The sequence below is a fragment of the Gobius niger genome, assembly GCF_951799975.1.
Source record: "Gobius niger genome assembly, chromosome: 12".
Classification (NCBI taxonomy): Eukaryota; Metazoa; Chordata; class Actinopteri; order Gobiiformes; family Gobiidae; genus Gobius; species Gobius niger.
In genome coordinates this window covers 20,263,318-20,390,481 of record NC_136863.1, presented here as the reverse complement: position 1 = coordinate 20,390,481, position 127,164 = coordinate 20,263,318, and the positions used below count along the sequence as shown (strand labels likewise).

General features: G+C 41.3%; 3 protein-coding genes across 6 annotated transcripts; 1 reads left to right on the top strand and 2 right to left on the bottom strand.

Annotated features, from left to right (window-relative positions):
• Nucleotides 1-42,745: 42,745 nt before the first annotated feature.
• On the bottom strand, nt 42,746-111,136 carry LOC306971241 (A disintegrin and metalloproteinase with thrombospondin motifs 20). 4 transcript variants are annotated; one of them, XM_079567444.1, is made up of 39 exons: nt 110,680-111,136; nt 110,210-110,580; nt 106,440-106,608; nt 99,006-99,235; nt 97,695-97,778; nt 96,920-97,044; nt 96,786-96,826; nt 96,402-96,507; nt 91,852-91,998; nt 88,513-88,654; nt 88,145-88,249; nt 80,242-80,387; nt 79,747-79,928; nt 78,943-79,079; nt 78,567-78,684; nt 75,799-75,894; nt 74,163-74,329; nt 73,925-74,054; nt 73,226-73,352; nt 72,746-72,956; nt 72,498-72,662; nt 72,012-72,182; nt 70,756-70,875; nt 70,291-70,398; nt 67,689-67,853; nt 66,855-67,121; nt 65,801-65,962; nt 65,541-65,717; nt 55,202-55,369; nt 50,484-50,657; nt 49,556-49,726; nt 48,540-48,746; nt 48,247-48,376; nt 47,476-47,570; nt 47,298-47,392; nt 46,686-46,819; nt 45,320-45,411; nt 45,116-45,220; nt 42,746-44,582 (listed from the first exon to the last, which is right to left on the bottom strand). In XM_079567444.1, the coding sequence occupies exons 1-39, from the start codon at nt 110,768-110,770 to the stop codon at nt 44,493-44,495; spliced, it is 5,721 nt and encodes a 1,906-aa protein (XP_079423570.1). In that variant the 5' UTR covers nt 110,771-111,136; the 3' UTR covers nt 42,746-44,492. The 4 variants fall into 4 exon arrangements, with proteins under 4 accessions (XP_079423570.1, XP_079423571.1, XP_079423572.1 ...); XM_079567445.1 differs by lacking the exons at nt 106,440-106,608; nt 110,210-110,580; nt 110,680-111,136 and having other exon boundaries at nt 99,013-99,134; XM_079567446.1 differs by lacking the exons at nt 106,440-106,608; nt 110,210-110,580; nt 110,680-111,136 and having other exon boundaries at nt 96,786-96,821; nt 99,006-99,059.
• Nucleotides 111,137-119,656: 8,520 nt separating this feature from the next.
• LOC306972040 (uncharacterized protein) lies at nt 119,657-120,440 on the top strand (the record flags this gene model as incomplete). Its single annotated transcript, XM_079568483.1, has 4 exons — nt 119,657-119,879; nt 119,945-120,122; nt 120,196-120,272; nt 120,363-120,440. The coding sequence occupies exons 1-4, from the start codon at nt 119,796-119,798 to the stop codon at nt 120,438-120,440; spliced, it is 417 nt and encodes a 138-aa protein (XP_079424609.1). The 5' UTR covers nt 119,657-119,795.
• A 5,260-nt stretch (nt 120,441-125,700) lies between these two features.
• On the bottom strand, nt 125,701-126,351 carry LOC306972039 (uncharacterized protein; the record flags this gene model as incomplete). Its single annotated transcript, XM_079568482.1, has 3 exons — nt 125,701-125,876; nt 125,945-126,093; nt 126,161-126,351. 3 exons carry the CDS (start codon nt 126,349-126,351, stop codon nt 125,701-125,703), a joined length of 516 nt encoding a protein of 171 aa, XP_079424608.1.
• Between the last annotated feature and the right edge of the window lie 813 nt (nt 126,352-127,164).

The following is a 127,164-nucleotide window of genomic DNA, read 5'->3' as shown; positions in this document are numbered from 1 at the left end:
TCTACATGAGTTTTGCAGCATTTCTCTGTGCGAATACCTCAATAGTTCAGTCACTAAAGTTTTTGTTTCTTCCAGAAAAGTAATTTGTTTGCCAGAGATCCCATTTAGTTGTGTGGCTGCTGCTGTTGCCAGGTTTGGTGAGGTTACTGGCCGCTCTGTTCGCTCCTAATGACGTTGTTTTCTCATTCTGACAGCCTGCTTGAGTGAACGTGTAAAACTGAAATGCGTGAAGTTCTCATGGCAATTTCGAATCCGTACGAAATGTTTTCAAACTGAAACCGATGTGTGCTATAAACTCTTTGAAGCTAAAACACACACCGAATTATGAGGATATTAAACACTTTTTTTCCTGCGTGACGAGGGGTGAAAAACTCTTAACACCACTGTCAAACCCACTGTCAAATCTCCGCAAAAGCGCTAAAAGAACTATATCACTGGGAAAGAATGAAATATGCTGCCGTAGATGTTGCTATCTGAAATTCGAGATTCTTTCCATTTCCATCTCTAGATTACTAAGGGGATCTGTTGTCCAAACGTCCACAAAAAACAAACAGGCACAAGCTGGGGTGAGTTGGAGGAGGGACCCTGAGCAGCTGGAGCTCTTGACCAGTCGCCTGGCTCCTGCATATTCTCAAACACTAGTGACCAATTAGTGAGCACTGGTCAGTCCGCTCCGCTCACCCCCGAAGCACCGGAGCAATCAGCGCCGACTTGAGTTGTTGGTGGACGCAGTGACAAATGGCATTGCATTTCCAAAACAAACATGCCACAGATAGGAGATAGTGAGTAATCCGACTCCAAGGTTTAAGAGAAATCCGTTTGAATAGATCAGTGTTTCTGTGGTGTTGGCCTTCTTCTAGTACTACTCGTCAGTCTTTAGGAAAGATTCAAGTACTTATTGGGTATACTGTAGGTTAATTTATAGTTTTGTTGAGGAGTGGAATGGAAACCTCTGCTCACGTTTTGTCCTCCTGATCTAGTGTTTGGTTTTGCCAGAAGTCCTTTTGTTTAAGCATTTTCATGAGTGGATTGCTTATTTTTGATTTGTTTGAAAGCCAAATATGTGCAGTGAAAAGTAAAAATCACTTAAATAAGCATTATATATGTATCTGATAAGGTCCAGCTTCTGTATGGTCCCATTAGCACTTGCTCAAGCTCAACCCAAAATATCCATAAGCCATCCATAAACCTGAGGTGAAACAAGAGGAGCCTTGTTTGCTTACAGCCTGCTAATTATGGAATTGTTACAGGGCAGAAGTGCTCCCTGCGGCATGTCGGGGCGTCTGGGCACTGCTCATGTCTGGGGTCTGCTGTAACCATTGTTAGGTAAGACCTATTAGACTGATTAGGGACAGAAATAGCTTCCACAGTTGTACTTCTCCACACAAAAACAGGGTATTCTGTGTCCTTCTGATTTAAATAGTCAATTGAAGTAATGCAGGTTCTTTATTTTTGACATTTAGTGAATACTGTTGTGCAACTTTTCACAAAAAAACAACAACATGTGGCTGCTTTTATTGGCAGATTACTTTTCTTTGACGACGTATGAAACGGATGTCATTGTTGTGAAAGAATTGAAGATAGTACGCTAAGAGCAGCAAACTTTGAGAGAATTGTCCACTCACAGGCATCACCCTGCTGCAGAAGGTTTGGGGAAAATTCTGAGAAAACCTTTTTTTCCTCTGATGAGCTTCGCATCTTTGTTCACATGGGCAGAGTTCCCGGCTGAATTTGTCACACTGCCTGAATGTCAGGCCCGTACTACATAAATCCACACAGGACCAGACCATGACGTTGGCTGGTTTCCGCTGGGGTTTCCTAAACTTTCATTTCAGTCCTGTACACTGTTCATCCAACAGCCAAAGCACCTTTGGGCAAACTGCATTCCCTGGGCCCATGTCCTGTCACTGTGAGATAGCACAGAGCTTACAACCTGCAACATTACCAGGAACCCGTACGATAATGGGATCAGACACACAATACCATATTGCATCTGTGGAGAAACTGCTGCACTTGCCTTGCATAATAATCTATGAAACGTCTTTGCAAATCAGACTTTCTGCACCGAATATCCATTGAAATCAAAGGTGGAATTGTGACAACTGTACTCATTACTCTTATGCTTTTGTCTGGCGCCTATTTGGGGAACTCTAACCCTAACTTATTAGCACTTCCACTCCATTGCAAGCTCCTGGGATTTCTATGTTTTTTCCCATATCTGGTTTGTTTCTCTTGCTCAAGCGCTTTTAGTCACACCTCTAAACTTACAACACAAATCTCAAGCATAAACCCCAGCACTATATGATGGCCAATTGTTATTGCACAAGCCTCCTCTAATGTAAATACAAAGGTTAAGTGTTTTCAGTCCTTTTCGAACTTTTACCAGCTGATCCTTTTCAGCTCATTTCAACTATCTTAATGAAATCATAGTGGAAGTAGGTTCTAAAAGTGGTGCACAAACCTCACCTGTTATTGCAAATAAAGTGTAATGTTCCCCAGTGGATGAAAACGCATCCTGGAAGCTGCTTTTCCTATAGCCTTTATAATCCATCTTCAGTTTGATCCTGGTTTAAATGGGAAACCATATTTGCAGAGAATGGATAGTGTCTGTTCTCCTCATAACAGAGCAGCACATCTTCCCTTCCCTCCACACTGCAATTTAATGTGTGCGTGTGGAATTTGGTCCTGGGTCATAGAAATACCATCATCAGCTTTGTTCCGCCACCAAAATACTTATGCAAAATGAGGTCAGCCAGCGCCTAACATTTGCCACATACTGTATAGAGCGATAGATTTCTTGCTTTCACCATCGGTGCGAGAATTTGTCTTGGTGAAGGGGTTACTTTTTGATGTTGTTGTGCAGAGGATTCAGGGGACTGCTATTCCGGAGGAGGGCCAGGCCAGCTCTGTCAGCACCTCCTGAAGATGGGACGGTGATGGCAGGGGGAATTATGCTGGGATGCTTGGCTAAAGGTACAAGCCTGTAAAGGAATCCCGCCTCATTCCTGCGGGTTTTTTTTTTTAGGAGTAGCATGTTCAATTGAGCCAGAACAGAAATTCAATAAAGCAGAAATCTGTTTGTAACTAGAAAAAAGAACTCCTGAGTTCTTTTTTAGAAAAAAGAACTCCTGAGTTCTTTTTTCTTGAGTCACTTCCTGTTGTCCCACCTGGCATCACCTGTTTAAAAGGAGATGATGGGAAATTATTATTTTTCTAACAAATTAACTCAACGGTTAGCTCTGTTAAATGCAAATCAGTAGTAACACAACACATAAACAGGAATTATAAGAGCATACATTAACCCAACATGCTCTTAGTCAACCATTCCTTCTTTCCCACCTCTTTTGCCGCCACTGACCAATCCTTATCAGCATCATCTCTCTCTCCCCGTAGGACGCTTTCTCCAACAACAGAATCCTGAGTTTGTTGGAGGATGTTTGCATTTCCTTGTATGTGTCTTAATCTGAAATAGGTTTACTGCGGCCTCCACCGTCCGTGTTGTTGAGAATAACAAAGACCGGGGCCTGGGGGACAGCTCATGATGTGGTGAGGATCAAGCGCAGATGGTGGAGCCTGTGGAGGACATAAACAATGGAGATGTCAAAACAACCCAAACACAAGTCCTAGGAAGAGCAGATAGTGGGAAAGTTAGAAGAGAATGGTGTAGACTTACAGAAATTCTATAAAAAACAACAGCAAAGTTTTGGGATTGCAGATCTATATGCAATTTTAAGCTCAATCTATGTATACTTTTGTTTGTAAGTATTTGTATTTTATTCTATATATTGTAATGTTTAACCTCTTACCTTAACAGACCGCATTGTCTCCAGTTCAGCTTTACCCATTAAAAGGTTCTTGACCGGAGTTTAACGCCTCATTTGAAAGAGCCACAAAACGGATCGTCTCTTTTTTTGGTTGCTTTTACATTGCTTTCTTTCCTTGCTTTTTTGTCACTTTTTTGTCGCTCTTTTGCCGCTTTTTTGTGGCTTTTTACATTTTTCCATAACACCTTTTAGTTGTTATTGTTGCTTTTCTGCCAAGTTTTTGTCTCTTCATCCACTATTTTTACGCTAAATTGAAGAAGCTTTTAGATTATAGATTTCTGATGATGCCAAACTGGAGAAAATAAGCTAGGTTCAGGTGTGGGTTAAGAGGTTAAAATATATACATATACACAGCCCATCTCCGAGACCATTTCCATTGGCTTGGGTTGAATTAATCTGGTGGCTCTGTCAATGTAAATTTCATTCAGTTACAGTAATCATCCATAGTATTATCCCGCCACCTCACTGTTCCATCTGCACGACTTCCATTGTGAATTGTGCTTATTAAAACGGTCCCATTGACAACTGTGGCCTCTGAGTGACGGCCCTGTCTAATTAGCCAAAGAGTCGACTTTCCCCTTGAGGACTCCTCTTAAAAAACACACTTAACCTTTTCAAATGTGTCGCCACCAGTCCAGCACCTGTGCCGGAGACTTAGCCGAATTTGATATCCAAGAGCACATTTGATCCCCATCATCACACATGTGGCTTTGTTTTGAGCACGCTTTTCCACGCACAAACGTGCACTTGTTAACCGCCAGGTCTTTGTCTTTGTTCGTAGCTAAACTCTGTATTATTTATAGATTGTTTCGAAATGTGATTGAAATGTTTTTTATGTGCAAGGAAATTGAATGAATTATGTCACGAAAGAAACAAGGACGAATTATGTTTTTTTTTGTTTTTTTTATGGCGATTGCTTGGATATTCACCAGCAAAGGAAACCATGAACATCTATAAATATTTAGAGTGGTGCTCAGTTTGGACAACTGTTATGCCATGATTACCATCAGCAAATGATATACAGTTTAGTTGCCAAAGTGCTGCTCTTAGTGAAATATAATCCAGTGACTAAAATTGTTGCATAATCGTTATAAGCTTTACAACATAGCAGAATACTGTAGCCTATTAGTTGGCTATAGCGGTAATCCTTGGATATCATTCCAATCTATAAGGACAGTACTGCACTTAATATGGGGAAGTTGCAAGCACTCATTGACCTCTGTGGGTTTTTCAAACAATAGAGGGGGCCACGGCCACTTGAGATCAGTTGCGGCACCCTCTGAAAAGCTGCCAGAGGAACAAAAGGTGTCGGTGCTGCGGTGGGAGCATAACTTGTGTGCGTACATAAATCCCTGTCAGCTGCTCTCATCGTCAAGTGCTTGTCCATCAATTGAAGCCATTGACTGTCTCCTTTGTTGTGGATGGATCTGGACAGCACACATTGTCATCACCTCTAAATGCATGTAGTAGGCATGCATTTAGAGGTGGGCTGCCAAGTTTGGTGCACCGTGATTACTCCTATACTACAAACAAAGAGCTACTATTACGCTGAATACTACTGATCCAGTATCTCCAGTATTTTACAGCAAGACCCAAGTGTAAGTGGGGAGAGGCATTGAGCTAATTGAGGAGAATCAATCAATCATACAACATATCATCAGAGATCAGCATATCAAATCTTAAGCACATAAGAACTAGGGATGCACCGATCCGATTCTGGCATCGGATATCGGAGCCGATGCTGAAAAAAAAGATACGATATCGGGTATCGGCTACAAATATCCAATACGGATCTGATACCATTTTTAAAGACACAACTTTTACCAACTAAATCTATGTGACTATGGGCATGCTGCATATCACTGGAAAGCTAAGAACCAGGTAAATTCAATCGCTGAGTTGGTTTCAACCTCCACAAACACATTTTTGATCGCCGCGGTTAGCATCAGTATGCTAAAGCTAACTAATTAAGGCTGGGCCAGAAACTAACATAGAAATGCCTAAAGTAGCTTAATAAAAATATTCGACCACTACTGAAGCCAGGTGTTTGTATTTTAGTTTAAGAAATAACAGATCTAACATATACTGTAATGATCAGATCACTTTATGTGAGTTAAACCTAAAGCCTGTCATATGTCCAAAGGATATTTAGGGCAGAAAAGTCCAGGGATCCTTGTTAAATGTTTATCCAAGAGTTTATCAATAGATAAAATTTATTGTTGATCCGCAACATCATGACAATGAAATAATACTTTATTGATCTTAAAATGGAGAAAAGAGTCAATCCAATTTTTTACTCAGAGAACTTTAAGAAAGTGGTATTGGTTAATATCAGGTATTGGCAAATACTCAAAACCCAGGATCGGTGGCAAAACAGCTCTTCAACCCATTCTACTCCCCAAAAACGTTTCTCCGTCTGCATATATGAGTAAAAGTGTCTATTCCACCAGTGCATTAAAGACAATGGACCAGTCATAAAGAGGAGCAGCTTAGAGCTGGGGGCACAGAGGTGACGCACCGCCTGTCTGAGCTGCGTCTATCATTGCGGATATAGGCTGTCAGCGTCACAATGGAATGAGGTTTCAGACTGAGAAAAATAAGAACACTCAAACGCTCGGAGGAGGAGGAAGCGTGGCAAAGTGGTTGTGTGATGAAGACAAACGGCCCACCTAAAAGCTGGGGCAGAAACGGCAATTCAGGTGCACAAGCTGAGAAGACAAAATGATGATATAATGACAATAAATGGGCAGCATATTTCAATGTCAGTAGGTTTTTACGATCCATTGTTCTGGGAAAGGCTGTGTAAGGTTGTGCCCATATTTAGAGATCCAGGTCATTAGAAACAAATAGCCGTTCATTCATCTCCTTCTTTTGGAGGTCAAGGTTAGCTGAAGAAGCATGGCCCAAAAACTATGGCCACTGTTAACATTCTCATGTATTTGTGGCCATTTCAGATTCAACATCCACATACACTGTACATCTTTACATAGTGTAAACCGACACTGGAGTTTATTAATATTGCCAATTAAAAGCACAAATCAAATGAATAATCTCTGATAGGCTTTATACACCTTCACATTAGTACAACTGGTAAATGTGTATCATCTCATTTGAAACATTTATTGAATGTATGGATCATAATTCTTTTATCAAATTATAGCAACATAACCATAAACGCAACAGTTTTCCGAGATGGCTTCTGGCAAAATAACTACAACCGATAAACAACAAAAACCCACCTCTAAACAAGGCCTTTTCTTGTCTGACTCCTCATAAAAGTGAGAGTATCTTTAAATGTTTATACACAGTTCCCTCTGGGCATGACCGCGCTAAAACAAGACTACACTTGTCTCACAGTGTACAATGCCAGGCGATTGCGGTGGATTTCTAGTTTCTCATGTTCTTCTTTTCTGTCATGTTTTAATCATTTGTTTTTTTGGGATCGACTGCATGAGAAAGAGCACTGAGGGGACTCATGCTTGTAAACACGCCTGGCCAGATTTTAGCCATGGGTTAAATTGCATGTTCTTGTCCTACTGTTGTGTTTTTAGCTGTAGGGGAAAGCAGGGCACCCAGAAGACAAGCAAACTCCACACTGTAAGGCCCCGCCCAGGCCAGGAATCAAACCCGGGACCTTCCTGCTGTGAGGCGAGATCACTAACCGTTGAGCCTTTCAGTAAACCCAAGAATGCACACAGAATAATGTTTGTTTCCTGCTCCAGCTTTCACAAATTGTTATGTCTTCGTACAGTCTATGCTTCAGACTCAACACATTAAGAGCTAATTTGAAAATAAGACCAAATAGCGCCACTTGGGCCCCTGTGATCCTATAAATCATCTAAACATTGCAGTGCATCAGCCCATAAAGCCGGCTGCATTTATCCAGTCATGAAATCTCACATTAAGGATATGGAAATTCAAAACACAAGTGCTCGCTGTAATAAAGTCACATTGGAAACTAAAAACCTTTGACAGTTTGCAGAGATTTATGGTGGGCTCGCGCTCCAAGGATTTACACCATTTTGCTTGAGCACAAACCGCAGCTGAAACAACCCGAACTGGTCCAAACCCTCAAGCCGTCTGTACCACTTCAAGTGCTGCAAGTAGCATGAATTATGTTGAACATGTGTGCTGTAACGCTACAAAGCCCGACAGAGTGCCAGAGCTGCCCTGTTATCGGGACGTCCCAGTATCAGGCTGAATAAGACATGATGGGGCCATGATGTCTCCTCCGCTGCCCAGTCCAACAGCTGTGCTCACCCCACCCCCTCAGTCTGGGTCCTCGGGCTGGTCTGGGGGTGGCCGGGGTCAGATGAGGGTGGACCTGAGTGTCTCTGTGCTACAGTAACTTCTGCTGTTGAGGCGCTGAGCCCATTCATCCTCCCACAGACAACGCATGGTTCACAGAGACAACAGAAGACGGTCAGCTCAAGAAATCTGACTTTGAAATGCTGGAAATCGAGGACTGTTTTCGGACTATTTTTAAACTTCTCTATCAACATAAAAGACATTGTAGTAAAAGTGAATCCATCGTCACTGTTTTAGCACATATTAATAACCAATAAAACACTTCAGTTCCTTCGAAGTCCGAAACAGCCACAGTTACTTTTTTTTTCTTGAAAGGATTAACGTTGGTTTGAGCAAAAGTAACAGACGCTCAGTCAGTCTGTCCTTTCACCTCGGCTTGGCTGGTTTTTAATATTAGATCCCTCCAAAAGCACAGCGGGGAGTAATAGCGGAGCAATGGTAGTGAGCAGTCACGTGAATCCATGCACACCAAGAGCTGGGTTTGTATGCAGACTTTAATAGACGACGGGATCCATGACAAATTGAATGCCACAGATGAATAATGACATGAGGCTGTTGCCAAAGAAACCTAAATGTAGGCCTATAAGCCATATATGGAATTGTTCCCAAATGCAGTGATGCATGTGCACAATAAATTAAATGAACTGTCTATGGCACACTTCTAAACAACAGTGCTGCATTTCCCTTAGGCACTACAGTCTCTTCAATGGCTGAGCAGATTTCAAGAAAATGAATGCTTTGCTTGCAGTTTACATAATGAAGCAAAATGAATGTCAAACTATTTGATCGATACCTTAAGTGTTAACTGCTGCCCCCGCGACCCAGCCCCGGATAAAGCGGAAGAAAATGGATGGATGGATGGATGGATGAAGTGTTTGTAAGCACTGGTTTCCTTCATAATGAGCACTCTTTGCTATTTCTTCAAAGAAAGATTCAGCAATAGCAGCATTTTGCCTGTGAAACCTCTTAGTGTCCTCTGCTATTTTAAAATATGTAAACACTGGACCTCTGGGGTGTGAATGGGGTAAAAGTATTGAATGTTGAACCCCTTTTCACAACAACATGGGGCAAAATACAAAATTTCCTGCACGAAAACAGAAATAGCATGATAAACTGAAACACGCTTTTTGCTTTTTGGACCGGGCCGGTGCAGTATGAGCACGGAGCAGTCATATGGTTTCACTTTGAGGAATATACTATTGTACATGCATTTGGGTACAGCTCATGTTTCCATCTTGGTAGGAGTGGTCTTGTATTTGGGTCACAACAGACTCAGAGGAGAGGAATTCCCTGAGTATCTGTGCGAGCAGCTCCTAATGAACTGAGCACTGATTGAAATGGGACAAGCAAGATTACTTTTACGTCTCGGCACGAGTATATAGGCTTTAGAGGGTGTTTTATTGAAAGAAGTGCATTCATATTTATATGGCTATAATGCAAACCTGTGCTTTATTGTGCAGTTGATAAAATAATTATTCACTAGGGGTGAAAACTAGCTATACAATGTCAACAAATAAGTATATTCTACCAAATATCCTACATATACATATACATATACATATACATATACATATACTAATACTGTGGTACTTCTACTATGGCTGCTTATTTACCTTTTCATGCCTACACCCCATACTGCACAGGATGCAGTCTGCTAAATGTTTTTTTCATCTGCATGTGAAGAGCATATGGGAAATCTAGATGTGTGAAGACCAATCTCCGAGGCCAGATGAATAAGAGTTGCTTTATGGCCCCTGGTACAGCAATGGTTTTGGACCCTGGCTCTCGGACAGTGCAGCCCCACAATGCTATGGCTTTCCCAGACACAGACTGCTATTATCACAATGAGTCCAGCATTAGAGTGGCCCACAGAGAAAGGTGGGCTCATTAAAGGGAAAGATGGTTTGTAACATACCACATAGGGACTTATTTCGAGGATGAAGTTACGGTAGCGGATGTATTTAGGTCCAAAATAAATGGGTAGGAATGTTATCAATGTCATGGCGCTGTTCAGTGTGTTTCATCATCCGACTATTACTTTCCAGAGGCACTTCCAAATCACTAACACTATTAGCAGATGTTCACTGTATTGTAAACAGAGAAGGAATATCGCGGTGTTGTAATCTGTAGAAATGGAGTTGGAATGGGCGGAAGTACTCGGTATTTGGAGACAGTAAACATCTACTATAACTCTGTATCCTATATTACTATCGTCACCAAACGTGGTTAATAGGTGTTCAAAGAAAAACATCTTCCAGGTGATGCCCCCCAAAGTATATTATCATCCACGGACTTTAGTAAACTTGAGGAAAAAAGTACCAGTAGTTTACTTTCTGTGACTGTTTACTTGTTTAGTGCTCTCTTGAAGTTAATTTACTTTGACAAATTCACGGTAGCAGTGGTTCTGTGTGTGTTGAGCCGAATCCCTTGTTCCCGTGTGCACATGTGTTTGAGCGTGCATGCGTGCGTGGATCAGGTCTGGACTCTGGCTCTCGTCAGCACAAGCCGGACGCAGCGCTCTGAGGGGCCGACATTCATCCATGTTGTTTTCATTCCCCCACCTTCACTGGGTGCACACAAATGCCTTCTCAAGCGCTGGCACCAAAGGAGAAAAACTCTCTTGCTGGACTGGGGTTGGGCAACTGATATTGAATAAATAAATACATTTTTACCCTCAAGAGAATGCTTTTAGTTGTAGAACAAGAAACTGTATTACTCAAAAAAAATAAAAAAATAAAAAATCATTAGTTGTGTCCCATTAAAAGTGTATGTCCAAGGCTTTTCCACTTGCAGAGGGCCCCTATGTTCACACTAAAGACTCAAGCAGGAAATATCCAGCCTGTAATTACAGTCAGATACAGAAGGTAAGGAAGTCCACTAACATTCCTGATCAGAGTGCAGCCTGGATCTGAGGATACACAAGACTTTGCTGAGTACACATCCATTTATTAGCTTTTTATTAGCCAACTGGGCCCGGGTTTGATCCCTTCCCAAATAAAGTAACACAATCTATCTAGGTTTAGTATACAGACCTGTGTGAACCAAACAGTTCTTCATAAGCCCAGAACATCTGGACTCGCTATGTTGTTCCTTTCCTTTGATCGGGATGACACTCACTGACTTTGGGACACGGGCAGCTAACAGGAGGCAGTTGGCATGCCGTGGCACATCCCCGGGCAGGACAGCCTAGAGTGGTGCAGATGGAGAAGTGAATGTGTTGTGTCATCTAACTGCCTGCTTACCGGAATCAGGTCCAGCTGAAACACCTGCAGGGTCTGCCCCTATAGAGACCGTATACAAGTGCAGTTACAGGCTGCGGTTGTACAATTTTATAGGCTTGTATCGTACTACACACACTATGTTCAGCATGTACTTGTGCTCCACCTCTGATCAAATCTGCTTAGCTTATGATGAGGTCACACACAGAGATGCATCATGCAGACAAGATCCTTGCAAAACATTTTTTTCTGTGTTTCAAATGCATTTTTGTTTGGTTTTTGTCCACATACATTATCAGGGTGACAGTAGCTCAGTTGTCAGTTGTTTAATCCCAGCTCCCGCAGTGCATGCCGTTGTTGTGTCTTTGGGCAAGACACTTAACCTGCCTTGACTTCAGTGACTGTGAACCTTGATCTGAGAATGGTTGATTGTTTCCTCGATGTAATGGGCTTTTGGTGCTCAGTGGAGAAAGAAAAGCGACACATGTGAAAAGCTTCTTTATCAAAGCACATTCACAATGTTCAGTAAATGATGTAATGGTTTGGCGTATGTTTGACAGTTTCACAAAAACCTGCCCCTCTCCAAATGAGTCTGCAACATGATGTAACAACAGACGCCAGGTAATCCCGAGCAAGCTTCTGGCTCAAGATATGGAGAGGGCCCCAATCGATCTGCACTGTTGCCTCAGGAATTTCTACATCCTTACCATATCTTTACCATGACATCCACAGCCACGCCTGATGACATCTCCCAGACCAGCGCGGCCATTTGTTTGTTTGAATTTCCACTGAATCATTGGTTTGATTGCAGGTGGGATAGAGGCTGAAATGCCCTGACATCTCATTGCCAGGAGCACGCATGACTGTGTGTCTCGCCGCGGCCCCCATCACACTGCTGATCACAGCGATGAGCTCATCCCAGAGAGATGTGCTGCACGGACACAAGCAGCTATTGAAACCCTGAGCCCTGAGCACGCTCTCCAAACAACACCTCAAAATCCGCTTCCTGGCTCGGATTGTGCCCCTGTGAAAGAGAGTCAGGCGAGGGGACCGCATTGTAGTTTAGGTTGTTACATTTAACTGTAATAAATTAAACTTAAAACAGCCCAAGATGGCACAAGATGTACACCCAGGTATATTTGACAGAGAATAACTATATCTTTAAACTTCCTTGTTGACTATGCATTACTTGCACATGAATATGTCTGATACAAGATCTTCCCACAGGATCTTGGTCTGTTTGACAGCTCTTTTATTGCTGTACAATTTTTCTTGGATTATTGCTCTCTAAAGCACAGCTGCATTGTGGTGGTGGGGAGTTATCTCACTATCCTTACTCAGATCTCAGTCACATGGATTTAGAGGGAAAGTCAACAAGTGGAGCGTTTACTTGAAATCCCCCGAACTTACCCACTCACTCCCCAAAGATGAGACCTGGGAGAAACGGATCTTATCTGTCCAAATCAAACACTTCATTTAAGATGCATTCACGTCAGAACACGATTTCTTAAAAAGGTAACAGTGACTCCCGTTGCATTGTCTAGTTTCAGGCCTGTCATAAATAACAATGCTGGACAAATGCAAAATATAATTGTCTTGTAATAAAGATAAGCTAGACAGGCATGCACACTTGGCCAACACACTTGGACTAGCCCATATGTTAAAACTTGAACTGCCAGCATTGGATAAAAGGGAAAATGATCTTGACCACACTGATTTTGAGCTTTATTCTTCTGCCAAAAAAAGCAATTGAGCCGAGGAAACAAAATCATTCTGACACTATGGAATTCAAGCCTACTGTACAGACTTTTACACAAGAATTTTGACTCATAGAAATCCCATGGTATTTTGAGGAATACATTGCACACATGCAGGCTACATACGATACATTTCCTCAACCACTTGTGATGAGTCTTCTCTTTATCTTCAAGCTCTAGTAAAGCTAGTCATTGTTTCCAATAAGGGGTTTTCTCTGCTATTATATGGTCTTAGTCACAAATGTGAGCTGCTTTCTCACTTTTGCAGCCTGAGGAGCCTGACTAGTTTCTGCCCAGTCTGTCGTGGAGGGTCCAGCCCAAGAGCTGCTGAATTCACCAGTCAATGACCCCCAGGGCCCACGGGTCAGGGGTCAAAAGCCCAGGGCCAGCAGCTGACAGTTATGCCTACAGATCATAGTGCGAGAGCTGATTTGTGAGGTTTACACAGAGCATGGGAGGGATTGTCAAACAAAGCTCTTTACGGTCCAATTGTTTACCTGTTTAATATTATTCACAGATAACAAGATGCTGCAGAATGACGCAATATGTAGAATCATTACACCAGAACAATTAGCTAAGCAAGATAACATCAACATTTTCTTTTTTTGCATCCAAATAACTTTTTAAGAGTCCACACAACTACACCTCATGCAAGATATTTGTAGGTGACAAGCTGTGTAGCCCAACGAGCCAATGAGTGAGTCCACTTTAGCTCCAATGAGGAGGCAGTAAAAGCCTCAAACGAGTTATCTTTTAAAAGAGGACAAGAAATTGGCTCACTCAGATTTTGTCTTGACTTTCTGAAGCACACGATCATAATGGAGGCTGACCCCAGGGTAGAGTAAACATTCCATTTGGCCTTCATGACTTGCCAGCAATTACCCAGCATGCCCCAGGGGCCCTACTCTCTGCCCTGGTGGCTAGTAGCAGCCTGGCCGCTCATTTCACTCAGACAAAGTTGCTTTTCGAGCACATTAGTAAATTCGTATGTCAAACAAACTTTACAAGCTTGTGTTGAAAACGCTCTAAGCATCAAAGGAGAAGACTTTGACATCATGCAACTACTACTGTCACAGCTACTAAACAAGCTTCAAGTAGTAAGATGACCATATTGCAGGGGTGTCCACACTTGGATGGTAAGGGGACTTGTTCTGGATGATCATAATCAAGAGACTCTGGCCGATCTCTTCTATTTAGAAAGTTGGTAATTAAAGCAGAACTTAGTAACTCATGCCCCTACACATTGTGCACAATGGATTTTTTTTTTTTCACTTAAACTTGGCTGTAAACACTGCTAAAGTGGCGCTAGCCTGCAGTTAGCTTTGCCCATCAGCCTGTTAGCTTCTTCTTCGTGATTCTATTTGTGTGTATTGCGCCTTCGACCCGGAGGCAGGGAAGTTGAGAGACACCAGGGGGAGATGAAAGACCCCCCCAATCACTTGTATTACCCCAAGAGGGACTACAAAACTGATCTATTAAGGTAAACAAGTTACTTAGTTCTTCTTTCATTTAAAATGTTGCAACTAACACCACACAATTATGATTATGATGTGTTTTTTTACTGCAGTATAAGTGCGGCAGACTGGCTCCACAATATGAATCCCAAGCAGCACATTTCAACATCTCTCCACAGCATTCTTATTATAGGCTACCTTGAGCAGGTCTTGACGTTGTACTGACGCAGCCCTAACCGCTCTGGCCCATAGGCTGTCCCACACATACACAGCTCTGATTGTGTGTCTTACGGCTCCACTCTCTCATTATCTATGTAACTGCGAGTCTGGGACCTTTAGCCGAGCGCACCGGCCAAGTCTTCCCTGCAGACAAACATCCCAGCCATGCTAATTCATCCTGAGACACCGATATGTTTGTCTGCATTTTGGTGATTGGGTTAACTTGCTGCTGAACCCTCCTTGCAATTTGGTGAACAGCGCACAATAGAAATTGCAGCAGGTCAAAACATGTTGCTTGATAGTAGGGATGCACTGATCTGAATCTGGGATCTGATATCGGAGCTGATACTGAAAAAATGCGATATCGGGTACAAATATCCGATACTGAACCGATACCAGTTTTGGCTCTCCATAAAAACATAACTTTTACCACCTACGTGAATATGGGCATGCTTCACATCATTGGAAAGCTAAGTGCTGAGTTGGTTTCAACCTCCTCAAAAGGTTGAAACCAAAAAAGCTAACTAATCAAGGCTGGGACAGAAACTAAGTAGCCTAATAAAATATAATCGATCACTGCTGAAGCCAAGTGTTTGTATTTTAGTATGTCCAAAGGATATTTAGTGTAGAAAAGTCCAGGGATCCTTTATCCAAGAGTTTGTCAGTAAATATAATTGATAATTGATCCGTAATATCATAAAATGGAGAAAAGAGTCAATTACATTTTTCACTCAGAGAGACACTTTTAAGAAAGTGGTATTGGTAGATATCGGGTATCGGCAGGTACTCAAAACTCAGCATTGGTATTGGTATCGGTAGCAAAAAAGCTGGATCGGTGCATCTCTACTTGATAGTAAATATCTTAAGGTGACGTTATTGAGGCCCTGGTGGAGGTCTGTGCTTCTGACAACTATTATAAAAGTCGTCCTGCATCAAAATAGAAACTTTTTCCATGAAATGAATTGAAACTGATCTGACTTCTTAAAACAAAATGAAACCCACCCAATAATAAGTTCTGTTTGTGTCTGAACCAGGCAGGTCCATGAGCTAGTCGACAGGCTACACACACTAAATGAATGTGTTGTTAGGTTGATGGATGGGGGTTTCCTGCGAACCAGCACTTAACTTCACATAAAACCATACATCATTTTTAATTGGCTGGGCCTTGACTGGAACCTGGGATAATTAAAAAGTAAAAGCTTGGCAAATGACTCAATCAGCATTCCCACAATCCCGCTAACTTTGACTTCCATTAGCGGTTTTCCCAATAAACTCCATCCACATGTAAAGCCTTTAAAGCCTGACGACTGCCAAAGATGGGGAATTGTGTGATGACGAATAGGGAAAAAAGATTGGAATGTGAAAGATTATTTTAAGAAATCGTAACGGTGCGCTGCCAAGGTGTTGCAGGAGGGACTTGGGGAGACTGCAGCTTCTGAATGTGGGCACTGTTCATACAAGGTTCTCTCTGAAATCGTGTTTACTCAACAAGTCACATGAGGAACTAGAAAAAAACACACTATTTTTGCGTTTTCCAGACAGATTAACCCTAAAATTCAGGTTAACAACCCTCCAGTGCAGGAAACTCTCAGTTCACATGCTATAAGAGGCACCATCGCTCCTGCTACAGCCGCACAGTGTTGAGGTCTCTGGCATAATAAGCCAGAATTTAGAGGATATAAGATTAGATTGGTCACCGAGATTGAAGTGAAGTGGAAATCTTACCATTTTCTTTGGCCACTTGTCAGACTTTTTATTACTTTATGTGTTGTTATAGTCTCAAATCCCACATACTATACATTTATGACTGCTTTTAATGGCAAAGAAAACACATTCAGGTAAACGCTACTTGACACACTTCTACGCGAAAGTCCTAAAGAAAGTGTCTGAACAAAAAAACGTAAATCACTGGACAAAAATAGACACATTGAAAACATAGACCTCTGCCACTGAGAGAAATACTGTGTCCACAGCTATACACTGTCCCCCCCCCCCCCCCCGTATAATTAAAGCCACACTGTACTACATTAGGTAATATGTTGCTACATTACACAAGTAAATGTACACAAAACATGCTGAAAACTTAATGTATTGAAAGCTGTATAATATAGACAATTTCTCAAGGTGAATTTGGTGGAACAAATACATTCTATTTTACGATGATGTGTGCACTGCAGTGTCTATTTTCCTCCAATCTTTCTTTCCTTCTTTCTTTTGTTGATTTTCTGAGATGTTCTTCGAAATAATATGTGCGAGTGCACATTGAGTTGCCTTGTGTGTGAAATACACTGTAAAAAGTTGCCTTGCAAGCTGGAAACACATTTAGGCAACATCTGAGAGTTTACTCAACTACATATGACTTTCATGGCTTGATAACAGAGCAACAGGTAGCGCAGCTTCAAAGCTAATGTGACAGCCAGACAGTTCTTAAGACAAAGCTTTCCATAGAGACGAGCTGGTGATGTCAATATACAGTATGTGTGCATGAGACAAGAACAAAAGAAGCTTCATAGATGTATTTCTAGCCATTTGCACAACGTGTTAAGCCTCCTATATAAAATGTATGAATAAAATACAGGCATTTATTTCATTATGGGTGCTTTTGTTTGGTGGTGAATATAAAAATGTGTCTCCTTTTCTCAGACCTGATTCATAACTTCGCTGGGAGCAGGAGAAAATTAATCTACATTCACATTCAAATAAATCATTTAGTCTTTGGCCCTGTCTTATATTTAAAATCTCTCCATATTTACAAAACAACTTACAACAACTTTCTTCAGCGTACTTTTGCACAGTCCTGTAAATCTAATATGGCATTAAAAGTGGTGATAAAGATATTGCTGATGGCCAAGTGTGATAGGCCTGACTTTCCATGCTGGCCTATGTAAATAAAAGGAATGAGCCAGTAGAGCTTTCTCAAGGCTCTTGGCTAAGACCTTATATGGAGGCTCAACAAGGACATTTGATCCACAGAGACAAATGGAGAGCAAAGCAACTATAGGAAACATTGGTCATGGGGCAGGCGAGCTATCATGGTTAACCATCATTCAGATATCACTAACATGTCTTAAGGCTCTTTCCAGTCATTTCAATAAGGCATTTGGACACATACAGTCTTCCTAATAGAATGATAATATACATGTCAAATTAGCATGACAAGGAAGTGCGCAAAATCAGCTTACACAGGCCCTAAAGGCAGCAGTTGCTCTTTCATTGACGCTTGGCCACAGATCTATCAAAAAACTCAACATAAGACGTCGCCATGGTAATCCATCAAAACTATAATGTTCAGCTCTGGCATCCATACACATGTAAACTAATTAGAGTTTTATGTCCTAGCAAATGCAGATGGACGTCTATGTGTTATTCGGACTCCAACATTATAACTATATCTGCTTTTTTACTTTCATTGAATGGAATATATCCCCCTCTTTTAACATTACTTTCAATTAAAATTTGGTTAATCAGACAATTGAGTGCGGTCACGTTTGCCACGGCAACGGTTGCTATTTCCCATCTACAGTTTTATTATAGATCCGTGTGCACAACAATCGCGCAGAGGTGTTGACAGTCAATCTGACTTCCAGGTCAGGACGAGTCAGGATCATCGGCAGAGTTTTACAGTAACCACAAGACAAAAAACAGCTGGTCTCGCTTGGCTGTTCCTCCCTTTTTCTGTCACTCACGAAGCCTTCGCACGAGCTGAGTCAACTACATCAGACCAGACTTGCATCACTGTGGTCATCATCCCACACAGACTACACTGTTATCTTGAGCCTTCACTGTCACAGGATCTGTGATGGTCAGTGATGATTGCAGTGTGGCTGGGAACACTGGTGTCTGTAGGGATTTGTTAGACATATTATTGGAGAAATTCCCGTGTTTTGAACAAGGCTGTGTACAATAGTATATCGTATGGACACTTGGAAACCGCTATGATAGGAAACATTAAAATTATAGAAATACATTCATTTAGTATGCTGGTTTAATCCTCACCATATGCTCACCACTTCATTATCACATACATTTGCGCCAATCACAAACCACTCAAATATTTCTCGTCTCTCATCCAGGTGCCAAACAGGCTCGACCCAGGTGTTCGGTCTGTATATGCATTTCTCTTAAGTTTTGCACACAAAGAGGAGATGTGGAAGCAGGTGACTGAGCATTCTTATCAGCCCATTTGGTCAGGTATCACTCAGTGAAGCCCCCTACAGGTTCCACATCATGTAGCACCAAAAGATACGAGCCTCTGATGTGGAGGTGCTGTTTGGACATGGCCTTTAGTGAGTGACGTCGCAGAGGTGCGGCTAAAAGGATCAGGATTCAGAGACAGGTGAGCCGAAGACCACCTACAGTTAAGAAACAAGAGGTGAGTACGAAGACCACATACCAGTCTAATCTCTATCTTATTTTGTATTTCTGTCATATCGGGAATAGGAGAAAACACCAATATATGTACCTCTGCCCGTCACGACTAAATGGCCCGAGTGCTGTGTTTTCTTATTTTTACTGGCTTTTAAAACAGAAGCGATTGCCCCATATAAACAAACAGTAAATTATTCTGACTTGAGAGCCTAAAAGCTCTTGATATATTGCAAAGCTTTTTTTTTAATGCATAGCGCCAAGGGCTATATGCTCCGCTCCAGTCATGATTTAAACAGAGGGGGCTCTCGGTAAACACAGACAGAGCCACTCTTCAGGGCTCCTCATTCATCGCCCATCCCGAGGACCCTGACAGCTGGTCCCTGTCCCGGTACAATGGGACCAGATATCCAGCAGAGAGCCACTGGCCCACTGCCCTCTCTTCTTTCTCTAAGGGTTAAAAGTCCTAATCCTGCCCTATTCTCTGTGGCATAAGGATTAGCCAGGCACAGTTAATACGTCCTTCAGGTTAGGGACTGGAGACTGCTGTTTGCAAACACCGCTCTGCTGCCTTTATTAGCCACGGCTAGTACAAAAGGATCACCGCGGACACGTCTTAATTTCAAAGCCGTTTATGCACGGAATACATTGTTCTTCTCACCCTTCTGCCGATGCATCTGTGTCACCACTTAACCTCTGGCACAGGTTGCAAATGAGAGCGACTTTGCATTCATTTGTGAAATTGTTGTCCAATTTATGGAAACAAGATGTACATAATGAGATTTTGCAGCTGACTTTGAAAAGGGGGGGTTTGTTTGCTCTTGTTCAGCAATTAATATTCAGTTAGCCTCGGATTGGATTGGATTAGCCTTGGCTGCTGCTAATCCCTTTGCTGAAGTTTTATTCTGACATGAACGTGGCATATCTAGGGGAAGGCAGACAATTAATAACAATGTGTTGCTATATCACGGAAATAGCTGATTCCACCTTTTTGCGTAAGGGGAGGATATACAACTCACGAAAGCACTGATGCAGCAAAAAAGGAGCAAACATAACAATTTGATCAAGTACGGCAAGAACAATAAATGACACATAATGACCGCCCGAAGTAGTCTTATCAAAATAATGTGTCCTTTTCGAGGTCAGAAAGTACGATATAGATTGCACACTTCACAACCAGGTTAAGGACGATGCGTTTTTTATATACGGATGCTAGGAAAAACAAGACATCCCCACACAGGAGCATTTGCTGGTCAATTGCTTTCACTTTCCAGACCACTATAATTCACTCAGTGTTTATTGGTTCAAGCAAGTGGATACTGGTATGTTGTGTAAGTGGAAGCAGGTGTCCAGTGGCTGCAAGGAGATATACATTGTCTACTGTACGTCTCTGTCTATGCCCCGTGTGTCCGCGTACCATAAACACCTCCAAGTTATACTTCGTTTATTCATTCTTTCAGCTGGTGCCCGCCTCTTCTTTACAGCGTGTTTACAATAATGGCCACTGGTTTACGGTTCAAAGACATGCGAGCACTTCTTGCACTGCACAGGGGGGGGCTGTGGCGACAGGCAGAGAAACTGTTGCATATTTGAGACGTGCCTTGGCGCCTGTGTTCACACCACTGCTGTCAATCACATATCGGCCTGTCCCTGAGGTCGCAGCACGGGGGTCTCTGCAATGCTTCCCATCCTCCATTAGCAATGTTGAATACTTTACAGAGCAGTCGAACTGTTTTGCAGACAATGTATATGCAAAGGTTGTATCGTTTTGGTCGTGTTATTGCGCTGTAATATACATTTCTTAAGAATATAACTCAAAGATCTCTAACCCACAATGAAACCAGAGTAGCCACATCACACAGCCATGTTTGTAACTGCTAGGCTATTAATAAAGTAATGCTCTGCTAGAAACAACTTTGATCACTCCTGCAAAGTAGGATAACTTAAAAGAAGCCACTGAAACAATTACCTCCTTCTGGCCACATTCTAGACAAGCCCCAAAGCCCCCAAACTCTAACCAACCAGGACCCGCGATAACATCAGACCAGGATACCCCCCCCCCCCCCCCCAAGCTCTGGTTCCATCATGCCAGTCCACAGCACCGCCAGACTCCTCAGAGATCCAGCATTCCCCACCTCTAACAGAGAGGAGTGGCCCGGCAGGAAGTGACCAGGGTGGGCCAGGCGGGGCACCAAAAGTGAGCCTCAGGGTGGTGAGGCCCAGAGAGAGCAGGGTTAAATGTGATGTTATCTTAATGCAGCATATTATCCTTTAACTCGAGGGATGGTCATTCGAAAGTAAAAAAAAAAAAAAAAGTGTTTATAAAGAGTATGTTTTATTACGATGCACAATAGCACAAGTGCCAGGAGGTTGTGGGTGCAATAGCTGTCCATGCGATTGCAATCTCTTAGTGGAATCTGTATGTTTTCCGTGTTCCTGTGGGCTCTCATCAAATATTCAAACACTATAAACAACGACAAAAGCCCGATTCAGTACATGAGTAGCACTACTGCAGTGCAGGGCCCTGAGAGGTGAATTTAATCCAAAAAAGCCAGAGACACACCAGAAGTAGTTTTCGGTTTACTGTAGCATTGCTTCATCCTTGCAGTGCCTCAACCTAAAAATCATTCTCAACATTGCCCCCCTCTTTCAGATTAAAAAAGTGCAGTTAAAAGATGGATTACATTTTACTTAATAATAAAACATTGGTTGCACTTATGTTGATACAGAACCCACCGTCCTGGGCCTGAAGAATTGAAACATGCTCCTCCATTGTCTCAAAGCGAACCACACCAGCCTGACCTGAGAGAGTCTGCGCCTCAGAACCATTGTTTGTGGGTTTGTACAAGGCCAAGTGAAAGTGGTCACTGCACAGATTTCTAGTTCTTTTGTTCTCGTTAGCCAAGCAGCCTTTTGATATGTCAATGATTGTATGTTAAACAAACCAAGCCACCGTGACTCCGTCGTCTCACCTAAATTGCAGCGCGAAATCAAGAGTCTGACTTTTGACCCCACCGGTCCCCAAGTCCTCCCGACCCCAGAGCTGAGGTAAACTGGGGTCACTCACAAATTTGTGCAAGGTTAGCAGCGGGTCACAGTGTTTCCCCCATCGCTGCTATTCTGATAACATTTGGCTTGAGTTAGTGCTGAGAGGGTCAGGTCACTGTCACACTGGATTGAAGTCTTAATTCACTGCATAAGGACGAGGACAGTGCAAAATAGTTGTGGTTCAAGCAAAGAGGTGTAAAAGTTGGATTTTTTTTTTTTTTTTAATTGCCACCAGATGTGTGCAAGCCTTCAGATTTCACTTGCTAATCACTCAGCTTACAGTGCAGTTTGCTAAATGTGCTGGTGTAGAATATGCAACTGCTGACAAATCTGAATGAAAAATCAAGTCAGCAGCGTCTGTCCTTGAAAAGGCCGTGATGATAAGCAACAACACGGGCTTAGAATTGTTCAAATTACAATGTGTTTCATATTAGCTAGACCGAACAGGGTTTAGTGATTATGAACAAAAGATACTTATAGAGCAGATCCTGCAGTAGGAAGAGAAGATAGGTGTTGTGTCTTGGTCTAGCGCAGTAGACATTTGCATCACAGTAGGTTTGGAGTGGTTAAGCGGGGTTTGTAAAGAAACGTGTAAAGAAATATTAAACCCATTGAACTCGTTGACTTTATTGGATTTCAGTATATTGTGAGCCTACACTGTCTGAAGCAAAACACACATGTATTTTGTGAAGCTTGGGGCTGATGTTCTAACCAAGGGCCATATTTTTCCAGGATTTTTCACACTGTTGACCCAAACATCACCGAGTTATCCCCAGATTATCAGTGAACTCTGTGTTACCTGAGCATAAGCGCTGCACTTGGCAGACATGGTCAGAGCAGACATGGATCATATGACAAACATGGCTGCACTTTATTTCATTATTATTGTAGATTAGGACAGGATTTCACTCATTTTCTGTAATTTATTAGTTTTGCCTATAAATGGCAGGCAAAGTTTCCATCTTTGAGTTCTCATGAGCTGCCTGGATGTACTTCAGGATTTCCAAAGAAAACTACACCAAATGTACAGTGTATTTTTGGCAACAAAGTAAAACAACAGTGCTGTTCGTAAAGTATGAAACAAAGAAATGTATTTAGAAAAAATGCATAAAAATAACAGATAATACTTGAAGAGCACAACCGTGTCAAGAATCTAACCCTATCTTGCAATGTTAAAAAGAGCTACTTCAGTGGAGCGAAATTTCCATCCCCTTTGTACTGTGCAACAAAAGCCTTTAATCTCATAATAGTAAAGAATCTTTGAAATATTGATTATCAGTATCTATGTCCTGTTTCTCCAAACGGTCTGGATGTTGTCTGAGTCTAAGCAGCACCACACTTCCCTGTGTTCTCTGTCAGTGGTTCTGAGTTGGACGGTGTACAAAGTGAAAGGGCAGTGCCAGTATATCATTAGATCAGAAGTGGTTCCAGCTCCAGTGGCATGTTCAGGCTGCACAGAGACTCGCTCTTATCACAGACAACTGTGCATTCCACTGAGGGCTCCGCGGAGCCACTTTTCAAGTTTCTACAAAATTTACATCAGCAGCCACAATCTCACAGATTTCTTACATTAAGACTTTGAGCTTCGTTAACATATGTTGCTGGCCTGCCTTTTCTATGCAGAGTTCAAACTTATTTTGAAGCACAGCCACAGTAAGAGCAGCAACAGTGTTTTGATGAAGAATCCGCCACTGTGTTGGTGACTACATTTATCTGGATATGACATTTTGCAAAACTCAACCCTCACCACTGCTCTGATTGTTTCAGAAATAATTAAAAATGAAAAAGATGCATCTCTCGATAAAGGGGCAGCACAATGCAGTCACATTAACATAGGTTTGATCCTTCAAAAATATAGTCAGTCCACATAAAACTTCACTAAATATAGGCTTTTCTGCCTCTCTGGTAAATAAATACAAATAAAGATAATTATTCATGTTAAGATGATTATTAACTGTGTCAAGGTTGAAGAAAACCTGAGAGCTACAGGTTTCATAATCTTGGTTATTTCTGGGGTATTCTGAGCCAGAAATGACATCTCATTTAGCAATGCGATTAACTAAGTAGATTGTGTAACTATGCTTTTGAAGTGTGATTCCTATCTTTTTCTAGAAAGATACAAATCTCTGCTTATCCAATAAAAAACAGACAGCAATGTATTTGATAATCAATGCATGCTATGCGGAGTCTCATTTCGAATTCCTGATCTTAACACAGACAAGGTCTTCTTATTTTTTTGTCATGAAATGGAAAATTGTCCCAAATATGTTTTTACAGGCCTACACAGCTTATTTTTTTTTCTTATTTTTTTCCGATTGGCCCATATAGAATAACCTTTCCTGGGTATTTTTCTGTCCTCAGAAGTATTTGTGGAATGTCTGGCAGAGTTGAACCCATGTCCTGATTACATGAGTCAGGAGCAGCAGCCTCACAGAGCAGCCTTCTTCAGCTTTAATTCAATCCCCTGCTGCTTCCCTCTGCCCTCTGTCCCGCTCTGGTAAACAGTGCCATCTCAGGACACAGGGGGAGCTCTTTCACCCTGAACTTACTTAGCATTTAGCCTCTCCTCCTCTCCTCTATGGGGCCAAACAGGCGTGAAGTTAGAAGCAACCAAGCTCTTCCACATTTCCCCTATATAATATGGTTATGTGAGCAGTTACACGATCCAAGTATAGTTACACAAAACTAAACATGTCAATTTTCTAAGCAGATAAGAAGGGGTACTATAGTGTAAGGCGTAATAAAATAACTATTGGATTGTCTAACTTACTCACATAAACGTAAGTGCCTATAAAACATAGTTGACACAATTATATTTAAGATTTTGCAAAAGATTGTACCCAGCTTTCTTTAGTGTTTTTGTGATGTTTATAGTTTCACTTCCTTATTGGACACCGCTAGGAAGTGACATAGAAGAAGGTAAACAATTTTAAAGTCAACTGGAAATGAGGAATGTTACCTTCTTCTATGTCATTTCCTGTCAATAGCTTAAAAATTCAAATAAAAATAACTTTTCAGCCCAACTTTTCGGCCCCCCCCCCCTTAAAACTGCAGCTTCACTAAAATAAAAATGATAATTATGCAACTGATGCCATCCTTCTAAATAAAACCTGTCATATGCACTTTAAATAGGGAAACCAAAGAAGAGCTTGGTCATTTCCAACTTCAACCCTATTTGGTCCCATGGAGGAGAGGAGGAGAGGCTAATTGTTAACAATATCTTTGGTCTTTTTGAGTGTTCCTTTAAGGCAGTTTAGTAGCATATGACCGAGAATGTTCCACAGTGTGGCTTTAAGAATAGCCATGTCTTGAAAAAACAGAGTAAATCTTCAGTTCACCAGCATTCTGCTATCTCTGTGTGGTTTTGTGTATCTTCCATGCTGCACTTTTAACGTCCCAAATGCTAAGAATAGAAATCGAATCAAAACTAAAAGCAGCCTCGTCTCTTTCGCTCATCTATCAGACACCTTGAGCATGTGATCCTGCTGTTCACCAGGCAGTTCATTGCACTTAGTTGAGCTGTTACATCTCACCTCGGCTGCTATAGCACTGCGTCATGCGTGATTCCTATCTGTGAGATGCGCCGTTATTGTGGTTTATTAGATTTGAGTGAAAACCTCTGATGTATCGTCTGAACTTGAACTCCAGCTCAGAAACGGGAGGTGGACTGCGGGGTCACTGGACAAGGAGGACCCTCCCCTCGTGAGCACATCAAAGATCTATAGCATCAGTGGAGCGGCCCGGGAGGCGGCGCAGCAGCTGGGACCGAGCAAAACAAAGATGATAGAAGCACAGACAGACACCACTGAGGTCAACAATGACACAAGACAGAATGTACAAATCTGTAATCTGTGCAGTATTTCAAATAATGTGTTAGATACTTGTGTAATGACTAACTTCATTTCTGTAGCTATTACCTCTTTAACAATGATTTGTATTTTTAATAATGTGTAAGCAAAAACTGAACAGAATGTACATACCTTTTACTTGTCATTTAATGTGCTACAAATGAAGCATAAGGTCTGTTGTACAAGCTGCTGCACAAAACTTTTTAATTTATGGGGTTCTGTAATACAAACGGAAATATAAATGTTGATCTCTTGAACCCTGTCACGAGAGCGATCTGGCTTTTGTCTCCGCAGCCATTTGGGGAAGTCGTGGGAGTGACTTCCAAAGACTGTGATCTGTAAAAGTAGTCAAATTGACTGTAGGTGATGTACTGTGGGTCTGTACAGGAAATGTAGGACATAAAAAGTACTTACGTATGTAGCCCCGTGACAAAATGGGTCTTTTTGCCTGTCACTGTAAAACTGACTTTATCTCTACACACTCAAACTTACAAAACTGTTCAGCTGCATCAGTTTATTGGCCTTTGTTTCTGTATCATCCTGGATGTCTGAGAATGCCTGTTTGTTTGAAAGCTTACTCCACTTTTTAATTATTTTGCCAATCAACGTTTTTGGGTGCAGAATTGAGTATATGGTGGAATATGTTTAATTTACCTTGTGTGCAAAGTACATTCACTTCACAAAGAATAAAGCCAAGTCATGAGAAACATTCACATTCTACCAATATGGGACGATTCAAAATCAGGAAAAACAATTTTTTCCTGGACGGTGCCCAAGTCGGAGGTAAACATTTAAAAAGGCTTTGGCGGCATTACTTCAGATGACATGGAGAATAGAGTGCACCAGGGTTTCAGCTCATGTGCTGCATAATGACCGTCAAAATCAAGACTCATTATAAAGAAATCAAACTTTATTGCCTTCAGCTCCTCCCAGTGTTATTACTTACACATGTTGTCTTGTAAGTGAATGATCACATGACACTGGTGATTTACTCATTATGATTAAGTGTTCATCTTGTGTTTAAATCATAAGTTGAGTCCCTTAAGAACCTACTGTACTTTGCTCCATTTGGATGATGAGCACTATTGCCAAAAGCAGTGGGACCCCCTTCGCCACACCCCACGGTGTGACCCACAGCCCGTTAGCCACACTCCAGTCTGGTTGTAGGAGGCTTCTCTGTTCCACCTCCATCTGTGTCTTTGAATTAAACATTAGCCAAGCAGACGGACTCCCTGCCGGTCTCCCTGAAGGACCAACTGCAGCCAATTAACCCGATGTATGTGAGGCTCCTCTGTCTGAGCCAGCGACGAGCGGATCAAACTGTTCAATTAGACTTGGCGTCAGACAAGACAGAGCTATTAGCATAAACTCATGATTCAAAACGGCCACTTTTGTCCATGGCAGGGATTTAGAGTTTTGAGAGAGCTGAAATTGTACACTGGCACCAGACACATTTTGCAATAACTGTTAAGAGTCAGGACACTTCTGAAACATGGGGCCCACTTCCTGTTTGTCACTACTCTACAGTAACACAATGTAATAGACTATATAGGTGCATAGCTACTAGATTTTACATGCTAATAAAATTAACACGTTTTTTAATAACATGAAGGGATTCACCAAAAAGTACTTACGGCTTAATGGATATTTTATAACATAAGCACAACCAGCCAAAAACCTACAGGCCAGATTTGCATTTGAATAACTGCAAGTTTTCAAAATGTTGAATTGTTTTCATTCCCAACTATCTAACACAAGCCTGGTGACTGAAGGATTACACAGCAAAGTTATGACCAGATATTAAGGATTTGAATGAATTTGGAAAAAGCACTAGTAATTCATGTGCATCGGAATTTAATAATAAACTCACCTGATGATAGTGAAAACAAACAACGGCAACTGCCACCATATGTGATACGAAGTGCAACAATAATACTCAACCGCTTCACTTTCTGTAAGCATAACTTTTACCAGCGCATGCACACACACACACGCACACACACACACACACACACACACACACACACACACACACACACACACACACACACACACACACACACACACACACACACGCACACACACAACAGCCCCCACAGCTATTCCTGAAAACTGTTCACATTGCAACCGGGAATTCATGGCACAGATGTTAAAGCTTCTCTGAACAGTGAACATTTTATATCGATGATCCACCTCTAGGTGTGGAATTAATGAAATGGATCTGTTAACAGTAAATGAAGCAGGTGTGCATGTGTTTTAGTGTGTTATTGGAAGTGTGTGATTCAATGGTGATTGTAAACTGGAGAGTTCCATCACCTGCTATTGTTTGTGAAAGGTTATTGTGATTATCACCATTATATCAAGAACAAGTACTAAATACCTTCTTTTTTTGACTGTGCCGCAGTTTGTAGAGCGGGTCGTCTCGTGATTGGAAGGTCGTGGGTTCGAAATCCCAGCTCCCGCAAATGCACACTGTCATTGTGTCCTTGGGCAAGAAACTTCACCCTCCTTGCCTCCAGTGTCTACGTACATTGGTGTATGAATGAGAGAGTGATTGGGTGACAGGTTCCTTACTGTAAAGTGCTTTGGGCCTGACAAAGGTAGAAAAGCGCTATATAAGTTGAGTCCATTTACCATTTTTTTTTTAAGATAGATTTTGTTTCTCTTTCTGAACAAATCATGTATTAAAGTGAACTTTAAGGTAACAATTTATTCTACACTATCTTGGTAAATAATGTAATAAGACATAAGACCCAAACTCTAACCCTAACCTTAAGGGTCTTATGTCTATTACATGATACATAGTACTAATACACATTATTCCATTGTTTATGTAAGCTCTAGGTACAAGTTATTACACAGTCCTACACAGCCCATTACATTGTACTTAATGTGTCAGGTACAATGTATCAAGGGTAGTGTAAAATAAAGTGTTACCAACTTGGACTTTAGCCTCTGCTCTAGCCCCATATGTACAGCATAAATAAGTTCATCCAGCAGATTGGCTATACATTATTACATCACTGTCAATGTGGATTGATTCAAATTCAACCCTCAGCCTAAATGATTTGTATTCATGTCTAGTTGTTCTTATGACTCCATCATGTGAGTCTAAATTGGTAATGTTATTTTGCAAGACTTCTGCACAATGAGAAGTGAAACACTAATGTTGACAAATTGCATTTCCTGCCTGATGTAAACTCACTTCCCTTCAAAAACGGTCTCATTTTTACTCAATCAATTCTCGCAGTAAGCCAAGCAACAGCTACTTCTGACTTTCTGATTTGGATTTATAATTTGCATCGAGGACAAATCATGGCTCATGTGGTCATCGTGTTTCTTTTTATCTCTTCTTTTGGCATCTCAGCAACTGCAAAAACCACTTGCGACCTGCACGCAGCCATAGGAATCCGCCTGACTCTACCATTCGTCTTTGAAAAACTTGGCAACACTGAAAAACTGGTTTGGCTGCACAACTACACCGTTATTTACCAACGGGACAAAGGTAAGGTGTCTGTGGGCAAGCCGGACGACATCACCTCCAGTGGGTCTCTGGTGCTGAAAAATCCTAAACTCACCAGCGCAGGAGTGTACCAAGCTCAAGCCTCTAATGCGAGCGGTGCACTGACGAAGACATGGAGTAACTTCGTTTGTGTCATGGAAAAAGTACCCAAGCCCACACTGAGCTACAAGTGCGACCAGAAATCTGTCAACTTCAATTGTTTCACAGTTAAAAGTCAAGATTTGCGCTACTCCTGGGCAATGGATGAGAAGGTCTTAACCGGAGAGACGAGGTCAGCCCTGACGATACCTTTAAACAAACTGAAATCCAAGAACAGCTTCACTTGTGGTGTGTCCAACCAAGTCAGCAATGAGAAAAGTGACACTGTGTCCCCCATGTGTGCAAGTCAAGAACCTTCTACTCAAAATCTGCTGTGTTTTCCTCGAAAGATTGTCATGGCAGTGCTCGCTGGAGCTGTGGGAACTGTTGTTGTTTTGGTCATTGTCATCATTGTCTTATGCTGCTGCCGAAGACGCAACAAAGTGCCCAAGCGCAGGGAGAAAGTGGAACCTAGGATGCTGTCTTTAACCAGCAGAGAACCTGAAACGGATTATGAAACAATGCATCATGTGCCGGAAATGTCTCAAAACCCAAGCCCGAAGCCGTCTCCAAGAGCTGACCACAGTGCGACCAGAAGTGGTTCTGAAACCGCAGGTGATTCTCTGCAACCGCCCGGGCCCGCAGAGGGACAGGACCCCTCCCCAGTGCCCAAACCAAGAACCAAGAGACCCAACACGCCAGACCCCTGAAAGAAACACAGACATTTCAAGAGCATGTTTAATGTGTTTTTTTTTCTTCATTTCTTTATCGAAACTGTGAATGTTTGTGTTTAGAGTTTACTTCACTATGAGCTTATTCTGCAAAAGTCAAATGTGATGCCATTTTGCATGAAAGAAATTGTGAAATCAACAATAAACAGCCTACCAGAGAATTGTTGCAGAATTAAAAGTCATTGTGCATTATGTGTAAAGTGTATGTTTCTAACACCTGAATAATTCACACTTTACTCTGTGAAAATAAAAATCATTTTGACAGAATACTGAAAAGTTTATTATGAAACCTACTGTTCAAGACTTTTTTTTTGTTGAACTTTTTATTTACATTTTTACCGAAAAAACAGAACATTATCTGAGACGAGTGATAAATAATAATAATGTTGAAAGAAAGAGAAAAACAATAATTAAGTATTATCCACAAACATGGTACAATATACAGCAATAATATAAAAACAAAAACAAAACAAAACAAGAAAAAAAAGAAAAAATGCGCAACCAAGTTGCCTCATGCTAGAGCAGGTTTTTTTCTTTTTTTTTTTCTTTAATTATTCATTTATAGATTTAAATATTCTTTAACCATGTGCCATCTCTGATTAAAAAGGTCAGTTTTCAATTGTAATGATGCAGTCATTTTTTCCATCACATAAATCTGTTTTAGTCTCTGTTTCCATTCAGTTACAGTTGGTGATTTCACAGTCTTCCAATTACAGGTAATGTTTTTTTTGGCAATTAGTAGTAATACACGTAAAATATATCTTTGGTCAGCATTGAAAACATCAACTGATATTACACCCAGTAAGTAGAACTTTACATTTGAGGGGACTTCTCTTTTTACAATTTTCTGTTCAAGACTTTTATCTTGATAAACTGTTAATAAAACCTATAAACAGCACCATACATGTGTCACATTCCTTTGCTGGTCAAAATACTTGTCTACAATCCTCTGCTAAAATGTGCATGCTTGCAAGAAGTTTAAATGGGGAGAATGAATGGAAGGCTAGATTAGCCAGGACAAATATCTATTATCTATGATGGTGAGTGGTAATCCACACATGAAAGTGTTTGCCGTTTGGCCTAATACTCTGTGACAGCCACACAATGAGGTTCCTCTCAGTGCCATCCACTAAAACTTACAAACCAATGTCATCCTTTGTCTGGCCAGTTCTTCCACACAGCTCAGATCGGCTTCGGCCGACAGGGATTTAAAAAGGAGCTGCCCTCTGCTACAGCTGCTATACTTGCCCTCTCTCCAGCGTCTTGGCTGGCAACACGCCACGTCACATCCTCAGAGCAGAGGCAAAAGCAGCACAAAGTATCTTCATTACTGCACAACACAAACAGCTTTTTTAACCACAGCTTGGACATTTCCGCCTGATTAACCGGGGAGAGGAAATTGTTGAGAAATCTGTTTAATAAGCGCCCCTTGTAGCCTTAATAATTCTTTCTTTTGATGTGGTGTGCGCTTGAAAACAGAGTCAATTACTTGTGGAAACGACTTCAACCTATGTCATGCCAAATAGTACACAGGGAAATTAAAATGAATTTTTCATCTGATTTGTTTAAACCGCAGACATGTTAATGGCCTGCTTAGGTTTTTGTTCTTTCTAGGCATAAAACCCTTAAAGTCACGAGCTGCTCGGCTTTGGCGCCACTGAGTGAAATAATTTCAGCATGGCTTTATTTTTTGTAGAGCCTTTAAATAGTCTTATAGTAGTATAATAGTCTTAGCAAAGTATTTAGCAAAGGTCAGGCGGCTGCTCACTGGATCTCAATGCAAGTGAGGCGTCCTAACAAAGAAAATACATATTCTATTAATTGTATACTAAAATAAGATACCATAGCAGGTTCAAGCCAAAGAAGACAAGGTTATAAGTTAAAAATTAGGGATGCTGGAAAAAATACGATATCGGGTATCGGCTAAAAATATGCGATACTGAACCGATACCAGTTTTGGCTCTCAACGCCTTAAAAACACAACTTTTACCACCTAAATCTTATGGGCATGCTGTATATCATTTTAAAGGGGAGAACCAGGGGAATGACGCTGAAAAATTCCGTGGTTAGCATCTGTATGCTAAAGCTAGCGGGAACATACTAATGCTAACGAAAGCTAGCTAAGGCTAGGTCAGAAACTATGATAGAAATACTCCAAGTAGCCTAATAAAGAAATATCTGATCTAACATATTTGTAAGGATCAGATCACTTTATGTGAGGTTTTTATATTTATGTAACCTAAAGCCTGTCATATACCCAAGAGTTTAGCAATAGATATAATTGATCTGTAATATCATGACAATAACATATGACTTTAATTATCTTAAAATGGAGAAAAGAGTCAATAAAAGTGTCTTAGAGAAAGACACTTTTAAGAAAGTCTGATGGTATCAATAAATATCGGCAGACACTCAAACTCCAATATCGGTATTGGCAGCAAAGCTGGATCGGTGCATCTCTATTAAAACAACCTAAAAATTGTTAAAAAGACAAGGCTTTCAGTCGCTTCTGATCCAACAATTATGTTCTCATGTAATTTCAACACAACATCCACCACAGTATTTGAGCCCCTTTCTCTCCATGACACGCTCCGGAAGATAGGGATGAGTCTAAACAAACATTCTTGCTGAATCAGCTGTAGACAGAGCAGATAAACTTTGGTCAACAATCCTAAAAACCTGCAGAAGGCCTATCATTTCCACTACACACTCATCTCTATAATGATACTTCTTCTGCGCGGCAAATTCCCCATGTATAGCCCTGCACCTGTTATAAATCAGTGGGGGTGAATTCCACATTGCACAGTAATAAGCATCTTGTATGTGCCACTTCAAACATGCCTGTAATATTTGTGTGTATTGCTGCCAACACTAAATTACAACCCGGTTTATGATTTTACACAATAAGAGCTTTTGGCTTTCAAATCTATAGGGCAAAATCATTTCAGATGGACTGTAATAACGATAACGCCTTTTGAAGATGAGCCAGATGAGATGATGCGGATAGTTTGAAGCTTTTATTTTGCATATACCTGTACGTGTCTCTAAAGAGTTTTTTTTTTTCCCAGAGTTTATCCAAATGCTGTAACGTGTGAAGCCTGCTCTACTTTTTTGACTGGCACCTTGGACTCCAGGCATTCATGAGAGTCCTTTGTCACTAAAATAGATCAATACGTGCGCTGGAATCAAAGTGCACAGTGACAGTGTGTTTGATTGAGGTTCGTGGGAATATTTAGATTCAAACATTTATAAATGCTCTCTGAGAGTATTTTTAGCCATCCGCGCAGTCACGAGCGTCTAAAAATAAAACAACTGAGTCAGTGATAAGGAATGAAAGAAGGACATTAATATTGGTCTGTCATTGTGCATGTGGAAATAAATGCACGGACCAGTTGACGACAGCTATGGTTATCTAATTAGTATCTCTTTAACTGCACGTCTGTCAGGTTTTCAGGGCTGATTTATCAAAGTCACGCCTCGTCCATATGTCGACTTGCACAAAATCTGGTGGCAGTGGATCACGCTGGGTTCACCATATGGAGTGCTAAAGATGAATCGCGAAATCCACAATGGCTGAATTCTTAACCAATCAGTGAAAAATGGTATAGCTAGCAACCAAAGCCATCAGTTACTTAGCCATAGCAATAAAATTAGGCATGTCTCAAGAGCTAGTGCTGTCACATTTTCTTGTGGAGCAGCCCATCAAGAAGATGTAAATGTCTCACGATTGAAAACAGCCTAATAAAGAACATTGTTGGGGAATAATAAATCTTTCCACAATAGCAGGCTGTCCAACCTGTGCATTCTTCCTGGAGATAGTATCAGTCTAATGTCTGGTCGTTACAAGCACTTATTTAGCCCTGAGATATCGCTGTGATTCAGAGTGATTGATGGGACTTAACCCTGTCTGTGGGCCAGTGCAAAACAAGACATGCATCATGCTCAGCTCACCAAACTGAGATATGCTCTGTCATGGGCTGCTCTCTTGATGATGATGTCATGCCAATTCAAATCATGATTTATCTTTTACTTTGGCACATATTTTGGAATCAGAGTTACAGTTTATTTCTAGAATTGGCCTAAAGATTTTTTAAGTTGAGTGAAATATCAACTTTGCCTCCCATTTGTTTCGGGTACAGACCGGGTTCTTCCAGTCCAAAACAAAGCCCTCAAAAAAATGCATCACATGCTAAACATGCCCCTCCTTAAACCGCCACCTTAACGTGGTGGAGGGGTTTGAGCTCCCGAATGATCCTGGGAGCCCTGTTGTCGTCTTCCAAGGTAAACGGGTTCTAGTTGACTGGTGAGACAAAGAGTGGTTCAGAAACCGCTTTTGAGAGGCCAAAAATGCCCGGTTTGACTTGTGAGACCATCCTTCTGTGGACCCACCACCTGCAGGAGGAGCCATAGGGGCTGGTGCAATGTTATTTGGGCTGGAAAATGGATGGATGCTAAACATGATTCCTTACCAGCAGCAATGTGTTTTTATTATATGCTACAGTGCCTCTCGTTAGTATTCATACACCTTGACCTTTTGCACATTTTGTCATGTTTACAACCCTAAACATAAAGATTTTATTTTGATTTTTTTACTGAACGTTCACACACAAGTAACAGACAACTGTGAAGTGAAAGCAAAATGATACATGATTCTGTTATTTTTCAAAAAATAGAAAAGCGAAAAGTGGGGCGTGCATAAGTATTCATACAGCATGAATGAATACTTTGTGGAACCCCCTTTTGCTGCAATAACAGCAGAAAGTCTTGGGGTTTGACTCTAAGAGATTTGCACATGTAGAGACTGACATTTTAGCCCATTCCTCTTTACAAAACAACTCAAGCTCTGTCAAATTAGAAGGAGAACGTTTGTGAACAGCAGTTTTCAGATTATTCCACAGATTTTCAATAGGATTTAGGTCAGGACTTTGACTGGGCCATTCTAACACATTAATATGTTTTGATTGAACCATTCCATTGTAGATTTATCTTTGTGCTCCGGGTCATTGTCCTGCTGGAAGGTGAATCTCCGCCCCAGCCTCAGTTCTCTTTCTGACTCCAGCAGGTTTTCCTCCAAAATGTCCCTGTATTTGGCTCCATCCATGTTCCCAACTATTCTTACAATCTCCCCAGTCCCCACTGAGGAAAAGCAGCCCCACAGCATGATGCTCCCCCCGTATATTTGACACTGGGGATGGTGCACTCAGGACGATGAGCAGTGTTAGGTTTGCTCCATACAAAACGTTTTGCATTTGGGCCAAAAAGTTCAATTTTTGTCTCATCTGACCAAAGCTCCTTCTTCCACATGGAGCTGTGTCCTCCATATGACTTCTAGCAAACCAAACGGGATTTCTTATGGCCTCCTTTCAATAATGGCTTTCTTCTTCCACTTGTCCATGAAGGCCAGATTTGTGTAGATACGACTTATAGTTGTCCCATGCACAGATTCCCCCAGCTCAGCGGCAGGACTTCAGCTCCTCCAGTGTTATCTTGGGGCACTTGGTTGTATATCTTACCAGTGTCCTCCTTGTTTGATCTAATATTTTAGATGGGCGACCGTGTCTTGGTAAGTCTGCAGTGGTGCTTTACTCTTTCCATTTCTGAATGATGGATTGAACAGTGCTCCCGGGAGATGTTTAAATCTTGGGAAATCTTTGTGTAACTTAACACTGCTTTAAACTTCTCCACAGCTTTATCCCTGACCTCTCTGGTGCTCCTTGGCCTTCATGATGTTGTTTAGTGACCAATACACTCCGACCATAGCTCTGAGGGCCTAAAAGAACAGCTGAAATTATACTGAGAGTAGATTACACACAGGTGGCCTCTATTTAACCGTTAGGCCAAGGTGTGAACATTCTGGAGTCATTAGGAATGTTATAAAGGCAATTTAATGCACCCAGAAAATGCTGTATGAATACTTATGCACGCCCCACTTTTCACTTTTCTATTTTTTGAAAAATAACGGAATCATGTATCATTTTGCTTTCACTTCACAGTTGTCTGTTACTTGTGTGTGAACGTTCAGTAAAAAAATCTAAATAAAATCTTTATGGTTATGGTTGTAAACATGACAAAATGTGCAAAAGTTCAAGGTGTATGAATAATTTCGAGATACATACATATTACATACATATTATAGTATAGTATATCTGCATATTTTCTCCCACACTTCCGAACTTGAAAAACAGTGAACTTTAGGATATTAACAACAATATTTTGTTACGTCAGAAAATATCAGACTTTTACTTTACAGTGACCTTTGATCTTAAACAGGGAAAATGTATCATTTGAGGGGTGGGTTGGTTTCTCAAAAATGGGAGACGACTGTATAGTGGATCATGTGGAGAATGTTTTTTGGACATTACATGATATTTTATGAACGTTAAAATTGTTATTACATATATATTTTGCTACAATATTTCCCCGGGGGTAAACTAATTCTGCAAAGTCTTTTAAGCGATGCACAATAGACGAGCAAATCTTGATGAATCCTCGCTCAAAATTTGGAAATTCATCCCCGGGAGCTCCACCCTGGTTGCTCATTGCTCTTGACAGTTTACCCCTGCTCCACTGAAGGATGGATCAAATGCAGACAGGACAGTTTTCCCTACAATGGCAATAAATTACACTGTAACCGCTTTTGTTATTGTTCCTGTTTAGAAATCGTACTGATTTAAATGCATCATTCATTCATTCACTCATTTTTGGATATATGACAATTATGTATAGTAAGTGTAGGACATAACATAAGTAGCCCTTTACAACTCCAATTTACAGAAAATGATCACTGCTTGAGTTTGAATTCTTGAGAAACAATGTGCTGTGGAAATAAACATGACATCATCTTTTAAACTTCATGACCAATGCCATCAGCTTTTCCACTCCTCGCAGTCACCCCAGTCATCCCCAGCCTCTCTCACACGCCTTCTTATTGGGCCCAGTGTTGTCTGTGCTATCACACCACTGCCGTGCAACTGTTTTTGTATAGCTGGTGTAAAACAGCGCAGAACAAAGGCGGCTTTCTGTATAGGGCTTTAAAATGCCCTGTGACGTGGGCTACAGTGTGTAAAAATCTTTTCCAACTCATATGATTGGAGTCTTGAACTGTTAAAAATAATTAGCGCTCACCACCCTCTCAGCTGATAGTCAGCGACGAACAAAAGTCTGCCCTATGAGTCCTGCCCCAAAGCAGTCTGGCCTTTTTTTCATACGCTGACTTGGTGCAACACTTTCCAAGCCACTAAACTGTCTCCATTTTAACTATTTTCCACAACAAACCTCTGGACATGATTACAGCTTAATAGCTTGTGGCCACGGTTTTATGGCTGCTTGCTCTATTTGCAATGATAACTTTTCGGCACTGAAAGAGTGACTATAAAATACGCAAAGCATTAATATAATGCGCAGAGTCTGATATCTGATAGAGACTCAGACATGTAAGTGACAATTTCCACAGTCACTGATGGTATTGCATTCAAAAGTAGTGTGTGTAGCTGCACATTGAAGTCGTGCCAAAAATGAATTTGGGAAGTGTCTTGAATTTTGCCCCCAAAAAATATCGCATTTCAACACCTTACTTAAAAAAAAATCAAGTTGTGTCAAGACAAGACAAACTGACTAAATAAAAATATCATGACTAAAACTGAACTGGTATTCTCGTATTAAAAAGTTATTATAAAGTTGCATTTTTGTTTAAGGCTGTTTTACCCCAAACATTCTTTATCGTAGTCAGATGGAGGACCTTGTTGCGGGTGCTTGCGATATATTGCCTTTGTTCTATTATTTGGCAATATGCTTTAGTACAACCCGGAAGCAGTGCACTATTTTCTCTTTAGATCCAAGAACATTTTAAAGCAGTACCTGGCAACTTAATAAATATTTTCATAGTCCCTCTGGGGGTAATGCAAGTGTTAATGGGATGATTGGAGGGGCTTTCATCTCCCCTGGTGTCTCTGGCCAGAAAACCACACTCGCAGCTTTCCTTGCTCCGACCCGGAGGCGCCAATACACACTAATGGAATCACAAAAAAGAAGCTAACAGGCTAACGGGCAAAGCTAACTGTGGGCTAGCACCACTTAAACAGTAAATTTACAGCCAGTGAGTGAAAAAAAAAACTCCATTGTGTAATTGGATGTACAATATCCCTCTCTCCTTTTGTCTTTTTTGTCAGCGTAGTATTTACCCTCACGGACAATTAATGAGGAAAAAACTGTAACATGCTACGCTTTTGGCCTCTAGGGGCTTGAGTTACTTAGTTCTGCTTTAAGGAAGATCTTAGCATTCTGAGTAAGTGGAAGACGCATAAACTTTTGGGTTGATTCCTGACAATAGAGTGAAATAAATTGTGGGCTCAGAAAGAACATAAACTAAATACTTTTCTAGTCTAGACTCTAGGGTTAGGGTCGGGACATGTCTAGACAAAATCAAGATCTGTGCCTTTGTAAGGGTCTGAACTAGCATCTCGTGCTTTGAATTTTGTATATTGATTCACTGCACATATTTTTTTACACTTTCATTTGTTGGATCAAAAAATAAAAAGTCTAAAGTTCAACAAGGCTCTTCAAAAGTAAGCATTGGCACATTCTCAACAGTACACCCTTGAGGCCCCACACTTTCGAAACCCCCCTCCACTACTCGCACATCTCTAACAAGCACCGCATTTCCAGCTGTTACAACGAGAACGATTCAGATGTGAAAACGGCAAAAAAGTCCTACTTCAGTTGGAGCCAATAAAAGTCAAACCTGAGATTACTTCCTATAAATTGCTGTCAGAGTGGTTGACAGCGAACCGTGTAATGCTGCCTGTTGACATGCCGAACGTGCAGAGTCCAGTTGGCTGTCGGAGATTTGGGTGTAATGGTGTGAGGGTGACTTGGATTTACAGCCAGATATGTTCCTACAAACGATGAAACTGATACGCTTTGGAGCCAACAGTTTCTCCACAGCTTTCACGTGAGACAGTTATGTGTGAAATATTTAAGATTTCAAGGATTTAACTTTTTACAGTCAGCACTGGCCTTTGAGCCTATGGACAGCTGAAGGGCAAGCACACAATAGTGCATGTATTATGAACAATGGAAAATACGTGTGTCTTTTCAAGGGTGGAGGACGAAGAGTTTAGAGAAGGGCTGGGAGATAAAAATGTGATTTAATCCCTGTAATGACCTGACATATGTCGTTAAAGCGTTATTCAGTGTTTTATTCTATGTCCAAATCGAGACACTTTTCACCAATCGTTGCTTCTGCTGCTTGGTCTCAACCATTGACATATATTTTGAAAATTATTCAAAATATACTGTCAATGGTCTCAACCAGCTCTGGGTGAGTGACAGAGGGATTTAAGCAATCATACTGAAGTGTGAACTTTAAAGCCACACCGTGTAGAATTTTACCCAATAAATAGAATTGAAATCCAAGCATTTATTTTATGACGGATATTTTCATCATTGAAAAATTCCACATAAATGTACAAACAAACATGTACTTTTGCTGTGAGAGGCTTAGCTCTCCAAAGACATGACTGTAACTTTACCAGGAGAGGGTACGTCTCCAGCTCATTTCCATGGAAATATCTGGCTACTGAGTAAAGTCAACAGAGTTTGAGATTTAAACAGGTTGTGTTCTCGTCCAGATCTTTTCTTTGATTACCCACTGCAGTAATGGCATATTCTGGTCATTAGGAGCATGTTTTGTACTGATGGCAACATTATACAACATTATATTATATTATAACACACGCAGTGTGCCTTTTAAGGTGATGAGTCTAAAAGGCAAAATACAGATACTACATGAGTCATGGCAAAATCAAAATTGTGATCTTGGCCAAAGGAACTTGTAATAATATAATAATGTGTTATTTATCCCTAAGAAGGCCCTTCTACAAAACTGACCCTAAAGCTAAGGGGAAAAACTATCAAAGCATATCACATTGCAAAAGTAAAAAAGAAAGGTCCATTGTAGACGATTGTCTTAGGTGATGCTGTTTAGTAAAATAGTTTGACTACTCTGTATCGCCATCTTCTGGATAGAGCAGAGAATGCACAAAATGACATGCTAACAATAACATGTCGTTTTGTCATTATATATTTGTCATATTATATATTTGTCATATTATATAGCTTAGCGGGTTTTTTTAGCCAATGGTAGACACATTCGAGTCCAGAATCAGTAGGGTTAAACTCTCTGCATGGCTGTTCATTTGTTTCAGTGAAAGTCATACACACATTGCGTCGTTTGTAATTTACACAAATTAAAACACTCTCACTTTGCTATACAATTCTTACCTTATTATTGATCCAAAGCAAACGAGAGGTTTCAGATGTAATTTTTCTGAAATTGTACCCGAACCGAAAAATGCTATGCGTTTTGGGTCAATCTTAGAAGATCATGTCCTGCCGAAACGCCTCAACTCATTTGCAGACCATATGTAATTCCAGGTTGAGACGCTTGAGGCCAGTGTTTGTTCATTTTAGGAGGGAATGGTTCCTTCTATGCCCTCAGTCTCAGTCTAATGTGTCACAAAACGAAGACAACTTCATTGTTTGATGTTTATTTTAAATGCCCATTCTATTCTATTCTATTCTTTGTTTATTCAGAGACAATAGCAATCATGTTCTTGTCCCGTTTTGGATCTGTCCTTCTTCAGACATATTTTAGTCATGGAGAGGTCATATTTTAGATTTAATTGCACAAGTTTTGACCTGCTTTAGTCCTGCTTTCGATCTGATGGTATTTTGGAGGTCCTACGCTACTTTGAAAAGTTTGAGAACCATATTGCCAACTGTAGGCCTGCTTATTTACACTTACTACTATTTTAAAGGAACAGGCCACCGTTTTTCCATACTGAGATCTGTTCTTACCTGAGCTTAGAGGAGCTGAGGCCTGAGTGCACACACAAAGACCTGACAGTTACTCATCAACTCGTCTAAGCTCAGGTAAGAACATATCTCAGTATGGGAAAACGGTGGCCTATTCCTTTAAGCAACAGTACCGGACTGTGGGGAGTGTAGATACCCAAAAGCTTTATTATATTGTTTTCCCTGTTTGTTTCCTCAGCTTCTTGATGTATTACTGCTGTTGCTTTGATCGGTCACAAATTTACACTGTCGTAAGTAGCCGATCTGACATGCTTTTGATTTTGACAGATTTTTCAGTTTGGTCAGCTATTTGGGTTATTTTGGTATTGTTTGATCTGTTGATGTGAAATGTTGATTGAAGGAATGCCTGTGTTAGCTCAGAGTAGATTGTCTTCGTGGTAAACATCAGTCATTAGTGCCTTTTATGAGCCTCTTCTCCTCTGCAGGTTTGCAGGGTTTTGTTTTCCGTCTTATTCATTATAAGGGTCTGCTTTTCTTTACCTTGTCTGCTCTTTCTGGCACTACTCCTGGAAGGCTGCTTTATTAAGGAGAGTTGTTGTCATGCATTAAGTCTCTCTGAAATCTGTAGATTAGATTTTAGGAACTGACTGAGGCAGGCTTTTGGCAAACAATCAAGGGAGTTCTTTTGCACCAAAATATGTTTTCACTTAACATGCTAAACAATGAACCATGTGGACGTGACTTGAACATATACCCTGTTTTATACTGACTGTACCTGGAGTTTAATTGCCTATAATGCCTTCAAATGGGTACTTTCCACCTTTTTGAAAATCCTTTGGCGCGCTTACATCATTCTTTGATTTGACATAACACTGTGATGACTCATGGGGCAGTTGACAGCTGTTTCCAGACCTTTGAGATATGGTGAGAAATACATTTAAGGTATTTGATTTGTTTATGTGTCCCTTAAGTGGAACTGAGCACCAGAGACTTATGTTGTGGAAATGCAACCTGCCCCGACTAAGTGAATCCACATGGGCCAGGATTTAGAGAGAAGCAGGACCCAGCCTTCCTTGACCTTCCACCTTCTGTGTTGTCCAAGTGTGTGTGCAGGAAAACTCTGCAATGGTGATAACAGACTTTGGTATAAACACAGATTCCGGGAACTAAGAATATCATCTTATATTTTATTGGCGTGGAGTTATATTAGTGTATTAAGACAGCAGGTGTGTGCTACTGACCGTGCACAATGCAGAGAGTACAACATCATCACACATTTTCAGGAGAAAATTACTTGATAGTATATAGAAAAACAGTGTCTTCAGCTATTTTTGAAAAGAAACGGCAGAGTCAGCTACACCGAAGGGTATTCTCCACCGTTGAAAGGACATGTCCCCTCAAGTTTTGATAATAGCTTCATTAATAGTAGGCCTAATGTTTTGTTATATGAACAATGGTTTGTATTTAGTAATCTAACAATCTGGTTTGTGTTGCTTTGAAAATTCATTTTTAAATAGCCGAACACAAAATCACTGTTTTGTATTATTTATTGTCCTTAAAGTGTTAGTACAGTAACATGAAATACAGTATTGATTAGGGCAATAGCACCAGGCTGGATCATTCGTACTTGTCCACAGGATACATACAGTTTATAAAAACATCTTTGGATAAAGCATGGCAAACAAACACACTACAAATGCCCATTCAACATTTAGCACTCTCTTTACAGTTCAAGTATTAACTTTAAAACCACATATATCATAAGTTACAATCCTTAACTGTTAGGAAAAAAAATGGATTACAAAAATCATGGCACATAGTGCATCAAGGAATACATTTCTGATACAGATGTCATAGCAAAATTGGCCATCATCAAACTAAGGATAGCCAAATGATTTCTAGCTGCTCATAAACTTTCATTTGTAATCAGCCATTCGCAAATCAACGAAAGCTGCATTGTCTCATGAGAATAAAATACAATGAACAATCTGCATCTAACTTTGGTTAAAGCTTGACATTTCCAATATGTTACATCATATACTCAAAATGCAGCGATTTTTTTTCTTTTACAAGAACAGGAAACATTCTACATTATGAAAACACTAAGCTAAACCCTGTCCATTAGAAGCCAGGAGCCTCTGAATCCAGTGTTTTATAAAGAGGTAATTCCAGTTAATTGTAAGCACCAATAGCACTTATTAGTGGTTGCACATTCGCAGTAGTACCATGAGCGACAAACACTCTTAGCGGTTTTCTTGGTAGTAGTCAATGTAATAATTACAGTCCAACATAAATATATTAGAACACAATTGTTGGTAAAACAGGGTGTGTGAGAGGTAGGGGTTACAGGACCCAATGTCAGGCCCTTTGGCGTTAGACGGAAGTCACAGCGTTTAGTGTGGGACGGTAAGAAGAAAATACAAAGTATGAAAGGTTTAGATTTCTTATTGAAGTGAGTTCACTTGTCTTATCCAGCCATTACTGGTTTTAGGCCTTGTTCTCTCCCCGGCCTGAACAAATGGATCAGTTTTAGACATTCAGAAGAAAATCACATAAGCAAACAGACTAGAGTGATGTCCAGTGACAAAGACCTTAAGGACATTTTGTTGTTGTTTCACTAACGCACTCTCTAACTTTTGACTTCAGACAGAACGGAGGGATATCAGAAGTTTAATCGCAACGTTTAAAGCCATCCTCTGAAGAGTAAGTCAGTAGCAGAAATACTGCTTGTAACACATACTGTATATGGTCTTAACACATAAAAATAAAAATGTTTAGTTGCCACAAGTCTCACCATGACAATGGCATGCAAAATACTTCAGTAGGCTATACAACAATATATGTTGTTGTGTTTTAATTTTTTATCAATCTTGTGTAAAATATTGTGCTCACTAATGAACAAGTCCCATGCTATGACTTTATAAATGAAGAGGACTATGTCAGAAAAAGACGCTTGCATGCCAAATTAATGCGCCCAGCTTTACAAACTGGGGGCCAGATAATTAACTCTGTCAATTCCATTACTTTCAATCCCTTTGTCTGTTGCTAAAATGCACAACTCCAAACTTAAAAAACAAACAAAAATAAAACAACGCAACAACCCAGCAAAGTCAGCTAATTGAACATGGAGCTTCCAGGATCAGAGCCCTTTTAAACTGCACGGACAAACTGAGTGCGTTTTAGCTGCCATACGGGATCCAGTTTGGGACAACAGAAACGAGATGTTTCTCCATCAACCTCTTTGCAGCAAATCACTGCAGTCAGGAGCGACTCGAACTTAGGGCTTTGCTCCAAGCGCAGCCCTTCACTGGACTTGAAGGAGTAGGCCATTGTGTGCCTGGGGAATGCACTTCCCACAGAATCCACCACAGCGACCGTAGATTCTTGTCCCGTCCTACACAGAGACAGAGAGGGGGAAAGAGTGGGCAAAGGCCAAGCTTTTTACACGCAGAATATGGGCTAGTAAATGTCAGAGGAGATTCCTCAGAGAATCAGACAAGCATGACTACCCCAAAGACACTTTTATATTGATAATATTCAACTCTGTTTTGCCAGTGTATAAAGTTAGGAAGACGAGCAAAATATGTCTGAAAACTGAAATTTGGTCTGTATTATTATTGTTTTTGTTGTATCATTTTTCTTTATCTATTTTCTTTGTTTTATCAGGCAAAACATTGAGAACAAATTCCTATTTACAATCTTGGCATGAATGTGATTAGGGTGCACTTAAGGGACAGGGACACAAAACAAAAACAAAAATACCACTGAATTTGAATTATTTGTTTATTTTTACTCTAAATTGTCCATATTCTAGGAGCTTCAAATGATCATATAGTCAGAATAGGGATACGAAAGCGAATGAATAGTGGGGGGGGGGGGGGGGGGGGGCAGGAGACTTCACAAAGAGAAACCGTGTGAGCATCTTACCTCTGAACGGTGAACTTTGACAGAAACATAGTTGCCCTGTGACGTCCACTTTGTCGCATCAGACACTTTGAGACCAGTTCCAATCAGATTAATACTGAACTGGCCCTGTAAACGCACACAAGAGTTTCTTAGTCTGCGCTAAAGGTAATTATGGGAAGGCATTTGTTTCCGAATTTTCTAATTGACTCTTCGTTTGTCACCCACCTGTGGACATTTGGCCGCGCTGTAACAGTCTCCTGCTGTAGCGAAAGGAACAGGTCGGCCGAGAAGAGTCTGGGAAAACTTCAGATCTGTGACTGGTAAACAAGCAGACACAAACCCACTGTCAGTGTGTGCTCCAGCAGAAGGAAATACAGAGCACAGACAGCTGCTGTAGTGTAAACATGAGAGAGAGTGCTCCAAGGGGGATCTGCAGACATTTAGAAGAGCAAAAAGGACAGCAAGGATGGCCTACATTCATTAGTAAAAAAAAACAAAAGGTAGTTGACAGTATGGACATGGCATCAGTGTTGCTGTGAATGTGCTATTTTCAAGTGTATCTTTTTCAAGCACATACATTATTCAATGCATTGTTCAGATAAAAGTCTTAAACTGCAATTATTCCGAGCATTTTCGAATAGACCCTGCTGTATTTGATGTGCAGACAGTGACAGGTAGTTTTCTGAGTCTGGGCCACTAGAGGGTGTGATGAGTTTAATAAATAGTCCATTTTGTCAGATCATGTATAATAATAAATCACCTTTTTAGCATTGCACTTATTCTGGTGGGATTACATCTTTAGGGATAAACACCACTCCAAATGACTGGTTTAGCTTTAAGGATTACAAAATACCAATCTAAAACATCCCAATTCTCCGCTGAGGTATGATGCGGCTCCAGAGGCACACACACAGACAAACTTCTTCATAATCTTCAGCTCATCTTGAACGCATTATCCCTTCTTAAGCTCTCTTAAAGTTGCCTGAAAGCCAAATGAGTACCATGCAGAGGGTGGGAACTTGGACCATGCACGATGAGTGTGTATGGGCTAATCCTGACTTCCCATCCATCCAAACACACAAATACACACAGTCTAATCAAAGCCACACTTTGACACAACGGGAAGGCGGAGCATTGCCATAATGAGCACAACTGTGTGCGTTTATGTATATAACGCTTCATGATTGTATCTTCTCATGTATCTCTCTCTCTGTCTGTCTGCAAAAGTGTTTAATGCACATATTTTTTAACCTAATTGTACTATTGGCCTCACTTTTGCATCTATTTAGTCGACTACTGTATAAGTCTACCTGAGTTATACAAGCCAATACTTGAGCTCCAAGTAACAATTAAAAATTAAAACAAAACTACTACTTTTGGATATTCTGCCCACTATGGAGCCTGATGTAAACCCTTATACACCCATTCCCCTGTAGCAGCTTATAATTTGGAGTGAGGAAAGATATGAAATAATAGACTGTGTAAAATAGATTTATGCGCATAGGGACCCGGCGTCAGAAAGTTAAAACAATAGTGGTGTGTGGTCTTGTTACAGTAGACATTGAAAGGCAATCACAGAGTAGTGACTCACTTATTATCCGCAGGGAGCTCAGATCCAGACGCACTTTGTTGAACACCGTGTAGCCCGCTGCTGAGTAGTCATTTCTGCACTCACAGTCCTGTCTGCGGCTGCCATTGTACGGGCACTCAAACGGGTTCAGTAACCTGATTGAAACAGAACAGGTATGGCAAAAGTTAGATACATTTCCCTTTAGTTTCTTACCCCCATGTTTAGAAGCAGGTCCTAAACTAAGATAATACACTGATACCAGGACAATTATGCATTTAAATCCAATACAGTTCAGGTTCACTCACTGATTCAAAGGCCAGTGATTTGATTCCAGCTCGCACAAGTGCATGCTGTCTTTCAGTCTTTGGGGAAGATAGTTTACCCATTATGTATAAGTTTCTGTGTACACTGTGTAAATGTGAGTGAAGGGGGAAAACGCTGTATAAATGAAGACCGTTTATCGCCCATAGACTCATAAAAAATTCAAAATTTTCAGGACTTCACAGGAACAGATACAGCCGAGACCATAAACTCTTTCGAATTTACAACCCAGCAGAGTCCAGGCTATAATACGTAATCCTATTTGAGAGCGGCGCTGTCAGTGAACATCCGTCACGAGTGAATCACACACACCTGTGTCCGTACACCTCGGAGTAGTTATCAGTTTGACCGCTGCGCAGGGTCACGTACTCCTTCGGGATGTCGGTCTGCATCTCGGCACAGTAAATCTGCACATAAAACACACGGGACAACAATTGCTGCTGGGAGCTATGGCAGGAGGTATAATGTGCGCGCGGGACACTTGACGCACCTGTAGGATCCGCGCTTTGACTTTGAGGTAGTATTCTCCATCCATCCTCACGCCCCGTCGAATCTGGACTTCTCTGCAGGAGCTGAACAGCTGGCCTGGGACAACACAAGCAGAGATTTTTTTTCTGTTACATCAATCAAGCATCACCCTCCTGGATGTAATATTGATGCGAAATCTGTACATTAGTTCTTTAACTTGACCAAGAAACAACAAAGAAAAAGAGCTGTGACTTGGACACGTTCCCTTAATGGTAGCTGCCGGTGTAAACGGCTGATTAGTTTCTCACTCCCTCTGCTGCAGAAGGTTGATTATCTGATCAACATAAGGACTTGGGCTGTCACCGGAGCAAATAATTTTAACGTTCTCGTGCCTGACTTGGCAGAAACTAGGTCAGAAATTAGTCGCCGAGTGCGTCAGCGCTGAGACAAAAGTATGGGGAAAACCTGCAAAGTCTGGCCAGCTGACAACCTCTTTTTTCTTCACTTTGCAAGGCCACAATAAAAATTCAACAAAACTCATAGGCGCTACATCACACATGTGTTGAAAACTGCCGAGTATTTATTATTTCAGTGAACTCTCTCCCAGACGTTTTGAATAAAGGTTTTGTCTAATGTGTTGAAACAAAGCAAAAAGCTGAGTTAGCGTAAACACAATCAGATACGGTCTTGGCGGCAACACACAGCACAGTCAATTTAATACCATTACTTTATACAAATTCCTTCTTGGCAGCATGTTTGGCGTAATTAAGAGAAAAGAAAGAAAGAAACCTACATTCTCGCTCTTTACATGCAGCCTGAGAGTCGGGTTTTTCTGCAGGACGGCACTGTTTGGACGGTTGACCTTTGGAAGTTAGACAGTCCACTCTGCGCTCCATCACTCCTGCCCCACAAGTCTGGGAGCACTGGAGATTAAACAAATATAGTCACAATTCATTATAAAGCACTGTGCCACAAATGATTCCTCCACCATGTGTTGTAATCTCCAAAATTGTATCACTTAACATGTTTTATTAACTAAATCAACACAATTTTGCGCAATCGTTTGAGATCATCTTGTTTCTTCACCTTGCTCCAGGGGCTTGCTTTCCAAAAGGCGGGGTGTGGGCAGTCCTTGAGGAGACACGAGCGGGTGCCAGGGGGGCGGGGCTCGGTGCAGAGGGTGCCAGTGCTGTCTGACAAGGTTGACCCATACGATCGACGGGACTGAGAGGAGGGCACCACAGAGCAGGAGACAAACCGCTGCTGATAACCCGTCCCACAACTGCTGGAGCACTGCAAAAACGGCCATCATTAAACTGATTATTACAGTATATAATAACCAGATTACATTTTTTACTGAGGAACAAACATTACGGACTTATAGGCTCTCTCTATTAACCTCTTAATTAACCAAGCACATTTTCTCCAGTTCAGCTTTACCCAAATCTAAAAGCTTCTCGGCCTGTGACGACTCATTTGAAAGCTAAGACCGATGAAACTGATTTAAGAGTTTCTCTTGTCATCACTTTTTCGTTGTATTTTTTTGCGCTTTTGTCACGTCTTTGTTGTTTATTTGTCGCCTGATTTGTTGCTTTTTCATCACTTTTCCAGCAGTTTTTTTGTTGCTTTTTCATCACTTTTTTGTTGCCTGTTTTGTTGATTTTTCATCACTTTTTGTCGCCTGTTTTGTTACTTTTCCATCACTTTTTTGTCGATTTTTTGTCGATTTTTCAACACTTTTTGTCACCTGTTTTGTTACTTTTTCATCACTTTTTGGTCACCTGTTTTGTCCATGATTTTTGTCGCTCATTTGATGCGTTTTTTTTTGCTGCCTTCTCATCCTCATTAGCGTCTAATTTTTTAAGCTTTTTTCAAGAAGCTTTGAGATTTGGGTAAAGTCGAACGGGGGAAAACGTGCTTGGTTAAGGCCGGGGTTAAGAGGTTAAGGTGACCCCTTGCAACTAATGGAAGTAATTGCATTTACTGTGATCTTAGGTACAAAAACAAAACATAGATACAGTCAAGCTATACCAACATTCAACATCCTTTTGTTTTCGAATGATTGATTGCTGTCGTATCTTGTTAGTCTATTGTCTGGTTACCTGGGACCACTCCCCAGTCGACCACACATACTGGCACGGAGCGCTTGTGCATTGCTCCTGTGTCGACGGCTGCGAGGCTCGTTCACAGTAATCATCACTGACTTCTGCACTTCCTGGACCCAAGCAGCGCACCTTCCTGCTCCTGACCCCATCGCCGCAGGTTGCGTTGCACTATAAAAGCAAAAGACAAAACAACTCATGACTGATGAGGTCTAAAACATCGAACTTTGAGTCACACTATGATGCCAGATGTCCACAAATGGGACTATCCTTATTTTGCTGCATAAACATGACCTCAAAAGCTTTCATACAACTGACACATGTGGTTTATTTGTGAGTTAGTGCCATCTATCTTGGGTCTTGTAAAAGTTTATAGTAGCATTTACAATGGTAACCCCTAAGATTAGCTCATGTGATCCTGCTAACTTGCATGTGTCCTTTTACAGGAACGGAAGGGATTAAAGAGCACAGAGGAAAAAAAAAAAAGGATATGTAAAAATGGTTTGGAGGCTTTCAAGGCAACGAGGAAGGGAATCTATGCCCAACAAACATTCCTGCTGCTGGACGAAACAGCGCCTGTGCCCCTCTCTTGAGAGCAAAGAGTTGATGCATCAAGAAGAAATAGCATGGGCAATGGGAGGGAATGCAAAAGATAAAGTGGAAGTCACATAACCAACTCATATGCTTTGAAGTTTAATATGATTTAGCAGCTGATACTCATCACTCAGCTCAGACCAGTGCAACAGGACGGGTTTGCCTGCAGGTCATCTGTTTAATGGCATATACTGAAAAGGCTGGAGGAGATCTTAGCCAATAAAAGCCTTAATAGGATGCTTGAACATCTGTAGTTCAGTGGCTTGCTGGGAAATGGGAGTTGAGGACAGAGAGGGTTGTTGGAGGAGGAATCATGAAAAAAAAAGAGCCTTACTTGTTCCCATTCACCTGTGACCCAAGTGTACGGAGTGCATTCTGGGGCTTGGCACGGCTGAAGCACGGCGGGGCGAGAGCGGGCGTCACAAAGGTCCTCACTGACACGTCCTGTGCCTTTGAGTCTGCAGTAGACACTTCTCTTTTGGGTTCCCACGCCACAGGACACCGAACACTGAGAAGAAATGAAGAAAAAAAAATACAAACCTTAACCAAGGGCATTTTCTCCAATGCAACTTTACCTAAATCTAAAAGTTTACAGCCTATAGGGCAGGCCAATGTAATGCTTCATTTGAAAGCTACAGTAAGACCTACAAAACCCATCTTTTTGAAACCCAACCAGATCGTTTTCCTTGCGTTACCTTTTATTGACTTGTCTTTTTATTGCTTTTTTGTTGCTCTTTTCTGGCGTTTTTGTCACTTTTTCATCTGATTGTTGTCAGCTTTTTGTCAATTTTCCGTTACTCTTTTGTTGCTCTTTTGTGGCGTTTTTGTTGCTTTTTTGTTGCCTTTTTGTCCTCACTCTCAGCTAATTTTTGTTGCTATTTTGACACTTTTAGATTTGGGTACAGCCGAACTGGAAAATAGGTGCCTGGTTTAGGTGGGGGTTTGGAGGTTAAAACACTTATTTTTGCTGAAGCAGTGGTTCGCAACTTTTGAGTCTCATCTATTTCCATTGGTTTGGGGGCTGTTGATAGATTGCTTTGATAAACAGAAGAAAATCCCTACTTTTCACACAACATACTACAGTGAGGTCAAATAGCCAAATGTGTTATTGGAAATTCAAATTCATATTCTTTTTTGGATTGTGGTTCATCCATAGACAGGGTTTATGCAGGCAGAAGCAAGTCAAATTTAATGCCATTTAATGTGTTTTTAATGCAAAAACCCTGATAGAGCTCAACAGTCCCGCCCACTTCCAGTAATTTGACTTTTATAAAAAAAAATGTAATATTAAAGCAGTACTACCTTAATAAATCCCTTTCATAGTCCCTGTGGGGTTATACAATTGTTAATGGGATGATTGGGGGGTCTTTCATACCGCCTTTGCTATGCCCAATCCCGTCACATCTTGGAAGCTAAGCAGGGAAGGGCCTGGTCGGTACTTGGATGGGAGACCGTTTGGTAACACCAGGAAGCCTGGGGTGAATGTGGTGTGTGAGTGAGTGGTTGGTGGTGGTCGGAGGGGCCGATGGCGCAGACTGGTTGCCTCGCTTCCGTCAGTTTACCCCAGGGCAGCTGTGGCTACAACAGTAGCTTATCACCACCGAGTATGGAGTGAATGAATAATGACGACAATGTAGCGCTTTGAGAAACTTGTTAATACAGGCTTGTAAAGCGCATTACAAGTGTAAGGCATTATTATTATTATTTCATCTCCCCCTGGTGTCTCTGGCCAGAAAACCACAATTGCAACTTTCCTGCCTCCAGGTCGAGGCACCAATACACACTCATAGAATCACGAAGAAGCAGCTAACAGGCTAACGGGCAAAGCTAACTGTGGGCTAGCGCCACTTAAACAGTATTTACAGCCTCGTTTGAGTGAAAAAATCTCCATTGTGTATTAATTGGATGTACAATATCCCTCTCTCCTTTTGTCTTTCTATCAGCGTAGTATTTACAGTTAATGAGTGTAAATAAAGCAACATGCTACGACACCTGCAGTGGCGCTTATGGCCTCTAGGAGCTGCTTAGTATGCCTACTGCTTTAAGGATTTATAAGCATGACCCAAGTCAATCAGATGTGTTAAAACACACAACATCAAATGGTAGATTTAAGTTAAATCTTTAAAGTCATAAAGGCATTTCACTGTATTTATAAGTATAAGTAGACTGTACTGTACAGTCTGTGCGCTCATATGATAAGTGCTTGGTGGGTCTAGTTGAGGACCACGGTGGTGAGTGTGTATGAGAGGAGTTTCTTTTATCAACTATGGGCTTTAGACAGTATACACCCATAATGTTTGAAAGCTCAAAAATAATATTTCTGCCATCAAAGATCAGTATAAAATATACACTATGGAAGTGCATCAATGAAAAGCTATTACTGACCATTTGTTTTATGGCACTTGAGTATGAGTCAGGATATCTGGAGCCAGCCGCCACTTGAACATGCGTTTCCTTTTCTTCCTCTCTACAGTGCGGTTTGAGGCAGCAGATGTAACGTGTTTGTTTGGTCTGCAGTGCCAGAGATAATGATGCTTTGAACAATGCGCACAGTAAATCAAAAGGCCGTTTGTCGCATCCCTCAGTGCTCTCTATGGTTGGGGTCACAGAGGGGTCTATCTGAAGCATCTCTTTGAAGTTTCTCTTGAGAGGCATACCTGCATACTGAGGAAGCACTCCACTCTCTCTAACTCTCCGACAGATCTCAAAGGGCCGTGCCAGGCCTCAGCAATTTCACACAGTCAGAAAATACAGCGGCTATCAAATATCCCCCTCCTAACTTCCAGATGTAGTGGTGCAGTCTCTTGCTCCAATCACATGTTATCTTTGAGAGGTCAGTGAGTGGCTCGGTGCGAAAGGTGAAGCGTTTGAGCTTGGAAAGAGAACCAAAAAGCACAGCAAGCTATTTGACCCTGTAAAACTAAAAAGGATGATTCTTTGTAATAAGGCAATACATAGAAACACAATCTACGGTAACCTTTAATTGAGGTGCTCTGTTGCCAACTCTGATAAAACAGGAAAAGTATATTTCATAATAATTGCTCATGGTAGGATAAGGTTTATCATATCAACATGGAATAAAAAAATGCTCATGTATTTTTTATACAGTATATAATTACCATAATCACTCTTATAATGCATTTATGTTGATTACGTTATTTCTGTGCTGTTACTATGTTTTGCTCTAAGTTTTTATGTTATGATCTCAGAATAAGAAGAGCAGACTGTATCAGACAGTAAATGAATAAATAAATAAATAAATCAAACCTTTGCACAGTTCTGTATAAAATCACACAACAAGTTTAATATTTTACATTTTGTAACTATAACCTGTTGATACAGCTGGACATCTCTTGATTTAAGCCGAATGTATATGCAGTATATACAGGTGAAACTCAGAAAATTAGAATATCGTTCAAAAGTGCATTTATTGCTGTAATTCAACTTAAAATGTGAAACTAATATATGACTCGTTGCATGGCTCACAGTCCATTTTCTAAAGATTTTATGAGATTTTAAATTTGGGTTTTTTAATAGCTGAGCCATAATAATCAAAATTATAACAAATAAAGGCTACATATCTCACCTTGCATGTAATGAGTCTATCATATATCAGTTTCACAGTTTAAGACGAATAACAGAAATATCTTTTTAACGATATTCTAATTTTCCGAGTTTCACCTGAGCCTCAGCCAAACATCCTGACATTACCAGGATAATGTCCCGACGAGGGCACGTGTGTGAATTCGGCTTCAGATGCCCAAGAGTTTCAGTAAACATTATTATATGTATTATTTCCAGTACGTGTGGAATGTAAAACTGTCTGTGTGTCCAGTATTTCACTGTTGTAAAATGTTACCGCCTCCGACATTAAGCAACAGAAATTACAGTAAAATAGTAAAACATTTCTCTGTTTTCTCATGCTCATAACCGTGTGTAGAGAATAATATAGAATTTATGACCGGCAGTGCGTCCCATGACAGTAGGCCTTCCTCATCCCTTTCTATACTCTGAAGCAAATCCATCCTTAAAGCCACATATTGCCTGTCACTGTGCACCCTGCAGTCAGATGTGACCTGAAGGGCCAGGCTGTCAGCGGGGTAACTCACACTGTGGGTGCTGAGGCCTGTCACGTGCACGGGTATTAAGATATAAAACATGTCTTTATGCTCTAGTTGGGGATTTCATGGTTGCTGGTGGTATGGAGGGAAAGATGATTGCTTCCAGACACCAAGAGGGGAGGGAGCAGGACACCCTGAAAGAGTGGGGAGTGGCAGAGGTCTGTCTGGGGGTGGCCATGGTCGGGTCTCTGTGGACCTCTGGTATGGAGTTTTATGATGGACGTTCCTCTGATATGTGGAAAGAGTCGCTGAACTGGGTCCTGTAATGTTCGTGATAGACAGAAGCACGATCATGTTCTGGTCCTTTGGATTTGGTGATAGCAATAGTATACATATAAACTATCATTAAGTGTGGGTCAAACGCAGATGATACTTTTTCCAACAGGTACGATAAAGTATTAACTTACATTTATCATTTGACAATAAACGAACAGGGCAGTGTTTTAGATCAAACTGTTTTCCCATTAGAGTCATTATCTACTGTATAACATTCACATATAGATTGGCATAATTATTTTGTCAGATGTTGGAAAACTCTTGTTTTTGGGTTGTGGGGGGGTTGGTATTTGGGGGCGTTGGTATTTTTGTTTCAACATTTCTCATGAGAGACAACTGTTCACATTTATTTTTCCACTCTGGCCTCTGAATGATGTTCTCAAGACACTTATTTTCTTAATATTGTCACATGTGTTTTAAATCTTCACCCAACTGTCAAGCGTCTACATAAACACTCTCCTAAATCGGGCCTGTGGTGTTTCGCTCACAGTGAAGGAAACGACATATCGCTTAAATAAACCGCCACGTGATTGGACAGGTGGTTCTGTGTGTACATGTGCTCCGTATGCAGCCTCTGGGACATCCCGTCCGCGATGTTTGTGCTTGTGTTTGGGCTGGTCTAGAGCTATAGTTACTGCTCCCAAAATGCACGTACCTCTGTCCACTTGTTGGCCTTCCACACGGGGCATCTTCGTGCCTTACAGGACCTCTGCGTGCGGGGGCGTGAGAGGTGCATGCAGTGGTCATCCTCCATTTTGGTTTGGTTTTGATAGACGCAGATGACATCTCGCTGCTTGGTGCCCCGTCCACAGCTCACTGAGCACTACAATATCAAAAGATCATCAGGTGGTCAAAAACTTAATGAATAGGGTTAATCATGTGCAGCTGAATGATAGGACAATAAAGATGAACTGAACAGACTTGGGGTGTAAGTTAGAACGGAACACAATTTTCTTTGATGATGCAGTTGTGGTCAAGAGTTTACATACATATACCCTGGCCGAATTCTTGATTCATCTATTTGCTCTATTTTTCAAAGAATATGAAAGATAACACACACACACACACACACACAAAAAAACACACCCATAGTTACTGGTTGTGTGAAGCCATTTATGGTCAAACAACTGAGTTTGCTCTTTTTAAATTATAATGAAGTACCAAAATGACCCTGATCAAACGTTTACATACCCCCATTTTTAATACTGTGTATTGCCCCAATTAACATTAAGTGACAGCTCTTTTCAAGTCTTTTGTGGTCGTTGTGGAGAAGGTTCTGTATATAATCTAATAGTATGGCCCATTCTTTTTGGCAAAAAGCCTCCAGTTCCTGTAAGTTCCTGGGTTGTCTTGCATGAACAGCGTGTTTGAGCTCTCCCCACAGTGGTTCAATGATATTGAGGTCAGGAGGCTGAGATGGCCAGTAATGGGACCTTCACTTTATTCTGCTGGAGCCACTGGAACCACCTCCATATTTCACAGTAGGTATGGTGCACTTTTCATCATAGGCCAAAGGCCTTGTTGACAACAAAAAAGTGCACCATGCATATCCTGCCAGGGTATGTAAACTTTTGAGCACAACTGTAAATAACTGCTTAAGAGTCTTGGGTTTTATTCATTGTGATGCCCTTGATGTGTGTTCAACCTCTATGAGGATCGCTGCTGCTGGCACACTCACTTTGTTTTTGGCTTGGTTTGTTCAGTTTTGCACTCACTTCCAATACTACACTGCACCCCATCACTGAACACTTCCACTTCTCGTCGCGTACTATACTTTATTCATCTTTACATCTGATCTTCTCCTAAATCTTAGGAAGGCCTTAGGAAGCGAGAGTGCCTTCAGGAAACCTCATGTAACGATACGTTATACAATATACCTAATTAATCCCGAAGGAAATTCAGTTTATCAGCTGCACAAATGAGTCATGCATAAAAACTACAGATTCAAAAACTAGAAAAAAAATTCAATAAATAGGACAGTGCAGGGAATAAATATAAAAGTACTGTAAAGCTATCGTTCCCATTTAGCCCATCCCACCCAAGGATTTGAGAGGAAGATGCAGAGCCCACTCACAGAAACCTGTCTGCTGGCCAACTCAAAAACTGAACCCACAATCTCCTCGACAGGGCTGTGGTTTGGTCATAGGAATAAAAGCATAATTAAAAAAATATGAAACAATGCTCCAATAAAAAAACATCAAAATGGCTGGACATGGAAGGTAGAAGTATTCGAAACATTCCCATGAGGTCATACAGTAACTAGGGCACAAGCTATTTCTGTGACCGGGCACCCCAATACACAACGCACTCTGAATACAGTACACAAGACGTATTTTGCCGTATTTTCCAGTCCAAATAATAAGCATAATATTTCATTGTCCATTAATTAGGATTGCAGTGAGTTGCATAACACCGGCACATTATGTTTGTTGCTGGTACGTGCTCATGGCAGTGATCATATGATAATGTTTGGATTATAAAACCTGCTCTATATACAGGGGAGAGTTGTTTTGTGACATAGCTGAGGAGAAATTGTGCACAAAAAGATCGGCCCAGAATTAAAATAAACAAATAAAGGTGAGCACATACAGTAGGCTTTATAAGTACTGCGATGCTTTATAGTGATGTAAAGAACATTACAGAGTGGTCAGCGCAAATAGTTTTCCTGTTTTAATCTTTCATCAGTTCATTAGGAGACTGAATAGTCACATCCAAGTTTTCAGCGCAGAATCCATTAGACACTTCCAACAGCCTGTTAATGCTCAGGCAGAAGTTGATGCTGCGCACACTCGCTCCCATTGCACTTTGTAATTACCCAGGTATTTTAAACATAGGGCCCGTCTCAGCTGACGACAAACATCAAAGCGGGCAGATTCGCATACCCCCAGTGCACGGGCAAAGAAATGATAACTCCAGCGCAGGCTAGAACAGAGCGACGCGCACTTGTATAGAGGAGGGTGAGAAGAGCTGGCCCCTCCTCTGCGCTGTAAAGTAGAAGAGAGAGGAGGAAGAAAAAAAAAAGAAAAACACAGCCAGGAAAAAAGAAAATCGCAGCCATACGTGCCACCGCGCTCCGGAGCTGAACTTTATCTATGAGAAAGCAGCTACACGGTGAAGTGCTCCTCCTACCCGCCTCGCACAGATCATCTGTCAGCTATTAGTTAATCAACGCCGGGGCAGGAGAGAGGAGGACTGGCACCGAGCGGGACAAGAGTGCACAGGACAGGTCCGGCTTTGAGGGGAGACAAGAGGGCAACAACGCAGGACCCGGGCTGCTCTGTCACAGCCCAAAGCACTTTAATCAACATCCCCACACACTCAGGTAAGACTTCTCCTCTTACAACTGACAGCTGAGACGCCTTTGTGCACAGGTAATTGAGTCTTTGCAAATAAGTACTGGCATGTGTTTTTGGGATGCAACGGAGCAACTTTACTGGTTTATGTTGGTCAAGAAAGATGGTCTTGTATTTCAAAATAGAGCAGACAACAAGCAGGAATTACCGTCAGAAACACCGATAAATAGAAAGGGTTGCGTCATGAGGAGCGGGAGTAAAATCAGGCATCAAATTTGCTACAAAATATTATGATATTAAAAAAATGACTTGAAATTGGTAGACTACTTTGTAACTGAGATACATTTGACCTCCCACATCAACCTTACTATTTATTTCATATAATTAGAAGGCTTACACATCTTTGATCCTTGGAGTTAAATGGATTACTATAAATGGAACGACATAAGCTCTCTCCGTTTGGCACAAAATTGAACTGCATCCAAGTAAAACCTTCCCCATACAGAAAGCATATGAGACAATCCGTTAAACAAACTCTGTACTACACAGTCACAGGCAGATTTTATCATGAGATAAGTTGATACTTGTCGTGACATAATCTCTCTGATATATCATACTCTTTTGAGATCCATATCTTTCCTAAAGACTGACAGGCAGCAACCTCAGTGTGACCCCTCCCTCTGCTAACAGGTAAGCCAACACCACACATGGAAAGTGTTAAGCCTGACTTTGAATATCTATCTTTGAGCCAACATGGCCATCAGAGCACAAGCACTTATGTACCTTCACATAAGCCGCAGTCTTCAAACAGGGTGATGTGCTTTTCATTGGGAGCTGCGTGAAAACAGCTAAGACAGAGTGTTATAATTGCGCTTGTAAAATGTTTGGATGGACATAAAAGCCGGGGTTACCCTTAAAACCTGGCTTTATGGAGAAGCTATGAAAACAAAGCAAAAGTAAAACAACATTTCTCATTTACAAGCTGGCTGTTTTCATTAAGAGGTGCAAATGAAAAGGCAACGTAGGGGTTGGTAAACTGAACTGTGTCTGGATTTTTGTGTTTGCTTTAATAGACGATTAATTTCTACCTATGTGACACTTTTCGATTGTTTTTCGTGTAAAGACTGGGTTAACACAATTATAATAAAAATGTTAGTTAAGGGTCATACATTTTCACATTACACCAGGTCACTGAGCCATTGCTAATGTAAAAAACTGGGGTTAAATTCCAGTGATGGCAATGCAAGTGCAGGCTAATGCAAGACATACGCTGTCTGCAGCTACAGTGACTCTTCAAAGGCGCACAGAGCACTGACCTGGAGCAAGAAGGATCTCTCCAACTGTATCCTACACCGGGAGGAGTTTAGGATTATAACATGTGCTTTTCTGTGTTTTGTCTTAGTTTGGCTGAAGGCTGCAACACAATCTGAGCTGGCCAATGAATGCAGAGGTAAGCAAAAAAGGGAGATTATCAGGATCATAGCGTTCTCTAATGTTTCCTTAAACAGGAAATAAGTCAATATGGTGAAGGCTGAACATCCTTCAGTTTCAGAGGCACAAGACTAAACATACACCAGTCACCGGACAAGTTTATGTGTCTCAATATTGCTTCATGTCACGCAAAAAAACGTCATCAATAAGAATAGCATTCTTATAGATTTAGTGCCCGATCTTGTGTTTCTAACAGACCAATATTTTCCGGTGCGGGGCTGGCAGTGGGTGTGGGGGATGTGGGGGGTGTAACCCTGGTGTTTTGATCATGTTTCTACGGTGTGGGGCGATTGCCCCGTGCACCGGTATGTTCTCTTTCTCTCGGGACACGGCCAGTGTTTAACTCATAGTGGAATTAACTTTGTAGTATGTCCTATGAGAGCTTTAATATGCTGAATGAAGTACAGGCAGCGCGTGATGTTGATGTAAAGCTGAGAACACCACGCCTCGGTCGACCCCTTCTTTCTAAGCCTCGCCCCCTTCTTTCTAAGCCACGCAAGCACTGGTGCACCATTAGTTTGCAGGCGGAAGATCAGGCACTTACAGTTTTATTGGAACCAAATAATGGTCTATGCTTTTGTATTTTGCTCAAGAATGAATTGATATCTATTCATATTCTTTGGTTTTATACTGGACCTGCTTGTAACTAGTCCATCTTTCTATTTATCCAGGATAAGGAATGACACCATAAAAACTGGATCCCCTTTGGATGAATCGCATGTGCACAACCAAAGAAACATATTGAAGTGGTTTGAGCCAGATTAAAAACATTACCTTTGACATGAATCAAGCCACAGTTGTATACACCCAGTGTATTTTATTGTCATCCAGAGTTATTATTACTAAAACAGTCAGAGGGAATTTTCTTTTTGTCACTTCACACTTATGCATAACAAATTTACCCAAGCCCATATCGTAAAATCATTTAAATAATTTGCACAAAGGTAAAAGCAAATTCTACGCCTTGATGCCAACGTATGCCATTACCATAGAGTTAAATAAACATGCTGTAGCGTAGACATATACAGTTGCCTTAGCTGTGCCTCCTTTTAAGTCAACACCACTCAGAAAGGATACGCTGAGCAGCTTTACATCAGCGGGAATGACAAAGCGGCCCCGAAACATTTCAGTTAAACTCCAGGCAACATGAAATAATAACTACAGCAAAGGTCAAGGAGATTTTTCACACCTAAAACACACAAAAAGCAGACCAACTCTGCTCGCAACCCAATGTTACACAGCTGCGTTCGTAATCAGTCACCACTAGGGAGTGTGGGAAAGCTCAGAAGAATACAAGATCTTGACCCTGCATCTGCTTCAAAAGAAAAGCTAAACATTGAAAAGAGGCGTAAAAGTGCCCTACGTTTGGTCAAAACAGAAAATTGTGTGCGTAACGAATCCCCAAGGAAAGACACAGCAACTCCAGGAGAGCTTTAAATGCCTGCCAAACAACCAGCTCCTTTGGACAAGGGAAAGAAGATGCAATGGTATCAATTACTCTCAACAATTTTTATGTATTGCATGAACTACTGTACAAATAAAGTTTCAAAATTTTGCTGATATACAAATTCCCATTCCAAACATCACGAGGAGTTCTGGTTTCAGAATGTTACTTTGAGGAGACTGGAGAGAGGAAGTGTCAATCTATGAGCCACACAAAAATGGAAAGTAAAGTTACTCAATACCAGTTAAAGTAATCCATCTCCGTTAAATCCTATTTGCAATATTTCAAACTGATTTCAACAGGTAAGGTTTCTACCAGAACGTTTAACGCTCTCAAAAGCTCTTTTCCTCACCCTCGCAATCTCCATTTCACTCCATCACCTCGATATCAATGACAAGTCCAAACAGGACCCGGGCCCCACTCTGTCTGCAGGTCACATTATGTATCTCCATTTAAGCCCATGAAGCGACTCACGGAGGCTCCGCAGCCACTCACCGAGACAGCACTGACAGAGCTGAGGCAAAGCAGACACCCACAGCCAGTGTCAGAGTACAGCTGTGCTCGCTATCACTGCATGGGCCTGGGCTAGACCAACTTAAATGTTTCCAGGCTTGCACGCCCCGTCTTCTCTCATTTTGCCCCGACGCATCTGTTTGCTGCCCGGATCACCCACCAAACATCGACCGGGAGATAGCAGCCTGTTTTTATTATTTCCAATTGTTGTATAAAACTTTGCCTTTAAGCTTCATGGTGTGATGTGGTTATAGCGCAGTGCCGAGGTTTAAGGATTCTGTTATTACTCTGGTGGCAGTAAAAGAAAAAAATCAGTAGGTTGAAGTGTCATTATAGTGCCATATAAGTGCCATTTATACAGGCAAAGCAGACACAGATAGATTGTTTCAAATGCTTGTCTGAGGTTAAATAGTCACATACTGTCTCACAACATGCTGTCTTCTTCCTAATTTTTAATGTTTTGCTTTAGGCTCGACTTTTATCCAGCAAATCACCGCCTTTGCTTTCTCTTAAAGGCTCAAATGAAACACTGTCTTCCCTCTCAGATTTGAACCAAAGCCATGAGCTCTTGGAACGACCAGACTCCACTGGCATCTGGGCAGCATCAAGAAACACATGTAACAACCGAAACCGCCACGAGTGACCCCGAGGCGACAGGGCTGCCCCGGGCCAGAGTCAAGTATGTCAAACAGGGCATGTGGCTCTCATTTCGAGCCTGATTGGTCCACAGACACAGCACTACAGCCCGAGCCCGCCACCCGCAGCATGGGAAACCCGCTCCCAGCAGGAAATGGTATGTTTTACTTAGCCACAAACAGGCATAAATTCCTATCATGGAGCACTAATTCATCACTAACAGCCTGTTGTTGATATTTGAAATGTGCTTTTGAGGAAGTTTCCATTAGTTAATGATATTGCTTTTCAAATGTTGGTGTGCCATGTATGCTCTCGTGTTTTATTACATGTGAAATAAATACTGCCATTGTTTTGTGTCTCTCTTTTAAATGTTGGCAAACACAATGAATAATTAATATATCTATAGAGGGAATGTAAGTGATTTATGAACGTTGTGAGTGAGTTCTGTTTAGAATGAAAATGATGTATGTGCATACACCCTATAGAAAAGATGTACACAATACACATAGTTTATACAACTAGAGGATGGGGGCGAAAACATTATTTCTTAAGGTAGTGGGAGAAGGACCCACTACTATAAAGAGACTACTTTCGGTGCTATTATGAGGGCAGACTGGTTTAATCTTTCTATCCATTTTTGACAGTGCATAACTAAAGCAGATAGCCTTTGCAAATCTCAGCACAATCCTAGCCAGGCCAACCATACTCACTTCTCTCTCTTATTTCTATTCGAAAGAATGTGGTGGTCTCCAGTTAATAATAAACAGAGGGGTGCAGTTTGGCATGCCAGGCAAGCACTATCCCAATACCACTGGAGAATGTATGAACTTCTAATAATACAAAATAAAAAGCACAATAAAAGGAGAAAGGGGAGTTTTAGGTAAAAGATTGTATAACATAGTGAATGGATATAATAAAGTATCGTTTGGTGTTATAATGGCTTTGGAAATGTGACCAATGGATGCGGTAAGACTTGCAGCAGTATGAAAAATATATGAGCTGCATATATAACTGAAAACATTTTTTTATGCATTGTTTAGTTTTAATAGTTCAATATGGCGTGGGTAATGCTGTCAAGATAAGTGTATTTTAGGGAAATATTGTATGATATATTGTGTATATAATATTAATATTAAATACATAATATATTCAAATAATATGTGCACTATATTAAAATGTTTTGTGTTGTAGTGTTGTTGTGCATGTTTCGTCAAAGAGAACAATATTATTAGTATTATGGATTTGGTTTTGTTCAGTATGACTATATAATTGTTACTAACCTGAATAAACACTAATTACAGCCATGTTAAAAGAGTGTGAGACTTCTGCCAAACACATTACAGAGACTTCCATTATCACAATGGTAAACAGATGTGTCAACCTGGGCTAAAGTTCAATTAGGAACATGCATTTTCTCCTGAGAGGTAGAGAGAGAGAGAGAGAGAGAGAAAGAGAGAGAGAGAGAGACATAAGAGAGAGACATAAGAGAGAGAAAGAGAAAGAAGAGAGAGAGGAGAGTGATTGAAGAGAGAGAGATAGATGAGACACAGAGAGATCACAAGAGAAAGATAGAAGAGAGAGAGAGAGAGAGAGAAGAGAGAGACATAAGAGAGAGACAGAGAAAGAAGAGAGAGTGAGAGGGAGAGGAGACAGAGAGAGAGAAGAGAGAGATGACGAGAGAGAGAGAGAGAGAGAGACAGAGAGAGAGGGAGAGAGAGAGTATTAAGTATTCGGCAGTGCAGTGTGCAGGTTTGAAGAGCATACACTAATGATGTGTCAAAAAACAAAAACAGTATTTAAACCGGTATTTTACTTTCATAATAAGGAACATGCATTGTGATGAAATATTGCAAAAACAACACACATGCCACATTAATGTTTCTTTAATAATATTTACAAAAGAAAAAGGCTAAATCAACAGGTAGGATTTTTTGTTCTAAAAATAAATAGCAAAACATCAATAATACCAACATGTCAAAAGATATATAAGGCAATATTAGGATTTTGGCAACTGTGCAAATGGGCCAGCCTCTGTGAGTGACAACTCTGTCTGGGAGAATCTGTGCTGACCTTCTTCAAAAACTACCAATAATACCTTGAGTTTGCCTTGAAGGGCTGCAATTTTATACTTTCAAAAAATATTTTTTGATGCAAAGTTCAGTCTGTTCTCTGCACATCATGCAGTAAGTACTGTATTTTTAAGTTGCTGAATATTACGGAAGTAATGTTCATATACTAGCTCATTGGCGATAATGTGTAAAAGCACCAGGAAAACAGACCTTCTGAACATTGCCCTGTTATATAACCACGTAAGTGGTAAAGTGCCATATATTTTGTAAATATATTTTGAACCGGAAGAGACTTGTCAGGACGTTGTTGACAGACAGGAGACCAAACGCACTAGAGCATCAAATGAACATAAATGCCCATTTCCTTTTGGTTTCATTATGGAAAATGATGTGACTTTAGTCTAACCATGTTAAAGCTGCGCCAAGGAATAAAGGTAGAAAACAAATAAATAAAAAGTATTTCTTGAAAAAAATCCTTCAAAAATACACAAACTGGCCAAAAGAATGAAAGTGGAGGAGGTATCTGTGTGCTGTACTTTTATGGCCATAAGCAGCAGATGGACACTGTGTAGGCTATGCAGTATATGATACTGCATAGGACCGGACAAACTCCATACTGAAGCTATATATAAGTATAATGTAAAGTTTACTTACATTATTACATAATGTATGGTAGAATAGCACCTGAAAACAACAGTTTGGCAGATCTGAGGTTGGTGATGTCTGTGTATCATGGTGTACATGTTATGGCTTTATGCACAGATGAGAACAAAATGATGACATGATATCTCTGTTATCACCTTGATAAGTACTATTTTCAGTCTGTTTGTGTGAAAATAGATGTGTTATTGTAAAAAAAAAATAAAAAAAAATAAGAAACGTTAATAATAAAGTCTAATTGAACTTGTATCAAAATGCATTACTACATAAAAAGTATATATTTGATAAAAAATATTTTCCTCTGTACAAATTGCATTTATATAAAAAACAAAAACAAACAAACAAGAGGTCTGACTGAGAGCACCAGTAAAAATTAAATACCATAACTACCTACTTCAAAAATAAACTTACAACTGTACAAAGATACAAACATTATCATAGAATTAACTCTTATACACAAATGTACAATTGTGTATTTTGATACAAGACAGTAACACCAAAAGCACTTTACACAACACATGAATAAATATATTCAAAGATTTGCCTTATGAGATATGTCACAGTGGTGGGCAACAATGTCCCAAAATGTATGGCTGCCTGACTGCCAATACAGGCTTGAGTCCAAATGAGACGTGTATCAGAGGTGTATCATATAATGTCAAGCAGCAGCTTTTCTTTTCCCCCTAATTCTGATCAGCACCTTTGATTGTGGGAGTCACATTGGCCGACAACTAGTGTTAATTTACAGTATAACCAGTGTTCAGCCCTTTCACCTACAGTTTACGGTAGTGGACACGATCTAAGTAAAATTCTGAGGACTTTTAGCACCTGTGCCAACAGTGGCTTCAATGAGAATTACGGTATAAAGGTAAGGTAGTACTATCGTACCGGCTTCCACGGTCTGCGGTGCCAGGAGGCGGAGCCTAGGCAAGGCTGTAGGTTGCACTGCTCCATGTTTGGGGGCTTGTCCAGTACATCACAGTTGTAGTCATTCAGCCTCTGACCATTGGGCCTTTGGCACACCACCAGGCGGGTTTTCCTGCCCCCTCCACAGGTTTTGGTGCACTGATGGGTAAAAAAAAACAATGGCATCTTTACTTCATTACATTCATATTTAGAGCATTTTCTTAAGTGCAAGTAAGTCTTACCTCTCCCCAGCTGCCATAATTCCACAGGGGGCAGGGTCCGGAGTCACAACTTTTGGACTCCGCAGGTTTAACTCTTTCGTCGCAGTAGCTGTTGCTTCGTCCATCTGCATCCTGACACACCACCACTCGCCTCTGAAAGCCTCCTTCACATGTACTTGAGCACTGGGGACACAAAGGGAAAAGCTGATTTGTGTATTTATCTACTTTTTAAGAAAAAGAAGAAGAAGCTATTTCAGCTTTGATTAAGGTCTCCTTGCAACTAAAAGTTCCAATTCACTGCCTAATTTTTTTAAAAATCTATAATGCAACACACAAGACACATTAAATAAAAAGCCCTGTAACTTATGTGAACAGATGTGCCTTTCTTACAAACCACAAGCCCACAACAGTAAACTCACAACACACAAAATTGCAGCTCCATAAAATTTTTATGTCTCATACCAAGGCACAGCTCGGTTGGTAAGCATTATCTTGGTGAGATGGAAAACATCAGGCGCGAAGGACAGTCTCATAGGCTGAGCATCATAGCCTTGAACAGAGTAGTAGATACGCTCTGCATCCAATTAACATGACACATCTCCACTGTCAGCAGGAGGAGTACACTCTGTGCCCCGGTGTGAGGGAGGGACAGCCCTGAGCTTTAACAGCTCTGTCTTTGGTCAGCTTCATTACATGAGATTTACCAGCGCCTCTGCTACAGGGATCACATCAGCACAAAGGTCCTCTTATGAACTTCACAGAAAGCTTATCCTGCAGCCATATCAATGATCTTAAAGGAGAGTTTAACGCGGAGACCTGCTGTATCCTTCAGTGCTTTCAACTTCTACAAACGACCAAGTCTAGAAATTACATTTCAGTTATGTTAACACAAACAGCTGACACTGTACATTTTTCAGTTCTTTGGCACTGGTCCCAGAGTGCATTACCATATATGGACCCAAAACAAATGCTAAGTGCTAAACAAACAGTAGAAATAATTCAGGCAGTCATGGAAAAAAAAACGTGAAGGAGACTACACTAGTTAAGCTCTATAAACACAGAATAGATAACTTACTGCTCCCCATGGCCCTGTCCTCCATTGGTTGTCTGTTGAGGGCACGTTCCAGCTATTGTGACCAGGATGGCGTCCCGGGTCATGGGGGTAACCGTAGGGCTGGTCGATGCGCTGGCGCTGATACACGGAGGGGCAGGGGGCAGTGGAGCAGTCCTGCTCCATGGTGGGCTTCTCATCTGGGTCACACAGAGACTGATCCACGGTCCGATGGTAGTTGGAGCACACCACCTGTCTGCTGCTTCGGCCAGTCCCACAGGTAACTGAACACTACACAGACACAGAGAAAAGTTTAAACTGGAAGGGATCAGTCCAAATCATGGTGTATACGAGTCATTCAGAATTATTGATAATCATAAATAAGATCAGTACAGTACAAAATCTTCAATGCTCTATGACTGGGACTCCAAGAATCGAAAAAAGGCTGCATGGACAAACATTATCTTTCTCATAGACTCTCTTGCAAGAGTTATTTGACTAGCTCATGTTTAAGTATATTGTAATAATGCATGTCCCAAGCCAATGAAATAAGCTTGTATTTCCCATGCATTCCTCCCTAAGCCAAGAGCTGGGACGTCCTCAGAGACATTCCACATTTTCAACCATAATTAAAATAACTTGACAACATCCATGTAAATTATGGCCGGGTCCTTAAACGACCCCACTGCTCAAAGAGACTGCAGGCTAATCAGTGCAAGTCCGGTCGAAACTGCCCGACATCATAGCTGCACTAAAGAGCCATTAAGTTCCAGGAAAAGTGGACACAAAAAAGAAAAAAGAAAAAAAAAAAGATAAAGAACATCTGCATTGATTAGACACAGTGTGGTTGTTACTCACAGCAGACCACTCCCCTGCGCGCCACTGTCCACAGGGGCTGAAGCACGAGGACGTCTCTGCGGGGCGTGGCAAATGTGCGCAGTGCGATTCCTCTGCCACACCCCCCTGGGCATCCCGGCAACTGACGTAACGGGCACGCTTCCCTTTGCCACAGGACACCGAGCACTGGGGGAAGCGGAGACACCAGTTAGGACAGTTTTTAATCATTCAGCTACAGAAGTCAATAACGGCACAACAACAAACTGACTGTGTTTTTAGATGTGGACGAAGGGGGTCATTTACATCAGCGTTTGACCTTGTGCAAAAGTGGATAAGCTTCAGAGTCTTCTGCATGGTAAATTTGGTGCAGCATGCCCACAAAAAGCTCTATGCTACTTTCCAGCTGGCATTCCTCCTAGAACTTGCGTCACAGTAACCATATAGATTTTTTCACTCCTTGAATCAAAAATGAAATAGGAATATTGTACCGTCCACCGTCTATCTGTTCTTTGACCTCCTTTACAGTGTTTAAAAATGCCCTAGTTGAACAATTGATCTGCTGTATTGGTTTGAGGGTCAGGACAGTTGCTGGAGCACAGCTTTTGGTCATCACTGTTTAGCCTCTTAACCCCTCGAGCAAATCGGCTTTACCCAAACCTAAAAGCTTCTTGAAAGATTTGTGACAATTAGTGACAAAAACGCGGCAAAAAGGAGGCGTAAACAAGGAAAAGAACGCAACAAGAAAAGCATCAAAAAAGTGTCATAAACGCAACCAAAAAGTTACAAAAATGTGACGAAAAAGCGCCAAAAATACGGCAAAAAAGTGACGACAAAGTGGCAGCGACGTAAGGATTTTTTTTTTACCTCAGTTTTGTAGGTCTTAGCTTTCAAATGAGACTCTGGTCTATATGCAGTAAACGCTCCAGTCGAGAGGCTTTTACGTTTGGGTACAGACGAACTGGAGAAACTATGTTCGGTGTGGGGGTTAAGTGGTTAACTGTACACGAGGACCCAATGGGATACAATGACTTTGTGACTCACTGGAAAAACAATTATGTCTGAGCTAATAAGTCTTTGAATGGTGCTGTATTATGACCACAAATAAAGCCAATCTCAGGCCTATTTTTCTTTACGTTAGGCATTTTACTAGTACTCACGATCACATGACATTATGTAGTGGGAAAACAGCATTTAAGAGAGCCTCTGTTATGGTATCGAGTGTTACATGATTGGAAGAGCCCTGGATGCAATTTCATCTGTTTAAGCCAAGCTTCACCAAGGCTTAATGCTACCATGTCCGTGTCAATGAACGTCTGTATTTCATTTTACAACTACGATAATTCCAACACACGTTTTCAAACTGGTTCACACATCTACAGCTTGATCGCTTTCAGGGGCTTTTGTTTTGTCCTTAGTCGACTCCCTGGTCAACTTTCACCTACGGGCGCACCTCATTTCAAGAGGAGAGAGCAAACATTTGTGACTGGATGAATACCTAATGCAATCAAATGGCTCCAGACAAAATGGGAGCGCTAATATCCCTGCGGTATCAGTGGCACTCTAAATGGCATGATTTCACACAAACAGGATGGCAGTGTTGCATGTGTGTGTGTTTTTGGACCACACTGGCGCGGGCCTCTTTGACATGTGAGCTCACACCGACGTTCGGATTGACAGACAGGGATTCAATCTGAGAAACCGTAGACTTGTGTTTAGATGAAATCTGGTTTTCATTTGCAGCGGGTAACAATGCAAAAAGAATCAAGGAGACAGAGGGGCCTCAGAGCGGCAGACAGCAAGACCAGTGTATGTGGGTATAAATGTACAAATGCAGCAGGGGGTAGGACAGACAATGCCAGACAGGATCAGGGCTCAGGATAATATGGCCTCTTGGGAAGGAATGCTAGAATATAAACAATAAAAATGTTCTATGCCAGCTTAATATTGGCCAACACAACCATGTACAGGAAACCATGATTGGTGGAGAATGGTGATATATGAAATGCAGGCTTACAGAAATATACAAAGTGATATGCCATTTTAAAACAATAGTTTGCCTGAATATAGACAGCTGAATGAAATTATTCCAAAAGCAATTTAGAGTGGAACAATAAACAATATAACAATCATCTTGCATTAAAGCAGTGCTAAGTAACTCATGCCCCTAGAGGCCACAAGCGCCACTCCGGGTGTCGTAGCATGTTTTTTTACTCATTAATTGTCCGTGAGAGTAAAAAGTACACTGACCAAAAAGACAAAGGGAGAGAGGGATATTGTACAACCAATTACACAATGGAGATAATTGTTTTCACTCAAACTTTGCTGTAAATACTGTTTAAGTGGCACTAGCCCGCAGTTAGCTTTGCCTGTTAGCCTGTTAGCGTCTTCTTTGTGATTTCATTAATGTGTATTGGTGACTCTGACCCGGTAGCAGCGAAGTTGCAATTATGGTTTACTGCCAAGAGACACGAGGGGGAGATGAAAGACCCCCCATTATTAACACTTGTATGACCCCCAGAGGGACTACGGCAAGGATTTATTAAGGTAAACAAGTTACTTAGTACTGCTTTGAATATGCATTTTATTCTATACGTAGATGTCTGAAAGCAAAACTACTACTTACAGCGGTCCAGGAGCCGTATCGCCACTGGGTCAAGAGCTGGATTGAGTTCTCTGGACGTGGGGTGCTGTGAAATTGGGAGGCCCATGGACATGCTGGCATTTCACAATCCTGAACACATCAAGTTATAGTCATTTTTTAAATAGCAAATTAGTACGTTTGTCATATAATATAAGAAATAACCACTGCTATGACACATGTACAGCACTATGTGACCCTAATACTAACATCTGAGTTAGATTACATGCACCTGGTTCAGTAGTTCACAGTGGCTTTAGTGCCCAGGTCTTTTTTACCTTAAAGAGTTACAGCTAACAGTACATTTTATAGCCTATCCTTGTGGCCTAACAGGAAAAGAGGATATCATCTCCAGCTTAAATTTATTGATGTGATTAGTGCTGAAAGATAAGTACCTTTCAAGTACCTTTTTAGGCTTTTTTTTTTGTGATAAAAATTGAACTGCATTACCTGACTGTCTCTGGGTCTGGCAGCAGCGTTGCACTCCCGGTCATCCACTGTGTCCCCATAGTTTCCAGAAACACATCTGACAGCTCTCATCTGGTAACCATGGCCACAGGTCACGGCACACTGCAAAAGCAAAACAATGCTGAGCTGTGCGAAATTACACTCTTATTTATACTTTATACTTCTTTCGAAGGTACACCAGTTGCTACTTAAAGGGACTATACAGAGTTTAAAAATGTCAAAATTCTGTATTTTCCTCCCCCTACATGTTCCAACAATGTCCTAATGTGTAGAATGAGCCCAGACCAGTTCACCCCAACTGCCTCTAAAATCCTGCACTGTCTCTCAAAACGTAGTTACTTTGGGTCCGAAGTGCCTTCATGCACAAGCTTAATATAGAAGGTGCAATTGCACGCATGACCTGAGGTGGAAGTAGTGAGTATAAAATGGCTAATTTGCATCTAGCCCCTTTAACTAAAAGAAAATGTAAAATATAGGCTATGTACATTATGTTTTATTGCTGAAACAACATTTTTTAATGTAATGATTTAATATTTAAAACTTGCAACACAAGTAACACTCTTCCGTACACATAATAGTTTGATATTTTTCTCATCTCTTACATAAATACAACAGCACACATACACACACATGGCCAACAGGCAAGTTCCCAAAGCTGACCCTTTAACCACAATGAAGATAAACCACATTTAGAGCAGTGGAAGTGCCACCACTTTGGTTTATTTGAGCTGCAATTTCTCATTACACTGGTATTAACAAGCCAATATCTGTACCAGCTTTACAAATAAAACTATTCAGCTTTATGCAAGCATGAGTGGGATCTGTAAGTATAAACTATGAATGAAGGACACCCATTCATACCTGTTTAAGTCATTGAGACGCAGCGCGCCTAGCAGTGTCAAACGGCGCACTTGGAAACTGTAGGAAGCTATATGTTTGATCAGCGGGTCAGGTTTAGTCTGACAGGATATGAGGCCAAAGTGAAAGCACTGAGGAGGAAATAGCAGCTGTAGCACACTCCTGCCTTACGAGCTACTATATCGAGTTACAAATACACACAAACGTAAAATATACACTATCACTCCCACCACACACGTGCACGCCGTAAGGGATACAGACATGAGCCACACATGCAACCCATTTCCTCTGTCAAACTCGGCATCAAGTCACCTCAACCCAACCCTTGGTGTGTTGGGAGAATAATATTGTAAGGTGTAATTTGCGTCTGTGGGACTTACCGCTCCCCACACGCCGACCTGCCAGGACGCACACTCGGGCAGCTCACAGCTCCCCACTGCCGGCGGCTTGGAGGACTGGTCACAGAAGTGCTCACTTAGCTTCTCTCCTCCAGTCGGCATCATGCAGGAGACTTGTCGATGTCTCATCCCTTTCCCACAAGTCACCAAGCACTGGAACAGGAACAGTATTTATATTTATAAAAAGTAGAGTAAACTGGGTATTTTCAAAAGAAGAATCAATTATATCAAACCAACTTGAATGAACTTAATGAACTAAATCATTTTGATACTGAGATGAACAAATATCATGGAGCCAAACCCACCAACACACACACACAGCTGAGATTTACACTCATTGCTTTGGTAATCAGATCATGTGTAGTGAATATTGATCACATAAAGTATTGACACAGTAGCAACAGATATAGTTTGTTCTACTGAATGTTTGTGATAACAATTATTTTTGCAAACAAAAATCTCTCTGACCTCACTCCATTCACTGAAAGACCATTTTGGACAGGGCTGATCATTACAGATTTCAGTGACCACTCTCTGGTGTTCATTGCACTCTCGATCAACAAGCCGCCGACCCAGGTTGTTCATACAATAGGACTCTCTGCTCCTCGTCCCACGGCCACATGTTTTTGAACACTGCATTAAAATAATATGATTAGTTTGTACCGACAACACAATTGAATTACTATTTCTCATAATGACCATAAAAAGTGTAACACCTGTGACCAGGCGCTGTACTGCCAGCTCTTGAGGAGACAATCCCCATGGCACGGCTCTCTGGTCAGAGGCTTGGACACTTCTGCACAAGCACTGGCCTCTGCTCTTTGTGTCTGCCTCTTCATCTCACTGTATTTCATACATTGGACATCCAGTGTGCGGTATCCTGGACCACATTTAGCAGAGCATTCGCTTTTCCCAGCTACATGCCACCTGAAATCAAAAAGCATGTAGTTTATGTAACTGGAATTGTTTCCAACTGCAGGTCTATCCATTGGTCTGCAGCACATCAGATTTCAGATCCAACCAGAGCCTGAATAAAGCAGGAGCAAACAAACATAAAGTAGACTTCGAGAAGCACTAGAGGAATTCTGCACACTGCCACAAATACAATACAATACAAATCGGGAATGAAAAAATGTTACGCAACAATAAATGATAATACACTTGCAGTAACATAATTTCTGTGCACTGATCCGGACCTGAGTTCGCAGTCCGTGTTGCAGGGCTCAGTAACAGCTACTGGTCGAGGTAAATCCTCACAGCGTTGGTCTGATACCTCCAGGTGATCACTCTTCCGCACACACACAGCCTTTCGTCTCCTTTCACCTGTGGGAAAAAGGAGTCCAAGTTTAACCAGTATTACTGCAGTAAGTCCGTCATCACAGAGCATTTGGTGGTCTCTTTACCAGCTCACACAGGGCTCTCTGACCCTCGGGGCTTGACCAGCTGCTGCATGAGTGACTGGCTAAGTTGTCGTGAAGAAATGTAAGGGGCTTAACTGGGTTACAAGGCCAATGTTGAGGTGTTGGACGATGTGATATGGGCAGGGTCATTTCAGGGTCGCCAAGAGGGTGTGTGTGTGTCTGGGTCTTATTCACTTTTATGTGTAGTTATTTGTAACTATAATTAGAGTAGTGTTACAGTGGCATATTGTAACATGAATTGTAACATAAAAAAGCTGTTTATAGGCGACTTAAGTTTTTAGATACTCCACAAACTCTTCTTTCTTTAAATATTTTTGTTGTACTTTGTAAATACTAGACTTTGTGTGCATGTTTTTCTTTCAAATTAGAACATAAATCCACACCTGTGTGTTTGTTAATGTAAATGTTGTCCATTTTCCAGATAGTTCTGCAGGTTTACGACCTTCTCAACAGCCATGAGAAGCTGGCCCATACCTTGACAAATGCGGTTGCACTCCAACCAGGAGCCCGAGGGATCCCACAGAAACTGCTCCCTGTGTTGCTCAATGGGTATATTGAAGGAATATCGCACATCTGGGTTGTAAAGGTTTCCCACACACAGAACCTGGGAGAGAGAAAGCAAGTTCAGACAAATTAGTTAAAGGACTTAGCTATGTTGTCTCTATGTATCTGTTTTGTTTACAATTTCACACAAGGTAATAAAAGTCTCTACCTGCAGGATGAGCTCTTCTTCAATGCGATCAGTGCAGTTGATTCGTTCGACTTTGGTGTCAGATCCACTGTACTCAATAACTGTTCCCTTGAAGGTGATTTCCCTTTTAAACATAGCCACTACAAAGTTTCCATTCAGAAGAAAGTTGGACTTGCTGTCAGATAATGCTGCAACCACAAAATACACAAACAAAATCAACACATTAGAGAATACATCACTGAAAACCCCCAAATGTCAAGAGCAGAATTCGGCATAAGTGACAACTGTTTAAGACAGTCCAGCTTTATTCTCTAAACAATGTGGAATGCATCACTGTGAATAAACATTATTAGAGTTGCCAGCATTGCTGCAATGCCATTGTTAGAGGGAATATGTTGAAACCCTTGAAATCATTGTAATTTGGGCTTAGCTTGCGTGACTGACATTGAACTGTAAGCAAAAGTTCTTCACAAGAGCATATGCTACATGCACATAAACATGGAGACACAGTTCAATGCATTATGTGAATAATGGCCATATTTTCATTGCCTGAAAACATATGTTTCTGAGAAATGTACATTTCATTATATTCTTTGCTAGCATACCAAAACAATGTGTGTGATTAGTTTTCTCTCTGCTGTTCACATTGAGGTCTGTTCAATGACCTTTAGCTCACCAGATGCCTGTGGAGATTTTATAAATGTCGTAAAATGTTTTAAGTGAAAAGTTTAATTTAAAATGTTCTCAATATTTAAAGCGTAAATTATATCTCTGACTGTACTAGCGTCTAATATGCCTCAAGAGCTCTAGACTTTAATTTAGCATCAAACTTGTCAGATAACATTTGCGAGAGTGACCCATTTTAAATTATATAAATAAACCATGCTTAGGACTTATATGGCTTGATTTCCTGTGACAAATGAAAGAAAATTTCACAGGAGTGAAGTTTATCTTCTAAAACATAATTCTTAAAATGTTTGCATCGTACACTGAGAGCACCTGCTACAGCCACAAAAGGAAATTTGACAAAGTCTCACAAATTCAAACCATACCTATGAGTGACACACTCTATCACAGCACGGGCCAGACGTTCTCAGACCAGGGTGGTGACAGGACCTACTGCCAGATGTGTTTTTGACTTGAGAACACCTTGATAGCTGACACGGGCCAGTCTCTCTCCAAACTTCCAATGCACTTACACTTGGTGCCCCGTCTCACCCCGTACCCCTATATCCACTTTCACGCAGCCTGGCCTCCACATGTGTCTAATTAGCACCTATTGCTGCCTCATTTATCTTTCCTAGAAGTTGACACTTGATTTGCTTTCCCAACCAAACCATTTGCCATAACCATGTGCACCAACGCCCCTCGTGGTTTCCTTCAACAAATTTCCTTCTCTTTAAAGAAAAAAAAAAGTCAGACAGCTCACTCCTTCTTACCCTCCAACTCTAGGTCACCAAACCTGGGTGGTTAACAGTCTTATGAGGGGATAATGGCATTGACCTATGAAATGAGAAGTGAAGGCAAGTGATATATACTATGCCTTATGAGCTTTTTCTGCTGCGAGCTAAAGCGGGCTCGTCTTGAGCAAACACGTAATTGGATCCTTGCCGCTTCAAACCACATCCTTGAAATGACAGAGACTGCGTAAACTCACCGAGGTAGTTGTCATCTTCTGGTTTTCCGGAGTAGCTGACTTGTTTGATATCAATGTTGGTGGCACCAGCTGGGATTCGCACAACTGTGTTATAACCTAAAGGGAGTGAAAATGTACATTAGTGCATGAACAACACAACAGCATCATTAACTTCTGTGAGGAAACTAATTAAGTGTAGAAAATCAGACACTGGGGGATTCACGAACGACAAAAAGCCTCAGTGTTCTCAAATATCCCACCGAGGACCATATTTTAGCCTCAAAGGAGTGACTGTCAAATGATATGTAATTATTCCCTGGACTTACCTTTGGCCTGTAATTACTACACTGGCTCTGTTGTCCCGTGATAAACGAACACAAAGAAAACAAGTAAGCTTTCAGATGGAGAATGACGGGGAGAGCCATGTTGAGTGGCAAAGGAACATGGGAAAGCCAAAAAGGTGAGACCGAAACTATCTTGAGAGACTTGGGACACTGAATTAAGGTATTCACTGTTTACAGAGGGAAATGTTGGCGTGATAAGGTTTACAGATCAACTCCTTGAGCCACTCCGGGGCGGTGCTTAGTTTGCTGTGTGGCTTGGCATTGTCGAAATAAACAATATGCATATATAAGTCCTCTCGCCATGGACTTTTTCATGCATGTGTTAATATACATATGTGCCAATCAAAAAATAAATCAACAGCAAAGCTCAGTTTGTTGTTTAGCTGTGTAGACCTAGTGTTTTCATGTAGCTTTCCTTTTTTATACTCTGCTTTACCAGCGATACATCTTTAATTTTGCATCAAACAAACTAATCTCACTGACCACCACTTGGGACACAACACAAAGAAACAGGCCTGAAACAATCTAAACCTCCATCGTTGAGGAAACACGGCGTCCACAAGTCACCAGAGTCCCGTGAGATCCCGAAGCTTAGCCACTGACCACACTCACAATCCTCCTCCACCACACAATGACTTGGAATGAAGAGTAAACATCCCACTACAGAGAAAAAAAATGCCTCAAGCTGCACTTAGGGCACGCTGGGGTTCACCTCAAACAGTTGTGCTTGAGTGAGCAGCGAGTGAAGCGGCGACACTAAATGCGAGTGCAATGATTCTCAGTCAGTCACAAACACTACCATATTTATTTTTCTACTAATATGAGCTAATGTCTTACAAACAGGCATTACTTCACTGAAAGAACCAACAGCATTCAGAAAACAGAGCCGTGTCACCAATGGTATTTGGACCACACTGCAAATATAGGAATTGATTACTTCTCCAGCAGCGATTTGTCAAGATTTGCAGGCTATTGTGTGGTCATATTAAATTCATTATCTGTAATCATGCCTTCCCTGATGAATTGTGAGCTAAAGAATGTGCATTGTGCATCTGGAAAAAAGCAAAACGAGGGCAAATAAGTCTTAAGAAAGATCCCAGAAGCGCAGGAATATCCTCCAAGTCATCTTCATGAGAATTACCACCCTTTTTAATTCAAGATGTCGATTCCTCTCTTCCAGTCCGAGCAAGTAAACACACGCGAGAGAGAGAACAGATGGATGGGGACGTTTGACTCGGTGCCAAAGCAACGTGAAACAAACACAAGAGGGACCACACCCGGGACTTTTATGCTAATGCTTCTGCAAGCCTGGCTGGACCGCCTTTAAAAGAATCGGACGCAATCAGTATTTGGCGCTCGCTGACAAGATGCATTAGGGGGGGACGGTTGGAGGAGGTGATGTCAGTTTTGTGGCGGCACTGAAGGAACAGATAGGAAAGCGTCCTTAAAAAAAAGTTATTCCGAAAAGTCATCCTCCGTGCATGTAAACGTTACCAGACATGACGTCAGCTCCTAATATGAAAGGCATGTGAGCAACGGAGCCACGTGAAGTGTTTGGTGTTTACCAGGTGTCACGAATATCAAAAGAGCATGACAAAGTTGTAATAGAGTACGTTTTACGAGAGCAGCTTTTTTTGAGTAACAGTACAGCAAAGGCGAGTAGCATGAACTTATCAGAGTAACTAGTGAAATCGTTTTTATTTCAACTTTTATAACATTCTTTTTCAACAACTATCAACAATTATTCAAGCACAGTACATAAGAAGACGTTTTGGGTAGTTTCATTTAAGCCACTTAAAGCAGTACTAAGTAACTCATGCCCCTCGAAGCCATAAGCGCCACTGCAGGCGTCGTAGCATGTTACGTTTTTTACTCATTAATTGTCCGTGAGAGTAAATACTACGCTGATAGAAAAGACAAAGGGAGAGAGGGATATTGTACATCAAATGAAACAATGGAGATAGTTTTTTTTCACTCAAGCGTGGCTGCAAATACTGTTTAAGTGGTGCTAGCCCGCAGCTAGCTTTGCCTGGGACTACGGAAAGGATTTACTAAGGTAAACAAGTTACTTAGTACTGCTTTAAAGGAATAAATGATATCACTAAAAGTTCCCATAAAAAAATCCAACATTTAGGGGAAACAAGCAACTATTGTCCATAGACTAAACATTATCTAAAAAAATGCAACTCTAACTCTGTGTTGATGGTTTATTATTGATTTGTTGATTTTGACACAATCCTGAACTTTATTTGTATTGTTTGGTCATCCAAGAATATGCTTTCTTTGTTTTACGTTCATGTTGTCAGTTTGATTACATATTTAACTGTATATATTTTATTGCTCTTACCCAAGGAGTTTCTAAAAAATGCTTTTCCAATTCACGTCCTTGGTAACACTCATCTTTCCCACCTCTGCAGACCATGAGTGATATTTGAGATGACTTACCATACTGAGCGTCGTTGAAAGTCCCAGCCATGGTTTTACATGACGAGTTGTCTCCGCCGCACACCCCGCACTTATCATTTCGGGCTTTGGAGTTAAGCACATGATCACAGCCTGCTTGCTGGAGATGAAACACAGTGGAAATAGAGGGTTTAGAAGAGTGTACACACTTGGAAGTAGTACAAAACAGCTTTGGCAAATTTTGACAAATCGAATCGGAGGGATGACACTTATCCTGGTTTGTGTTTTTACTTATATTGCATTGATTTATATTGCATTAATTTATTGCTTTATTTGGTCGGGACTGTGCATGTTAATGAACATACATGTTATTTGTATATTTCTTTATTCTTAAGAAACTGTTGGTTGCTATATTTACCCTGCAGAGGCCTTGAACACAGATGTCGTACGTATCAGGTCCACAAGGGGTGCCATCGATCACCCGGTCTTTCAGTTGGTAGTATGCCATCGTCCCGGCAACACGGCAAAACAGCTTACACCGATCTTTCATTAAAACTGGGAGAGAGAGAAACACATGGAGCTAATCAACAATAGGTAAGTAATATCTTGGACCAAGAAATGCAGATGAAATAAATCACACTTCACGTGGTGGACATTAGACACGTTTCACAGAGGTCAAAAAAGCCGTACTACATTTGCCAAATGCAGTTTGATGTTTGTAAAAATGGCATTGTACTTGCTGCAGGGGTTGGCCTGTTTGCTTGTCTAGTATCAAATAAATGAACGCAGCACTTGAAGTTGCGTAGATTGGGGTCTGGGCAAATCATCACAGAAACTACTGAGATATTGCAGTGAGTGGAGAAACTGCCAAACGGCTCAGAGTGTTCCAGTGATTAATGTGCATAAAAGTTTTTTTTGAAGCATGTTTAATAAAAATGAGAGAAACATGTGAGAGAACAAATGTGTTAGTCATTTAATCTATGCATAGCTAGCTCTACAAACTGTTTCAAGGTCATATCTATTATCACAAAAACTCTGTTTTCAAGATTTCAAAGGGATAACGATCATCTAGGTCAAAAAGCATTGGCGTCAATTTTAACATTAAGGCCTTTTTATAATCTGAATGTAAATATGCAAATATATATATATTTTTTTTTTTACACGCAACAGTATTAAAATTAGTTAAGTTGTTATTTTTACTATTGTGTTCTGGAGTACTTACTGCCACTGTACTTGGGGACCCAGCGCACAGTGGGAGGTAGGCCGTTGATGTTGAAGTGCTTGCCGTCGAATTGAGAACATTGTTCTTCACGAAAGTCTTTGCGTCCTCGTGGACATGGCTCAGTGTTGCAGGAGCGGAACTTCATCCTGCGCCCGACACAGAATTTACCACCATTTCTTGGCCTAGAACCAAATGAGAAGCACAAGATGATCAAATCACACCCATTTACTGTATATAGTACCAGCTTAAGACCCATTAATCCATGAACTTCTAAAAGATTTCACCTCAATACCCTGTATATGTTCTGTAATCCAAAATATGCTATTCATCTGTGATAATTCTTTATTCCTTTTTGTTTGAGAGAAGTGTGTTCATGTAGATGTTTTAGGTGCTCTGGTAATACTGTGCATACATGTATCCATCTATTCATACATTCTAATTTATGAATAGATGTGTGTAATTACTATGTATAAATAGTTACCACTTGGTTCTTACTCGGGCTTGTTGCATTCTCTCATGGTGCTGCGTGTGCCTCCTCCACAGGACCTTGAGCAGGCGCTGTAGGGCTCCCAGGGACCCCACTCCCCATGGACTGGCTGCAGGTCCAACTCCTTGTTGATGCACATCCCATGGCGGCAGTACTGTGAACACAAACTCATTCATTAGGGCCGGATGGCACCGTGCCATTGGACAGACAGGAGTTAGTGGTGCAACAACAGCTGGGAGCGGTGTTCCACTTCGCCTGCCTAATCCTCTGTTTACATCGGAGGATATATTTTAAGAAAGACATCCTAATTCAGCTTTTGTTTGCCTTCAGGGAAACAGTCCAACTCCTCCAGCTGTCCAAAGAGAAGCAGGAGAGTTAGGGAGGGTCACTGATACAGACGCAAATAGATGTGTTAAAATTTGAAAAAAGGATCAGTGAAGGAAATACAATGCAGAGTCATTAGTAGCAGCCATTTCTGGATATACCATGACAAAAAAACAACTGTCAATTATTTTTTATAGTCATACATTCATCCTTTGCAATGCTACTTCAACTATGCATATTGCTCCAACTGTGCATGCTGCAAACCACTAAACAAAGGAACTTTGATATGTATATATATATATGTATACAACCATTCTATAAATACCTTTTTTGTAAAGAAGGACTAGCAATCTTTCATAACCAAAACCAACACAGGACCATTTCCTCCACAGAGAAACCAAATCCTACAGAGGAGATATGGTGGTCCTGTTCATTGAAAGAATGCAGGACAAGCCGGCGTCTGTCTGAGTCGGCAGTGCACATGCACAAGGGCCAATGGCACTCTGATAAGGAAACTCTAGAGTGGTGATAACAACAGGAACAATATTTCCGACTGGCTCAGTATCATAGGCTTTCTTCAGACTAGTATTTCCTACAATACAAATCCGTAACATGATATAGCCGGGCAATTAACAGACTAAGCTAGTATTAAGACATTTGCAGCGTCACCACAATGAAGAGACAGTGAAACAGTGGGCCGTGTTCACGCTGTGCAAGTTTAATGATTAAGTGTAAAATGTGCTTACGATGACAGACAGGTATTAACAGCAGCAAGCCCCAGACTAAACATATTGTACATTTTAAACATAATGCACGTGTCTGATAATCCATTGTGCATTTTTAAAGATCATTATTGGTCATGGTAAGACTCCTTTCTAGTTGATTTTCATACCGTTTTCTTCATTTTAAAAACCCTCTCCGACTGGCTGTCACACCAGACTGAGCATCTCCTCTATACCTCTTTTTTTCTACTTCTCTTCGCGGCCCATCCCCCTTATCCCCTTATGGGAAAGTTGAAGGGCTACGTGAGGAGGACCACCGCAGTGCGACCAGGCGACGGGACCCAAGGAACTGTCAAACACAAGGCAAAGTGTCTGTCAGGGTGCACCAAAAGCCTGTGTAAGCCTCTGAGGCATTCCACTCCCCCCCACTGGCACCCTGTGTTTACAACCGTTTTGTTTGGCTTGAAAAGGTGATGTGGGTGAAAAGAAGAAAGCGGGATGTGGGGCAGGGAGGGTGGGTGTGTGAGGGGAAAAAACATCTGTGTGAGATGATTTGTGTGTGTGTGTGTGTGAGTGTGAATGTCGAGTGTGGCCAAAAGTGTGCTAAAGTGTGAGAATGATTACTTAGGCTCTGGAGGCATCTGGGGGCCACTCTCAATTCCAATTAGCCGCTCATTTTCCGAAGAGCGCAAACACGAGCTGGGGTGAAAGGTAGTCTTGGCGAAGCTAAAAGTAAGCGCTAGTAAAGGACAACAGCACAGACCCTCTTTCCAGATCAGGTTTTGAAAGTTTGCACACAATTGGGCTCATGGTGAGAAAGCTGAAGGTGTTGTAAGAGAAACCTGTCCAGCTGTCGCCAGCATGTGTTTCAAATTAGGCATTTCACAAAGGCACACACTCCAGTACAGACGTGTGGGTCTGCTCGCACATAATTCACGTGTGTGGATTTTTACATACTATGATGCACATGCAGGGGTACGTAAACTCCTGAATAGTAGGTAGATGGTCAGCCCCAAAAGAGGATGAAAGAAGTCTCTTTGAGCCTGTCCCAAGTCCAGGCAAGTACTGAGGGTTGTATAAGGAAGGTCAGGTCATCCAGTGTGAGCGTAAGCCACATGGAAAAGGCAACCACTGGATGCTACATTGAAGCAAATTATGGTAGAATGGGGTGTTCGGTGAAAATAAAAAATGTTCCTGCCAGAAGCGAAAAGGTCGTGAGGTTTGAAAGGTCAAATACTGTATGTGGAGGGAGTTGTGAGCTACTACAGCTTCCGCCATAAATCAGTTTTAAACTTAACAAATAGAGCTGATTTATGCATGTATGGTGGTATTTTGTTACAAACTGAGCTTTGAGGGCTTTGAGGACATAGAGATGACAGTCTTAGTTAAATACAAACAACAATGAGACCTGAGAAGTCTAACAAAATGCACCATAGCTACAGTGCTTACTGAAAACTAAGTAATTTCATATTGTTGCACAAAAAAGCGCACACAAAAGTGTTTTGCTCTCACCTGTTATCCCTTCTCTGCGTGAGCTCCGCCTATATCACCTCCCCTTCCTGTGACCACGCTCAGTCACACACACATACACTCAGTTGGCTGCTACAATTCACTATTATTCATAATTTTACTCCAAATAAGGCATATACATGATGTATTATACATTATAATTTATGCATATCATACACTGAATAAAAATAAGGTTTGAAACTCCTTGAGTATACAAAAGTAACTATATCATAATGCAAACGGGAAACTCAGCATCTGGACTCTTGCACAGGACGACTTGGAAGTTAGCGCCCTGTAATTGCCAGGAAACTGTAACACAGAGCACCTAATTTTTGAACCTAAGCCATACATCACTGCATGAATGAGAAGGTACAAGCCCCTCTGCTCTTTCATTTTAAGACACCCATTTCCAAATAGCATCACCTTTAATATAGTGCTCCTTTTTTTCTCATGGCATTAGGTTCAAAGTTCACTTCGGCCTTGACCTGCAAAGGGCTTTCTCTCAAACACCTCGCTGACCCCTGTCCAAACCACAAAACAAAATCAAGGCTTTATTCTGACAAATCAAAGACACCTGGTTGAGTCTGTCAAATGTGTAAGACCACACAGTCCCCCACTGCGGATTCACAGAGGCATCATGCACACCCTCTTTATATGCGTAATAATCGCCTAGTGAGTGGCAGTAAAAGTGGCTTTATGGAGGAGCCGTAAGCAGAACCCAGGAATTGGAAATATACAAAATGACAGTTGTTATAGCAGAATGATTTACAATGACTTCTGACAGGGCATGCATTTTTCCGAGGTGCTTTTTTTCCTCTTAAGTTTACATAAATGGGAGAGTTGACAGAAGCGCTGGTGTGAAAAGGGTGCAAAGGAGTCGACATGATGCAACGATGACCCCATCTAACCTCTCTTGTACATGCGTTCCTAGGTTTTTTTTTCTTTTTTTTTTCCTACACCTTCTGTGTACTCAACACTTTTCCAGGATGCGGGAAGGTTGTCATTACAATGAATTAGTAGCTTTGACTGTGGAAGCTGTTCCATTCACACAATTTGAACACATGGTCTTCCTCAACAAACTGCTGTCATGAAAAAAAGGCTTGTCAAACGGGTTGTATTGCAATCAATTTTTGATCAGTATTACTGTATTTTGATTGCGTTTTCCCTAGTCAGTCAGCAACCCTTCTTTTACAATGAAGCATCTGTATTTTTCCACCGTCAGACTTTGAGATGGTCCAAACAGTTTGTAGTGTCGATAGAATATATTTCCTCTCAAACAACCTTGTATCTATCAGAGCCTCCTTTAGAACTTGCTCTTTAAAGCTTCACCTCCAATCGATGCTAAAAATGTCTTCCCTGTTTCCTTTAAAGAAAAATTGAACAGTTCGCATAAAGAATTTTGTGAGAGCTTAATTACTGAGGAGGAACTCTAGGGAAAACACCTGGTGTCGATGGCATATTATCATGCTTTAACTATTCTTACCAAGTTGGCTTTTCTTACTGAGACACAAAAAGAAGGAATCATCTCACTGCTTTTGAAGCAGGAGGCTGGTGTCCAGTACAAAACCCCAGAGATGATACAACTGGAGGCTAATCACACTTCAATGCTATGACATAAAAATCCTTGCAAAAGGCATTGTGCAAAGGATAAAATGTGTCAATTTTTGTTTTGATATGAGCTCACCATGCATTTGTCTGATTTGTTAATCTGCCTGTCATTAACAACTCACAAGAAGTCCCATATAGTCTTTATGTCAAATAGGACAGGATTATATTCAATATTGTAGCGATTCCCACCTGCTTTTTCTCCATTACTCTTTACTTTACAGTATCATTATTTTTGATTGGGGCCTCGACTAGACAACTTTCCAGAAATGTACTACTAACTACCAGCCACACCGCTTTGAAAAAGAGTTGGCCTGGGCCATAGTTTGGCGTGGACTCGGCTGACCTACAGTAAAACTATCACAGTTACTCACTACATCCCACAGTGGTGCAACAGGTCTGCCCTCTGCCAAGAGTCTCATCCAACACTCACTGCTCTGGCACACACACCCCACTCCTCCATGGCTTCGTTTTTCATGACCTATTGATCTCACTGTAATTGGCTGAACCCAGAGCATGACATCTTTCTGTCTTTAACAGGCATGTTCTGGAAAATCAAAAACAACTTCCAGTTTATCCAATCACACAAAACCAGACTCCTATTAAGAGGAAACAAATCTGTAAGTGCTTTGGTCAATTATACGCCTATTACGTGTGCCTTCAGTAATTACTTCGTCCTAAAAATGCATTTTAATAAAAACAGACACAGAAAATCGTATTAAAATATAATGAATGCAAATTTGATCAATAATCATAACTCAGAACATTCCTGCTTTCTTTGTCTTCTTCTGTTCTATAAAACGTCCAGATTTAAGAATGAGGGTCATAGACACAGAGAGTGACAAAAATTGTCTTCTCTCTGATTGACATGGCTCTTTGCACTTCGTGCAAATATGAATACTTATACAAGCATAAGAAAACAAAACAAAACACCTAAGTCATTCACATTCATGTCCATCACATACAAAGGAAACGCGGGCGGGACCTCTTGAAGTGGGACCATCAGAAAGGGGGGACCGCGGGAAGAGAGGGGAGTGGGGAGAGGGAGGGTGGTGGCGGTATTTATAGACAACAAGTGATGGGATGCCCTTGTTAGAGTACGGCCCACTGAGCCAGATGACAGACATGCCGCCAAGAGGTCATGTGACCACATTACTCACTCTGGCGCCCAGTGAGAGGCCGATCATCCACAGGGAGGGAAAGAGAGAACTGAGGCGACCGTTTCCCCATTTCAATTAACTGCACATAAACAAACAATCGGTATCACTCTTCATGACAATCTCTTCTTTCCAAGTATTTCAGTCCAAGTTTGAACTGAAGTGCTCTCTACTTTGCTTCAAGCAATTTTCTCTTTGTGTTACACAGGGTGCTGATCTTTACATGGTCTTATTTAATGTTAGGTGCAGCCCTGTGAGGCAACTCCTGTTGAGATATTGGGCTATACAAAACCATTGATTGATTGATTGAATTTGGTTAATTTAAATAGCACATTTTATGACAATTCTTTTTTCCTATGTACAGTATGTCTCCCTTTGTTAGCCCTGCTCCTGAGCCACCGTCCAGGAAGCATCGGCCCATAGTCGCTACTTATAGGCTACAGTCATCCAAAGTCCAAGCATTGAAATCTCTTAAATAGTCAATAAACCTTGGTAAATGAAAATTAATGCATTAAAAATCTCACACACAACAAAGAACGTAAGCTAATTTAATTGTATTTACTGGCAAAAAGTCTCCTGTGAGTACTCCTGTGCAGTAGGTGCTACTGTAGATCAGGCATTTTCATCTGGCTTGGGAGTTTGTCTGAGGATGCTACAAGTAGGAACATACTAAACACAAGCATGGAAAACTGAAAGAACCACATAAATGCCATGTCTTGTGTGGGCAGGTGACTGTTGCTGCAGTCCCTATCTCTTTCAACATCAAACAGTGCACTTGAAACAGGGCTCTGACAACACATACAAAGTTGTTGATGTCGATGGAAATGCCCATAACCTTGCACAAAACAACAGAATGCACCATCCTATATACATTGTTTTGTTATTTCACCAAAAGAGCCATGTAACTCCAACCTACACAAAATGGTTTGTGATCTGGAGCCTGTACATACTGTGTAGTATGTACAAGCTCCAGATCACAAACCATTGTTTAGGATCCCAGTAAAGACCACACATATAGAGCAATCAGCCCGAGTCATGCTCCACTTCAGCTTATTAAACTTAAACTCACAGCGTCTCCTCCGGGCTCAGAACAGTCATCGTTCTGCTCAGGGGGGATTTTGCAGTTGGATTACGAGGGTAAAAACAGGGTTAAAAAAACATTTAATGGTGTTTGCTGATATTGCTGCTAATAATTATAATGTTGACTTACATGTAATTACAAAAAACATTTTATATAATGGAAAAAATGTTGTTGACATGTTTTTGAGCAAATCAATAAAAAAAAACAGAAAGCAGTACTACAAATGTAAGTCTAAAGTTGAACTCCCTCATCAGTGTTATCCAAATTCATATGAGTAATGACATCTTGAATATGAGTTAGTATGAATAGTAATAAGCAGGCCCCTGTACATCTCTTAGTTGTGCTCCCTCCCCTTGTGGAAACACCGACGGGAGCTCTTTTGTAAGCGTGGTAGCCGGCTGGGACCCTGGCTCCGATACGGCCTGGTCACTGACCCACTCCCCCGCCTTTTAAAGAGGTTTTGGGGTCACGAGTTCAGAACAAGGTGACTCAACTGTGAACAGCGGGCGGCATCCTCTTTCAAAGCCCCAAAGTCTGCACCTTTCCCTTCTCAGGACACTGTTTGCTTCTCTTCTATCCTGTTTCTACTCCTACCCCCTTTCGCTAAAGCCCCACTCTCCATGCATCCTGACCCGCTGTCTTAGCCCCTAATTAGCATAGCATCCCAGAGCGAGGAGAACACGAAGGCTAATGGGGGTTGGGGCCCCGTAACAACACCAAGGGGTAAAGCCTCCGGTTTCGAACCAAGACCATCACCTGACCACATTTACATGCCCTTCCAAAAGCAGAAAGCAGCCCCAGAGCGTAATGCATGATAAATTATTCCAGCTTTTTCTCAGTGAAAGGAAGCTGACCAGAAAGAAACCAGCATCAAGATTCAAATCACTTCATGGGAGGTTCTGGTGTGTGCCAGCAATGTTTCCAGCGGAGTGATGATGAGTGGCGATCAAAGTGGGGTGGGGGGGGGGGGTTGGATTTATGTCATCTCTGCTGTATTTAAGGCAAGTTTTAGATTTTATTGCAGGGCGAAACAAAAACCTCGCCAGTACTGCACACAAACTAGACGTTACCTAATCTGGTTCCAAAACTTGACGAAGTCTAAACCAGACCTCAAACCAGTCCAAACAAGCCCTAATCCAGGAGTCAACCGGCAACAAAACCAAGGCCCAGGTGACCAAATGTTTCCAGGTAGTGGTGAGACCAGATGGAATAGTTCAATTTCAAAACAGAATCTCATCCAAAGACCTTCACTGCAGATCATAATAGCAAATAATTTGTCTTTTTCTTTAGCAGGTTTTGCTTCACATGGGTGGTCTCAGCAGTATCTCTACAACTCAACATGTCAACACTATTGCACGACATAACGCCTCCAGTTAGGTCTGCATCAACAGCATATTTTATAGTCTTTCACCTTTTGACCCATAGTCAAAATATAATCAATGGATGCAGTCGTGGGAACGCGCACATGAGTCTATATTTCATTACAGATTTTATTACTATATATACTACTCACCATCCCATTCCCACATGCGGTCCCATCTGCCCAGGGCATGTGCTGCGTGCGACATCCTTTATGGTCCCCCTCTGCACTCGTACACCACAATCGTTTGCACTGTTTCTGAAATGACAAGTCAGCAAACTGTCACAACAGAGTTTAATCACCTGCCAAAACACATCTGTAACTTCAAATGGGAACGGGCGCAGCTATTTCCTTTTGCATCGCTATCTCCATTCACTCCCAGAACCAGGCTGACATGTTTAATACGACGGCACCGCTTTCCAGATAGGATGCTGATCCAGTTTCAGTAGTCCACAGTGAGGTTTCAATTTGCATTTCGACGTAGACTGCATTTACGAGGGTTTATCTGCAGGTCAACCCACCATATACGGGCAAATTTGGGATCCAGGTCCGAACATCAGCTCACACTGTCTATTGGCGTTGTAGATTTGGCCAGGAAGAAGAGGGGGCAACTCGTAAATCCTCCCCACAGGCTCGTCCAATAGACATTCTCCATAGCCAGTGCTACAGCGGAAAGAGACCAGTAGAGTCATTAGTGCACAGAGCATGACAATTTCTTTTTTAACATGGCTCAATATGTAAAAGGAAGTGTTTGCTTCTTGGGTGGTCACGAAACTCAGCAAACGGATACTTGACACCAGTTTTTCAACAATGACCTTTCGCTGCTCAGGTTATCACATGCACTAACGCATTTTAGCTCAACACAAACCACACAATCATGTCATGAAAGTGGTCATCACATTCATCATTATGACTTACGGACATTCTTTTGAGTGCCTGATGTTTTGCATTTTATGAATTTAAATAATCCACTTTCCAGAAAAGAACAACTAAGTGCTTCTGTGGAAGAAGAAGAAATTACCAAAGTAGACAGGATTACTCAAAGTAAAATACCACGATACCTCATTATAAAGCCCCATTATAACATGACAGCAATATTTCCACCATGTAACATCGAGTGTCTAAGTTTGAATGGATATAATACAAATGTACAAAGAGAGACTGGGGAAATAGCATGATGTGTGAAGCACTTATGCCTGTGGAAAAAATGTCAGTATGAACTGTACAAGCTGGAACTGAACTTTGACCACTGGTTGCTGGACGAAGCCTTCTATCTGTGACTCTATAATAAGAGATGACAAAAAAAGCATGTGGAGACAATGCACACCTACATAAAACAAGCGCTCCTATTCAAAATGGATCTTTCCTACAGTGTATGACACAAGTGAACACCGCTGACAACTGTTATCCAATGTTAAGCCACTCACACACCTGCTCCATACAGCTCTACAGACTGATGTCACAGGGCAATAATTAGGCACTGGTGTTTCCCTTTCATTTCACCAATGATGCAAACTTGATGGATAACAGGTGGGAGCCTTTAAAAAAAACTACAGTGAGAACACACTGCAGCGCCTTTCAGCAGTTGGTCATCATAGTCATTATCTTTCGGATGGAAATGGAAACGACACTGAAAAGAAGACAGCCTGACAAGAGGAAGAATAGGTTGGTGTCCTCAGCATTAAACTGTCTTTCAGTCATGGAGCCCTAGACGTCACAGCACATGGAGGTTTATCTGCACCTTTCTCTTGTGCATTACATAGTGGTTTTGTCAGCTGATTGTATGTTATAGGATGGTGGTTTTGCTGAAGCTTGAATGACATAGATCATCAATGTACAGTGTCTGATCAAAACAACAAGTCGTCTGCCGCGTGGGTATTTCAATCTTGGACATCGTGGAGCAATTACTTTGAAAAGGGAGAGTTAGAATTCATGATAGACGTTGATGAACCATTACGAGAAAGCTACGGCATTTGGTTTTGACATGCTCAAACCGCTTTTGTAGACTTCAGAGGGCGTTGTAGAGACGTAATCAAAACTAAAGTGATACTTGCATGAATGGGCAAAACTATAAGAGGCTGGAGCAGATTTAAGTTTGAGAGAAAATGGACATCTAAAACACTGACAGACGTGACCAGGGCAGGGCACTAGGCAGAAGAGGAACGAGTGGTACTTTGAATCAATGCTCCACATTGTTGGCTCGAGATAGACTTCAAAAGCACTTGGGACTGTACTTTCAAGGGTCTTTCCCACCAGTATAGCTCCCACTACCGCGCTTTTTGGTTTTTGCGTAATTGTCAAAAAACTAATGTTTTGGAGCAATCTACTCTCTGCAATCACATCTTTAATCATTGTCTGCCCCGAACAAAGGGAATCATGGTGTTTCTGATTATTCTGATTTGAATTTTCCAATGGGTTAGGTGGCTGGAAACTATGTAAGCAGAGACACGAGAGCCATTGAAGAACCACGCAGCAGAAGATGACCAACAACGCAGTCTTTGTGAACGCCTCGACAGAAAAGGACACTAGGATTCAAGGGTCAAATTCAAGAAGGATGTAATTATGTGTGAGTTCCTCAATGGAAGCCCCTGAGATCTGCTCAGTGACTGGGGGTGCAGGGGAGACGTTCCCACTGCTGCACGCACAGGTGGCAGCAAAGGAGAGCAGCCACATTACACAAGGTTTAATAAAAGAGATACGAGATAGAAAAGATATGTTACTGCAGGAGGTCAACTGAGGCAGATTCAAACAGGAAATTCTCTTTCAACAGCAAATGTGGAAAGTTTACTTTGTGCTGAGCTGTCTACAAAGTTCTGCAAGTGACTTCGTATTTTGTTTAGACAGCGAAATCAAAACAAGTCATTTTAAATAATGGTATTAATCAGATACCAATCTGGCATAACATCGTACCTGTATAATATGCAGCCTAGAGCCAACAGTAGCCTCTCGACGCGCTTCACGCCTGATCACTGTGGTTTCCAGTTCAAGAAATAGTTGTTTTAACAATGCTCAAACCCAGCTATCAAGTTGTTACAATTTGCTTCTTGTCAAACTCCCTGAAATGTATGCAAGTCCTATTTTCACAAAAACACGTCCAGACTAAACCTATCCACTAACAAGGAATAATTTAAGTAACCTTAAAGGGATATTTCAGGATTTTTGACCTAGGGCCTCATTTCCTAGTTATCCAGAGTGCTGTTGATTTCTGGATATATATATATATATATATATATATATATATATATATATATATATTTTTTTTTTTTTTTTTTTTTTTTTTTTATTCATGCAGTCCTTAGATTTGAAGAGTTTAGTAGTGCTAGGCTAGTGCTAGGCTAGTGCTAGGCTAGCGCTAGGCTAGCACATGTCTATGGTACCTAGTAGCCTGCATTAAAAACAGGCTGACCCAAGCACAGTGCACCTGAGGCAAATCACTTACAACACCAGACTACTGATATAAATGTCTGTGTTGACTGAATATTTTTTGAAAGATAACCATTTTGCATTTAAAATAACTTTAACTGTGTAAACTACACAGCGGCAGCGTGATCTGCTAGGTTACCGGATCTACAGTAGTTTGTTTACCTGCGCCGGCATTACTACACGTGGAATTTCTACAAATCAGATATGGCAACGTTTGGAGGACGACCCCATGATTTTTAAGAGGTTTTTAATGCAGGCTACTAGTTACCATAGACATGCGCTAGCCTAGCACTAGCCTAGCACCACTAAACTCTTCAAATATAAGGATTGCATGAATGAAAGAAAAAAAAAACTACAGAAATCAACAACACTCTGGATATCTAGGAAGAGACCCTATGTCAAAAATCCTGAAATATCCCTTTAAAATGTATACCTACTCTAAAAACTCAGTGATGTACTTCCGGCTGCATTTGGACCAAGACCAGGGACTCGTGTCGTAGTTCAGCGTGGGAGCCATGACATGATACTGGTGTTTGAGACCTGCTTCCCGACACTTTGGGTTGTCATCGTGAGGCATGTTGAACCTGGAAGAAAGAAGAACACCAAAAACAAAAAAAAGTTATGGATGTAGGGCGGGGCATAAAGGAACACACACAAAGTGATTATCAGCTGCTTAGTGGCTCAGCTCCATTCAAGAAGGATAAGTGTCAAAAGATTTACATTCAGCCGTTTCTACCCCACATCGTATTGGCCGCCACACACCAACACGGCTATGGATACGTGTGTGAAAAAGAAAACACTCTCCAATCTCCCAGTTCCTCTGTGCTGTTCACCCCACTATAGATTGTACTATGAAATATTTGTTGATCTAGGGCCGTCTTTCCACTGTCATGTGTCATAATAAGTATTTTACACACTTAATACTCCGCGAAATGCATTTAATCCATGGGATGAAAGATTTATTAGGCAAAAGTTATGCAAAGATGACAAACAAATCCTTGATGACATGATAAAGCAAAGACTAGTTTTTAGCGCAAAGAAAACAGCTGCATCAAATCAAGCCCCGCAACTTAACATCTGCCTTTTAATGGACTGACGGATTAAGTGAGCCGCAGTTGGCAGTCTAATAAAGCATGTTGTCTTATTTAACCCCATAATGGCATCGTCCTGGGCTGTAACAAACGCTCGCCACATACACATGCACACGCTGAGCACTCGCAGAGATGAGCGTTCGCAGAGCAAGCCACAATGCCGCATTAGGCCTGAGATATTTACTACAGGATGTGGGCAGAGCCGTACTGCCGCTGAGGGTCAATTCATACAAGCGCACAACAAGACCTGGCACGGCTGGCATGAGGCCCACTCGGCAGGGGCCAAGAGATTGTCAGAAAACACCCTCTGAATAATGAAGCCTCCAGTGCAAGAGCGGGCTCTACATAGTAATCAGACTGGAGCAGGCTGCAGCACATGATATAGTCTTGTTATGGGTGGATAATAAATGTGTACAAACATGCTTTTATTTATTTTTAGTTGCTTTTGTTGGAGCCCCTTTCAAAAATATGTGGACAATAAGACTGTCCATTTTTGAGTTCCTGTTGTTTAGGTTTGCATTACTTTTACTATGAGATTGGGCACTTCCTCCACCGCTGTTTACTACACACGACAATGATTTGATTCTGCGGATTGAAGAGTACTCAGGGCAAATTAGGACATTCTGCCTCAGAGTAATTAAGCTGTAAATCACACATGTTGCGGTCGGGCGATGGACGGATCAAAAAGGAACAACAACAAGACAGTACCGGCTTGTTTATTGAATCTAAGCTGTCACCACTATTGTCTGCTCTCAACAACAACACGCAACACGTAGAACGCCAACACCGTGAATGAACCGCCCTCTGAGTCTGAGAGGACAAGTAAAGTATGGGTAATCCAACGTGGCTGAAAATAAAACAAATATTCTCCTTACTACAGTGATATCTATTGAACTGTGCAGTGTCCCATCTATTGCCCTCTAAGCCTTTTAATCGCTTTTTCTATTGAATCACTCCTTTCCACTTAATAATCTGCAACATCTTCAATTCATTACCCTCATGTCTAGCCGGGTAAAGCTGAGTTTGCACAAGACACAATGGGAAGAAAGCGTTTCATTCTTTCCAGTGGAAGAGCGTGTGTGATTGGCAACAGCTTCACAGTTATGACAGATTGGCAGGACCAAACAAGTCAGATCTAAATATACAGCCCGATTCCATTTTGTTACCTTTCTATTAAGCACCGGTAAGCATGCATCACATTCACACCTCAATCTGAAACTTCTGATACAAGCTATTTTGCAGTTTTTGCTATGTCGACAGCACTGCATGATACTGTATGTGCCCAAAGTCAGATTTAGATTCCTACAGGGTTAATTTTCAGAGCTGAGCTGTACAGCGAGGTATTAAAGACAGGCTTATTATTAAAGTCAGTTCTTTCACATTATGCACCTGCGTTGGCTGAACTGCACACTGCATAAGAGCCCTTTTGTTGCTGGCTGTGAGAGCTGTGGATACACTTTATATTAGCACTTAGCAGAGCACAATAAAAAACTGACACAATTTTACTATGTTGAACAAAGATTAAATTGCGGAAAATTATTATTATTATTATTTTTAAGTCCATTTTTACCTCATGTCCTGAGGAAACTGGTGACCTTTCGCAAAAGCCCTGTATCAGTTACAGTTAATCAGTTACTATTGCTAGTCTATGGAGTTTAAAGGAATAGGCCACCGTTTTTACATACTAAGATATGTTCTTACCTCACTTTAGACGTGTTAATATATCCCCGTCTGGTCTTTGTCCGTGCGCTCTGCCAGGCAAACGGAGCACATACGCAGGCTCTCCCATATGTCACATAGCTCCGAAAAAGCTCACGATAGAAGCTACCAAGCTCTTCCACGTGTTCCCTATTTAAATAAAGTTACGTGAAGTGTTTTCATGCGAAGTATATTTACACAGAAATGTAACGTGTCGATTTTATAAGCAAATAAAAAGGGGGACTATATTGTGAGGCGTAATGATACGAGGAGTAAAACGTCCGCGCAGTAACTCCTAAAGACTTCCCCCCGCTCACTTCCGTCAATAACCTTTAGGAGTTACTGCGCGGACGTTTTACTCCTCGTATCATTACGCCTCACAATATAGTCCCCCTCTTTATTTGCTTATAAAATCGACATGTTACATTTCTGTGTAAATATACTTCGCATGAAAACACTTCACGTAACTTTATTTAAATAGGGAACACGTGGAAGAGCTTGGTAGCTTCTATCGTGAGCTTTTTCGGAGCTATGTGACATGTGGGAGAGGCTGCGTATGTGCTCCGTTTGCGTGACAGAGCGCACGGACAAAGACCAGACGGGGATATATTAACTCGACTAAAGTGAGGTAAGAACATATTTTAGTATGTAAAAACGGTGGCCTATTCCTTTAACACATGTCGTGGGGATGTGTTAGTGACTCTTTGTGTAGCAATACCAGCGCAATATCCTCCAGATCGAGGCAAAATGGAGATACAATGTGTAATGGAGATATACAGCATATCCAAAATATACAGCAACGTATCAAGGCTAAAGCAGCAACGTCATGGGGGGACACTTGTGTAAACTAGTCATGCTATTGCACTACCGGGAAGGTTCTCTCCTTCCTATAACACTCATATATATTTATAAAATATGAGTGTTATTATTAAGTTAGCTAGCCAGCTACAGTGGCTGACTGTACCAGCTGCTCGTGCACGTCGGACTCATTCGAATGTCCTGTGACCACTTAAACTAAAGTAGCTAGGAGGTATGATTTAACCAGGACATAACCAGGACAAAACTGAAATGTTAATCATCGGCCCTGAGGCCCAGAGAGAGAGACTTTTACCCAAACTACAGTCACTGTATATTAATCCTTCCTCACAGGTGAAGAACCTGGGTGTGATCTTTGACTCTGAGCTGGCGTTTATTCCACACATTAAGAATATCACAAAGATAGTTTTTTACCATCTAAAGAACATAGCCAGAGTCCGCCCCATTCTCTCTCGGGTCAACACGGAGACGCTTTTATCACCAGTCGTATCGACTACTGTAATGCCCTGCTTTCTGGTCTTCCCAAAAAGAGTATCTCACTACAACTTTTACAAAATTCAGCAGCTCGTGTCCTGACGAAGACCAGGAGGCGGGACCACATTACACCGGTTTTAGAATCGCATTGGCTCCCCGTGTGTTTCAGGATCGATTTTAAAGTTCTTTTAATGGATTTTAAATGTCTTAATGGTCTTGGTCCTTCTTATCTTTCAGAACTGCTTTTACCTTATGAACCTTCACGGCCCCTTCGCTCCTCCGGCAGGGGTCTCCTAGTTATTCCTAAAGTCAACAATAAGACTCATGGTGAGGCGTCTTTCCAATATTACGGCCCTCGCCTCTGGAACGACCTGCCGGAGGAGCTCAGGGCTGCGGAGAACGTTCATGTTTTTAAGAGCAGGCTCAAGACCCACCTTTTTAGCTTAGCCTTTAACTGACTAATCTATTTATTTAATCCTAATATATAAAATGTATATACAGTATATGGGAGGTTGTCCCAGGCGCATTGTTTTAAATGTTGTAATCTGTAAAGCACTTTGCGATACCTTTTGGTTTGAAGAGCGCTTTATAAATAAAGTTTGATTGATTGATTGATGATTTGACAATGACGGTTTTGGGGCGAAGGTTTTGCAAAAGATCAGTTGTTTACACTGTTTTATTGTGAGTTCAGTTTAAAGTTGGGACCTTCATTGCAGCCTGCAAAACACTCATCACAACAGCTCTGGTCGCAACCATCACTAACTTTGTTTATGTATTGGCTTAAAAACTTTTCTCCACTGACGTAAAGAAAGGCCATTCATAACTTTTGCTTTTTTGTTGTTGTTGTTATTGTTGATTTGGGTCAAAACGTTTGCCCATACCTGGTCTAGTTTGAATGAATAACCTACACATGTCCGAGCTCGTGTGCGATGGTGAAGGAGGCGCTGATGCCATTCTCCTCGCTGATGGAGCAGCTCCGGTACGGGTCGCACATGGTCCCCAGCTCGGCCAGCCCTGCACCGTCACGTACCCACACAAGCACAAACACACACAGCCAAATAACAATGTGTTAAAGGCGATTAAACCATCAAAACGTGGGTCCCATAAGGCAGATTAGCACCCTCCATCTCACCGCCCTCCTCCCCTTTCTACCACTCTGCTCTGTCACTATAATATTATTAGCTGACAGCTTGCCATAAACTCATTAGGGCACAGTTTTTGAGCCGTGCTAAACAGAGTGGAAAGTTAATCGAAAGAGACTTGGTGAGAAACTTTGAAAAGTAAAGGTTTACCTAAAGTGTCGCATTTATCTTTCGCACGGCAGATATCTTCTCTGCAATAAATCATAAAGAAAATATATGTAATTTCCAATGATGATATAATGATGCACAAAGTGATGTGTTGCAGTGACTGAAAGTAGTTTCACCTGGTGATAAGGAGGGCAGTGTCGTGGTGTAACGGGTGGCTGTCGTCCTGCACGTTTTGACTGTGCTGCCAAACACAGAAGTTGTGGAGAGTCGTGGCAGCATTAAAACTCACTGTGGGGCCTTCCTAATGTAGAAACACAAAAGCAGACTTGCTTTAACTGAAACAATATATATACATTAACGTTTTAATATATCAGTATACAATACACCACAAATCTAAAGAGAATTATACTGTACATTATCAGTCTTTCAACCACTAACACCTTAACTGTTTTATTTTTATTGTCACTGGGCTGTATCTATGGTATAACATTTTATATGCAGTGTTGTCATTGTGATGTACTGCTGTCATAAATCAGTGTAAGCTTGATGAAAGAGTCACATTTTAAGATAAAATATTCCCAACAGTGCCTCTCTTTGTTCAACACATTCATATTTACTTTACATTCCTTAAAACCTGGTTTTGTCATCACCAAAATTTCACATTTTCTCCCCCATAGATTTATCTTTCAACACATCCATAATTAATTGCACATTAAACACTCACTTGTTTGTGTTCTCTTCAATCTTAAACAATAGTTTGTTCAAAATCAAGACCTTTCTCCTCTTGGACCTCGTATCATTTGCAGGTGGCTTGCTTGCCTTACTATAGTTTCATTTGTGTTGTTCTTAATGAAACCCCCTGAGACTGACAAGGCAGGCTGTGTCCTTTCAGAACGGCCCGGAGAGGAAAGGCCAAGCTGCACACACCTGCACTGACGTCATGGGACTCACCTGCTCACTGTGGACCACGATCAGTCTGACGATCATGATGTTAATAAGGTTTCCTACGCTCGGGTCCCTGTAAACCGCTGCCACCTGTAACACAGACAGACACAACAAACACAGAGAAAATGCTCATCTCCACAGTTTCCAACAGGAAATACATTTTTACATCAAGTTTTTGAAAAGATTTTAACCAAGACAAATCCCAATCCAGGACCAAACCAGCTCTACACCAAGACACACAATAGAGACATTAGTTAAAAGACAACACAGTTTTAAAGTATTCACTTTCCACACTGGAACTTCAGGGCTAGTTTTATCAACAAGCCAAGGCATTAAAACCAATTACATCTCTTCCAAAAACGTCCAAAATAAAAATAAACCAGATGGGGCTAACCCAGAGCTCACATCTCTGCTGTGAGGTCAACCAAACAGTGTATTCCTCGTCCAGCTCCACTGTCATGCTCGGTCAGCGGTCTCCTGAGGCCTTTTGCGCCCTCCTGACAGGAACTCATTAGCCCACTATAAACATTTAGCTTGTGTTAGCCCAAGGGGAGCTAGTAAACCCAAGTCTGTTCTCTGGGTCTCCAGGCAGGCCAGTGGTTAGTCAATGTGGCATGAATTGTACCCTCTTCACTGCAGGGAGCTCAGCACTGGCAATCATTACCAAAGGAGTAACAAGTGATGAGAATTTAGCCTCCAACACTGGTGAGACACTGTTATGTCTTGTGCATCTATCATAGTGTTTGTATGTAGATATGACAGTCATAAACAGAAACCGACTTAGTACCAAACACTTTACAGCATCCTTTCGGTTGGTGACCCAACAGACACTGACTGAAGGTCATTTAAGGGTTTACAACCAACAATGTCCAGACGCAGGAATGCCTCATACCAGTACAAACATATTTGCATAGTTACATGAGCCAATGTGCCTTTTGTTCCGGCACCAAACCTGGAGAAAAGAAGAGGGTTGCATTAAAAAGAGCATTTCTCCTGAAATATAAGGTGACCTAAATCATCAGAAGTTTACTGAAAAAATCAGAAAGGTTGCTTAGGAGTAGACTTAAACATTTCCTTTTAAGTCTGGGTTGTTTGTGTTTGAAAGTGTAAAATTCCAGATAGAGTGTAAATGAATTTGTATACAAACAAGAGTTACACTGAATGAGTTTTCCAGACTTGGTTCCAACAGAATAATTAGTGCCTTCTGTAGAAATATCCACACATTTGATCACCATTCAAAACACCAGAAACATAATGTTCAGAAAAGAGCATCCACACCCAGTTAGAAATGAATGGTAAAAACATTGTTTTACTTACTACTGACATGATTGTGAGGATGTAGTGCTCCAGGTTTTGTCCATGATGTCGCACCATCTTAGCATCAGCCGTCACCATCAGCTCCACATATCTCGGATAGGACAGGAACCGCTTTCTTCTGACTCTGACTTTGGGATGGTCCGTAATGCTGTTATTGTTTTCAGTAATGTTGATAATGTCTTTAAAGTAGTCCTGGTCCTCCGCCATGTCCCCTAGTTTTCCAGTGTCTCCTATTGAAGAAAAAGCAAAAACATTTTAATCAAGTGATCAAAAAGGGTAGCAAGAAGATACGTACATGAATGTTCTTATGGCATTTCTACAGTTAACAGTGGCTTGGAGCTTAGCTGAATTCCAATGACATAACTTAAATACACCGGACTTCTATGGAAAAGTGTGTCATGCCACGGCTCAATAAAATTGTGTACCAAGAGACACAGGGTCAGCGCGGAGCTTTAGGCGTTTTTAGGTCAAACTGTGCTCCATATTTACTGTATATCAGACTGAAAGAATAAACTCTTGAGTGTGGGTCATGTTTAATGTTAGAGAAAACCACATATTTTGGGTTTTCAAGTAAAACTTCAGTGACTGTTCAAAAACATGTCATCCAAGGTTATAGCAACATTTTGAGTTTGAAAATTAGATATTTCTTGAAGTTAAAATAATGTTTTTTTTTTTTTTTTTTACCCCAGATTCCCTTCATGCATCTTTCTCCTTGTAGAAGGCCTTTGACAGACTCAAACAGTACTTCTCACCTTATTGTGTAAATGTTTCCAGAATAATGTTTCTGTTAGTTGTAACTGCACTTCCAAAATTCATGATGATAATAAGAACAGTGTTTTACAAATGGGAGAATCAACATCTATAAAAGGCATAAAACCTAAAGCCAAAGCACAATTCAAATAGAGACACTCTAGTCTTTTGCAAAGGGTTTTCTAAATGCCTTGAACAGTAAAAAAGTGAAGCACCGGGCACTCAGCTGAAGTGCACGTGTGGAGCTGGCTACAGCGGGAGATTCCTTCACCGTGACAGAGTGCAGTTAGAAGAGGCATGGAGGCAGAGGCCGCAGACTGACATGTGTAAAGAGCATGTTTCAGGAGAGGAGAGAAAAACATGCATGTAAAAGGCCCAGGTCAAGGCCAAGTTCATTATTCATGCAAAAGGTGGCACAGTGGTTAGTGCTAATGCGTCACAGGTTCAATCCCATGCCTTTCTTTGTGGAGTTTGCATGTTCTCTCTGTGCCGGTATAGGTTTCCGCCGAGTACTCCGGTTTCTTCAACCACTAAAAACAATAGGTCAGGTTGAGGGAAATATCAGTCTACAGGGGCGTCCTACAAACCCTCGACCAGTCACATGGATGGAACTGTGCAAAACTGTTCAGGATCCAGCAACTTAGACAGCTACAAAGTAAAGAGTCCAATAATTTAAAAAACTATTCCGCAATTAAAATGTCTTATTATTATTATTTTACTGAGAGAGTGGTCAGAGAGTATTGAAGTGATGATTGCAGGAAGAAGGCGAGGCAGGCCATGACAACCCTGGCACAGTGTTATACTACATGTCCCTTTCCGCCGTGATCCCCTGCTCCGTGCCAGCGCTGGTGTCCAAATCAGCGCTTAACTCGCCTGTTTGGGCTGCTGGACCAGAGCACAGCTTTGTATTTGGTAGGAAAAACCTGTTGGAGGCCAAAAGCTGACACTAAACCCCTGAAACAAACTCATCACTGCAGACGGTCGGACATCAAAGGGATTAGTGGAACGCAGACAAGTGCCTCAGTCCACAGAAATGGTATGATTCTCTGAGACGTGAAACGGAGAAGAGGAGCTGAAAGTGAAAATATGGACTGTGCTCTTTTCCCTTTGAAACAAGTTCAGATGGAAATGCAGTGATGGCACGGAAAATTATACTTATTAAAAGGTAGTTGTGTTAATAGTAATATTCTTTGCTTTTTTAGTATGTTCTGTGGGCATTTTCCCCCAAAATAATAGAAAACCATAGGGTATTTTAGGACCAACGGAGCAGATTCAGATTGATCATTTTTTGGGGGGAAAAGTAGAGAAGTAGAGGAAATTAGCCACATCTGACATGACACTTGATGTTTATATGTTCTCTGGCATGTCTTTAATCATCTCTTTAATGAAGTCTCCATATGAATAAACTCTACATAAACCTGACTCTACACAACACTTGTTTATTAGCCCTGATTATCTCCACCGTGTTGCTGCTTTAACGACTGTATGAAAAAACAACTCTTTAATAAAATAATGTTTTGCTGTGGCAAGTTTAATGAAGTCCAGGCTCTTTTGAACTAAACCATTATCACACTACATGTTCAAATGCCAGCTGGGGTAGCAGCCTGTCCTCTGTGTTTACATGTGTAATCATAACAGCTCACTATAGAAACTTGTTTCATTGGGGGTGACCTGCGTGAGTCCTTTTCTGTACATTCATCCAAAATGATCTCATAGTGATTTCAGTGCACATCAAAGACCAGCTCTTTGACTCTCCTTCGGGTCTCTGTCAAAAGTATCAATGTCAGAGGCTCAATAATAAGGAACACACAATTCATTGTTGAACTAATTAACATTCTTTTACAATGGCCCGCTGAGATCTGCCGAGCCATGTTCCCCGGGTGCCAATTAAACAGACAGTGGACCCTACATGTGAGCTTGGTTACTGCCGCCACGCTACGCAACATCCAGACACTTTGAAATCAGCTTGGCTTCAAGTGATAGCGAAGCCCTAAAGATTCACTCGCGGCAGACAGAAGCATAATTAAGTGCAATTCTGCGGCGAGACACAGAGAAATGAAGCTAATTGTTGCTGCTGAAGGAGGCTTTTTGAAAAAATAATGTGGCTTGGCTTTTGACCTCACTAAAATTATGACGGAGGACTCCACGTCGATCACGCTGAGACACGGAAAACCTTCACTCAAGAGAAATCTAGGTCACTATTGCAATTTCGTCTCATTGTTTTTTAAAGAAACTAACCTAAGTCAACCCAAGTCACTCATTCCACTGTGCAGTAAATCACAGGAACTACAGGTGCTTTAAGTATTCCAATTGACCAACCTTGAGCAAAATGCCCTCTCTGTCAATAGGAGCAAAAACAGCCCCAGCTGGAGCTTGTCGTATGAACTCAAGAGACGGCACGACAGTTCAGTGGGGCTCAGGGCGTCACAAACCCACCCAGATGTGAATGAAAGCCGGGTCCAAAATACAATGGCTCAAACTCACTAAGCAGGCGAGAAGTATTTTTCTATAACATATGATAAATTATGGCAGTATATAATTCATGAAAATGTATACAGGGCATACAGCAATTCCGACAACATACCCGACAGAGTCCACTCATGAGTGACAATCAAATGCCATCTGTGTAGGATAGATGCACTCCACTGTATGTATCAGTCAGCAAAGTGGTTTGTTGAAATCAGTCATGAATCATTATTATATTGCACACACCACCAGCAAGAATGTTTTCCAAATGGAGTCGGAACAAAACTTAACCTAACTTTATTTTGTCTGATGTGTAAACAATTTTTGGCAAAGAAAACAAGCATTTTGCCAACAAACAATAGAAGATTTGGCTGATCAAGAGGGCATGAAGGAAATTGTAATGTGACATGAGACAATCAGAAACCGCACAAAATCAAAAGCTGAAAGGTCGTCCATCACACCCCGATCAGCCGCTGATTGTGACCCCTGTCAAGAGCAGAAGAACACATGGGGACTGATGGAGACATGCGATTGACAAAATACATGGCACACCTTTAGAAGAAACTGAAGGTCATCCAGCCAGTGCAGTAAGTGATTCCAAACAAAGAGGGAAGTGAGGTCACAAGCAACAAGTGCTTCCATTCACATACATGAAAGAGCATAGGGAGAGCGGGCAGCCATTCAAGTCGGCTAGTTCAAACCACAGGCAGGGGGAGGGCATTTTTCCATGTAAATGAACCCATTGACCAAAAAACCTGATGGTAGCATTTCATCTAACATGTATACGTGGTGGGCACCGAGGGGGGAATCCTATACAATGATTGTGATGGAGGTCAGGGGGCACTGGTGCCATGTGTGCCAAGTATTAAACTATCAAAGACTCTCAGCTAGGCGTCAATGTATGAAAGACACGGTGTCTTTTAGCCGCTAATGTTTGTTGTCACGCTTCTCGTTGTCATCGCAATACTTGAAATCCCACCAAAAACTGACACGCTGTGCCTCAGCGAGGACATTGGGAAATAGATACTGTACAATTCCCCTGCTGCATCGCATACTTGTCTACTCTTTACAGAGATTTATTGTAAAGAAAAGAGAAGAAAACCAAGAGGAGAATCTGCCCCTATCCAGCTACCCTCATCTCATCCCATCTCAATTGTGCACGGCACAGAGAAACACAGGGATCCAGTAAGAACTATGTTGTGATTTCAGTTCAGTAAGTGATTTTTAAAAGCCAGATCCAGGTACAACAAGGTGAACGCACTTTAACGCTCTAATCATCCACTCTGCATTACTATACAGGTATCTCAAACAAGAAATGCCACCCAGGTTTAATATCACAAAAGATATGTGATTCATTTCTGAAGATGAAACATGTCTAAGGTGCATAGTCCTAATTGCACCAGGGAATTGCACCAGGATATAAGTGGATCATCACCACAATGCATGTTTTAATGCAAAATTTCCCAATTGTAAAATATCATACATTGTAAATACAAATGCTTTGTTTCAATAAATGACAAACATTCAACTGTATGCACAACATAAAGGCTTGGTGAGAAAACAAGCACGTGCCTCAACACTAACTTCACTAGCGCTACAATGGCCCTTGTCTATGCACTTATATGTTTCCAACACTTACACAACACATGAATGCAAACTCAAGTGACGGAAAGTGATGACGTTTTATGAAATGAATTGAGGTGGAAACATCGCCTTCCTCAGCTTTCAGCACACCTTCAGGAGTATAAAAAGACTGTTCAAACTTTGGAAACTCTAACTGCCTCTGCATACAGTCCTTTTTCTTGTCCTGGCCCTGTCGGGAAATATGAGCCACAGTCATATCAGAAGGAAAAGATTATCTCAGCTGAGCAGCACTCATATCTCAAGCTGATACACATTTGTTTGCTGGAGGTTTCCTTGATAATCTGCAGCTTGATGAATCTTTGTAGTTTTCAGAATTGTATTTTATACGAGAACAGGCACAAAGGCACAACCGGTACAGGCATCGGATATCAGAGCTGATACTGGGTCTTAAAAACACAACTTTCAGGACTAATAATAACAGGATTTGGAAAGTTTTTCACAGCCGATGAATCTAAAATACTACCTGTAGTGAATGGCTGTCATATGTTCGTTCACAAAAATTGACCTCTGACCTCAAACGCCCAAAGCTTCGGCTGAGACGGGCTCCAGTTGCAGATAAAAATAAAAACATAAATGGTGTTTTGATCATGTTCCTGCGGTGTGCACAGCCCCGCGCTCTTCAAAACCAGCGCCAGAGCAGGCGGACAGTGTTTAACTCACAGTGGGGTAAATAAAGTTTGTAATTTGTCAGGTAAGAGCTTAAAAGCCTAAATGCTGAATGAAGTAGGTTACATGAGATGAGAAGATGCTGCAAAAGGAAAGCAGTGGATTTTGTGCTCCTGCAGCACACCACTCCTCAGGCGCCCTGTTTTTTTTCTAAGCTTTGGTCGCAAGCTCTGATGCAGTAGGTATGTGCGCTACAGATACTGGGCTCCCCTCTGGACCAACACTGTTGCTGGGCCAGGTGGAGGATCGTGCCCATAGACGCTCACTAAGTAAGTTAATTCTCTAATTCAAACTGGACTCTGTGTGGCTTTGTAAATGACAAACACAAGAACTTAACAGCCCCTCATTGTTGGTACAGGAGAGTGCAAGAGGCAATACTAAGATGTCTGACACTATGGTTAAAAATCTCTGCTAAACAGCTGCAGTATGCTAAATTTAAGAGCAGGAGCAGCAGAAACAAGTGTTTTGCAGACAGGATGACATGCACAGAGACCAGTGTTTATATCTAACCTGCTAGTAGCAGCGTGCACTGCTCTTCTTCCCATAAAAAGGCAGAGGACCTGTGAGACTTGGCTCCATGTGGCCTTCAAAGACACCATTTATCGGTGGATCTGGAGGGGGGGGAGGCTATCTGATAACTACAGCAGCCGCAGCTCAGGACACCTCTGAGTCCTTACGCAGGCCCTCAGCGTCTTTGAATCCTCTTTTTGTGTTTACCTGCTGCCCTTTGATTAAACTAAAGCGGCCTCTATCAGCTCGGCACTTGGATAAAAACGTCAGCACTACCAGTACTGTGAAAATACATTTTACAGTGGGGAAAATCACTGAGCAGCTATTTACAACTGAGAAATGTGCACATTATCACTACGTTTTCTCAACACTGACTTGCCAGACGTCTTTGCTTTCCACATGTTTTGCTTTCTAATTGTCTTTATTTTTTTGCATAAGTTGTACAATGTCCTAATGGAAAGAATACTGAAGTTAGGCTATTTGTGGTTTCCCGTAAGGAGCTGAGTGAGGAGCTAACTCTTTCCTGGCTGTTTATTGCGCTGTACAGCTGAATGCTTTTGTAATAGCTGCTCTGTATAGAAAAGACGGAGCACACGGCTCTGGTAGTACGAGTGCATTTGAAAGCCTCCCCGAGCATAGTCGCAGTACAGGCTGTATATATGCAGATATAATCAGACAACAATCTGCCCCAGCCGTTCTGCCAGTCCGATCTGGGAAATTCAACTGACAACCCTCAGCCGAACCTCCCGGGGTTTACACTGGTTTTGTAAATTCTAAATTCTCTTAGCGAGTAAGTAAAAGGCACAGCATATTAAGATGGTATTTACCAGAACCATCAGGCCAGTCCTAGTCCTTTAAATAACGACCCTGCACAATGGCCCGAGCAGACGACAATAGCCGAGTTCAGACAACAAACAAATCGAGAGGTCGGCACATGTAAGATTTATAGCATCGCCAACAAAAGGCCACCCACAGCGCTCTTCGCAAAGACAACTCCTGGACCCTCGATGGCTCTGAACTCCCATCGGTCAACCCTGCTTTTTTTATCTTAAGGGCCTCTCCAGCCTCCAAAGACCTCTGCCATAAAAATCTAATGAAACACTCAGCTGCGAACTGCAAAGTAATTATTCCTTTCCTCTGAGCTCTCTTCACAGCCTCTGGAGCGAAAGCATGAGACATTTCTTGGAGAAGGTGTAGCTAAATTACACCGCACTTTTCTATAACACCACTTCATCAAATCTGGAAGAGCAACTTTCAAGCCAACGATCGTGATTACCTCGGCTCATGTGTTTTATTGCTTTGCAGACGATGCGGGCCATGAAGAGGTGCGTGTTTGTGGTCAAAGTCAGACAGACAAAATGCTTACAAACAAAGTGTGGTGAGTCTATAGTCTGTTACCTGAGGCACCACAGGGCTCCGTCTTGGGGTTAGACCTGTAGTGAGCCCTCTGTCTCTCGCGGCGGTAGACAAGATGAGGTTTGTTGTGTTCTTCGTCATGCTCTTCCCCTTCAGGGTGCATAAGGGGCTCCAAGAAGTACTCGCCTTGTTGTGCAGTAAACGTCCCAATCTGAAACAGAAAAAGGGGGATTGTCACTGACAGTGTTTGCGTGCACGTTGTGCTCTTTACATACTTTGGTCATTTGTCTGCTGTCATTCAGTGCAGCCCTCAGGCATCACGAGAGGTTTAAGGTTTATAACAAGCTAAAAGGCTCAAGTTGACAGGTAACATGTGGAAAGAACATGCTGAAGGAGAAAGGTCGAGGAATATCAGTTACATTATATTGTCAGGGTTTTTGACAGTATGGCCTAGGATTGTTATGCTGCTGAACTAAAGCGAAGGTCCAGAAATTATCACAATTGCCAAAAGGTAATTCACAATTCTGTCTATACAGTGGTCCAAGTTCAAGGAAAACTCTTCTGTATTCTGGACGAAATCTACTGAAATCAGTCAAGTTGATTCTAGATATGTTGCGCAGTGACACTTTTAAATAGCATTTTCACTCCCCGTTTAACACTATACTGTTAATCTCATTTCTTTTGAAAGGTAACTATATCAGCAAAATCAATTTCATTTATGATTTCATTACTTTACTTTTAATGAACTTAACATGACATCATCATAAACAGACAACGTCACTGACAGAAGAATGCTAGTATTGATTTGGCAGTTCAGCAACTCATGCAGCTCCTTAGCTCAGTCAGCCATGAGGCACAGGGCTGTTTGTATGGTGATTTTGCACACACACACACACACACACACACACACACACACACACACACACACACACACACACACACACACACACACACACACACACACACACACACACACACACACACACACACACACACACACACACTTAAACAGGATATTGGACCCTGGAATGTTTCGGGCAGCATTATTCCGCGAGTGTCCTCGGGAGTGATAGCTGTTTGACAGTGGAAATCGGATATGGAAAACAGGCTTGTGTATGTTTCCTTTCCATCTTTCGAAGAGTAAAGGATTATAGTCAGCTGGCATGTATATACAAAACTTCTCTAAAAGCCTGAGTGCTACATGTGTTTGCATCTCAAGTGTAGGGACTATTGCTTAGAAAAACAACAAGTCGAAGGATGTCTCTCATCTCTGTGATTCTGCTGACTGGATAAACTGTGTCATACAATAAAGCAATATAGTGAATGTTGAGTGGACATGAGAAAAGTACTCTTACAAATTTGTGCTACCACAGCAATTAAAACTTTTACCAACAAGCCTAAACCAATAACTTTATCATTGCACGTACCAAACTTGACCAGCCGTAAAGTTTATTTCAATGTATATTATAAAGGAATGCCACAACAGGAAAACCAAGCACTGGAGTTGAAAACTAGCTATAAACTCTTTTTGCATAGCATCAGTCACAACCTTGTTTGTACAATCGCGCAAGCCGACCCGTGTTGGTGTGCTTTTTAATGTTTCTGACCCAAAAATAAAACCTTCACTACTTTTTGTAAAGGATGAGTGCTTGGACCTGATTTTTCTCTGCAAATTCTATTGCCTCCTTCTATGAGCACCATCTTTTTGCTGGGTACAAGAAGCTCCCTGTTCTAATTTCTGTCTTGTATGTACTATGTTGAATTGCAATGTCCTTGTCAAATAAATGAATTAAAAAAAATAATAAAAGAAATAACTTTTATAAAAGTGGTCAGTTATATTGTTTTTTTTTGTGGTAAAAATCTAAATTCTCTCATTTTAAACTATAAACCATAGATAAACAACACCTGCCCAATCGCCAATGACCTCCGACAAATCTGGCCCACTGAAAAAGAGCTTTTTTTTCTTTTTCTTGCTGAGTCAGATTAAAGTGGTCTCTTTCATTTGTTTGGAATTGACCCAACGTGGGCTTTGCGTGGGGTATACTAAAAATGCAGAACTGACAAAAGTGTCTAATGTCTAAATGCCTAAATGACTACAATACAAATGATGCCCAGTTCCCCCCATGTTACATCCCAAAGGGCTTGAAGATGAGGTCAGGTTGACTCATCCTGCACTTCATTATGCGGGACTTTAGCCTTGTTCAGCAACTAAGCATTTCCCACGGTTCCCTTTGGTCTTTCTCTAAACTTCTCTGGCAGCATTTCCCTCTGTCACAGCTTTCTTTGAAAAGGCCAAAAGCTTCTCAACCCCTTTACCACCAACAACCCCAATATCCCTCCTGGGGGACAGCTTTGAGCCACTCCAGACCAAAAGAGAACCTGTTTTTCCCAAGAATGACCCCTTTGTTTTTGGCTCAATAATTCCTTAATGACCATCACGACAAAATGTACTGGCTGATAGGTCCCAGTCATCATATAAGGAACACACTGATGACCTACACACCTATGGTCCCAGTCCAAATGCATTGTCAAATTGATAGTTAAAGAACGTATAACTTGCATCACAAACAATGAAAGGGGAAGCCACTAAATTAAAATGTTGTGGTCTAAATTCATTCCTAACTTTCCTCACATATTTGTAACATCACAATTCTGCACAGGGACGAGTTTATCAGCAAATTTCAAGCTCATCAAATTGATTCAAATGCTTTATAATTAGATGTGCAGTGTTTTTTCCCAACAAATGTCTGAGTTTACAATAAACTAATGGAGAGGACAAAACCAATTTCGGTCCATACGTGAATAATAATAATCAGCTTTCAATATCTACTAAAACAAAAGTACGCAGAAAGCACATTTTTCACAAGTTTGAAAAGAGGAGGTAAAGATGTTTTTTTTGTAATATCTGGAGAGGGATGTGCTGCTGATGCTAAAAGTCCAGTCACAACACAGTCATAGCCGATTATGCAACATACTATCTTCGTACAGAACAAAACTAAAATAGAGACTATGTCATTGACAGGTTGACTCACACAAATGCTGATCCAATTTGGGTGACACACTGTCCGGCCAAAATTCCCAACCAAAATGTCCAGTTCGGAATTTGACTGGTTGGACTGAGGTCAAGCCCCTGCCCTGGACAAGTAACCTCATGTGACTCATGAAGTCACTGCCTCATCATTTTCTCCCAAACAGCAGTCAGCAAATCTTTAATAAATCTCCCTTAAATCTCTCTTAAAACATAGGTCTAGTTGGTCACAGCGGAGGTGATGTACAATCAAAAGAAGCAGAGCCTTTGCCATGGTAACCCTGGAAAAGGGAAATCTTTTTCCGACAAATATTGATTTTCTGTCTTTGTTTTTGCATGTTCCTTTGTGCAACACTATAATGGACTTCCTCAAACATCATCATCAGTCAACAGCTGAAAGAATGGCCTCAATTGGAGTGTGCCAGGTCATTAATTCTTCAGCAAATACTGACTACACATGGCATGCATTTAATCAATCAAAAGTGTTATAGGACCTTGCACACTTCTGCCTTATAACAGCCAAACATATAGACAACATTGCATGAAGTTGCTGGACATGCCTAAGCTTCAGCACCACAGTAAAGTAGCATCAGGCTGCATCTCCAACACTGTCATATACAAGGTCACTCAGCCTCTCAGTGACATTTCTCGCGCAACACTTGCTCTCGTTACAACTCCTACCCACACAAACACACACTTACGCACGCATGGATGGGACCAGCTGAAATGGAAGGAAAGTCAGTCTTGCTTGACTGCTCCGTGATTAGGGAAGCGTAATACTCACCAGTCCAGTGCATAGGCTGAAGACGGCGGGGTATTGGCTCGTGGCGTTGACGTGTCCGCGGAAAAAGCAGTGGCGCATGTTGCTCTGGTCAGTGCTGCTACTGTGGTGCGAGTCCGTGACGTTGCCCGGCTCCAACCCCAAGTGCGTTACGGCGTACGCGGGGGCTATGAAGCTGGCGTCGGCGCTGAGATTGAGATGAAAGCGCTCCCCGAAAGCCTCGATCCTGTAGTGAACGCGCCCGCCGGACAGGTCATCGTGCAAACTTCTTCGCCTCCTTCTGTAGTGCAATGAGTGGGGGAATGACTCTCCGAAGTCGTTGACGCGCACCGGGGTGACAATCTCATACGCTGACAGCTGCTTGATGAAGCTTTCTGCGAACAGTTACAGCCAAAGGTAGCGGCGTTAACTGACATGCATGCTTATGGACCTGAATGAAATGTGCCCTGAATAAAGCAAACCGTATATCCTACCTTGTTTGGGATGCAATCGGTGCTGCACGGTGCCCAAGACTAGCGTTGACAGATGACACATTAGTCCAACCAGCCATATGGCAAACTGCATGATTTCCCTCCCGAAAGAAATCCCGGCTGCGCGCTCTCTCCAAGGCAGTAACCCTCTTGCGTCTCCCCCGTCTCCTTCTCCCGGCTTGTCAGCAACAGGTCGTAGGATCCGCGGAGGCTCTGTGCGGCGCAACTCTCGCAAAGTGCACTGGCCTCATCGCATTTCTAAACATGCATCCACCACCCCTCTATAAACGCGAGCTATTTATGATAGAACCATTGCCGCCGCCCCCCCTCCTTTGCAATAAATCGCTTCTTAATGTAAACCGCAGTCTACGCTCAAAGGAGGGATCAGTGCCAAGTGCGCTTTCTCTTAGCCATCCCTTAAACACCCCCGTTGCACCCTAAGCACTCACCAACTGCGAAGCTACGCCCCTATAGGCATCGGAGCCAATGGTGAGTGGCGCGGCTCGACCACCGCACATGGGACAGGCTGAGCGCTGCAGCGGTGACCAGATGGGACGAAAAAAGGACATGTCAAGAGTGATCCAGTTAGTGTAGCATCAAGTCATCATAAGATTCGGACTTGCTCAGAGTTTAGACTTTAAATATTTTGATTATGGCTATTAATATTCTATTCATCCTGTGGTCCAAACAGCCATAGGTCACAAAGAATAAATAAGACAAAGACCAACAGTAGACACTTAGTTCTTTGGTTTTCAAGCGCTCAGTCCCTGAATAATGAAAAGTGTGTTGTACTGAGTGTATTAAGTCCAGTTTTTTTTACTGTTGGTCTCGAAGTCACCTTCCTTTGGCCATGATTTGGTCAGCTTCTCGTTAATCATTCAGCCTTTTAAACCCCGGCACAAACGTGATGGACATGTGAAAAGAGTCCAGTTCTTCACATCTTTTGAGGACAAATGTCACAGCATTGTGAGTGATTAGACTCGGTGGGCTCACCGGAAGCACTTTTGGATCCAGTAAACTCTTTTCTACATTAAACATCAAGGCTTTTATACCGCCTGTATTCAGGCTCTTCTCTCTAAAGTCAGTGCCTTGGGACCTGTTTCCGCTGTGGTCAGTGGTAAACCAATCTAGTTTGTTATATAATGTTTTAATTTATTTTATTTTATTTCTTTTGTTGTTATATGAAGATAAATCACTGAATCTGCTCTTCTGATCTTAAACCAAAATAATAAAATAAACCAGTGTGGTTTAGCAGCAAACTGTACAGCCAACATGTACATTTCAAAGATCCAGACATTAAGTCATGTCTAAATGAAATCTCCTGACAGTAGCTGGTGTGATGCCTCCCTAGTGTGTTATTCATTTGGTCTGGGAGTCTCCTGTGAAGCTTTTCATCACTCTAATCACTGTCACTGTGTCATTTTTCAACAGATGCCAAGCCAAAAAGGGCAGTATGAAAATGCTATCGCGCAAAACAAACGTGATTCAATCTACTGTATACACTGTATAAAAAAATGCTGTGGTAAGATTTGTTGAGATCATCTACTTGAGGGAATGCAGGTGCAAGTGTCTGTAAACATCATTAACGGAGCTATGAATGGCTTTTGTAACCCCAGGCTGACTTTAACAATGATCAGTTAATGGCAGATGTAGGTTCTCATGCTCATTATGCTACATGTGTTAATGGAAACATGAGTCAAGTAATACCTTTTAAAAATGTCATTAGATCGGTTTCTTCAACTTAGGTATCAACTAAATAACTTAGACTACATAATGTTTTTGTTTTTTTTGGAGGATAGCGTTCCCTTTAATTCAGTGGTTTCCATATTAACTGATCGCATGGTGATTTGGCAAATTGTGTTATCGGGTCTCCCTCCAATCGCACCAAGCTAAATAACTAACTATGACTGCAGTGGGTACTGTGGTAAAAGTCTCATGTCCTCGCTGACACGGATAAAGGGCAGACTCTACACAGAATGCCTCACCTTGCCAGGGAATCATTCGTAAGACATTCTTGCTGTACGGTGAGAGCACTAACCACTGTGCCACCGGTACAGCCCAAAATGTACAGAATCATGGCTAAATAAACATCCAGAGGCCGCGGACAGATTTGCTTGACAGTGTCCAGGACTCAACGTGAATCGTGCCGAATGGTTCCCACTGTTAAGTAAAGGCAGCGGTGGGTCCTCTCCATTCTGACACACGGCTGATATACGAGCGAGGCTTAAACTCCCCTCAACATCAGAACAGCTCCCCGCTCTGGTTCACTGAGTCTGAACTCCCCAGCCACAACACTCCTCTATGCTGCTACATACATTCACGTCTTTCCTAAGCCATCGCTCATCGTTGCAGCTTCAGCTTTCAGACATGTGTACACTGTATTCAGGCTGCTGTAAAAGTGTGTTTTTGACTTGACGTTTAAGCCTATCAATTATTATATTTTGAACTACTTTTCCATTGTGTAGATACAAATTTTCTTTTCTTTGCACCTTCAAGTCCTGACACAAATAGCATATTATACATGTGAAATGCTATTATTTGTGCAGTGCCATTATCAAAGATGCACAGTACAATGTCCTTTTTTTTTTTTAAAGCAGACCTAAGTAAACAGAGGGATCTTCTGAAGTCACATGAGGATAAATGAAAAGTCAGTGGTGTGTGCACAGCAGGTTACTGTGTCACTGATGGAGTTACCATAACACACTGTGCCCCTCCTCCAATGCAGCGCTCTGTCTCGCATGGCCCTGTCCCGTTCAGGTGCTTCTCATGCCGCAGTGATCAAGGAACTCGGCCACCTGAGACTGTTGAGACAGATTAAAACACTCCCATCCCTAAAGAAGACACATCCGCCCTCCAATCGCCAAGCGGAATTAAAACACTGCGGTGTATGAGCCAACCTGTTTTCCTGCTTCAGTGGTCTGTCACCGCACTGCGGACAGATTGTTGCAATGTCAAAGCATCAGTCGCTCAACACTCCAGTGAGCTCCCACTTATGGATGACTTGCAAACAAATTGGCAGAAGGACAAAAAGGCTATTTGCTAAATTGTGGTTTGGTCACAAGCCTGTCCCAACATTGGCAACCGAGGAAAATGTTTGGAGATACACTCAAGTCAAATAAGTGCAATGTATGAACTGGTCAATGTAAAGTTTAATTTAGGTTGCAGATACTGCTATAGAAGCTACAACATCAACAACATAATTTATTGCTACAACTGCAACCCTTTCTCTTTATCAAAGTATTTTACTCAACCAATGTTGATGTTATTAAGATACCATACTCAGAAAGAGAATCTTAAATAATACTGTATGCACAAATCCAGTTATGGAAGTTACCTTAAAACACCTAAAAGCACTAACCTTGTGCTATGAGTACTCCCATTAGTAATAAATTATTATCCAACCCAAAAAGGATGAGTGTTTTATCTTTCACAGCGTGGACATACAGAGTAGTCAGTAAAACGTTCAGTTTAGACACACAGGCTACTGATGAGGAAACAACGTCATCTTCATTTCATGTTGTTTCCTCCATATCAGCTACATAGTCATTCCATGGCACTACTGGGTTAAGCTGTAAAACAGTTTGTGCATTTGTACCATTTCAAATACCTTACAAGCATAGAGGTGTTAAATGGCCAGTCTGCTGCTGCTTTTTCCAAGCTCCAATTCATACCACATGTGTTCGCCGTACCAGTTTTAGGGTAAACCTTGGGAGCGACCAGCCTGAACTACTTGCAGCTTTAGAGCCGCTGAACTTTATTTCCCACAAGAGCAACTAAGAGTTTCATTGCTAATATAAAAACCATGGGCCAGCGGTGTGTAAAGAGACTACATTTTGCACCAACATCACTAAGAAAATATAAGGTTTTACAAGTAATGGAATGGAATAACATCATCCCTAAATAAACATCGTGGTAAACTAAGTGATACTACAGTGATACAGTGGGAGGAAAAAGTGAGTACACCGTGTGGAATTTCTTACATTTCTGCCTAAATTGGTTATAAATTGTGGTCTGATCTTTATTAAAATCACAAGAATGATTACAGAGTGTGTGCTTGAACTAACACCACCCAAACATTTACATTTTGGCATGTTTTTATTGGCCATAACATGTAAATATTCACAGACAGGGAGAAATAAGTGAGTACACCACCTGAATCTTGTTGAACTGCAGCAGTTTTGTAAAGAGGAATGGTCCAAGATTCATCCTGATCATTGATGAATCTTGATCATCAGTAGTTATTGCTGCAAAAGAAGGAACAGCCAGCAATTTAAAACAGTGGGTTCACTTACTTATTTCACAATGTTGTGAATGTCTCAGGTCTTTCTCCAAAATATCTTGATAAACTTGTAAATTCTTCCATTGATGATCGCACATTGTCCAGATCCTGAGGCAACAAAGCAGCCCCACACCATGATTCTCCTGCTCCATACTTCCCAGTGCGGATAAGGTTTTGATGTTGATGTGCTGTTCCATTTTCCTCCACACATGAAGTTGTGTGTTGCTCCCAAAATATTAAACTTTGGGTCCAAAAGTATCCAAAAGCTCTTTCACAAACCAAAGTTGAATAGTTTGGGAGGAACACACAATGCAATGTGTGGAGGAAAAACGGAACAGCACATCAACATCTAAACCCTATCCTCACTGTGAAGTATGGAGCAGGAGAATCATGGTGTGGGGCTGTTTTGGTGCCTTCAAGATATTTTGCAGAAAAACCTGAGACATTCATAACATCGTGAAATAAGTAAGTGAACCCTTGTCTTAAATATCTGGCTGACTCTTCGTTACAAAACTGCTGCAGTTCAGCGAGATTCAGGCGGTGTACTCACTTATTCCACGCTCTCCTGTGAATGTTTACATGTTATGGTAATAATTCATGCACACACTGTTTAATCATTCTTGTGATTTTAATAAAGATCAGACCACATTTTATGACCAATTTAGGCAAAAATGTGAGAAATTCCACACAATGTATGCACTTTTTCCTCACACTGTAAATAGGAACAGCAAAAGTTATACAAAGATTAAACTCCTAAATCAAGACCAGCTATTTGTACAATAATCAAACAAATTGTCTAAACAAGGACCAGCTTCAAACTGAAAGAAGCCCTCATCACTGCCTGGTGTCATAAAACAAATTTAACACATCACATGACATGACAGGATCGTTTTTAATAGCCAAAGGATCTCAGTCAAAAATCATATATTAAGTCTACTATAAAAGGCACGGTCATATAAACAGTATGGTTTGACACCACAGATGCCTCCCACATGAGAGAGTTCAGGGCAGTCTGCCCCAGTGACTGTCGGACTGATTGGGTTTCACTCAAAAAGACCTCTCCCTCCACACTTCTGTCTGCAGCTTTGTAAATAGGGGCGCAAGTTTATTTTGATGCCTGTGTTAGATTCCTTAGTAGCAAGTGGCTTCCTTCTCCACACTCCATTTAAACAAGCAAAAAAGATATACAAAAAGATATTAGTGATATGGAAGTATAGAGAGTGGGCGAGTACTGATTTAATCTTTCATATAACTATCTTTTTACTTTTGTGGCTTTAATCTCTTAACTCCAACCGGAAGCGAGCACATTTTATTCAGTTTGACATTACCCGAATCTTAAAGTTTCTTGAAAAATAGTGTCAAAATAGAGACGGAAACACTCTAGAGCAGGGTTAGGCCACGTAAGGGCCGGGGGCCAAATCATGCCCTCCAGCATAGAGCTTTGCCCTCATGATGGCAATAAATAACTTTATACAAATCAGATCAAAGCCCTATTAAACTCTTAACCCCCCTGAACCAAGCACATTTTCTTCAGTTTGGCTTAACCCAAATATAAAAGCTTGAAAAAAGTGTCAATATAGACGAAAGTTAGATGAAAACACTACAAAAGAGCGACAAAAACATGGGGAAAATGCACACCAAAAAAAAGCACTGGAAAAAAATGCCACAAAAAGCAGCAAAAGAGCGACAAAAAGGCGATGAAAATGTGGTGAAACCAAGACAAAAAAGCAACGGAAACACACAAAAAAACATGACAAAAATGTGAAAAAACTCAAATAAGGTGTTACACTGTAAGCTCAAGAAGCTTTTAGATTCGGGTAAAGCCAAACTGGAGAAAATGCACTCGGTTAAGGTGGGGTAGTACTCAAAAATGTGAAACATGCTGTCAATTCCTTTAAATTTCTTAGCTGAGCACCCACTTAAGTCATGATATACAACTGGCATTTGTTGAAAGTGATGCTTTGCTTTGGGCGACAATTGGGGGGTTCGGCCCTTTTGAAGATAAAGAAAATTGGCCCTCCACCAAACAAACAGACAAAAAAGATGGAAAAAAGACGAAAACACACCAAAGAAATATTTAAAAAGATGAAAAAGATGCAAAAAAGAGACGACAAAGAGACAAAAAAACAGACAAAAAACAGACGAAAAACAGACAAAAACCAGACCAAAAAAAAATTGACAAAAACGCGGCGACAACGAGACAAAAAAGTTGCGATAAATTTACTATTCTTATTTCAAATGGGGCGTTACCCTGGCATACTGGATGTAAGCTCTTTGTCGAGAAGCTTTTAGATTTGAATAAAGCCGAACTGGAGAAAATGAACTCGGTTAAAGAACAACTAACCCCCAAATCAACTTTTTTTTCTAGCTAAGTTGTATAAATGGGTATCTTATAGTGTTGTCTACGTGTATCTGTCACTATTTTAACAATTTAGTGCAAATTTGTTGAAATCCTGTCTTTGTGTCCCAAACCGTCTGTGTGGCGCCATCTGCAGCGAACTGTCGGTACTGCATTTGATTTTTTGAATTCGGCACCCAATTAGCGGAGGGGAGAGAGATGATGTCAGGAGGCGAGAGATGATGTCACGGGCTCTGCCGCTCTGGGGTATAAAAGGGCTCAGTCTCGCTCACGCCCCCACAGCGAGTTGGTGTTGGAATAACGAGAGAATATTTTCATCGATTGTCAGGTTTGCGATTAGTTGTCATAGCATTTAGGTAGATTTTATTAGGATAGCTTTTTTTTTATTATAAATAAGTGTATAGTTTTAGTAGTGTTAGTTGTTGAATATTGTAGTTGTAGTCACTAGTTGCTTTTATTGTTAGATTAGTTAGCTCAATTTAGCTTAGGGCGTTTGTTAGTATTGTTTTTAGTGGTCTATCGTGTATAATTTAATTGTTAGTTGTTAATTGTACTGTGTTAGGATGGGGAGGAAGTGTAGCGTAGTGGGGCTGGAGTTTGCAAAGACCATTTTACGTGCTGATTCCTTCGCCAACTTCATGGAGGTTGAACTGGGCTATGCTCTTCTCCGTTTGAAGAGCGAGGCCGTCCCCACCGACTCTGCTGCCCCGCCAACAATGTGAGGTGAGTGAGAAAAATAATGATGATTTACCCATTTTGGGTTTGGTAGTAATTGCATTGATTGTAGCTGCTGTAAAAAGAGGCACTTGGTTCACTCTGTCCCGGTCATTTCTGTCAGTAGTAGCTACTTTGCTCACAGATTGAGTCATGTACAGTATATAGAATGTTTATGTGCACGTCAGAATAGATCGTTATTGTAGTGTCTCAAACAAATTCTCCGTTTTGGCCTCTGATAACACCAATCACATGAGTCGTGTAGATCTGTTGAAAAAATATGGCGTGTAAATAGACTGTGCAGCCTCAGCTCCAGGCGACGTGTCCCGCACTCGCTCACTCTGTGGCTGAGGAACAGCAGCCACCGGTTATAAGCGCGTCTACTCTGCCCGGGGCAGCCTGCTAATGCATCAGTCTGCAAAGTTACGCCAACACTGTGCGCAAATGTGCACGAGTCTGAGCACCAAACTAATCTAAGTTTTACATGACTGTAGCTTTTGACAGTAGCTACAAGCTAGCCTGTAAAGCTAACGTATAGCTAGAATGCACTGTGTGTCGGAGGCTAAACTGACCGCTCTGCTCCCGTTTGATGCTCGATTGCGGTCAGTGAGGAGAGGGCTGACCACTCCAGGTGGACCGTGTGGTCAGTGAGGAGAGGGCTGACCACTCCAGGTGGACCGTGTGGTCAGTGAGGAGAGGGCTGACCACTCCAGGTGGACCGTGTGGTCAGTGAGGAGAGGGCTGACCACTCCAGGTGGACCGTGCGGTCAGTGAGGAGAGGGCTGACCACTCCAGGTGGACCGTGTGGTCAGTGAGGAGAGGGCTGACCACTCCAGGTGGTTTACACCTATTTGGACGCAGCTTTTCAAAATGCCAAACCATTTGGAAGTTTTTAGTAGCCGACTGTAGCCAGAATTAACCTTATACAAATATTTGGTTGATCTGCTATAGGGGGCATATTCTAAAGTATATCGTAGGTTGTATTCCTATAAATCATCAATACAAACAATGTGTTTGCATGTCACTTGTGTGTGCACTTTATAAATATTATTTATTATGTTTTCAGCCAAAAGTGAGCAGAGAGAAATGTCCAAACTGATACAGTCCTTATAAGGCATGCAGGTGTCCAGGCCGATGTGAAGCCGAGCAGGCGACGCAAAGGTGAAATCTATTTATCCTTTATACAGTACTGTCATTTTATGTATAAAACAGTCTACACTTTTGTTTTTTTATATACTGTAGTTAGACACAAGTTGTGTAATTACTGCCATTTTAAACGTGTTTATTTTGTTTGTGTTTTGTACAGCTACTCAAGCCCGGACCGCTTACACAAGCGTTGGTTGTGGGACAGGGGACCTGATGGAAATCCCTCTTCCTGACAGTCCCAGAGCAGCCTCTACATCTTTAAAAAGGAGAAGGTGTGAGGTGTCAGCGTCTGACCCCAGCTTCCACATCGATGACAGTGCCAGCACTGTGAACTGTTCAAGGTACAAAGAAAATCTAGAGTTTTAATTGAAAAAATATATACAGCGTCCTGGTTTTTTGAGGGATGAAATATCCTTTATTTTATATAGCATTCCTGCTGAAGTCCCTCCACACAAGGACAAAGAACATATTGTTCTTGAGGACCGACTGCTGGAGCTGTTCAGGCGATGTCCTGTCTGCACTGGTCGCTGTGCTGTGGACACGATCACAGTCGGCACACTGCTGCGGGTCACTCAACAGTGTCCTCGCTGTGAGTTCTCCAGTCAGTGGTCCAGTCAGCCCATGGTGAACAACATCCCAGCTGGAAACCTACAGCTCTGTGCTGCTGTGCTGTTCACCGGCTCATCCTTTAGCCAGATTTCAAAGGTACTACAAAAACATTTTATTTTTCCATATATTATCCGATGATAACAGATGTTTTAATTTTATAGTTCTTGGGGGCCTTCAATATTCAGGGACTGTCAGAGCAGTGCTTCTACAGGCATCAGGCAAAGCTCCTCATCCCTACGGTCAACTGGCAGTGGAAGTTGGAGCAGGAGGACCTCATCAGGGAGGCTCTTGAAAGCGGCTCTGTTACACTGGGCGGGGACATGCGGGCAGATTCACCTGGTAAATACATTTCATGAACATTTATCTGAAGTATTAATAAAAGTCAGCTAATGTATAACTTGCATTCATGTAGGACATTCAGCCAAGTATGGCAGTTACACGATGATGAATCTAACGAGTAACAAAGTCATTGACATCCAGCTAGTCCAGGTAAAACATTACAATACAAACATAAATATGTAACTTGGGATAACTGTGCATTATGATAGAACTCATATTCTTATTTTTTTGTCTTATTAGAGCAATGAGGTTGGAAACAGTGTGCGCATGGAGAAGGAGGGGTTTGTGTTTTGTGTCCCAGAGATTGGAAAAAAATGATGCGCTGGGCCAGAAAAGGTGAACGGAGGAAATGACGAGGTGGAAGAAAAGCATTGTGAACCATCTATGAATCATCTCTACTGGTCACCATCAAAGGCTGTGGCTGAGTGGACATCTGGGCAACTACATTCAGAATGTCCACGGTAAACCCCCTGTTCCCTCGCTGTCTTCACAGGCCTTTGGTTGGGGATGATGCAAGAGTGTGGCCAAAATCAAGTATGTGTAATTACAACTACTCCTCCCAATATCTAATTTATATTGATGTATTTACACTTCACATATCAATTTATTATTCTTTGTAATTCTTTATAATTCTTTGTAGGCACAGCAGCATGCGAGAGACTCTTACTCTTTTGTTAACACCACGTGTTTTGAAAGATTAAGCTAAAATAAGCCCACAATACCACACTTCAAATATTTAGGCATCCATAGTCTGATTCTCTCACAATAGTCTGGGCCTCTTATCTAAAGGAATGCTGGCCAGGTAATGATTCCTAAAGGTTCAACAAATATTCACTAGTTATTTTATCACTTTGAAATGTTTAGAAAATAGATACTGCATATTAATGTTTATTTGTGAAATTTTAGGATGCAGGTTGGTGCCTTGAATTATGATTAAAAAAGGCAAATCGTTTTGCTGCTGTATGTCATAGTGTATCCAAAATTCAAGTGTGGAGACGACACAGTGAGAGCCATGAAGACCAGAGCTACCTCAGGTATGTCACATTAAAAACAACACAACCAATGCTTTTACAAGAACAAATGTTTTGTGCTTTGTTTACAGTCTACTTTGACCAACTAATGGCCCTGCTGTTTGAAAGTGTGGTCGAGGATCCTCTCCCATATCAGGAGCACACAAAGGACCTGTGCCTGAACCACTCTGTGCCCATTGGACAACGTAATAGATTAAAATCAATGTTTCATGCAAGATTTAATTGTGGGCAGTAAAAAAAAAATGAAGCCTGTATATGTTCTGTCAGATATGTCACAGGAAGGTATATGCAGCACCGCTTTATGTTTCTAGAAGCTGAAAACTTACTGCATGTATATTTATTACAGTTGGTATTGTATAACATAACCAGTCAACTTTGTCTGTTCAATTTGTTTATTGCACACATCTATGTAGACCAAGTGAGTGGCACATGCAGCTCAACCTCAAGTGAAATGTGAGCTGTAAGTTTGTAGTAAGTTTTACCAAAGAAATTGTGCTATAATTTGGAAATTGCACTGTTGTAAGAGCCAGAAGTGCAGAATCAAGTACTGGTACAAAACAAGATCTATAATTTTCATTAATATTTCAATATTCAACTAAAAAAGCATACATATAAATACTTCATTATAGCCGTTACTCTACAGTGTCATCATTCAGTGGTAGTTTTGTGTATGTGTTACGTTGGTTAAACCTTTTAGTTCACTAAATTTAGTAATAGAAATTACTTCAGGCTATTTACTTAGGGCTAACTGGCTCTTTGGGTTCACAATGTTACAGTCAAGCCTTTAGAGAAACATAACCTAAATGATTCTGTCTCACATCTTCAATGGCAAACCAAAAACAATTTGAAAAAGACAGTGTTCCTGCTCTATAATACAGGCCTACATATATTTATTTGATATGTTTTGTGCACTTTGCTGTAAGAAAAATAATAAAAATCTTTGTAACACAAATAGCCACGTCTCTATATCACACACTCTGCTGAGGACACTGAGATACATCTCCCAGGTTCACGTTGACCACAGCAAAAGTCTACATCTAAAATAGATCGGTAAATTCTGAAGCAGCCAGGACAGTTACGTCCCTTAGCTGCGATGCTAACGTCGATCGAGCTCAATGCTAAGCCGCTAGCTTTGTAAATGACAGAGGAATAAATGACCCAGCGCCTCAGGTACAAGGCCGCTGTCTGCCACGATGCCCCCCCCTGTGTAGAGAGAGCTGTAGAGCTGTCCCAGTGGAACAAGTTGCTAAATAAGTTAGCTCGCTGGAACTCCATGCTCCCATGGTCGGACTTTGTTTACGAGGAGCGCTGCAGGTGCAGCGTCGAGTCAGAAGCCTCAAGCCCCTCCCACCCCTCACCCCTCCCGCGTGCCCCTTAGTCCTCCAGGCGACGCCCCCTTTCTGTTGAGATTTTCAAATCTGAGGCTCTGAGATTGAGGCTCTGGAAGGAGGGGTTAGTAGCTCTTTAAAGGGTATCTAACCCCCCCTTCCAGAGGCTCAGTCTGAGAGTGTCAGATTTGAAAATCTCAACAGAAAAGGGGCGTTGCCTGGAGGACTAAGGGGCACGCGGGAGGGGTGAGGGGTGGGAGGGGTTTCGGGGTCTGATTGACAGGCCTGAGTCATTTGACTAACGATGCACTCGCAACGCTCCTCGTAAACAAAGTTCGAGCACAGCGAGCTAACTTATTTAGCAACATGGTGAGACAGCTCTACAGCTCTCTTTACACAGGACAGGCATCGTGGCAGACAGCGGCCTTGTACCTGAGACTGCTCTGAGGCGCGGGGTTATTTTATTAGTGATTCCGCTGTCATTTACAAAGCTAACGGCTTAGCATTGAGCAAGATCGATGTTAGCATCGCAGCTAAGGGACCAAACGTAACTGTCCTGGCTGCTTTCAGAATCTACCCATCTATTTTAGATGTAGACTTTTCACTGTGGTCTACATAAACATTGCAGATGTATCTCAGTGTCCCAAGCAGAGAATGTGTGAGGTATAGAGACTTGATTATATGTATTACAAAGCTTTATTTTATTTCTCTCACAGCAAAGTGCACAAAACATGTCACATAAAAAAAAAAATATTGTGCAAGAACACTGTCCTAGAAATAGTTTTCGGTTGGTCATTGAAGATAAAGCAGATAAATCATCCATGTTTATCTAAAGGCTTAACTAAGGGTCTGTAACATTAGGCTCTTGGGTCCACAGAGTCATTTCTATTATTACTACATTTAGTGAATTACAGGTTTAACCAATGTTACACACGCACTGAACTACCACTAAATGATGAGTAAAGGCTATAATAAAGTCTTTACACGTATGCTTATTTAGTTGAAATAGTGAAAATGATAGATCTTATTTTTTTGGTAAGTTTTCTTACTTAATTTTGTACTTCCTGGCTTTTATAACATTGCAATTACCCAATGCATTTTTTCTTTTGTTAATCTTACTACGACAATATCAATCAATCAATAATGACAGTTTATATTTCATTTGAGGATCAAGCTGCATGTGGTACTCTATTCACTTAGTCTACCTAGATGTGTGCAATAAACAAATTGAACAAATACAATTTAAATTAATACTTGCCATACAATATCGAACTTGACTGTTTAATACTTAATTTATGGAATCAGAACTAGAACACACTGAACTGAATTTTTAAATGTGGCTCGATCATCCATCAAACTTTGATACGCCTTTTAGATTGATATAATTACAGTTTTGAGGGGAAAAGGCATTAAAAACATAGCAGTAAAGCTGAATTCTTGCATCCACAGTTGAGCTACAGGATGGCTTAAATTAACCAAGTAGCAGTAGCTCATGTACAGTATGCTGCATGCATGCATACATGCAGGTCTTCTCAATGCACGGGAGACAAAGTTGACTTCTTATGGCTATACAGTTGTTGGGTTGCAGGTTAGTGTTCTAAAGGCCTATAATGTTATATAGAGGTACAATTATTTCATTTTTGAGGAAATGTTTGGTCTTGTATAAGAAAGATAATGGACCCAGTGACTGAAATTAGTGATCATTTTTGTAATTCATACATTTATTTTTTTGGCTGCAACTTGTGAAAGTGTAATGCAGTTAATATGAAAAACTGGTTCCTGCCTCCCCACTGGGGAGTGTGACATCACATTTTAGAACCTGCAACCCAGCAATACCAACTAAAATAATTACACATGCACCATTAAGTTTTCAGCTTCTAGAGACAAAGTGGTGCTGGTTCTACCTCACCAAACCATCCTGTGAAATATCTGACAGAAACAGCTAAAGGCTTCATTTTGTTCTTGGATTGCTGATCAGTGTCTACAATTAAATCTTGCATGGAACATTGATTTCATCTACTATGTTGTCCAGTGGCATGTCAGCTTATAGAATTCTTCATATTGCAATGTTTACTCCCATCGTTCTATATGTGGTTGGCGACTGTCCTTGTCCAATGTGCCTCCATTTCCAGAAACATTCTTTCTTTGCCCGATAGAGAGGTCGTCTGAAAATGTGAATTGAAATGCTATAAAAAAATTTAAAAAACACACAAAGACATGAATTACTTTAAAAGGGAAGTCTGTCATCAATATACTGATCAAATGCATCACCGTGTGATCCGATGCATACAGTGGACATGAAGAATGGTTTGCATGCATTTTCTCCACCTCTTTCTCCACCTCTGACTCTGCATGGACAAGAAAAGTCTGTTACAACTCAGCATACATTTTTGCGTGCAAGATGTGTTAGCATCATTCTAATTTACATGTAAAATATAGTCCTCAATAAGGCAAAAAACTGTTTTCAATGAGAAGAAATATAAACCACTTGGGGAAATAGTAATATAAACAAAATGATAGGTGTCAACAAATGCATTTATTGGTCAACACTAAAAACGATTCTCCCACTTACTGGTGTAAAATACAATACTCCTATGCTACATTTGTTAGAATTTTAATGCGAGTTGAGCAATATTGTGATGTGCTCACCTACAGGTACTTATGACAGTTCAAATGAGTGGCCAGTCCTGTCTTGCACACACCTCAAGCTGGAAAATCCAGAAAACCACTCATACACGGGCTTTTTTCATCCACTGGACTTTGGTTCATGGTTAGCCACTGCTCTCAGGCAACACAGTCTGCATTCTGAAAAGATTTTGTTCCATACTGCCAGGCCAGTCTGAAAATATAATAATGCATATTCCACAGTCAATCCATAATCATCTGAGAATTCTAATGATAACTGGTGCATTATTTCCCTGTAATCGCACAGTTCGTCTGAAAATCATGTTCTATATCACTCCACTGCAGCAATTTCCACAGTAATGATTAAAAATTAAGCTACTATTGTTGTGGAAGTCGCTTTAGATAAATCATCTGAAAAAACTGACTCTGCGTTGTGCAGTAAACCTGTGTAATACACAGCTTCTTGTTGTTTAATCCTTACTTATTCTACATTTGCTAAACTAGCACTATAGTCTAGCATTATAAACTAGCTATGTAATCTACGTATTATATTTGCCACACAAAATAATCAAGCCAAAACTTAACATGCTCACCTTATGTCCTCTTGAAAAATCTGGACCTGTGCCTGCTCACAGCCTCCTGCTTGTCTGGCCTCTCATACTGGGCACAGAGTGGTTCAGGCACAGGTACTTTGTCTGTGTGCTCCTGGTATGGGAGAGGATCCTCAACCACACTTTCAAACAGCAGGGCCATTAGTTGGTCAATGTAGACTGTAAACAAAGCACAAAACATTTGTCTTTGTAAAAGCATTGGTTGTGTTGTTTTTAATGTGACATACCTGAGGTAGCTCTGGTCTTCAAGGCTCGCACAGTGTAGTCGCCACGTTTGTACTTTGGGTACACTATCGCATACCGCAGTACACCTTCAAGTGTTGTAGCATGTGACCTTGTAGCATTTTCATTGTAGTGCAGGGCAGCAATTTGCAACCTACAACATTTTTAGGTACAGATTCACACAACATTTTTCTTTTTTTTAAAATGTATGTATGTATTACCTTGCTAACATTCCTCTGAAGGAGAAGCCTGCACTTTTGGGGGAGAACCTAATTATCAGGCTGTGGAAGGCCTCAAGGGTTGACGTGTGGTACACCGGGCTGATTTTCTCCACATCCTTCACAAAGCGTGGAGCCAACACAATGTCACTGAGCCTCTCACAAGCTGCTGTGCCTACAGAGTAAATTACCATGACATAATTGTAAAGCAATTTTTGTTTCGAATGACAATGCCAACCTTACATTTTTGAAATGTACATAAAATACAATGAGTAGAGGGCCAGTATTACTGATAACAAATGCAAAACTTACTTGGTTTGAGCCACACTCTTGACCCTTCCCCAACCAGAGGCCCGTGTAGGCACCGAGGGAACAGGGCATTGTCGTGCGTGTGCACATTCTGCATGTGGTTGGCCACAGACGTCCACTTAGCGACAGCCTCCTGTCCCGAGGTGGAAGTCGAAGCTGCCCAATAGAGGTGATTTACCACGCTTTTTCTCCACTGGCCAGCGTCCTGGGTGCTCTTTCTCTTTGCGAGCTCATCAATTTTTTTCCCAATTCCTAGAGTTTAAAATACATATTTACTAAATGCAGAATAACCATAATATTACACAGCATTCCCCAAATGCATACCCTTTCCCATGTGCCATGGGTCAAAGTAGTGCCTGATTTCCTTCTTTTCCTCCCTTAAAAACTTTTGCACGCCGGTGTGTCGGTCCGTCACAATGGCCTCCACATTGACACCCCTCTCTTCCAGCATAGTCAGACTACGCACAAAGCCCTCCTTCTCCATGCGCACGCTGTTTCCAACCTCATTGCTCTAATAAGACAAAAAATAAATTAGATGCTGAAATGCACAGAGTGATCCCAAATTACATATTGAAACATTCCTTGAATTCCATTACCTGGACTAGCTGGATGTCAATGACTTTGTTATTACTGAGATTCATCATCGTGTAACTGCCATATTTGGCCGAATGTCCTACACGAATGCAAGTTGTACGTTA

Bases quoted from the DNA above. Each gene is read 5' to 3' on its own strand.
- LOC306971241 (XM_079567444.1), bottom strand. From the start codon at position 110,770: ATGCAGTTTGCCATATGGCTGGTTGGACTAATGTGTCATCTGTCAACG. The intron at 55,370-65,540 runs GTACGATAGTAC...TTGATATTGTAG, and splicing joins ACCGCAGACCGTGGAAGCCG to TGCTCAGTGAGCTGTGGACG. The intron at 50,658-55,201 runs GTACGTGCATTT...ATTTCTTCTCAG, and splicing joins AGGCCAACAAGTGGACAGAG to TGTTCGGTGTCCTGTGGCGT.